Source organism: Sturnira hondurensis, unplaced genomic scaffold, assembly GCF_014824575.4.
Source record: "Sturnira hondurensis isolate 20B ecotype Veracruz unplaced genomic scaffold, ASM1482457v3 Scaffold0008196, whole genome shotgun sequence".
In the NCBI taxonomy this organism is placed as follows: Eukaryota; Metazoa; Chordata; class Mammalia; order Chiroptera; family Phyllostomidae; genus Sturnira; species Sturnira hondurensis.
The window spans coordinates 4,363,030-4,484,925 of NW_028080827.1; the positions used below are offsets into that span (position 1 = coordinate 4,363,030).

The window sequence follows — 121,896 nt, forward strand, 5'->3', positions numbered from 1 at the left end:
CATGGTGAAGAAAAAACGTGCCCCATGGGTTATAGTTCCTAACACTTCTTACAGAGTGGGCCGTGTGCTGATGGTGGACCTACAGGTAGAGCCGGTTTACAGTCCCCGAGGAAATCAACTCCCTCCAAGTTTGTCACAGGGGTTAAATGGGGTTAAAAATGTAAAGTACTTACAGTGTTCCTGACACATACATAGAATTTGCTAGGCACATGTTGGCAACAGCAAGTGAGAGGAAGTATCATGGACCAGGTTCATGTCTTATGGCTTTCTCTATCTATTAGACCGCTGGTTGGTTATAACCTTCACCTTTCTCAGAAGTAGCCAGGATTCCACAATATTTACAGATGAAAAGCTGTACTATGTCAGGAATTTGCTTTAAAATGCTCCAAAAAGTAAAGGTGTGCATTGGAGAGGGAAAATTAGAGAAAATAACAGGCTAGTATACAGTTGCACACTTACTTCAACATTTCAAACATGCTCAAAGTTAAACCAGTGTATTACAGTCCAGTTGTCCTCAGTGGACTGGGAGATTGTCGATTTCTTCTGGTGAAATCCCAAGAACCAAAAGAGACTGCCTGGTGCTCCCCACCAACATGTGTCTTAGAGCTTGTAGTTTAGCTTTGTCACTTTATTCCAGTCCCAACTCAGGCTTTTTCAAACAGCGCAATGCCTTTACAGAGGCGCCACCAGCGACTGATCCACAAAAACTCTGATCATCCCCTCGCACCCACTGAGAGTTCTTTCCATCCAGTGAGGAAGCGATCGCTCTCAGCCTACTCAGAGGCAAATGCATTCACCACCACCGGATTTCTATCAGCCAAGACATTGATATGAGTGTTTTAAACTGGGGGATGTATCTCTGTTTTCTGTATCTCATTGGAAAACATAGCATATTTTCCAATGTTGCTAACCAACACATCGTGAGCCCACCTAATTGGGTTCTCCAGAACATCAAGGCCAAGTCATTACTATTCTGAGAATCCCATGAGTTTCATTTTCTAAGTCAGTGGCTAGTAGGTGGAAAATACGCTAAGACCCAAAGTCCCCAAATTACTATCTTTAGTCCCCCTTCACTTTAATTTTAACCAGAAGTCATTCTCATTAAAAAGTCTCTGGGGCCTTTGATAAATGTAAGCTTTACACTCGCTGAGAGATCCTTGGCCATTTCCTGTGGCTGCGCTGGTGCCAGTCATCCAGCTGCTATCAATTAACATTCCATCAATTTCCCTGTCAGCTGGGGTTAGGCTCGACTGAGTCACAGGTACAGTCTAGTTGGCAGCATTTTTATCTCTCAATGTGTTTACCATAGAAGAGTTAGAATTTTTAATGAAGTTGCATTCAAAAACATTCATTGAGCGCTTATTATATGAAAGTTATTATAAATTTGATCTCATTCCAATGACACAGATTCATTGTTCTAATTAGTATTGGCTAAACTAAGTTTTCATAATAGAGATTACTAAGCAATTATTCTGTGTTAGACCACGAATAATCTTTTGGCCTTTATTGAAAAATTCTATGAATGATAGAAAGAAAGGGGGAAGGAAATAAATGGAGGAGCAAGAAAGAAAACAAAGAAAGAAAAGAAACATAAAAATCAAGAGACAAGGAAACAAAAAGTGAAGATCAAAGACATGTCAAAGAAGACTAGACTGACAAAAAAGGAAATGGAATGGTGAAAAGGAAGAAAAAACAAGAAAGTCAACAGAGAAGACAAAGGGAGAGAGAAAAAAGTCAAAAAAATTAAGAATGAAAGGAAGCAAAGTATTTCTATTTTCTTCAATAGGCCAAATTAAATAGCCAGGAATTTTCTCCTAGAACAATACACTTCAAAATATCAGATAAAATATATAATATACGTTACATATAATTTTATATAGTGGGAGGTCTTTACAGATTTATAGCTGGCTAACGATCCATGAAAATCCTGATCTTCTTGCCCTCAAACTGTCTACAGTATCTTTCAATTCCAATAAGTAAGCAATTCCTCAAGTCATTAAATAAATAATTGATATGACAACAAAGTTAGGAAAATCCTCAGAGGCTGCAAATTGCCAGAAGGCCTTAACTGAGAGGGTGAGCCAGCATTGAAGTCAAAGGCTGCATTAGACATATTAGTCAGTCCCCGGTGGCCAATGGGGAAAGGGGCGTTTGAGCAGAAGCACAGGGCCCTTGCAGGGAGACAGATCAGATACCCCAATACAAAGCAAGACCCCTGCAAAGACAGCACTCTTAGTGAGCAAACTAGAAAACAAAGAAGAAAAAGCCCCATGGAGAGAAATTATAAGAAATCTGCCTATTCAGACTTGCCTCAAGTAAAGGAAAAAAATCCTCTCCTGAAATTTCTAAAACCATAGTAGGGAGTTAAATTTCTATTGAGTTCAAAATACTTTTTTTTTTTTCAATTTAAAGAGTTCTGAGGTTGGAAAGACCCCCATACATGCTACAGAAGCAAAAACAGTTCTTTGCTGAGTAGCACACCTTAATTAAACACAGAATTCAGTGAATTCCTAAGAATAAAATTTCAAGGCACCTAAGTTCTCATTAAAAACATCACCAAACTTGAAGAAAAAACAGACTTAGAACTATACCTATCAGTACACAGACTGGATATGTTAGAATAATAAAAAACTAACATAAAATAACTTTGCTTAATATGCTTTGAAAATAAGTGCTATCAAAAATATGAAAAGGAATAACAGCTTATTAAGAACAGCAAAAAATCATTTCTTGAAAATCACATAAAATGTTTAGAAACTAAAATTAGAAACTCAGTAACAATTTAAACAGCAGATTAGATGCGCTGAAAAGAGACTTAGTAAAGTGAGTAACAGGGCTAAAGAAATAACCAGAATGGAATTTGACAGGTACAGAAATTAAAAATATGTAGTAGAAGTCAAGAGCCATAGAACATGGACTGAGAAGTTTGAACTACAATTAATCACAGTCCTAGAAAAGGAAGTAATGGGGAGAGGGAATATTTTGACAATGTCATAGCTGAAACTTTCCCAGAATCTATTACTCATGGATCTTCAGATTCAGAAACCCCAATGAATCCCAAGCAGATAAATAGAAACAAATCTTCACTGAGATACATTGTAATGAGACAGTAAAATATCAAGTTCAAAAGATGGTGATCTTAAAAGTATACTCCACCCTTCCCTAACTGCATTCCCCGCCACTCCCTCACCCCCCAAAAAAGATCATCCAGGAAGTAAAATAATAGATTACTTTCAAAGAAACATCAGTTAGACCAAAAGCTGATTTCTCACCAACAATGAAAGCAGGACAACGAATAATGTCCTGAAGCACTGAATAAATTCTCAGTTTATAGATCTACATCCAGCAAAGTTTTTTCTAATTGAAATAAAAAAATTTATTTTTTCCATAAAAATTAAAGGAATTAACTTCCAATACATATTTTTATCAAAGTAACTTGTAAAGCAAGTACATCAGGAAAAAAAGAAAAAATTCTCAAAAGGAAAGTCTGAAACACAAGAGGAAACACGAGTGAGAAAAATAAATACTAAGAACATGGATAAATCTCAACAAACAACTGATAAAAGAAAAATAATATATAATGTGTGGGATTACCTTTTAAGTAAAATAAAATCCTGCACAACAAAAGTATAAAACATAAAGGTTGAAAGTAGAAGGATGTAAGTTATTAAATCTTTTCATGAAAGATTAAAATACCTAGTCCAAGCTGAGGTATTTGTAATGAAAAATGGCAAAATCCTGTCCCATCTTTTCCTACTACCTCCAAAAATTCCTTTAGCTGTATCTTCTAGAATTTACTTCAAATTTCTTAATAATATGTTTGTGTTAATTTTTCTTACATTTTTTAGTTTTATATTTATTTCCAGCATTATGTACAGCTTTCATTGCATCCCAGAAGTTCTGATATGTCATNTTAGTTTAGCCTTCATATGTTCCTCTAATTTGTGACTGTAATCTACCAATTCTGTGAGCATCCTGATAAGTAGTGTCTTAAATTGGGCTTCTGAGAGGCTGGCAATCTGTTGGTCGCTTAGAGTTATTGGCTCTGGGACTTTGAGTTCTTGCGCCATCTTTTGGGCTATTCGTGCCTGTTAAATAGCAGGATCGGAGCCCTAGGTTTTCACCAGAGCAGGGCAACTAAGTCGCTGGGTTGTGACGTTGTAGGTGGGGGCGGGGTCAAAGAGGGACAGTGGCTCTCACTGGTATTGCAGGGCAACTAAGTCGCTGGGTTGTGACGCTGTATGCGGGGGCGGGGTCAAAGAGGAACAATGGCTTCCCTCTGCCCCCTGCCACTGCGGCCCCCACTGGCACCGCAGCCACCACCATCACCAGGCCCACGCATTTCGTTCCACTGCACGCGAGTGTGCCACCGCCGTCAGCCCTCCACCACTGGGTTCGCCCCCTGGGGCCTGCGCAGTCCGTCTCACTGTGCGCGAATGTGCGACCGCGGTCAGTCTGCCCCACACTCCGACTGGTTCTGGGCTTTGCCTGCACGCCTAGGTCAAGGGATCTGTCCTGCCCGACCCAGCTCTGCTGCTGGCTCTGCCTCTCTTACCGTCCCCGTTGAATGGTTAGTAGCTGTCGGACTTCCGTATAATTCCTTTTTCTGGTCTTTGGGTGAGTCCTAGCTCTCCAAAACTTTTGTTGTATTCAAACTTGGTTGTGGGAGAAGGCACAGTGTTTCCACCTATGCCTCCATCTTGGCGAAAGTCCAGTTATTAAATCTTTTAATGAAAGATTAAAATACCTAGTCCAAGCTGAGGTATTTGTAATGAAAAATGGCAAAATCCTGTCCCATCTTTTCCTACTCCCTACAAAAATTCCTTTAGCTGTATCTTCTAGAATTTACCTCAAATTTCTTAATAATATGTTTGTGTTAATTTTTCTTACATTTTTTAGTTTTATATTTATTTCCAGCATTATGTACAACTTTCATTGCATCCCAGAAGTTCTGATATGTCATATTGTCATTCTCATTAGTCTCTCTATATCTTTTGATCTCACCTTTTACTTCTTCTTTGACCCAGTCAATTTTGAGTAGCATGTTGTTTAATCTCCACATACTTGTGGGTTTCTGGACTTCCTTTTTGCAGTTGACTTCTAATTTCAAAGCACTGTGGTCAAGAATATGCTTGGTATAATTTCAGTCTTTGGGAATTTATTCAGGCTAGTTTTGTCTATCCTTGAGAACGTTCCATGTGCACTAGAGCAGAATGTATAATCTGATGTTCTGGGATGAAAGGCTCCATAAATATCAATTATGTCCATTTGGTCTAATGTGTCATTTAAGGTCAATATTTCTTTATTGTTTTTCGGGTTGAATGATCTATCTAGGGCTGTCAATGAGTGTTAAGATCCCCAACTATGATTGTGTTTCTGTCACTTTCTCTCTTTAGTTGTTAGTAGTTGTTTTATTCATTTTGGTGCTCCCTGATTGGATGCATATATACTGTTTTATCTTCCCATTGTAGTGTACCCTTTTTCCTTATAAAATGCCTGTGTTTGTCTCTTGTCACCTTTGTCATCTTTAAGTCTATTGTTTGATCCTTACTGCCTGACAATGATTAATGAGCTATACCTGTATTCTTGTGCAAATTTAACTCAATAAAAGCCCACTGAGGAAAAAGCTCTTGGCCCTTCTCCTTTGAGAGATCAGCCACTTTTCCTCCCTAAGCAGATCATGTCTTGGTAGACTTATTCTCATCTGTGGTGGCCTGGGGGGCCCTGTGGGTGAAGCCCCCACCCCACATTATAATAAAATGAATATTATTTAGGAATTAGCCTTTAGTACACAATGACAAGGTTTCTTCCCACATGCAACTTTTTTTCTCTAGAGGAAATACTGCCTTTTTATTTCCTCAATTTTTATATAATTACCTTTCATTACTTCATCCACAATTTTTCAACAGAATTAAAAATATCTTCCCAAATTCAACTCATCAGGTATTCTGTAAGTTTCATTTTTCTCAAAGAACTCACTCTCTTGGGTATGTCCATCCTTTTCCATTAGCCCAGACTGACTGCGCTTAGGCTTGCTGTACCACTGGGACTTCCCTGGCCCACCATCCTGGGAATGTCCTTCATCTCCCACCATGCTACATCGGATCCTGGGCTCTTCCCCTTTCTTTTTTGCCTCATTTTTGGCAATGCACATGACATAATAGTTTCTTTAAAGTGCATAAATTTTTAAAGATATTGCATTATTCACTTTATTTGCAGGATGAGTTTTTAATTATAAATTGAAAATCTTTCCCGTCAGAATTTTAAAGGCACTGTCTTCTAATTTTATTAATTGCAGTGAAGTCTCATGCCCTTCACTAGGTTAATGCAATCTAAGATTCTTGATTCTTACTTCATGACTTCATCTTATGTGAGAATTTATGTGAAAATTCAAAAGAAATTTATGTCAAATAACAGGAAAATTAACAACTTAATTTTGGTATCTTCGTGTAATTTAGCAATTGAAATTTTATTTCAGAAACATATTTAATGTCATAATAAAATACCCATAGTGGAAAATATAATATAAATATTTAATGTTTGACTTCCAGCCAAGATGAAGGCATAGGTAGGTACACTTTGCCTTCTCACACAACCAAAAAAAGGACAACAAATTTAAAAACAAAAAATACCAGGACTGCCAGAAAATCAAACTGTATGGAAGTCCAACAACTGTACGGAAGTCTTTAACCAAGGAGTTAAAGAAGAAACATTTATTCAGACTGGTAGGAGAGGCAGAGACCAGCAGCCAGGCAGAGAGGACACTCTCCAGTGAGTGGCTAGAGTTGCCTTAAGCTCTGTTCTCTGATTCTTCAGGCCAGAAAGACTATTGGTTTTCTATAGATATTTTAGCTGCCCCGTGTAGCCAACTGTGGTCTGCCCTGAGGCCAAAATCTGAAAAAATAAACAAGCAAGGAAATTCACCCTTTTCCATTTCCTTCTCCCAAATGTCAGCATCTCCATTACCTGTTTAATTGTATTCAGCCTCCATTATTACCAGGAAGTCTGGTTTTTTAATTTGTTTGTTTTCCAATAGATTATAGTGTTATCTCTGGGAGGACCAAGCCACTAGAAACTAATCAGACATTCCTGAAGTCAGCCACCACTGTTGGAGATGTCAATTTTCTTTTGTGTAATTTAATACATTGCCTACATTGAACCAGAGTTACCTTTATAATCAGGAAAATTATGGTTTAGTACCTTAATATCATAATGTGAATAAAAACTTTCCATATCCAAAAAAATGAAACTTTACATTTATACAGAGAGCAGTGGGAAGTAGACATTCTTTGGAGAATGACAGTAAAGGATTTAGGAGAATGAGGCAGAGCTGAAAATTACACAAGCAAGAATTCAGACGATAACATAGGAAAGTCTCTAAGACAAAGGACACCTCGAGCAGGCACTGCACCCTTCAACATTAGGGAGGAGGAAGGCAAACCAGAGCTTAAATGCACGGTATTCGTGCGTAGGTCTCCTCGTTAACGCTTCCCCTCCCCTTTCCGCTGTAAGCCCCTGCCCTCCCAGAGTATCCGCAATCCCTAAAGCACTTACTGAATTTGATTTCCAACCTCCCCCAGAGCATAAGTCTCTCCTCAGTTGATGAGCATCTGAGTGAACAGGTGTAAACTTTCTAGTCCGTTCCACGAGAGCCATAAGTTTATATGTTCAGTACCATCATTGCGGTTGAGAAGATCCACTTAGAACCAACTACGTGACCTTGAGTGAATCACTGCCCCTTTCTGTCTGAATTTCTTCACCTGCAAAATGAGAAGTAAACTAACAGAACTTCAGGTTTATTTTTTTCAATCTACTTTTAATCCTCATCTGAGGATATGTTGTATTAACTGTAGAGAGGGATGGGGGAGAGAGAGAGACATCGATTGGTTGCCTCCTATAGGCACCACCCCCTCCCAGCTGGGAATCTATTCCGCAACCTCGGTGTGCATCCTGACCGGAAACCGAACCCACGGCATTTTGGTGTACAGTTCAACACTCCAACTAACTGAGTCACCCAGCCAGTGCTAATTTTTTAAAATTCTACTGAATTTGAAATTCTACAAAACATAAACATGTGTTAAACACATTTTTTACTTCTTGTGTTTCTCTAACATCTGCTATCCTATATAAAAATCCACTAGAGGGGAGTAAAACATTGGATGAGAATATACCACAACTCAACTTGGGTATCCTGTATATAAATTAAATTTGCAACTGTTGCCTAATGTCTGTTGTTTCCAATCAGTACCCACTTAATTGCTTTACAATACAAAGATGTGAGGGAACCACCATCTCCAGGTGGAAATCTTTTATTTTGTGGAAGACAGCCCCATGCTTGGAGTTAGGGAGCATCTGTGCTCTCTAAAGTCCCAGGCTGATGGAACAAGATCAGTTCCTTCGAACAAGCATGCCCATTTCATTTCCGGTTTTCTATTGATTTACAACTGAGTGACAGCCACCAAAAAGATTCCTTAATACTTAATTCAGAAGAGATGTTTCATCCTGATGACCAATTCTTACTGGAAGGCAAGAGCAACCCAGCATTCCCAACCCTCAAGTACTTTCCATGTTGAAAGAGACCTCAGAACCTTGTCTGAATTCCAAGTTCTTGGCACCCAAAGGCTGAGTCCTTTAATGGGATTTCCCTCATGTTAAGATGATTACAGACCCATGGCCCAGTAGTTTAATACTTCTACTTTGAAGAAATACAATTCTAACACAATTTGCTCATGTTCTCTTGCAGAGTGAAGTTTTAAAAGGAGAGTGGAGACTCTGGTTCTTATTCCCAGGGAACTGGTTCCAGAGGACAGGAAGGAGGAGCAGAGGCGGAAGGACAAGATGGCGTCCAGGTGGGGCTCCCCCGGAAGACCAGGTATTAGGAGAATCCAGCTACATACTTGTTCCTTGACTTCTATTTCTAGTTTCCTTCCTAGTAGGTGCAGAATAACGAAGTAGAGAGAGCGTTAACTCTGTAGGCAGTTGAACAGATCCTGGGTTGATGAACTGACTTCTGTGTGACCTGGAGCTTTTTATGTACCCTTTTCTGAGTCACGACATGTGAAGCAAGACTCTTGCTTACAAGGAACAGTAATCAAATTCAAATTAGGTTAAGGATACCTAATGTCATCACCCTCTTCCTGTCCCCCTCTCTCTCTCTCCTCAGTTTGTCTCTTTTGATTCCAGAGTCCTTGAATTTCCTGCTTACATTGCTTCCTTTATCTGGCTAATGGAAGAGGACCTCGACACTGACATGATCCCAGAAATATCAGCCTTTCTCTTTCAACAGCTATATGCGTATATAAAATCCTAGAGACAGATTCTGATGGCCCCGGCTTGAGTCTTGTGCCATCTCTGTGCTCGCTCATGTGCTCATGGTTACGGCCCCTAAGATTACTGACTAGGGTTGCCAGATAAAATTTGGGATGCCTTACTAGATCTGAATGTAGTAGATGAATAACAAATAACTTTTTAACATGAGTCCCGTGCAATATTTGGGATATACTGATACTAAAGGGGTACTTGTTATTTATCTGAAATTCAAGTTTAAATTCTAATCATCCCAGGTGATATTTGGGACATACTTATCCAACCTGTGTGGGAGCAAATGCAGGACTGACCAGGATTCCACATGCATGTGAGCTTCTGTCTAACATTCTGACATCCACGGGGTTCACACACAGCCACAGAACACTGCGGACATCCCTGACACCGCCACCTCTTCCAGGAACCCACTGCTCCCTCACACAGCATTCAAGTAGTGAAGTGTGCTGTCTTGTACTGCTGATTTCTGAAGTTTTTGTGAGCCAGTTATCAGTGATTACATAGAAGTGCACAATCCCCACTAGAAGGTCACCCTACACTTCAGTTATAAATGACCTAGAGAGGAGAACTCCATAGTTATGAGTGACCTTTTTAATCCAGTTTTTACTACTTTCAAGTTTTCATTATTTTGTAGCATTAAAAAAGCATGGCAATCCATTGTCCATATGCTTGTTTTAAATGTTTTGATGTAAGGGTAAGGTTCAGAGCAGTGGGTATAATAGGCTGCCACTTAAAAGGGGACTACTTCTAGACATATCCCTGGGCACACAGACTCAGAGTAATAGATTCTGCTTCAAGGGTGGAAAGTCTGGGGACTGGGGATCAGAGCAGGAAGAAGGCTGTTCACTATACGTCTTGTAAAGTTAAATTTGTGTAACTTACCATTAACAATTTTAAAAACACCACAAACTCACTTATGAATGAGTTCTCACCATAACACATTGATCATTCTCTCTGCTGCACCTGCAGTGCATCCCTGCCCAGAGCAGTCACGGCCGCTGCCTTCCTCTGTTTCCTAAGGCCCTCCCTCCGGTGCTGAACCCGTCATGACGGTGATGCGAAGCTCCACTTACGATTCTGTTCCTCCTTAGCAAATACATGCTTTTGCCAGTTAACTTCATGGGCTGTAGAGATTATGCTCACCACTGGCACAACCACCCACCCCAGGTGCTTGGCGGGAAAAGCAAAAACCCCAATAACTTGTAGACCCAAGATTTCTGGACTAGCATCGGTGAGAGCTCCAGAACAAGAGGAAGACATTTGCTCCCATGTAAATGGAAACCAGGCGTCTCTGCTCAGGATGTGCATCTTAAGAAATCGAAGCTTCACCCAGCGCGAAGGAGGCCGTATATATATGAGATCCAGCACAGAGGGGCTCTTTCTCTGGGTTTTCCCTAGTAGAAACGCACATTATGGGTTTGGCCTTAAGCAATTATCTGTAGTCTCTAGAATCATGACAGCTGAGGGGAATGAGAGCACATCAACGTATTTTGCATTTAAAAAAAACGCACAGAGAAGCTTTGTGTGATTACAAAGCCACGGATCTGGATGCGAGCGAGATCTGCCAGCGGGAGCGGAGGGGGAAAGGGCTCTTTGCGGTAGAATAACTACGTGTCTTGAGAAAACAACTAGTATGTGTTGCAAGCTCAGTGGAATTTGCTTAATAAGTTGCACATTTGTCACTGTGGGTCAGTTCTTTGGGTGCCAGAAGACATAATTTCTTCATTATATAATCAAATATTTGTCCTCGCTAGAAAATGCGCGCCAAAAACCGTCAATCACTCGGCAGTTTCTCTGGCCAGCTGTGAGTTCTGCACAGAGCCCACCAAGGGGAACATTTTGAAACTATGCCTGGCACTGGGCCTTGGTCCCTCTGCCACTTATCTGGGCACCTTCTCTGGGAGACTATGACCTGACCTCACTCTAAACAGGCTGATGAGGAGGGGGAGGAGAGCAGCAAAGCGGGCAGTCATCGGGTTCCAAATGTGTCAACTGGCAGGTCTCTGTGTATCCGGCCACAAATTTTTGTCAGCTACGGCAACATCTTCATTACTCTGAGGGACTTACAGACAAAACATTTCCATTCTTGAAATCTTTTTTCATGTTATAGCGCCCATACCCATATGTGTTCGGCTCTACAATCTTTAAAAACTTCTTCCAAAAACAACAAAACTTTTCATTTCTCCTAAGAAGTTCATTTCTCCCCTTGGTTCATCTTACATATTTCAATTTTGAGCAAATTTGGAATTTCTTCTGGTGTTCGTTTTTGCTTCAGAGTGGGCAAATACATGTAAATAATTAGATTTGCTCCAGGGGAAAACTTTTGAAAGCGAAGTTCCTACAATATTTATTCAGGATGTGACTTAAAGAAGGTAATTTGCTTCCAACAGCTGTGACATCAAGAACGTGGGCCTCACTCACCCCCAATCTACAAGTCACACATTTGTTGTTACAGGTTCGTTCTCCATCCCCAGGTTGAAGGAGACACTCTTTGGGAGGCACGTTTTCCAGAGCCCTCCAGCCCCTTCCTTACATCAGCATCTGACAAACTTGAGGCACAGCCACGTCTAAACCAACCACTGGCAACTAGGACTGCAGCCGCTCGTGCCCAACAGGAGTCGGCTCGGGGACTGGGACTGACACGCGGGGAAGGAACAGACACTCCCGCCATGCTCTGCCAACGAGGGAGAGGTGGGCGATGCTGCTGGGTTCACAACCGACAGTGCCAGCCACGTGGCCCTTTTCAGTCGTGGGAGCTAGGCTCTCTGGTAAGTGACGGAATGCAGATCTGAGCTATACTTGATTCCAAAGTTCTCATCCTAATCTCTACCTCAGTGTCTAACTGGATTTGAGCCATTCAGCACATACCTAATCTAATTTCAGGAAAGCGTGGTTTTTTGTTGTTGTTATTTATTTTTTCAGAACAGTGCAGCAACTCCTAACTGGTTTTAGATTGAAGGCCCCTTATTAATGCTACAGTAGTATCCATATATATTTGGGGAGGGGAGCAATATCAGTGTTAAAAATATATGGCTTTTGTTTAAAGACAATGCTCACAGTGTGTGGGCTCATATCTACCTTCATATTCATGACCACGGTGGGTACCTGCTCAGCCACACGAGCCTTCCTGGGTAAGTCCTTTCACCTTTCAATCTGTTCTCATCTGTAAAATGAGGGTAGGAGGACCTACTCTGAAAGACCATTGTAAAACTTAGGACAAAAACATATGTACAGAGCTTAATATGATGACTGCTCCATTATAGGTATCCAAAAACCATATGCTATTATTTTGCATTTATAACTAGGCCAACCCTTAAGAAACTTAACAGGTAGAATTTTGGAAAACTTTTAACCAATTAAAACAGAAATTTGAATTCATGGGAAGATTAGAAACAGTATGTGAAAACTTAACCATTCAAAAATTAAAGTAACTAATGCATCATCAATGTGTTATACATTACTTTGCAGAGTAGATTGTGAAATTGTACTACATTTTAAAAAGTCTTCAAAAACTCACTGGTAGCCCATAAAACCATTAATGTCTATACGGCCATTGTGATAATGCATGAACACCGTTCACCCTATGTCCTTACACAAATGAACTACGACTCTAGGGTGCATGAGGTCCGAAAGTTTGGGAAGCAGAATTTGCTCCAGTGTGTTGTGTACACAACATGATTAATTAAATTGTGAAATCGAACTTGTGTGAAAACAAATCTTTCATACACAAAACAATTTTAAAAACCACATTTTTGCTTGGTTCTATTCAATTCACTTACTCATCAGACAACATTTTTAAGAGCACAAGATTTAACTCAATCTCAGAGTCTCCATGTTATTGTTGAGCTTTATGAAAGAAGTCATTCCATTTATACAGCTTTTTAAAATTAAGTTTCTCTTTAATGACATTTACTATTTTGATTTCTATTAATTTCCTGTTCTGAGCCTTAAGGAAAAATGTTGTTATAATAACAATAATACCAAGTTTTAGAAGGGCTTGTTTACGGCTAGGGAATTTCTAAATATCTTTTAATTTTTCTTTTTAGACAAACCATTATTGGTTGAATTTTTAAATTACAAAAAATGGTTTTACTGTATTATGGATTTTCTGGTTGCGTTAGTAAATGCCTAATTGCAACACAGCTTCCACATAATGCCCTATTCCAAAAATCGCCGCTGAAAAGTAAGACCTGTTTTTTCCTATATTCTACCAAGGAAGCAAGTTAAAAGCATTTCACATGTGGAAAAGCCTGCTGAATTTATTTTCCTTTTTGGGAGCATGGGAAAGAAGGAAGGAGACGAAAAAGGAAAGAACTCCCGTTTAAAATGAATTCCAGCTCACCTATAAGCCAAGCCAAATAAAGACAGTATAGGGGTTAAGACCGTAAGCTCTGGAGTAAAACAAGGAAAAAAAAGACCTAGATGAAATTGGTTCTTTAGTTGTGGCAAATACATCATAGTAATGTAAGATATTAACAATAGAGGTGTTTTGGTGAGAGGTATATGGAGACCCTCTGTAGTACCTTTGTAACTTTTTTTGTAAATCTAAAACTATTTTAACTGAGTTCATTTAAAGAAAAAAGACCTGGGTGTGACTTCTGACTCTGCCATGTGTTAGCTATATTAACTTTGAGCAAATTATTTAACCTCTCTAAGCCTCAATTTCATTCATCCAAAGAATGTACTTATGGAGCCTACTTCACAGCCTGTTGCAAGGATTAAATGAGCTAATGAAGTACTTGGCACAAAGTTCAGCATGCAGTGAGATTCTAAATTACTTGTAACATGAACATGTGCCCACCAAAGAACCAAGCATTGTAGTATTTAATGGAAGGTTCAGCTACTTTGAGCGTTCACCGTGTGCTATTTTCTTCCTAATTTCTCAAAATCTGTTAAGCTTCACAGTCAACGCAAACTCTAAACTGGTCTTGGTGTTTCTTTTTCCCATGACCTTGTAGTCAATCAGGCAGCAGGTCTTGTTCAAGCTATTGCTGTAATGCTCTCCATCTTACTTACCACCTCTTCCTTCCTACCATTTCTACCCTGGCTCTGGCTTTGTTCCTGCCTAATGTACCAGGACACTGTCCTCCTGTCTTCCCTGCCTGTCTCTCTGCTCCTCTAAGCTGGCCTGAAGCGGGGTCTCACTAACCCCTCTAAATCCTTCCCCGCAAGCTTCCATAGCTCTCCATTTCCTATGGACCCAGTCTCTCATTCTTTAGCTTTGGCACTCCAGACCAATCATGACTTAGCCTCAATCTACCTTCCAAACTGCATTTCCCATACCTCCCCTGCATTCAGTTTTAGATCTCCCTTACCTGAATCATTAGCTAGTTGTGAGATATACCTAAACATTAATAACAGCAGGCACTGAGTCCCAGAAACAATAAGGGTCAAATATCATAGAGTTAATGACCAAGCAGATTTTAGGTCATTGGATGGCATTGGAAGATAGTATTTGGGGAGTACCCAGCATCTACCAAATATAGCAATAATGGGGGGGGGGGCAAAGAAAAAAAAAGACATTAAAAAAAGATATCTCTGAGCACCTAAAAAATAAGGTATGATCTGCTCTGGATCCAAAGCAGTAGGGCCAGGAGTTCCAGAAGAGGAGCAAGGACCAAAAGCATCCCACTTGAAGGGGACAAAGGACAAGCTAGCTGTTTCAGCTAGTAAGCAGAGCTCCCTTACCCCACGGAGACTGAAAAGCTACAATCCCTGCCTGAGGCTACAGCCTATATAAAGCTCTGCACTCGAGAGCATGGAGCCTATAGACAGAGCTTTGCAGCCAGGACCAGGGCCAAACAGCCAGTTGGCTCAGTGACTAGATTTAGGATAACGCTAATGGATCAGAAACCACCTATACAAGACCTGATCTTGGACTGGGAACACAAGGGGCTGGGGGGAGGCAACCACAAAAATCTAGACAGGGTGGAGGAAGAGAACACAGAAGGAGAAAAAAAAGTCCTCTGTGCTACTGTTAGACAGCAAGCTAAAATTCTGTATACATGGAGGAAACTAATTCTACAAAAGGCAATAAAAGCAACAATTTGGATATGACCTCACTCCCAAGTAACACCATAATTACCTTAGAAGTAAATTTTAAATAAATTTTCTTAGTTCTTTACAATATAAAGAAATAAAATCTATTAAAAACAAAGATTAGTAAATTAAACAAGCAGAAATTATATAAAAAGTATAGGTATAAACACACCAACCAGGAATCCTGGACATGGAGTAAACAAAGACAGAATTAGCAAACTCTGAGATGGCCCTGAGGAATTCCACAGAGCAGCACAGGAAGAGATGAAAATACACAGGAAAACAATTAAGAGACCCGGGGGATGAGACTGTGTTTAATAAGAGATCAGAAGTAGAAAATATAAGAACTGGTAAAGCTACATTCACCACCTTCAAGTCTTTACCCCAGAGTTACTATCTCAGTAAGACCTCCCCCGACTACTGCATTTAAACTTCTGACCAGCCGGGTGCTACCACGCCCTCCCCTTCCCTGGCCCTGGTTTTCTCCACAGCACTTCCCAGCTTCTAACACACTTCACAAATTAAGTACACTTATTGTTTCCCCTGACCTAAATGTGAGAGCTATGAGAGTAGAAACTCATCTGTTTTGATAACTGCTGTATCCCCACAGAACATTAAAGCAATCAGTGCACTTCATAAATATTTGTTAAATGAATTAATGATTAATTATTGGCTGAGTACTTTTCATAATGGAAGGACAATTGGAAGGTAAACAGCAAAGAAGTAAAAAAAAAAGCTCTAACACATTGACAACTGGAGCAATTTGAATATACTGTGTATGTTCACGAATATTCAATTTCCTAAATGTGGTTATTGTATTTATGTAAGAAAATGTTTTTGTTCTTAGGAGAGGCATACTGACATGTTTAAGGATGAATTTTCATGATGTCCGCAACTAATTTTAATGGTTAAGGAAAAAAATAGGTTTTTATATTACATATGGGCATATATATGTATATATACAAATAAATATAAAGCAAATGTGGAAATTTAACAGCTAGTGAATCTAAATGAAGAGTATATACGTATTTATATAGATTATGAAGTTTGCAAGATAAAAAGTTGGGGAAAATAAAGGGATTGAACTCCAGTACTGAATGGAATAAATAAAAATCAGGGAACTTCTGTTAAGTGAAGAGGTCAGCAATTATTCTCCTCCCACCAAAATAACTATAAAACCAGGAAAAGATGGCCCAAAACAACCATTTCAGGGGTCTGTAAATCAGCCAGAGGGAAACAACAAATCAGGCTGCTGGGCTTTGGGAAACCACTGGGGCTCTCACGCATTCTTACCTGGGGCCGCCATTCTCCACCACAGGTTGATGGGTGAGGTAGAGCTAACGGGGCAGGGGTGGCAGTGAAAACTGACAGCTTCTCTACTAGAGTGGACTGACTTGATCCAGAGGAGAAGGTAAGGAGCCCATGCCCAACTGTAGTGTTAGCAAAAGAAGCAAAGTTAGAGGGGTAAAAATATAATTCTGCTTGCCTGAGACTGTAGTCCCCATTAGGAAAAGAGACTGGAAGACTAATTAAAAAATTAGGAGACAGAAAACCTGGAAATGAGGAGCTAAATAAGTTCTCCACACATCTGTCCCTGAGTGAGAGGTTGCATACAGGGGCAGGGAAAACCTAACAGGGCCCAAGCTGTACCATAACCCGGGATGGACAAAGAGGATGAACACATGTGCAGCAAAGACCTGAAAAGGCTGAGGGGGTTGTGGGAGTAAAAGTGGGATAAGATTAGGAAGTTGCCCAAACTTTGCACACTTCAACACACCCACAGATACATCAGCAGGGGCAGAGAAGACCTACTGACTCAAGGATTTTTAGTACAACCTCACACCAATCACTGGGTGACCACTAAACTTACATAGATGCCAGGGTAGCCCCTAAATTGCCAGGTTTAAGAACTAAAAATACAAATTAAAACAACTGAGCAGAGAAATCACCAACACCTGACACAGTGAAGAGATTCTGCAGACTAAGTCCAGGTAAATTAAAGAAAAAATAAAAACAACGACAATAAAAACCAACAGCAACAAATATCAAATCCAGAGTTGCTATGTTATATAAAATCTCATTTTCAACAAATTTATGAACTAGATAAAGAAATAAGAAAGTGTGACCCATACTCAAGAAAAAAACTGTCAAGAGAAAGCGTGTACATGCTCAAATGGTGAACGTGATAAAAACTACAACTCACAGAAGGACAAGTACTGCATGGTTCTACTTATACACAATATCTAAAATAGTCAAACTCACAGAAACAGAGAGTACGATGGTGGTTGCCAGGTGCTGAGGGGAGCAGGGGGAGGAGGAAATTAGGAGTTGCTGTTTAATGGGAATATTAATTTTTTAAATAGCAACTATAAAAAAGAACCAAATGAGGATACTTTTGACTATACAGTCAAAAGTATAACTTGAAATAAAAATTCCTGGATAGGCTCAATAGCAGAACTGAGATAGCAGAAGAATCAGTAAACCTGAAGAGAGATAAGTAAAAATAATCCAATTTGAAAACAACAAAATCAAGATTGAAGAAAAATGTACAGAGCATTACAGACCTGAGGCACAACAGCAGGTATATCAATATACATGAGAGTACCAGAATTAAAAAGGGGGAGGAAAAAAACAGAAATAAAATGGTCAAAAAACCCCAAACCCTTCTAAATTTGATGAAAATAGTAATCTACAAACCCCAGAAGCTCAACAAACCCCAAGTAAGCTAAACACAAACAAATATACACCTAGACACACCATGCTCACTATCGAAAGCCTAAGGGAAAATCTCAGAAGTTGGAGAAAAACAACTCATCACAACTGGAGAATAATACAATTACAGCAAACTTTTCATCAGAAACTATGTTGACCATGATGCAGTGGAATGACATAATCAAAGCACTCAAAAGAAATGTCAACCTAGAAGGAAATACAACAGGAGGACCCAAGATGGTGGAGAAGTAAGTGGAAGCTGCATTAACCTCCTTCCAAGGCCAATCTGGAATTACAACTAAATTGTAGAGAAATCTTCCAGAAGAACCAACTGAACACTATCAGGAGAGTAGCCTTATAACCACAGAAAGACAGAAGAAACCACTTCACCACAATGTGACTGGTAGGGAGTGTGGAGGAGGTGTGAGAGGGCTGGTTGGGCCCTGGGGCAGCTGAAGTTCCAGAGGGATAGTTCAGCAGCTGGGGGTTCCCCCTGAGAAGTGTAGAGTCTAAACCCCAAGCTGGGCTCTCCAGTCTACAGCATCAGAGCCAGAAAGGAGCCCAGATGACATCTAGCTGTGAAAAGCAGCAGGGTTTTTGTCTGTTAGGAAGAGACAGCTGGAGATGCAGAGAGCCACTTAAAGGCCCAATGCACAAAATTGTGTTTTCAGCCAATTACCCTGGGCTCTAGCAAAGGAAGGGCAGAGTGGACTAGAGATGTGTGAGGAAAGTCTGGGATTGAGGGCTCTCAGGATAGAACTGAAGGAACAGCCACCAGGATCCCTGTGCTGAGTCATCCCCCATACAGCAGGAGCCATCTTTCTCCTCTCTGAATGGCATCACGCTGAAGAAAAGCAATAGCCCACCATCAGTAATTACTCTGCCCCAGTGTGCTTAAGCAAGGCTGCAGATTAAAGCTTGACTAGATCAACCACAGATCATCTTAATGACTGACTACTTTAAAAGCTAAAGCAGAAAATACAAAAAAGCAGCCAAAACCAAACAAACAAAAAAAGAAACAGGCCTCAAATGAAAGAACAACAGAAACCTCCAGGTGAACTACATGAATGGAAGCAAGCAATTTATCAGATAGTTTAGAGTAATGATTATGAGGATACTCAACAGCATGTAAAAAGACAGAAACCATAAAAAGACCAGTTAGAAATAAAGAATGCAATATCTGAAGTGAATAATACGCTGGAAGGAATAAACACTAGGTAAGATGAAGCAGAGGATCAAATCAGTGATCTGGAAGACAAGGTAGAAAAAAAAAACAAACCCAGGCAGAGCAGCAAAAGGAAAAATAAATTTTAAAAAATTAGGAGAGCTTCAGAAATATTTTGAACATCATGAAGAGTAACAACTTCCACATAATGGGAATACCAGAAGAAGAGAGCCAGCAAGGGATCAAGGACACATTTGAAGAAATAAGAACCAAAAACTTCCTTAATCTGGTGAAGGAAAAAGTCACACAAGTCCAGGAAACTCAGAGAGTCCCAACCAAGTTGGACTCAAGGCGGCTTACACCAAGATCCATCATAATTAAAATGATAAGACACAAAGACAAGGAGAGAATCCTAAAAGCTACAAGAGAAAAGCAGGTAGTTACATACAAGGGAGCACCAATTAGACTGGCATCTGATTTCTGAATAGAAACATTTCAGGCCAGGAGGGAATGGTGTGAAATATTCGAGATGATGAAAAGCAAGAACCATATTTGCCAATACATCCGATAAGGAGTTAATATCCAAAATTTATAAAATACTTAACAAAACTCAACACCCCCCCCAAAAAAAAAACCAACCCAATTGAAAAATGGGCAAAGAACCTGAATGGACACTTCTCCAAAGAGTACATACAGATGGCCAATAGGCATATAAAACAATGCTCAACATCACTAATCATCAGAGAGATGCAAATTAAAACCATCCCACACCAGTCAGAATGGCTATCATCAATAAATCAACAAACAAGTGCTGGTGAGGATGTGGAGAAAGGGGAATCCTATTGCACTATTGAGGGGAATGCAGACTGGTGCAGCCAGTGTGGAAGGATCTGCCTTTTGATCCAGTGATCCCACTTCTGGGAACATATCCTAAGGAACCCAAAACACTGATAGGAAAGAAAATAAGGACCCCTATGTTCATTGCAGCATTACTTACAATTGCCAAGATATGTCCATTAATACATAAATGGAACATTGTGTCCATCAATAGACGAGTGGATAAAATAACTATGAGACATCTATACAATGGAACTCTAATTCACCATAAAAAAGAAGAAAATTTTACCCTTCCTAACAGCATGGATGGACCTGGAAAACAGTATGATAAGTGAAATAAGCCAGTCAGACAAAGACAAATACCATATGATTTCACTCATATGTGGAATCTAATGAACAAGCTGAACTAAAAGCAAAACAGAGGCAGACTCATAGATGGAGCACAGATGACAGCTAATTGGGGGTGGGGGGTGGGGGGCAGGGTGGAGTTAGGGGGTGGAGGGATTGAGCAAAAAGGAAAAAGTACTCACAGACATGGACAACAGTGTGGTGATTGCTGCAGGAATGGGTTATAAGGGAACTAAATGGTAATGGAAGCAAAGTACAACAAAGATTAAACTTTTTTAAAAAAGAAGTGTCAACCAAGAATTCTAAGCCCATCAAACACAGTCCTTCAAAACGAATTTAAAATATATTCCAAAATAAAGACTGGAAAATTTTGCTGCTGACATATTTGTCTTACACAGAATACCAAAATCCTTCAGATGAAGGAAAATGACAACAGACTTGGTAACTTAAATCCAAAGAGAAAAATGAAGAGCGGCAGAAATGGTAAGTATGTGGGTAAATAGAAAGGACTGTGTGCACGGGTATACTTTAGAAGACATGATTGTATAAAGATTTAATTACAACTGTATTGTTGTTATATATAAGACAATACACAGATGTAATATATATGACAATAGGAGCATGAAAGGGATGAAAATAAAGCTATGTTGGAATAAAGTTGTTATATTCTACCAGAACCTAGTCAATATTCATCTGAAGTAGACTATAGTAAATTAAGATGCCTATTGTAATACCTAGGGCAACAACTTAGGAAAAAAACTCAAAAATATGCAGATGATGTTGCATAGAATTGTACACTTGAGATCTATATAATAATTTTATTAACCAATGTCACTCCACTAAATTTAATTTTTAAAAAGCCCAATACTTTAATTAAAGAACAGTAAAAACCTATGAGTAAGTAAAACGGTACACTAATAAGTTTCTGTGTAACAGAAAAGAAGGTAGTAAGAGACTAACCCAAGAAAAAAAAGACATGAGATATAGAGAAAGGAAATAGCAGAATGACAGGTATTAGTCCTGGCTGGTGTGACTCAGTGGGTTGAGTGCAAACCGTAAGGTCGCTGGTTCAATTCCCAATCAGGGTACATGCCTGGGTTGTGGGCCAGGTCCCTACTTCAGGTTATGAGAGAGGCAACCAATTGATGTTGAGAAAACATATCACATATCGATGTCTCTCTCCCTCTCTTTTTCCCTCCCCCCTCTCTAAAAATTAAATAAAATCTTTAAAAAAATTTAAGATTAAAACTCTAATCCAAAAGCAAAGGTTGCTGACTCGATTTTTAATTTTTAATCCTTACCAGAGGAACTGTTTATTTATTTAAGGCGAGAGAAGAAGGGAGAGAGGGAGAAGGAAGAAGAGAGGGACGAGGGGGAGGGGGAGGGAGAGAGAGAGAGAGAGAGAAACATCAATTAGTTGCCCCCCTCCTATGTGCCTGGATAGAAAATAGAACCCACAACCTACCTCTGTGCCCTGACCAGTATGTGCCCTCCCTGGGACGCACTGCAACCTTCTGGTGTGTGGGAGAACACTCCGAACAACTGAGCCACCCAGCTGGGGCGCTGACTGGATCTCTAAAGAGTGAGAACCAACAATGTGCTGTCCACCAGAGATCCACTTCAAGTTAAAAGATACAAATGGGTTTAAAAAAACAAAACAAAAAATACATGTAGCGCAAATAGTAATCATAAGTGAGCTGAAGTGGCTGTATTCATATGAAGCAAAATGGATTTTAAGAAACAGTATTAGTGACAAAGAGATTTTATAAGGCTAAGAGGTCAAACATCAGAAAATTTTATAAAGGTATATACAAATATAAAGGTATATACACCTAAACAGAGGCCCAAAATACATAAAGCCAAAACCGACAGACTTGAAAGGAGAAATAAACAGTTTGGCAAGTATAGTTGGAAATCACAGTACCATATTCTTAATAATTAAGAGAACAAATAGGCACGAATCAGCAAGGCCATCACCGATCTGAACAACACAACCAACTAACTTGACCCAACTGACGTTTTGCTGCAGGGTGCTGTGTGCATTCTTCTCAGGTGTGCCCATTCTCCAGGACAGACTGCACGGCAAGCCATAAAACAAGTCTCGAGGCACTTAAAAGAATGTAACCATTCAAAGTGTTCTCCAATGACAAAAAGGTAAAAAGAAATAACAAGGAAATTTGGAAAATCCTTAACACCTGGACATGAAGTGACGTATTTCCGTATAACCCATGGGTCAAAAAAGGAATCACAAAGTAAAAAATATTTTGAACTAAATGAAAATAAAAACACAACATATCAAATTTTGTAAGATGTGACTGAAACAGTGCTTAGAGGGAAATTTAGAGGTTTAAATACCTTTATTAGAAAAGAAAGGCTTCACATCAATAATCTAAGCTTCCGCTTTAAGAACAGACAAAGAGGACTTCCACCAAGATGGAGGCATAGGTGGTAACACTGTGCCCTCTCCCACAACCAAGTTTGGATACAACAAAAGTTTTGGTGAACTAACACACACCCAGAGGCCAGAAAACCGAATTATACGGAAGTCCGACAGCTACGAACCGTTCAACGAGGACAGTAAGAGGTGGAACCAGCAGTGGAGCTGGGTCGAGCAGGACAGACCTAGGAGCGCAGGCAGCCCAGAACTAGTCGGGTGCGGAACAGACTGACCAAGGTCGCACATTCGCGCGCAGTGAGACGGACCACACAGGCCCCAGGGGGCAAACCCAGTGGTGGAGGGCTGATGGCGGTGGCACACTCGCGTGCCGAGGAGCAGGGCGCATGGCCCTGGTGACGGTGGTGGCTGCAGTGCTGGTGGGGGTCGCGGCAGCGGCGGCGGTGGGCACCAGAGGGAAGCCATTGTCCCTCTTTGACCCCGCCCCCACATACAACATCACAACCCAGCGACTTAGTTGCCCTGCTCTGGTGAAAACCTAGGGCTCCGATCCTGCTATTTAACAGGCACGAATAGCCCAAAAGATGGCGCAAGAACTCAAAGTCCCAGAGCCAATAACTCTAAGCGACCAACAGATTGCCAGCCTCTCAGAAGCCCAATTTAAGACACTACTTATCAGGATGCTCACAGAATTGGTAGATTACAGTCACAGATTAGAGGAACATATGAAGGCTAAACTAATTGAAATGAAGGGAGATGTCCAGGAAACCAATAGCGATGGAAAGGAAACTGGGACTCAAATCAATGGAATGGACCAGAAGGAAGAACAAAACATCCGACCAGAAAGGAATGAAGAAATGAGAATTCAAAACAATGAGGAGAGGCTTAGGAACCTCCAGGACATCTTTAAACATTCCAACATCCGGATTATAGGGGTACCAGAAGGGGGAAAGAAACAGCCACGAGTGGAAAACTTATTTGAACAAATAATAAAGGAGAACTTCCCCAGTCTGGCAAAGGAAATAGACTTCCAGGAAATCCAGGAAGCTCAGAGAGTGCCAAAGAAGTTGGACCCAAGAAGGAACACACCAAGGCACATCATAATTACATTAGCCAAGACCAAAATGAAGGAGAGAATCCTAGAAGCAGCAAGGGATAAGGGGACAGTCACCTACAAAGGAGTACCCATCAGACTGTCAGCGGATTTCTCAAAAGAGACCTTACAGGCAAGAAGGGGCTGGAAAGAAGTATTCCAAGTCATGAAATCCAAAGACCTACAGCCAAGATTGCTTTATCCAGCAAAACTTTCATTTAGAATGGAAGGACAGATAAAGTGCTTCTCAGATAAGGTCAAGTTCAAGGAGTTCATCATCACCAAGCCCTTATTATATGAAATGCTAAAGGGACTTATTATATAAGAAAAAGATGAAAAATATTAACAGTGAATGGACAGCGAACACACAGTTATTAACAACCACACCTAAAACAAAAGCAAACCAAGAGGACAGCTAGATCAGGAGTGGAACTATAGAAATGAAGAACACATGGAGGGTTAGAAACAGGGGTGGGAGGAGGAGAAGGGGGGAGAAGGCACAGAAAATAGCATAGATGGTAGGTAGAAAATAGATAGGGGGGAGGGTGAGAATAGTGGGGGAAATATAGAACCTAAAGAACTTGAGACACGTGGTTATAAACTAAGGGGGGGAGAAGGGTGGGGGAGGGAGTGTGCGGGTGGAGGGGAATGAAGGGGGGAATAGAACAACTGTAATGGTATAAAAAAAAAGAACAGACAAGGAGGAGTGAATTTAACCTAAAGCAAGTATTAGAAAAGAAATTAAGATGGGGTTGGTTGGGGAATCAATGAAACAGGAAACAGAAAAATAGAAAAAAAATCAAAGAGACCAAAAGTTCTTTTGGGGAAAAAGTCAACAAAATTGATAAATCTTTGGCTAGACTGACTAAGGAAAAAGATGACAGAGAATACCAAAATCAGGGGTAGAAGAGGACACATCACTACCAGCTCTACTGAAACTAAAGAAGTGTAAGGGTTATGTCAACAAATTAGACAATTTAGATGAGCCAACTCCTCAAAAACCACAAAGTACAAGACTGAAGAAGAAAGAGAAAATCTGAATAGCTCTAAAACAAGAAAAGAGCGTTACTACTTAAACATCTAGCCCAGGCTAGAACTGCTTCACCTAGTGATCCTATCCAATATTTAAAGAAATAGTACCAATTCTATACAATTTTTTTTTCAGAAAATAGAGGCAGATGGACATTTTCCAACTCATTCTATGAGACCAGTTGTACCTTTTCATCAAAGCAAGACAAAGTTGTCACAATTAAACTAGAAACCAATATCCTTTGTGAGCATACACAGGAAAATCCATAACATGATATTAGCAAATGAAACCCGGCAACATATAAAAAAGATTAAATAATATGGTAAAGTTACATTTATGGGGCCACGTCATCCCTGGAGCCCCTGCTTTCCTTCTGCTGACATCATCCCTCAAATGCAAATCACCTGTGCTGGTGTGGATGCGCAGTCCCTGCGTCTACACAGTTATCAATGTACACCGTCCTTGGTAGTTGTGTGTAGGGTATTTGAAATAAGGAAACCTAATCCTATTGATTAAGATGAAATATGGATATTAAGAAAGAGATTGAAATTATAATATCAAAGGAGATGAAAAACAACATAAAAGGAGCAGAACGCAAGATTTCCCATTTCAACCTTGATGCTGAGCATTTAAATACCTGACAAGGATTTAAAACAAACAGAAGATGAAAAGGTAGGTGAGCAATGAGCCAGATTCTCAGCTCAGTTGTCCCCAGGGCTTAAAATGACCAATCAGCAACCAGATGCATCCGTGCCCCTGGTTTAGGAGATTTCATAGAGTCCAAAATTCCAGCCAAACTATTAGACAAGGGGCCTAGACAAGAATTATATCCTCAGGAACAGAAGTGAGACTTTGAAGAGATGGCATGCCCCTTTCTCGAACGGCATGTCAACTCAAGGACTGAAATCCAGCACTAACTTCACCTGACTGGTGGAAGCTGTATCACCAGGTAGAAGGACACAGCCTCCCAAGCTCCAGACGGTTCAGTCACAGGCTCTTGTTTTTAGAGATGACTAGCAGCAGGGTGATGCATCTTGCCACCCATCCCACCACCCCCCACGTTAGCCTGGTTCTGGGTGGAAAATACACAAAACTGACCCACATATGCAGTCTACAATACAGTTGAGGGTGAGTGGTATGCAAAAAGCACCTGTGTACACCTAAAATTTTCATATGCATTTCTAGGAATCGGACAAAGAGTTCCTCGAAAACATCAGTATTTAGATGGTCATTCATTTCTGCATGGTGTAGAATTACAACCAACAGTATTAATGAGTTAGCCAATTTCTATACCGTAAATAAACATAAAAACCTAACAGTTAAAAAATTTTGGCTATATGACAAAACTTATCATTTTCATTTTTAAAAAGTAGTATTTTAGATAAAAGACTATAAAACTGTAAGAGACAAAGAAAGTCTCTGGATGTCATAAGAGTTAGGAAATGATACAAATGTTGACTAAAAAAATTTATACTAATATTTTTTAAATGTAACCAGGACACATTTGCAGGGATTTGTGGCAATCCCTGCAAAATCTCTTTTCCACTAAATGAAAGCGAGGATCAAAATTTTGAGTAGATACTTCCAGGAAAAGTATGTCTAGACTACATATTCAACAGATAGCCTTATTAAACATGGCCAATATAAAAATTAAATTTGGCTGATCATACATACAAATCACCAGTGTTTATGTTTTTTCTGGATGAATTTGAAACATAATGTCAATAGAACATTTCTATATCATGAATTACAAAATAATTCATAACAATTCTATAGGCCATATGCAAGTTTTATTTAAATAATTTAACACTGCAGAGAGCTAATTCATAAGTAAAAAAAATAGACAGTTTAGCAACCGAATACAAACGCCACACAGAAACAGATTACACAATCAGTCCTTCAGAAGATTAAGGCAACAGTGATGTCTCAAGTAGTTTTATGAGAATATTTTACTCATATGATAGATGTCATCAAAACATCTCAAAATAGAACCCACAAATTTTTCAGTATGAAGTCTTCCCTTCCAGTTTTCTCGTCAATATATTCTTCTTAAATACTGTACAACAATTAGTCAAGATTGACAACGGGGCTATCAAAGCCACTATCCTGCTGGCTAGACAGAGGAGCGGTCAGTGTGCTCCAAGGCTGCTGATGCGTGGGAGATGGCTCTGCACCGCTCAGCGTTTCCAACTCAGCCTTGTGATGAGGTGGGTGGACAAGCGTCCCGCGGATATTCCCTGGCTGGGAATATATGGTTTCTTCTGACAGGTCTGCAATGCGACAATTCTTACTATGTTTCTCTGTATCTGAAAGACAACCCACTGTTAAAAACTGTTTGAAATTAGCAGACCCGGCTAGTGTATCCAGCGTTTCCCGTGCCCCTCTGAGACTGCTGCAGGGTCCGAGGGTGCTGCTGGAGCGCCAGCTCCCGGAGTCGCTGCAGTCCCCTCCGTCCTTCACGGGGGCGTCTTCGACACCCAAACATTCGCTTTTCTCAGATGCAGCATTTTCACTTCCCATCAGTGGAATACACTTATAGACTTTTAAACCAAGTCTTTCATTAGGACCTTGACAAGTTATGTGCGTGAATCCGGATTCAGAAAGACCAGGGCCACTTCTAGGGGAGGATTTATTTCCGCAAGTTCCAAGAAAAGGGTATTCAGCTGAATGCACATGTGATCCAGAGCCAGCGTCACCGACCACTTCCTTCTTCTTGTGCAAACCTCGGCCTCTTTCCCCTTCGCAAGGAACAAACTCAGGAGAAATGGTCCTTGGCAAAATGTCTGGTTGTTTGTGATTGTTATACCCAAACTCAAAGTCTGAATGTGACCCTTTGGGGCCCACAAGCTTTACGTCCCCATGTTCCGTCTCCTCCAACCGCGTTCGTAAGTCACAAGCAGCCTTTCTCTTAGGAACTTGGTCGCACAGAGTTTTCGTGGTGTTTGAGTTACTTTCAGTGTGACATGATACATTCTGATTCGTGTCATTCCTTTTTGATTTTTCAACACCGATTATCTGTGAAGTCTGAGGCAGTACTACAACATACAAGGGAACACAAAATTAGGGAACCATAAAATTGAAGAAAATTAACATTGAAAGAAAAGAAAAAGATTACATTTTTTATGTATTCCCAAAGGAGGCATATTTTTTTAATCATTCTCAAAGAAAATACATCAATGCTAAACATTTTAAAATAATCTTTTACATATATCCATCAGATAAAGGTAGGTGATTTTGTTATTGAAATCTGATACATTATTATTGCTATCCACCTATGTTCTGCATTAGATGTTACAGCATTTTAACAGCCAACTGCAACATTTCCAGTCTGTTCTGACGTCAAGTATGGAGTTTCTGGTGAAGAAAGTTGGGCAGGAGGAACCCTACTGCCCAACATTTACGCCCCAACACAGCACGGTGTGATGAGAGTCTCTGATCTGATCCGCCAAGACATCAGATCTCGTGGGAGGCAAAGCAGCCACAGAGCAGAGAAGTAGAGGTGTCCTATTTCCGAACAGTACACAGTGACCTCAGTCCATGAAAATGGTTTGCTGCTGCTGAGGACCTTGTGTGCACACTACTGCTCCAGGTCTAGAAAACGCTTTTCTTGTTGTATGCCACTGCCCTCTTCTACCCAAGGTTCACGTGACCACGGCAAAATGCACACAAGCAATCTTTGTGCTGCAGCGTGAAGAACATTTACAATATCAGACTCGTGGGTTTCTGAACAAGCTCTGCTTTCCAGAAGCCCCAAAAACCCACCTCTCCACAGATGTGTTCAAAACCCCCTGTTCAGGAGTTTACCAAAAAGTTGTCATGTATTTTCATCGGCTTTGGCTTTACACATCCTAGAGTTGTTTTCTTTTTGGTTGTTTGTTTTTCATGTAGAGAAAAAAACCACTTCTATAGCTTCTTGGGAAGCTGTTGCTTTATCATGAATTTTGGCCCCTTTTAATACTAACTCTGTGATTTACCTAATACTGTATCTAGCTCTATCTACTATCGACCCGACATTTGCTTGGTATGTCACCCTCCATCCCTTTATTTTGAATTTTAGATGTTCTTCCTGTAAAAATAACAGACATCAGGATTTTTAAAAACTGCTTGAAAGTTGCGGTCTCTTCATAAGTGAGTTCAAGCTATGCACATTTAGTGTGATTGCCAGTATTTCAACCAATTATCTTCTACTTACCCATCCTTTCCAGCTGTATTTTTCCTCTTTCTGGGTTCTGTTAGATTGAAAACATTTTCTTTCAAGTTTTTAACCCACCAGTTTAAAAGTTACATACTCTATTTCTCTATTGGTTATGGCTAGAGTTATCAGTGTCTATACCTTCTTGAAAATAGTAAAAATGTTAGGATACTGTAGTTTCTCCTACAGTATCCTCTTACATTTTTCTGAGAATACTATACTTTTCTAACATTCTCAGGTCTTGCTGTTTATTCTATGAATTCCATTTTTTGTTTGGTTTGGTTTTGAGTTTGTGTCCTTTTTTCATGGTGCTGGCTTTCTATAGATATGTGATGACTCTTCGTTGAATGTTTATCTTTCGGCTGCCCTGAATGTGCCATTTGTGCTGTTTGTTTAAAAGAGTTGGGAGTGGAGTGGGAAGAAATGAGCTGCCGTACAGGAAGACCTAAACGCTGGTACTCTGGGCACTCGGCTCTCAGTCCGCCCCGCAGCTGGCCAGCCACCTGGAGCACCGCCCTGGCCCTGCTTCCAGCCTCTTTGTTCCGTTGCTCTGACCCAGCCCCACACTGAGGCTGAAAAGGGGAGAGGAGAAGAAGGAAAGACGGTGACCCCGCCTGGTCACTGCTGTTCTAGAACACCAACGAGTGATCCTGTTGGTGTTCCCTAGGCTTGCTTCTCCAGTAACACACCGCCTTCACAGACAAACCAGTCTTGGTATTGCTCCCACTTGCAGTTGTCATCCTGACAGCTCTGAACTGAGGTTCCCATCTTCGGTCTTAGATTGTCTTCTTTCTTTCAGGATTTCTCATGGCTTCTGGTCTATCAATTATAACTTCTCTAAGCCCAGTTGTAATTTCTTCTTTTTCTCCTTTTATAGTTGTTGGTTCCCATCTTTTCTATCATTTCTAGAGATGGAAGCAGCAATGGAAAGCTGATGGTTTCGCTCAGTCTGCCTACTTGAACTGGAAACTACACTCTTTCTTTGTACATTTTCAGTTGAAGGAAAAAACACACACAACTTAATAAATTACCTCTCACTCCTTCCATTTCCTGCTCTTCTTCATTCTAAAAATACTGAATATCTTTTTTTAAATAAAACGGAGAGAAAAGACCTTCAAGTGACTCATTTTGACATACCTGACTCTGGAGTTTTGCTCTGGGATCTATTAGGAACAGGCGTTTCCAGCAATTTCGCCATTGTAGCTAGTTTGCTAGCAGCATTCATAATCTTTTTCTCAGCTCTGTGGGAATTCCAGAATATTAAATTAATACAGTTTAAAGGAAAAAATGAGTTTCCCTAGCTCCGGGATTTCTGCTTTCCTACTAGCTCTGCCAACATTTAGGGTAGCACAGCATTTAAACCTCTCCGAACCCCCGATGGCCAATCGTGGAGAAATAGTGCGGTTACGGAAAATGCTTAAAAAATGACAACGTGCCGTCATGGTACTCCAAGGACACAATGTTTGTTTGGATTACACTTACCCCTCCTGTTTTCCATTATCCTGCAAGATCTGTTGGAGACAAGTCAAATAATATTTGCGCATCTTTCGGGTGGTTTCTTGACGTTCTCGCAATACCTCTGCTTTTACCATTTCCGCAGCCCTCTCCTTACTCTCCCGAATGTAATGAAGCATATCACCTGGCGGTGAGCGGGGAGAGGAGACGCGTGTTCACTACCAGTTCTTCAGAAGCAAGAGAGGCACACTTCAGACCAGTTTTCTAAGAGACTAATTGATTATAGGTATAGTTTAAATACTAGTCTTTCCCACAGTCATTAAAATGGAATATTTCAGATCATTATTTTGGTAGACTCAAAGGAGAAGAAATAGTTTTAGAATTCTAAGTAAACATAGCATATGCCCTACGGAAATTCTGCCATATTATGAAACAATGAGATAAGAAAATAACCACAAATACAGGGTGAGGCAAAGGTAGGTTTTACAGTTGTTTGCATGGAAAATACAATAATTAATAAATAATAATACAAGAATAAACTCTGTTTCATGTGCTCACAACTATAAACTTACTTTTTCCCCAGCCTGTATGAGGCACAGAAATGTAAGCATTTTAGTTGTAAATTATGTCCAACTAAAAGAAGAGAAGAAAGAAATACAGAGAAAAGGGGGAGCCAGTAAGGAAGAGACGGTGGATAAAGAAAGACAGAAGGAAGCAGTCTGAGCTGAAGAGACTCATGTTCTGTTCACTTGTGATCTGAAAACCCATGTTTCTTTATGTATTCAATTCTTTCCATACCACTTATGAGTATCCAACCACTGCAATCTTACCATCCATGGGACATGTACAAAATGCTATTGCAAGGAAAGGAATGAGATTTATGTTGCCTTCTGAAATTTACCTTTAAAAAAATGCACACGTCTTCAAAATCTCCTTTATCTTTAACTCAACACACCTTGATTGGGACTACCATTAGTTAAGGTTGACAATTTTTACCAAGTCCAGGCCTATTATATTAAGAATTCCAATTCAAAAAGGAAACTCCCTCTTAATATCAGTAAGCTTTCCTGAAAATCAGATGCTCTCTCCAAAAATTCTAACTAATAGCTGCTTTTAATTATTTGAAGTGGGAAAAATTAAAACAAAGTACATGTCAACACAAAATCTTCAACCAACTTCTAAAATGTAAAACAACACATATATACATAAAACAAGTGATCATATTAGGATGAAAAAATGCTTAAAATTTCACTTCCCAATCAATAAGATTGCCAACAAAAAAAATTGCCTTGTTAGTAGTAATAGGAGCCCTGTAAGACCTATTACTGACTGAGCAAATGACTTTGTGGTCATTGCAAAAGCAATGACTGAGATGCAGATCCTCTTATCTGATGCTCAATAGGTTTTACAAACATCTACCTGTGATTCTGATGACCTACCACTTACTTTTGAAACTTGAGACCTGTTCCACTGGTTTTGTTAAAAATGAATGCAATTTTAGGAGGTAAATATACATTTCTTCTATATAAACACTGGTTATTGCTCTGGAATATACATATGTTTTATGCAAAATTGTAATTAAAAACCAGGAGGTATTCCCCTGGGAAAACAGAACCAAAGATGCTCTGCAGGGTGTGCTGCACCTCCTAGCACTGCAAAGGACTTGATGAGTAAATTTACACCTATGATTGAATCCATTATCCAAATAATGAGAAAAGAGACTGACCCCTAACTAGATCCATTTTCCATGGTCCTTAAAAGTTTAATGTGGGAAAAAGTAATTGCTAATTTAAAATTCATGTGACATTTTCTTTGCTATCAGTTAAGGTATAAGATTATGAAATTTCGCTCTGGCTGCTGTGGCTCAGTGGATTGGGTGCCTGTCTATAAACCAAAAGGTAGCCAGTTCAATTCTCAGTCAGGGCATGTGCCTGGGTTGCAGGCCAGGTCCCCATATGGAGGGCATGAGAGGCAACCAGTCTATGTTTCTTTCGCACACTGATGTTCCTCTCCCTCCCTTTCTCCCTTCCTTCCCCTTCTCTAAAAATAAATAAGTAGATGAATAAATTATAAAAATTTTAGTTCAATATCAGTGTCCAAAAAATAAAATAATCAACAACATACAGTAAAAGTAACTCTATCCTTATGTCACTTCCAAAAGATACTACTTGGGCAAAATGATCCCATACTATCTAATTAGGAAAGATATCAATTGATCTCTTATATAAGCTGATAAAAGTCCAGAACAAGGTAGTTTGAAAAGTTCCCCCAAATTACTACTGTTAGTAACAAAAAAGGCCCAAACCATCTTAAAATCTTGGGAATCCCTTTAGGGACTTACGCTTGATTTTTTTTACTGCTTTAATGTACTGCCCGCGAAGTTCCTCCAAGGCCCCCCGATGGCACGCCAGGGAAGCATTTTCAATGGCCCCTTCTGACAACGACCTAAACGCAAACAAAGATTGCAAAAACACAGCCAGTTAAGTGAAAAAATTCACTTGAAAAAAATCTATCCATATATATTCCAACAAAAGAAACTTAAATGTGCTTAAAAATTCACATTTGAGAATCTGTTATAAAGGAGAAAACTGAAAACAACTTATTTTTTTTAAGATTTTATTTTTAGAGAGAGGAAGGGAGGGAGAAAGAGAGAGATAGAGAAACATCAATTGACTGCCTCTCACACACCCCCAACAAGGGACCTTGTCTGCAACCCAGGCATGTGCCATGACCAAGAATCAAACCAGCAACCTTTTGGTTTGCAGAATGATGCCCAACCCACTGAGTCACACCAGTCAGGTCATGAAAACATATTAAGAGTTGTGGTTACTTAAATAAGTCATGGTAAATTCACATGAGAAAAATCTATTCAGCTACTGAAAAGTATACAGAATATCTAATGAGATAGGAAAATGTTTATCTTATAAAGTTAATAAAAAATTTTACAAAAGAGCTTATCCAACACTCTCAATTTTTTTAAAACATGTGCATATGATGTGTGTATAAAAAGGAGTTTAAATGATATAAAACAAGGAGTTAACAGAGGATATCTCCCAGGAACAGGATTTTGGAAGATTTATTTTTTTATACTTTATGCAGTAGAGTCACGTACCACTTAATGATTGGGATACCTTCTGGAAAATGTGTCATCAAGTTATTTTTGTCATTGTGCACACATCACAGAGCACACTGACACAAACCTAGATGGTCTAGCCTCCGACACACCTAGGCTGCAAGCCTGCACAGCAGGTCACTGGACAAAACTACATGAGAGCTAAATCAAGCACAAGACAAAATTATAAAATCAAGAAACACGATAGGCATGAACCAGTGACACAGTTATCATTAAGTGTTATGTACTGTACATAATTGTACATGTTATACTTTTATATGATTCAGCAGGGTTGTTTACACCAGCATCTCCATCTCCACAAACACATGAATAATGTGCTGTATCTCAACAGCTATAAAGTCTCTAGCAATAGGAATTTTTCAGCTCCATTATAATCTTATGGGACTACTCTCATATATGAACACCATCATTAGTCAAAACATTGTTATTTGGCACAGGATGATACAACAATAAAAACTGATATTCTTGGTATATTACTGAAATGATTAATATAAAACATTTTAAAGATACTTAGACAAAAACAATTTCTTTACAATAGTAAAAGCATACCTTGGTGGTATTTTACAAAGTGTTCTCAGTTCTTCCAATTTACTCTTCATGTCATTGTTTTCTTCTATTAATTCTTCAACAACTTTACTATTCTCTTCTGAAAAAGAAGTTCATAGTATATTGATCAAGGGATCTCCTTTTTCCTCAGTCTCCCATTTCTTTCGGCTCCCAACACAAATGTTTTACACAGGAAACTGCAGAATTTCCAGTTGCTCCCTTTGCCATTCACTCCCTGGTGAGCCCTCGCATTGCCACTCCCTGTTCTGCTTTCTCAGCCCTTGGAGTCTGCGCTTCATCTTCACTCTCCTTTGGTCACGCACGGCCCTGGAATAGGTCTCCAATAGTTTCACACGCATGAGTGCTGTTTGGCAGCTGAACTGAAGCTCTGTAGAAACTGCAAGGTCTCCTGATTCCCTCTTTCCTGCGGAGCCTCGTGTACAGTCTCTGATCATAATGGCCATTGAACAAGCACCTCAACACAAACATTTTTTAAAAATAAGCCTACGTACGTGCCATTTTCAGAATCACAGTAAGATTTTCAATTCTCTGAACTTTAAAATTAGAGAAGAGAGGGAGACTGATGGGGTGACCTCATGCACCCCACTCTCAACCCTCTCAATAGGCCCCATCAACTGGGGAATGACTCATTCTATTCCCCTAGTGACTGATGTTAACTGTATATTTTTAAGCCACTCACTCTCACCCCATCACTTTCCAATAAGTGGTACCAAGACAGTGGAAAAGAAATTTAAGAAACAAAAAGGAAGCAACCACAATAGTGAAAATATTATCGACAAATTTACATTAAGACAAATACTGAAATTAAACTATCGAATGACTTTCCATGACTACCAAATTCTGACCCTGCCTGAGCTCTCTTATCAGCCATTATTTTGAGCTAAGTACCAACTTTCTTGTATTATTTCTAAGTCCACAAATTACAGAAGATATAAGCCTCAAAAAATACTGTGCAGAATACCAATTTCATGATCACAATGTTTGGTGCTAAGTATTATTTATAAATAATAATCCCTTCCAACTGCCCCTGTCATTTCATTATATAAAACAGATATTTGAGGTTTTCATTTAATTTTATAGTAGCTACACTTTATATACATCTACAATTGGACAAATTAACTAAATAGTTAAGCAATCACTATGGGAACTATAATTGTTAACATTTTTTTTCTCAAAAATTTTAAGCCCAGATGGAGGGCCAAGATGGAGGTGTAGATAGACTTATTTCACCTCCTTGCAGAACCATGGGAAAGATAAGACCAATCTAAATACAAAAAACAACCAGAACTGTCAGAAAATTGAAATGTATGGAAGTCCAACAACCAAGGATTTGAAGAAGTATTCATCCAGATGGGTAGGAGGGGCAGAGAGGATACGGTGTGGTGCAGGCAAGGTAGCAGCCATGGCTGCATGCACAATGGGTGGTTCCACATTTCTGTGTGGCAGGTAAAAACCAGGAGGGACAACTGGGGCGTGAGTGACCCCAGCCCCAGGCCAGATTATGCAGCCCGGGGTTCCAGCACCAGGAAATAAAGCCTCATAACCTCTGGCTGTAAAAACTAGTGGAGGTCGGGGTGGCAGAATAAACTGCCAGTCTCACAGGAGAGTATGTTTAAAGGACCCACAGGAAGCTAGAATGTATGCAGACCCACCCACTCTGGGAATCAGCAGCAGCTAGAAGGGCACCAGGCACTTACAGAAAGTGGGAGAAGTGTCTGGAAACAAGGCGAGAGTCAAGCAAGCGGCACTGTCCCCTCTCTGAACCCTCCCCCACATACAGCATCACAAAGCAGCAAAGCAGGTTGCACCACCTTGGCAAATACCTGAGGCTCTTCCCCTTACAACGTAACAGATGCGCCAAGACAGGGAGTCAAAGCAGCTCTACCTAATACACAGAAACACAGGGAGGCTGCCAAATAGAGGAGAAAAAAAAATATGACCCAAATGAAAGAACAGACAAGATTCCAGAAAAAAAACTAAGCAACACAGAGATAGACAACCTATCAGATGCAGAGTGCAAAACACTGGTAATCAGGATGCTCAGAGAAACAAATGAGTACAGCCACAAAATAAAGAAGTAAAATCCGTACAAAGTAAAATAAAGAAAAATATACAGGGAACCATCAGTAAAGGGAAAGGAGCCAGTATTCAAATCAATGATTTGGAACAAGAGGAAGAAATAAATATTCAACTGGAAAAGAAAGAAGAAATAAGAGTTCAAAAAAAGGAAAAAAAGAAGAAGAAAAATGAGGAGAGGCTTGGGAACCTCTAGAACAACTTTAAATGGAACAACATCTAAATCATAGGGGGGCCAGAAGAAGAACGGAAGAAGAAAGAAATTCAAAACTTATTTGAAAAATAATGAAAGAAAACTTCCCTAATTTGGCACAGTAAATAGACATATAAACCTAGGAAGCTCAGAGAGTCCCAAAGAAGCTGGACCCAAGCAGGAACACATCAAGACACATCATAATTAAAATGCCAAAGGTTAAAGATAAAGAGAGAATCTTAAAAGCAGCAAGAAGAAAGGAGACAGTTATCTACAAACAAGTTCCCATAAGACTATAAGATGATTTCTCAAAAGAAACCTTGCAACCAAGGAGGGTCTGGCAAGAAGTATTCAAAGTGATAGAAAGCAAGGACCTACATCCAAGATTACTTTATCCAGCAAAGCTGTCATTTAGAATGGAAGGGATGATAAAGTGCTTCTCAGACAAGGTCAAGTTCAAGGAGTTCATCATCACCAAGTCCTTATTATATGAAGTGTTAAAGGGACTTACCTAAGAAAAATAAGATCAAAACTATGAACAATAAAACAGGTTCACAACTATCAACTGAACCTAAAAAAACAAACTAAGCAAAAAACTAGAATGGGAACAGAATAATAGAAATGGAGATGAGATGGAGGGATATCAGTGGGGAGGGGGAAGGGGGAGAATGAGGGAAAAGGCACAGGGAATACGAAGCATAAATGATAGGTACAAAATAGACAGGGGGAGGTTAACAATAGTATAGGAAATGGAGAAGCCAAAGAACACATATGTACAACCCATGGACATGAACCAAGGTGGGGGGTGGGGTACTTCTGGAAGGAATGGGGATTCCAGGCAGAGGGGGGCAAAAAAGGAAAAAATGGGACAACTGTAAGAGCATAATCAATGAAATATACTAAAAAAATAAAAATAAAATAAAACAAAATTCTTAAATGCTTTTTGCCTTAAATTTATTATTATCTATCTTTAGTAGACTTAGCAGGCAGTAGGTAAATAGATTCTCTTAGTCAACAGTATTTACAAAGTGTGCTATGATGCCAGATATTGTGCCAAGTGCTGGGACAGGACTTGGTCCTGGCCATCACCAAGTCCCAAAGAGAATACAGACAATCAATAGTTGTAAGGATGACGAATGCCTTCGAAACTGCAGGGAGGGTGGGAAGTGTCCGACAGAAGAACCTCTTCAAGTCTGTGGTTGGGATTACTTCGCTGAGGAAGTAATGCCTGAGGGACAGACGTGGAGGAGTTAGCCAGGCATTGGGACCAGGATGGGAAGACGGATGTTGTAGTAGAGGGAGAAAATGTAAAGAGAACCAGAGAGAAGAGACGATGAAATCCATGCCGTGACTCTACAATAGGGTAAGAGGGCCAGGAAAAGATGAGGCTGGAGGGGGTGGGAGATGCTGGATCATAAAGGGATTTCTAGGCTCTGTTCAATGAAGTATTTGTATTTCTTAATAAGGAATACATCTGGCCCCTTAGGGGCTTTCATAAGAGACTATGATGATACAATTTACTTTTTAAAAGGTTGTTCTAGCTGCCTGATGAAGAACAGATAGGAGGGGCAAGAGTGGAAGCAAAAACCCAGCAAGTGACTGTTGTTCTCCAGGCAAGCCATAGAGGTGACGGCGGGGGAAAAAGGAAATCTGTCCATCTGGTCTTTTATTGATGATGCAATTATTTGGAACCAAAGGATTCAGTCTTTCATTCATTCAAACATTTACTATATTCTGGTATGTAGTGGGCACCATGACAATAGGGTGAACAACACAAAACATTCCTTGTCCTCGGGGAACTTACAAGTTGGAAAGGGTATCAGTCAAGTAACCATAAAGTTGAATACCGAATGGTGACAGAGGAGGAGCTAAGGGTTATGGGGCCACACAGGAGAGGACCACCTAACCCAGATTTGGGAAAATCAAGGAGGGCTCTGCAGATAAGGCATCTTCTCAGTTGAGTCTTCAAGGATGAAAGGGTCAGGCCAAAAGAATGAGAGGGTACAGTATAGGACATAGTAACATTATCGTATATAAGATCTAGCGATAAAGAAAATTCCTGCCCAGTTCAGGAATCTGAACTGCTTCAAATGTAAAGAGCACAGAGCATGGGATATAAGTGAGTAGTGAAAGGTAAGAGGATGCACCCGCATAAGCCCCACAGCTTCCCTTCTAACAAGGACAGCAGAAAACAGCAGGAGATACCCGTTTTAATATTCCCTGAAAGCACTGTGGAAATGGACTAGAAGGAGGCCCAATGAGACCCATATGCCTTTGTTCATGTCTTTTCCCTCCACCTAGAATGCTGGCGTCTTTGGCAAAGACCTTCATCTTTCGATGCTTAGTCAAGCATTCGTTAACTGTAATAGGAGGAAGAGTTAATTAACATATTTTCTTCCCAGCTTACATGAACTTTCTGCTGATAGCACTCAATGCTGCAGTTATTTATTAATCTGTGCTTAGTTCCCCTCACTTGATATAACAAGCTTCTTGAAGGAAGACAGCAGTCTCGCACATCTCCATTGGAACTAGAATTTCATCTGATGTATTTACTGTGGGATCTCCAGTGCCTAGAACTCTGCTTGACATATACTGGGCACTCAGTGTCTGTTCAATCAAAATAGGAAGAAAGGAATGTGACCTTTTCTTCAGAGCTCTCGTTTTCCTCTCCTCTTCCGCTTCTGAGTTCAGTAATAGTAAAAATAAGGTCCATATTAGTGTACATGAATCCCCCCAAAGAATCTGTGCCTACATTAACTAAAACGCCCGTTCGAACGTTTCCACAAGGATCAAAGAGATTTATAGTGGCAGCAGTGCTACCTTAAATGCTAACCTCCAATTTTTTCCACTACAGTTTTGTGCTTCCTCTCTAAATGCTGAAGATGCCTACAGCATTTCTCCAGTTTTCCTTTGAGATCTTGACATTCCTGCTTTGCCTTTTCAAGTTCTTGGAAGCAGTGTCCACAGCACGAAGCTTTAATTTCAGGGGTCTTTTTCTTATCTGCAAAAATTAAATAGTAGAAAATCTTTATATATTTAGAATGAGAGCTACAAGGAAGGAAAGGAGGAAGGGAGGAAGGGAGGGAGGAAGGGAGGGAGGGAGGGAAGGAGGGAGGGAGGGAGGGAGGGAGGGAGGGAGGGAGGGAAACCAGATGACATAACTAAAGGCTACAGTGTAACTGGAGAAAGAATAGTGCTTAAGGAAGAGACCCAGGTTTAAATCGCATTCCCACTACTTATTGGCTGTGTGACTCAGACTATATTACTTAACCTCTGTGAGACTTAGTATTTTAATATATAAATTTGAATAATACCATCAACTTTAAGTTGCTATGAAAAATAATGCTCAGGCTTTAGTACTGAATGCCATTCCCCACTAAAAGGAACCTGGGATCTTCAAGAAATGGCTGATCCCAGTAATGGAATGGGGTATATATGAGATGAGGCTGAAGTACTTTGCTGTGCCAGAAAGTCGGAAACTACTGAAAAGTATAGGCATGTCAAAGGACATAAGAGCCAGTTTGAAGAGGCTCCACGAGCTGAATCTGGGGCAATTTGAAAGTTGTTAAATACAATAATAAATGCATGAGTCNTTATTGGCTGTGTGACTCAGACTATATTACTTAACCTCTGTGAGACTTAGTATTTTAATATATAAATTTGAATAATACCATCAACTTTAAGTTGCTATGAAAAATAATGCTCAGGCTTTAGTACTGAATGCCATTCCCCACTAAAAGGAACCTGGGATCTTCAAGAAATGGCTGATCCCAGTAATGGAATGGGGTATATATGAGATGAGGCTGAAGTACTTTGCTGTGCCAGAAAGTCAGAAATTACTGAAAAGTATAGGCATGTCAAAGGACATAAGAGCCAGTTTGAAGAGGCTCCACGAGCTGAATCTGGGGCAATTTGAAAGTTGTTAAATACAGTAATAAATTCATGAGTCATACCAATGACCCTACCAATAATGGGGTGGATGGATAGAAGGATGGATAGGTAGGCAAGTTAGTAAGTAGACAGGTAGATGGACAAACAAATAAATAAACAACTACACAAACAAACTGGAGGGGAGGATTCTTGATGATAACAACATGCCAAGTACCAACTGGCAAAAGTGGGGGAAGGACTGGAGTTGGAAAAATTATAATTTGTGCAACCCCCACAATAAAGATTGGATCAGGTAACACCATAATGATTGCTAAATATAAGAAGAATATTTTCATGGCCTTACAAGTGTCTCCCCACAGACTGCTCATCAGTTGCAAGGGTGGGGAACCCAGTGAGGACGATCTGACAACACCTTGACCAGGTGCTCACACAAACCTCACCAATAACAGACACTGTGCACCTCCAGATGTGAAACACATCACCTACGCGGTGCCTCAGCCAAGAACACACAGCCTGAACCTAATCATGAGGAAACATTAGACAAACCCAAAATAAGGAAAGTTCTGGTAAAAGCCTTGGGGGAAGGGGGAGAAGATGTTGGAGAGTGGAAAATGTGCCTCTCAAAAATGTGTCATAAAAGGCAAAGAGGAGTTGTGGAAATATCCTAATATACTAAATGAAAGAAAATTAAAGAGACGTGACATGAAAACACACACCTGAACCCAGACAAGTCCTGTACCGGAGGGAAAATGCCATGAAAGACATCACTGGCAAAGCTAGAATATAAACAGCAGACTGACAGAGTATTTTCTCTAATGTTAAATTCAGTGTCCTCATAAGCTTATGCAAGAAAAATTCTTTTTTTTAAATACACACTGAAGCACTTAGGAGTAAAAGGGCGCAATGTGTATAACTTAGCCACAAATGGTTCAGGACAAAATGAAACAGTGCATCCACATGCACACAGAAGAACACAAAATGGGTAAGATGTCAGCAATAGGTGTATCTAGGTAGGGGTATATGAGTGCTCTTTGCAACTATTTTTATTTTTGCAACTCTTCTGTAAGCTTAAAGTCATTTCCAAATGAAAAAAAATGATTTAAAACTACCAGGAGGTATAAGTGTATAAAGTTGTTTGGCACAGAACCTGGCACGGAGCAAGTATGCAATAATCACTGTGGCTATCAGTAATATATAGTAACATGTAGAATCTGTAAAATTTAATAAATAAAAATGACACAAAAATGTGTCATTTTTACTATTATTACTATTATTACTAGGATTATTACTATTAATATCACTGATATTATCATAAAGCAGAAATGCCAACTAGCACGGGTTCAGAAGCCAATGTCCAGTATGTTGATATAAAATCACTGGTCCAGCGATATTATTCTTAGCTCTCTCCTGACTTTTTAGTTTCATTTAAATGGTGGCATTTATGTTAGCTCTCTCCTGACTTTTTAGTTTCATTTAAATGGTGGCATTTATGTTCATAAGCATTGAAGAATAGAGCATCACTTTGGTGCCATACACTGCTTTATATTCTTCACTTAAGACACTGCTGTAAAACTAAAAACCAGGCAAATGCCCATCGACAAGAAAGTAAATAAATTATTGCATGGTCTTACAATGGAATATTATACAGCAGTGAAAATGAATGACCTAGAGCTATATGCATTAACACTGACAAATCTTGGATGCTTGATATTAAGTAGAAAAGGCAAGTTACAAAGATTACAAGTATTAAACCATTTTTACGATGTTAAATGACACACAAAGTAAAGCAATAGCCTTTTGAGGGTACCTATACTTGATTAAAACACAAAGAAAAGCAAAAGAATAATTTTTAAAATGAGAATAACTGTAGCCTCAGGGTGTGGTGAAGGTGTCCAAATGAAACCACGGTGAAACGCACAGCAGTCCGTAAGAGTACAGGTCACGTTCTGTTTCTTGTTCTGACAGCAGGTTCCTGGTTGTTGGCCTTCATCATTCACATAAGCATGATATATACTGTTTGCACATGTCAAGAATTCCATAATTAATGTTTAAATTGCTTTTAAAAAATAATGCAATATTGGAAGAATACAACCAGTCAACAGTGGCACTCACTTGTAGGATTGCAAAGGACTTTATCTCTTACTATGTGTTTTGGATTATTTAATGGATTTATTAATGTGTTTGTAGAAAAAAAGACTGAAGAAAGAAAAATATATCCTTTTATAGTCTCATCTCACTTAGTTCAAAATACTTCTTCCATGTTGAAAGGACTTCCCAAAGCCCAATATTAACTAAAACTACCTCTTTCACAAAATAAAACACGATCCTCAGTAAAAAGCAAGATACAAATTAAGGTGGTATTACCATGCATCTAATTAGCAATTAGATATTCTCAGCCACCCGGAACCTAGAAGTAAGGGAAAGGGTCTAAGAACAATGAGGAAAAATAACTGTCGACTAATTTCTTAGGTGAGACAGATTCTCCTAAGAAAATCTGGTTCTCTCAGGTTCTGGTACTACTGTCTACTGAATTAAAAATGAGTGAAAACCAAGGTTATTGGCTTAGTGCTTGCATTTTGCTCTGGCAATTCTTAGTTCTTTTCCAGTTACAATCAGGAAGAATGTGTAAGTGTATGCAGGGGAAGCAGCAGGCTGCAACAGAATGAGAGCTGAGAAGAGATACGCCAATTCTAGCACAAAAATCTCAGGCAGCAGGAATCTAAGCCCTGTATTCCTCGGTGAGTTCTGAATACCTCAAGGGGATGCAGCACAGCACGCTAATACTTGTTCACAATGACAGCTCAAAGTCATTAAGGAAAAGTTACACTGTTAATTCATCAAATTATTCAAGGAACTGTGCCATTCACTCTGACATATGCTGGGGAGGAAGAGATATAATCACTGACCCTGCCTTCAAGAAACTCACAAATCCATCAGAAAACACCTAACACACTTCAGGATCATTTCCAACTTTTAAAAAGAAAGGTTAAAATTGATGAATAATTTGAAATAAAAAGTCTCAGCTATTTGGCAATTCTTTTATGTGAAAACTTGATTTCTCATTAAAGCCAGGGAATAGGAACAAGACTGGTCTATTAAAATTCTCATTATTCTCCTCCTAATCAGAATCACTTTGAATGGAGGGAAGGCCATGAAAAGACAGAAGAGGGCCTAAAGCAACCATGTCTTCCAAATGCAAAATGAAATTGGTGGGGTGGATACACATTGAATAGGGGTAATATTACACATGTGTTTGCTCAAAAACTATGATACACCTTTGATCTTCTCTTCTCTTCAAAGTCACCCTCCAGAACTGTGGTTATGGGTGTAACAAAGATCATTAAGAATCAAACCCCGTTACCAGCTTCTGCTTCTGGGTCTTGCAAGGTCAAGGTCTGAGCATGATGTCCAGAAGCGGGTGTGGGAAGGGCGACCAGGACTCCAGGGTCTCCTCTGCCAGTGACACCCGTGCCAGGGTCTTTATAGACCTTGGCCATGTTGCTCTGAAACAGAATATCTTCATAGTTAATGCCTACTATTTAACATGCTAATATTAAACATGTTCCTTAAAAAAATAATGCCTGATAAAAACCTGCCTAAATTGTCACCAGTATTTTTTATAGTGTTCATGTGAATAGTGTCATTACTATGAACTAGTCTCTGATGACAATGTTTTCCAAATTAGAACATCCTCTGGCAGAGAGCTGCTGGCCCACTATGAGACAGATGGAAGATCTATATGAATTTAAGGGATTTAATAGTTTATGTGATCAACCATGGGACAGAGTAGGTAAAATCAAAATTGTTCTTGAAAATCCAAAACACTTTCACTGCAGCAGGAATCAAATTCCCTAGGAACTGTAACGTCCATCTTTTGCCTTCCATGAATTTAAAGTAACAAGAGTAAAAAACAAAATGTTTTTAACTTACATAGTATGCTATAAGTTCCCAAACTCTTTAATATCCCCTGCCATTTTGTAAGGAAGGCCGGTTGAATTCCGATGTTAAAGAGAGAAACCGAGGTGCACCTGGTCATAAAACATCTTGCACAAGACCATTTCTCCACCCACAGGTATTGAACACTTACTGCATTCTGGACCCTGTTACAGGCAACAGAGCTACTAAGCTAATTAATGGTGAGATTCTTTTAAGGCAATATTTTCAGATTTTGGACAACTACTGAATCCCAAAGAGTGATCTGGAAAGGGCTGTCTTGCTTAATTACGTAAAACACATTTTATATGCTTGATTCTAGAAGCCTTGATTTTGATGATGAAAAACTCATTTAACTGACTGTCAGCAAAGCTACTTACAATGCCCAACAAAAGCAGAAATCGGCAGTTACAGAGAAAAGGCAAATTCTGAGCTTTCAAAAGGACATGGAAAGGAGGAATCAAAGTGGAGCCCACAGGCAGTCAATGTTTCCAGTGTCTCCTCAAAACTGAAGAAAAGCTAAGATAAAATAAAAGGTGAGAAGCAGCAACCCTTTTGTCTTAGCTTTGACTTGACTTTGGTGGTAAGAAAAGATAGAATGCACATCCTTACGTTTTATTTGAAAATATTGTTTCAATTGATATTTCTCTTTTCTCGTATCCATTAAGAATTACTGTATCAATTCATACTGCATTGATGAGGCATTCTTTTCCTCGGAGACTGGATTTTTAATTCATTTCATCCTTTCCATTTTAAAAAAACTTTTGATCATCTAAGTTATTTTAATGAGACTTTTTTATGTATACTGATCAGCTTTCCTGTTTTAATGTTCATGAACAGTTGCAAAAACTATAGATTTAATAAATCGATCATAGCTCTTCACTTTTATGGCACTTATATTACAAATTTATAATCACTGCTTTATATCAAGGTTCTGAAATGAGTTAGCTTTAAAACAGCAAAAATCAAGTATTAGTTTATGACAAATGCCAGATTAGGCATTTCAAAGCCACCCTCTTCTCAGGAATGGAATCTGATCCCACCCAAAGCCACAAAAGTCTAAGTTCTTAGCCAAATTACATGATTCTGTCGCCATTGACAAGTAAGCCACATTAAGTCATACACATGATCTTATACTGTTTGCACAATTATAAGCCCTATTAAGGGACCTCAAGTTTGATTATATATTAATGGTAAAAAAAGGTGTTAGATTTTTCTTGATATTTATAGCAGAGATTACCTTTTAGGAAAGCAAACTTGAAAGCATATATAATGTGATTTTCCCATCACTTCTCATCATTAAAACCACCTATACATAATTCTTCTTATTTTAATTATCTATTTTTCCCAAAATTCTCAGTAAAGTATTATAAACAGTATTCATGGGAAGTAGTTTACCCAATTACTCTTAAATTGAAAGCAACTACTAAGTAGTAACATCTTTGTGAAATCAAGAATTAAAAATATCAACTGGAGTGAAACAGGATGGGGTGGACTGATCTTCCAGGTCCTTTCAGCTCTAGACTTCTGGGCTGCGGAAAGGCCAAACTGAACACGTACATCCTACCAAAACCCAAGGAATGAGGCAAAACCCAAGGAATTTGTACTTTCTTTTCCCGATGGTCAATGATACTATATGACTACCCAAGGCAGTAAGCTGGTTATCCCCACATACTAACTAGACTCAGATTTTTTCCCTAGCTTATAAGTCTTTCCAGAAGATATTAATATCAAATGCTTAATCCTTGCCTTGAAAATCTTTAATCATGCTACAGATCTCAATTCTTCTACCAGACAAACCTTATAATACTGGCATTTTTTCCTTCCTCGAATTCCAAATGTTGAAATCAGCTGAATCACAATGCCTAGATTATCATTCTGGATTTTTCACACATGCCTACTTTCTTTAATCATAAAGGAGCAAGATTTTGACTTTATCAACTATTTCACGAACTAAAAGCTTATGTCAGAAAGTACTTATGCAGCTAAAAGAATACAACTAATTCATTATACATGTGTGTATATATATATATATATATATATATATATATATATATAGTACGTAAACAGAATAGTTTTGTGTGAGTGAGCTACACCTCTATTTGCTTGTTTCTACATCAATATTCTTTGTACTTGGTTGGTATTTTGCCTACATGAGACATAAATTTCTCAAGGGCAAGAAATAGGTTTCTAAATACTTTAGAAGCTCTTAAGAAGCCCTAGTTTAATGATGCATATTTCTTGAATGCCCAAAAACCAAAATAGGAATGAGAGTCATTCAGTTTCTGAAATCTTAGGCTCCTACAATGTACAGCACTTTTTGGGGGGGTGGGGGGGGGAGTATCTCTAGGCTAAAAGCTCTGCCTCATATTTATGGCACTATGAAGAAGTAGAGTTTTTGGCAAAAAAATAAAAATAAAAAAACCCCACAATCCTCTGGATTGCTACAGAAAGTTTTTTTATATCACTGGTTAAAAAAAACCACACAAGTCTTACATCTATTAAACTGTAAAATGAAACAAAAAACTACCATATGCAACATCTACAATCATCCTTGATATTAGTAGGTCTTTTTACTTCTCAGGAACATACCTTTGACCATTCTGACTTGGTATCTTCTTTAAGTAGGGAGACTATATCTTGAAATGCTTTCTGAATGCAGCCCTTTAGTTTTTCAAAATACCGCACAGATACCCATTTTGAAGAACAAGTCAACACAAGGTCTGAAAGTTGCTTGTTCTCTGAACCACGGACTTGCTCCTTTTGTGTATCCTCTAAGAGAAGTTCAAGGACAGTCAGAATGTCTTCCTCATACTGATGGATGTCCAGTTGGACCCGCCTGGCTTCCTGCATAGTCCACTCTCTGCGACTCTGGTCTAGACACATTTGTAATTCTGTCTCCTTCTGAAGAAGCAGCTCAGTTTTTTGTTTCAGAAAGTCTTCTTTGGCAGCCGCAAGCACCTCATTAATTTTATTTCGATGATCATCTAAAAATTGCCGGTAATCTTGCTCATTTTGTTCTTGAATTTTGAGAATTTCTTCCTGTTTTTCTTTGTTCCATTCACTCCAGGCCTTAGCCAACTCAGCCCTAACAATCACAGGGACTTCCTTGTCCTTTAATTCTAGCTCTCTCTGAAGAGAATGAATCTTCTCTTCCAATTCCTTTCCAGGCATTACATTTGTCTTCATATTTTCAAGTTCACTTTTCCATTTCTCTTTAGCTTCAGAAACAGCAAGTGATATCTAAAGGACATAATAATGTACATTTAATTCTCCTCATTAATAAAAAATTTAACTAAAGTAACAATTTGGGTTAATAAGAGAACTTAGTAAGAGATTTAAAAACAAACTTAAAGGCAAACAGTGAATTTAGGTAAAACATTATCCCTAAAATATTCTTACACTATACTTAAGAATCTTTTCTTCAGTTTAAGTCACACAACATTTTATCTTATGGCAAAAACGACAAGCGTTCCCCTTAAGATCAGGAACAAGTCAGGGATGTCTGCTTTCACCATCGTTATTCAATGAAGCGCTGGATATCCTAGCCATAGCACTTACACACAAAGAAGAAATAAAAGGCATCCAGATTGGAAAGAAGGAAGTAAAACTGTCATTATTTGCAGATGACATGATACTGTACATAGAAAACCCTATAGACTCCACCAAAAAACTACTAGGCTGAATAAATGAAATTTGGCAAAGTATTGGGATATGGAAATCAATAATCAGAAATCAGTGGCACTTTTATACACCAATAATGAACTACCAGGAAAAGAAACTAAAAAAAAATCCATTTACTATTGCAACAAAAAAAATAAGGTGTATAGGAATAAATTTAACCAAGGAGGTAAAAGACCTGTACTCAGAAAACCGTACGACACTGAAGAAAGAAACTGAGGAAGACACAAATAAGTGGAACTATGTTCATGGTTCAGAAGAATTAACAGTATTAAAATGTCCTACTGCTCAAAGCAATCTATAGACTCAATGCAATTCCTATTAAAATACCAAGGACATATTTCACAGATCTAGAACAAATATTTCAAAAATTCATCTGGAATCAAAAAAGACCCCCAACAGCCTCAAAAAATCTTGAGAAAGAAGAACAAAGTTGGGGGAATCACAATACCCGATATCAAGGAATATTACAAGGCCACTGTAATCAAAATAGCCTGGTACTGGCATAAGAACAGACCTATAGATCAATGGAACAGAATAGAGAGCCCAAAAATAAACCCATGCCTTTCTGGTCAATTAACATTTCACAAAGGAGCCAAGAGCATACAATGGAGTAAGGACTGTGTCTTCCATACATGAGCATTGGAAAACTAGACTGTTACATGCAAAAAAAAAAAAAAGAAAGAAAGAAAGAAAGAAAGAAACTAGACCACCAACTTACACCATACAAGAGAATAAACTCAAGTTGGATAAAAGACTTAAATATAAACTGCAATACTATAAAAATCCTAGAAGAAAACATAAGCAGTAAAATTTCAGATATCTCAGGTAGCAAAAAATTAATATTAAAAATATATTAAAAAGTTATATAATGCAACACCAGAAAGACAAACGACCCAATTAAAAAAGGTGCAAAGGACCTGATTAGACACTTCTCTAAGGAGGACATATAAAATGACCAGAGGCATATAAAAAAATGCTCACCGTTACCAACCATAAGACAGATGCAAATTAAAACCACAATGAGATATTACTTCACACCTGCCAGAATGGCTATCATTAATAAATCAACAAACAACTGCTGGAAAGGTTGTGGAGAAAAGGAAACCCTAGTGCACTGTTGGTGGGAATGCAGACTGGTGCAGCCACTGTGGAAAACAGTATGGAATTTCCTCAGAAAACTAAAAACGGAACTGTCTTTTGACCCAGCAACTCCACTTCTGAGAATACACCCTTAGAATCCCGAGACACCAATTCAAAAGAACCTATGCAGCCCCGCGTTCACAGCAGTACTATTTACAATAGCCAACTGCTGAAACAGCCTAAGTGCCCATCAGTAGGTGAGTGGATAAAAACAATTTGCAGTACATTTACTCAATGGAATACTACACAGCAGAAAAAAAGAATTCCTACCTTTTGCAACAGCATGGATGGACATGGAGACTGTCATGCTAAGTGAAATAAGCCAGTCAGTGAAAGATAAATATCATGTGATCTCACTTTTATGTGCAATTTAATGAATAAAACTAAGGAGCAAAATAGAATCAAAGGCACAAAAACACGGAACAGACTGATAACTATAAGAGGGGAGAGGGTGGCGGGGCTGTTTGAAAGAAGGTGAAAGGCCTAGTCAAAGAACGCAGGTGCATGACCCACAGACACAGACAACAGTGTGGGGACTGCCTGAGACAGTCAGGGCGTTGGGCGTGCTGAAGAGAGGTGGGTAAAAAATTCAGAGAACTATTACAGCATCAACAATAAAACATTTTTAAAAACATCAACAAAATATCAGTTTCTTGATGAGCTAGAAATTTAAACTGACAAAAAATATGTAATGATATAATTATTCAAAAGCAACTTTAGAAAAAACCCATATCAGTTTTTAATGCGGAAGCAATCTCAAATTTTATCTAAGCCCCCCAAACAAATGATCTTTCACATGAAGCAAAAGCAGCCTCCTAAGGAAATCTTGCTATTATTTAGGAATTTAACATATACCTGCATTATCACTTGCTGACAAACATAAGTGTATTTTAATGCAATTTTAGTGGTTAGAAAAGTTCATTAAATGACAATAGCAAACAGAAAAAGTTGGTTTTCCCCCTTAAATTAATATTGTTTTATAATGGAACAGAAATATTAGATCGCAGAAAATCAGAGTATGTAACCGGAAAGTAACGGAATCAGAACACCCGGCTCTAGCTCTGACCCTGTTTCTGTGAGGGGCTCTGGAGACCAACCGCTGTGGGAACCTCGGGCCCAGTCCTCCACATCTTTGAGCCTCAGTTTCCTCACCAATAAAATTGGGATAATTACCATGCTCACCTGAGAGAGTCATTTTAGGATTAAATGACAAGGAGCTAAGCTATTTATTTAAAGTACTTAGCCCAGACTGTGGCAAACAATAAGGACTCAATAATGATATGTAGCTATTATTGCTTTTGGCTTCTTGTCCTTGGAAAAGTCAATCTGTTTAGCATTTAACTGTATTCATCTATATAATGAGCAAACTGGATAATGACCTTGAGTCCCTTTTACTTCTAACATTCCCTGACTGAATCCAGAGAAGTCATCAGAATACAACAGTGGTAAAAGAAATGGGCTACTCCAAAGGCATGGCCTTGTCAGTGGTCACTGCTGTAATTAATACTACATACATGCTCTGAATGTGGAGACAGGCTATCTGCTTACTAAATTTTCTATTATGTAATGAGAGCAAACATCTTTACCAATACAGATTTACAAACACACCTTACATACCTTTAGTCGATAGTATGTGCTCCTAAACAAGTTGCACATAATAAAAAGTTTTTGAAGTAACTGCATTTGAAGTTTACTAGATGAACCCAGTACCTACGATGAGCCTTACAAAGGAATTCACAGTAAAGTTCATTTGCTTCCAGCAGAATAATTCAGTAGTGTATGAAACATGTTTAAAGAATGCTTTAGAGAAAACAGTTCATGTTGCAATGATGCCTGAAAATCACTCCTAGGTGGCTTGGGTGGAGGTGGTGGATCCCACGGAATCTGGATGGCTGGGACATCCAAATGGGCCAGGATGGCTGGCTGACATCCTCTTTCAGTGAGAGGATGTCTCACTGAAAGTGCACATCCTCTCACGTGAAGTCTTACAGGGAGACTCGGACGGTATTTATTGACTCAGTGGTTCCCAACTTTGCTGCACATGAGAATCAACTGAGCAGCTTTTAAAAATCCCAGTGCCCAGGGCCTACGCCATAACAATCAAAACAAAGTCTGGGAGTGGGAGCCAGAAAACGGCATTTTTAAAAAAGATCCTCAAGTTTTTCCAATGTGCAGCAAAGTTTGGGAACCACCAAACCAACCTGACTACTTATGGACTCTGGAAATTGGCCTTACATTTCCACAGCCTTGAGGATCACTCTAAGCCTCCAAGAACTCTACGGCCAATGCTATGAAATTGGACCTGACCCACTTCCTTTGGTTTGAGCACTGATGCCCAACATGCTTGCACTAGGCTTTGTGGCTGAATAATCACCTAGAATAGAGTGACTACTACCCACGTGTGGTCCAAAGACTGGCAGTGTGTCACATCACCTGGGAGCCGGTGAGAAATGCAAATTCTCAGGACTCACTCCAGACCCACCGAAGCAGAATTTCCAGGAGTAGAGCCCAGGAATCTGACTTAACGAACTCCAGGTGACTCTTAAGCCTGCTCACCGCCCTCTGTTTCTGTGTTTCCGCACACCCTCAGGCCCGCTGTGTTCTCGAGGAAGGATCTCTTGCCTGTTTCCTGTATTCCACCGCACTGCACTGCTCCTCTAGACTTCTCAGCTCTGAGACCCATCTGCACACCCTAAGACCATTTCCTCTTTCTCGCTCCCTCCTAAATTTCCTTTGGAACTGTGTCAACATACTAAAAAAAGCATAGAGAATAGTATAACAAACACTTAGGTACTTCCACATAACTTTAAAATATATTAAAATAGATTTTTATTTACACTGAATTATTTTCTTCATTTGAGGAATAAGCATGAATACAATATATGAATCCTTCAAAATGTCTGTTCTGCATATTATTTTCCGAAACGACTGTGACACTGGGAGAGGAGTATATGCTTGACACTACGATCTACCATGCTTTGCACATGACAGTTAAGAAGAGAGGATTTGTATGCGCAGCACAAAATGGCACCTTAACTTTGATCTAGTTTGCACGTCTCCGAAGTGGTAGATATGAATGTGTTTGCACTGGTTTTCTGATGTTTGGAATTCTCCTGAACATTATTTGTTCGTATGTTTGGCACACTTACTTATAGATGCTTGCTTTTCTTATATATTAGTATTAATGTCTCTCATATTTGATTCATTTATTTTCCTTATTTTATCATGCTCTTATTACAAAAAAGGTTTGAAATGTTTGTACATATTTTATCCTATTACTTTATCTTTCCTACTGTGTCTGTTGCTTCAAAATGTATTACAATGTGCATCTGAAATATTCAACTTAATTTTTAAAAAATAACTCCTTAATCAACCTACATGTCAATTTTTTTAAAAATAACCCTTTAACCCAGATTTTATTGTGATGCAGGGTATGAGAAAACTTAATTTTTCCAAAGTATTTTCTGCCTGTCATAAGAATATTTATTATAATATTATTCATCATTTTGTTGTTTTGACATAATTATTGAGTTTTTATGCATAGCTGGGCCTAACTCTGAAGTCTGTATTTTACTGAATAAAAAAGAATTTGTATTTGTGGAGCTATATACTGTCTGAATTGTTGCTTTCCCATATATTGTGAGTAAGGGCTGGACTACCACCTATTTTCTACATTAAAAAAATCTTTAGTCCTTTTAGTTTTCCAAATACATTTTAGAATCATTGTGTTGAAGTTCAGTTTCACGGCACTTTGATTAGAATTAATTTACAAACCAAGCTGGGAGAATATAAATGATTAGAGTCAAGGAACCTGACATCTCTGGAAAGGAGAGTTGGATTGGGTGTTTACCAAGGAAAATATATTATAAGACTACTGCCCCAGCACAAAAACACAATCTTTAAGCATGTGAAAGAATATTATTGTATCGCTAATAAACAGAGAAATGCCTCTCCTCAATTTCTCCTAAAGATCTGGCAAGACAGAGTGAAATTCAGTTTCACAGGTAAGGTTATCTTCCTGATTATGTGAGTTTCAAGACCCTACATACATTCTCTCCCCTTGAACAACTTGATGAAGATGAGAACAGGTACTACTAGCAAGGCTCTGAGCTAATAGTTAACTTCCATCATCATATAAATCCTTCAACAACCCTATGAGCAGACAGGAATTCCCAGGACTGAGATGGGAGGAGAGGGTGGCAGAGGGGCCCTCCTAAAGCCTCCTCCAGGAGCATTCTTACCCGTTTGGCCACAGAGATCTCTTGCTGTTCTTCCCACCTCTTCTGTTCTGCTCTTACACGGGCTTTATACTCTGCGAGCTCTGGTAGTTCTTGTAGCCATCGATGACGAGCATTTTGCACAGCTGTTTCTACCTGCAGGATATTGCAGGAGAAAGGGGTCAAGGGAAGTATAAAATTTCAAAAGGATCACATTTGCCAACAGCAACTATGACATCATGTGCATTTCACACTGCACTGCATCACAGTCATAACTGGCTCCGAACACCTCACCTTACCCCAAACAACAGAACTGGATCCTTCTGTTCTGCATTTCCCATACTGTCCCAAGTACATGCCACTGCAGGAGGGCTGCTTGGGGCCAGCTGCTGCCCCACTGGTACAGCCACCACCTCCTCCACCCTCAGCCCTATGCATACATGCACCCACTCACATGCATGCATGTGTACAAGCACCTATAGAGTTTAGAGCCTTACACCTGGCAAATTTTCCCACTATCATGAATGAGTCTGTGACTAAAGAATAAGGGTAATACATCAACTGAGGCAAAAATTTAAGACTTGATGAATTATAAGGGTCATCTGTTTATAAATCTGTCACAAATTTCCACCAGATCACTTATTAACTAACCATTCCTTACTCTCTTGTTTTGAAATACACACACGTGCATACGTCCATGCACACACGCAAAAGCTCAGTTGACAAGAGGCCGTAATTCTCACCGAAATATTAAATACATTTACAGGTAAACTTCAAAGTGTTTAAACTATGGGGAAAAGATATGGTTCCTATAGACATATATATCCTTTAAAAAGTAATTATGAACAATTTCCTTTCAACTATATTATGCTATTTGTTTTTCTTCACAAGATCTATAATTTTATAAATACCAAAGCTGAACCCTCAAACATGTCTGTTTGTTTAAAGAACATTCTCTTACTCTATTCAAGTCTTACAGTAAACATTTCAGAAATTATTTTTTTATTGATTGAAGATATCCTTGATTCCATCACATATACTTGCCTATGTTTCCAGACTTTAAGGATGCCCTTTAAAATCAGGGAGAACAATTTAACAAATAAGCAGAATTTCAAGTATTTATGCAAAAGCTGAGTGTATTTTTAAACATTACTTTAGGTTATTACCTTAAGAGTTAATAAGTAATGTTTCTAAATAATACATACACAATAAATATTATATTCAGGTTCCAGAAAAACATCTAAAGACTAGAAACCCTATCAGATGGTCTGTGAGGTCAGAACTATTTTGAAAATAATATTGAGACATCATTAGTCTCTCCTACTCCTACTGTGCCATGTGGAAACAGTACAGTTCTCCAGGCAACACACTAGGTGATGGTGTCCCTGCTCAAACAGCCAACGGAACATGTGCCAGAGTAGTCTAGCTTTTTAACAGTTTCTTATGCAGAGGTAAACTGAGGCCAAAAAATTCGAGAAATACTATAATTGATAATATAGATAAAACAAATAGCTCATCTTTATTCTGTTAACACAGAGCTATACCTTCCTCAGTACAACGTTTCTTGGAAACCAAGCGACAAGCCAGTTAAAAGTGAGCTGGCGTTTTGAGTGCGTCCAGGGGAGGCAATGCCACGGCTTTGGGGCAGAATGAGGCTTTGTAGACCAAGCCCCACTTAAGGAACATGCCTGCACATTCAGTTCCACAAGTCTCAACACAAATATTGCAAATACCTTATTCCCTTAAGCTTGCTTATCTATAACTGCTTTAGTGAAATGTTTTCTATAAAGTTAGACATGAAAGATTCATAATAAAACTGTGTTTAATTCAGCTGTAAAACCAACACCTTTAACCTCGAGTACCTGAATGCTTAGGTGACCTCAGAGGAGCCAACTGAAAGAATATAGAAACAGCAAGGGCAACAGTTTTAAAGAGAAACATCATGAAGAAAATGTTCAGAACCACGTAGGTGTTCTCTACCCTAGAATGCACGCAACGTCTAAAGTATGAAGTTATGAGCACGTTCAATTTCATATGAACACATAGCATTTCATAGGCTTTGGTAATATACGAGCAGTTGCAATAATTTTACCAAAACAAACCTATTACCTGTTTGGCAATGTTTTCACAATATCTGAGCTCCAACTCAACCTCAAGTTTCTTCAAGGCCCCCTTGACAGCTGTTTCCTTTTCTTGCTCTACATCTTGCTGGACCTCTTGCTCCTGTTCTTCTCTAGAGACTGCCACCGCTTTCTGGGAAAGAGCGTCAGTGGCGGCTCCTGGGTCAGCCTGGCTGTAACAGTCAGAGGCCTTCTTCTTCATTGCCAGCACAGTCTGATCCAGCCTGGATTGCCATTCCTTCTCGAGCTGTTGAGTAAGTTCTTCTTTCATCTGTTCTCAAAAGAAAAATCATATGAGAAGAAAATATTCAAATAATCATTAGTAAAAACTAGAATATAGCCAAAAAAGCAACCACAGCTGTGTCTGAAAACCATCTACACATTGTTGTAATCATTACATGAGGTTTTGAAATTCAGTCTGTGGAAATGTAGTCTCAAGTGAACCCTGAAAATTACTCTTTGACCTTTTCTACGTGACATAAATCACATGGGAGATCTATGTTGTGTAAAGTCAGGCTATCTTGCCCTCAAGATGCAAGCAGCTGGAGGCTTTGACCTTGCCAATACAAAGACAGCATGATAACCATGGCAGTGATGGCCCTGTGGGTTGAGTGTTGTCCCATAAACCAAAAGGATGCAGTTTGATTCCTGGGTCAGGGCATATGGCCTAGGTTACAGGTTCAGTCCCCAGTCAGGATATATGTGGGAGGCAACAATTCAATGTTTCTCTCCCTCTCTTTCTCCCTCCCTTACTCTCTCCTTAGGTAGGGGGGAAAAAAGGGAGAGAGACTGGAGGGGAGAGGAGGGGAGGAAAAAAACTTTTGCTATCAATATGTGTTTTTCCAGCCCTGGCTGGGTAACTCAGTTGGTTGGAGCATCATACCAATACACCAAGGTTGCAATTCAACTCCTGGTCAAGGCATATACAAGAACCAACCAAATGCATAAATGAGTAGAATAACTAATGTTTCTATTTCTCTCTCTCCCTCTCTCCAAAATCAAGATTGTCCCTGGGCAGTCAAGGACAGTCCTTGGACAGTCCTCTGGTCAAGAGAGAGGCATAGGTAAACACAGCTCACCTCCTCACACAACCACATTAAAATTATAGCTAAAATATAAAACCACCATCACTCAGAACCATCACAAATCAAGTTGAATGGAAGTCCAACAACTATGGAGTTAAAAAAACCACATCCATCCACACTGGTAGGAGACATAGAGACAGGGCATGGGCTGGTCCCATGCTCATGTGTGGCGGAGAAAAATTTGGGAGGGATATCTATCTCCGGAGCAAGGAGTCCCAGCCCCACACCAGGCACCCCAGCCCATTGTTCCAGTGCCAGGAAGAGAAGTCCCTGTAACTTCTGGCTGCAAAAACCAATGGGGACTGAGTCGGCAGAAGAAACTTCTGGAGTCCCAAGCAGTTCCTCTTAAAGAACCCAGACATGGACTTACTCAGGCTCACTCCCTCTGAGCTCCACCACTGGGGCAGCAGCTTGAAAAACACCAATGTCATTTAGGAACTTGAAGTGCCTGGCATCAAGGTGAGAGCCAGGAACAGCTTTCTCCCAGACAGAAAAGCAGTGGGCAGAGGGGAATTGTCCCTTTTCTGAACGTGCCCACACAAAGAGCCACAGAGCTGGCATGTGGTGGCATATCTGAGATTCCGTTAATCTGGCTAACACAGTTTGCCCTGCCCAGGAGATCCCTGAGGCTCCATCCCACCCAACTTACGGGTCCACCCAAGTAGTTAACACTGGCTTTTCCAAATGAATGGCTGGTCTTGGCTCAGGCTTCACAACTTCCTGAATCTTTTCAAACTGCCCAACACCCGATATCAGTGAGCCCCCAACGCCCATACCTCTTACTAAATGACCCCACACCCTGAACTAGCAGCAACCAGCTTTGGGTCACTGGGAACCAAATCAATGATCTGGAATATAAGGAGGCAAAAACAACCAATCAGAAACAATAAGAAAAAAGAATCCAAAAAAATGGGAATAGTATAAGCAACCTCTGAAACAACTTCAAGAAGTCCAACATTCGAATCATAGGGGTGCCAGAAAGAGAAGAGAAACAGCAAGAAATTGAAAATCTATTTGAAAAAATAATGAAAGAAAACTTCCCTAAATTGAGGAAGGAAATAGATATGTAGGTCCAGGAAGCACAGAGTCCCAAACAAGATGGGTGCAAAGAGGCTCACTTCATGGCACATCACAATTAAAAGGCCAAAGGTTAAAAATAAAGAGAGCATCTTAAAAACATCAAGAGAAAAGAGGTAGTTACCTACAAGGGGGTACCCATAAGACTGTCAGCTGATTTCTCAAAAAAAACTTTGCAGGCTAGAAGGAACGGGCAAGAAATATTCAAAGTCATGAAAAGCAGAGACCTACAGCCAAGATTTGCTCTACACAGCAAATATATCATTTAGAATTAAAGGACAGATAAAGTGCTTCCCAGACTAGGCAAAGCTAAAGGAGTTCATTATCACCAAACCATTATTATATGAAATACTAAAGGAACTTATTTCTTAAAAAGATCAAAACTATGAACAATAAAATGACAATAAATACATATCTATCAACAATTGAATCTAAAAAACAAACTAAGCAAACAAGAAGCACTGAGACAGAATCATAGATACAAAGAGGGTTTTGATGGATTTAAGGGAATGGGTGAAGAGGTGAGGGGATTAAAAAGTACAAACAGGTAGTTACAGAACAGCAATGGGGATGTAAAGTACAGCACAGGAAATGGAGTAGCCAAAGAACTTAAACGCATGACCCGTGGACATGAATAATGTTGTGGGGATTGCCTGAGAGAGGGGGCAGTACTGGGTGGAGGGGGGCAAGGGGAAAAATCAGGACAACTGTAATAGCATATTATTATAATTTTTTTAAATTAAATTATATTACATTTTGGAAAAAAGAAATAAAATCAGTAAATAACAAAATAATAATAATAATAATACATGTTTTTTCATCAACACAAGGTTTTCCACAATGCAGGCACTGAGTACGTCTAATTAATGAACCTAATTTTACTCACTAGAACACATTACAATCTTGTTTGTTATGGTATTAAATTCTCCTGATTAGAATGGGCATTCAAGAGGGGGAGGTGTTCTTCTATCTTATGATTTCCACTTTCAACAGCGTAGTAGGATGGATACAAACACAATCAATCTTAGGCAAAACTGCAAAAACAATGAAATTTGCTTCTCCCTTTCCTTTTTCGCACCCACCTGGGATCCAGGGTTCTCAAATTGCTTCCCTGGCTACCAGACCCTGGCTGTACTGTGTCACTTGCAGTGGCTGTCTTGTGTAGCAGTCTCTGATCTCCTGATAGACAGTAACATTAGCTCTCTATCTCATCCCCCCATCCTCCTCATAAATAACTGGTTAGCAAATCTGACTAAGCACCAGTGTAAACACAGAGGATTTGTTTCGTGCCATCCAGATTTTAAATATATATCAGGAGATATATATACATATATATGTATATATGTATATATATATCCCGTAATACATATTTTATATTAAAAATGACTAGTAGAAATAATTTTAGGTGCCATACCACAGCATGAGATTAATGAAATGCCATTAGTGGGAGGGGATGGGTAATAAGGAATGAAGGCAAAACATTAGATAAATTCAGATGTCCCTGACCCCAATTATTAGCAATCAAGTGCGTAGGAGAAACTAAATTTAAATAAGCTTCAGAATGTATTTCATTTCCAACTCAGTTTTTAAGATAATTTGGTTCTTAATGTTCTAGAATGCTGTTAGCATTTCCTAATCAATTTGCTATTAGGTAAAGAAGCAATATTTTGTGTCTGAGCCTACCCAGTCATTACTTCTTCCTTCTAATCCATAACGCGGGTGTTTATTTGTCAATTTCAGATTTTCAACTTACCAGAATCATTTCACAATATAAAATTAGGTCATGGTTTCATTTAAAAAAATCAAAAAGCGCCCTAAAAAAATTAAATCCTAAATTGGGTTGAAGAATCAAGTGGGGTGGGGGATTCTTTTTAAATAAAATTGGCATAAACTACCAATAGCCCAATCCTAAGAAGCACATATAATGAGTGATTATCTACTCGACAATGAAAAGTTATGTGAATATTCAGGAAACATTTTCTCTCAACAGTTAGTATACTTTTTAAACGGTAACTAAAAAGAAATTTTAACCCATGCCTCTTTCTGTTCCTTATCCCAGTGTGCTTTAGCTACAGTATTTTTTGGACTATAAGATGCACTTCCCCTGCCCCAATTTGGGAAGAAATGGGAGGAGTGCGTCTTATAGTCTGAATGTGACTTACCTGGCTCACTGGGAGTAGAGGGGGGCAGCAGTGGAGTGGGGTCACAGGTTATTAAATATTTTACAATTTTTGCTTCAAAAATTTTCCCCTGTTTTCCTCCTCTAAAACATAGGTGCATCCTATGGTCTGGTGCATCTTATAGTCCTAAAAATACAGTAACTTCACTTCATTTTAAACTTGCTGTTCAGTATCAGTTTCTTGTTCTTTTTTAGCCACTTGGTTTTTTACCACTTGCTTTTTTACTTACCCATCATAAGGGTATCTTGGTAGTTTTCTTCAAGTTCCACCCACAGTTCCCTTATATTTTCTTCTCTGCTGCAACAACTGTGTCTCTCAACAAAATGCAAGTAACTATCTCTGTACAACACTACTATTCTCAAGTTAAACTTATAAAATAATGCCTATATGCATATAATAGAAAGCAGCAACAGAGACAAATGATCTTCCCAAATGCTAAGTCAACCAGTTGAACAAATTGCTTGTAAAGACCTGCATGCATTTCAAATATTGGATTAAAAAATTTACGATGGCTCTATTAAAAGAAAAAAATCTAATAAGTGAAACTCACATTTATGTTTATACTCCACCCATCGGGGGATTCATTAGATATCTTAGCCCAGAAAAAATAACATTTCTGAAACCCTTCTTTCTTGAGATAAGCCAAAAATTACTGCTCTAAACTAAAAGCAATGCATCCTGTGATAAATCCAAATTGGTTATTTCACTGTCAAAGACAAACAATTTTTTTTTATCAAAACTAGCTAAAGCATTATCGAACAAGAACTGTCAAGTGTCAGTTTGTGAACTATTCACACAACATTCTCTATTCTAGGAACCCCATTCATCTGAAAAACGGAATCCCTTGCATTATGTTATACTATTATAAATAAAACCCTACTTGGAGTCAAAATCACCTCTGGGAGTTTGCTTGAAAATTTTCAGAAACAGTTTTCTGGAGGTCCCACTGAGATGCCGTGAGAAGTCACACACTGCAGCCCACAGCCCGCAGGGCCGGAGAGGTGCACCTCACACACTAGTGCGCACAGCCACCGCGCTTTCGCTTTACATCGCTTTTGGTATTATTTCTGATTCCTGACTACCTGGCTGTCTGGGTTTTTTCTGGTTCACAGCCTGCCTCAATTGCCATCTGATTCCTCTCTGCCACTGGCACATACGTGCCAAGAGGATGATCTCTATGTTATGCCGTATGAGTTCAGAAGGTCTCTGGTGACTGAGGGACTCATTTCTTCACAGTCAGGTCACGGGACTGCAGCTGTCCTCACTGTGGGGCAGTCTCAACCACATGGTTAAGACAGTTGTCCCATATCACATCATATGTCACTGTTATTATTTGATTGTAGAAGAAATCCTCAAATTTTCCTATCTGTCTAAGTCTAACCCTCAGGAGTTATTTCCATTTGCATCTGCATTTCCTTTTGACCCACAGTAGCAGACTGCTACCAATTTTTTCTGTTTGTGGGCATATACATTAATTTGCTACATAATAACTAAGCCAAAATTTAGTGATTTAAAACAACAAACCTCTATTACTTCTCATAATTCTGAGGCCAGATGGGGCATGGTTCTGGTCTAAGCCAGTTCAGCTGACCTCTGCCGGTAACTGGGACTACATGGTCTAAGACGGCCTCACTCGCATGTCTTCTGGTTAGTTTGGTGTCTGCGAGGACAATGGCAATGACTCGATCACCAGTGCCACCATCCAACAGGTCATCCCAGATCATACCCCTGCTGGTGGTCACAGGTTTCCTGAGCATTGAGCTCCCAAAATCCCCAACGCACCAATGCTTTCTAGGCCTCCTTTTGCATAACATTTGCTAGTATCCCATTGGCCAAAGTCAGTCATGTGACAAAGATCAAATTCAAGGATTAAAAACAAACTCTACCTTTTATTGCGAACAGCCACAAAGTCACATTACAAGGGGACAAGCATTCAGGCATAAGAGAAAGGTCTGGCCATTTTTGCATGCAATTCACCAGTGAGGAAAACCTTGCTTCCCTCTCTTTACAGAGGAAAAATAACAGATTCACTGGGTATAGGGATCCGCCATCTGAACATACGACCGAAATACCTAATTCAGAAAGTTTTGGCACTAAAGGTAAAGAAATATTTGAACAGTTTAAAAACATTTAAACTTGTTTGGCATGGCTTGAACAGCAAAAACCTTTACCTCATAAGGTTTCTGAGTCAGTCCTCATAAGGACTGACTTAGCATGTATCATAATGAAATACATGTATAGGTATGGCATTATGAATGGGAATATTAAACATCTGTTTGAAGGGTTCTCTGTGGATGACTTTTTTCTCCTTTCTCTGACCAAGCCAGGGTAATGTAAGGAAAGTTCTGTCTGTTAATAAAATCCCTAAAACTTGGAATTGAGCTCCTACTTAACCCCTAGCTGGACTCAATACCTGTGTCAGAAAAGAGCACGAGAGGCCCCCATACATTGGTATTTCTCTCCCTCTCTCCTTCCCTTCCTCTCTAAAGATAAATAAATAAAATCTTAAAAAAAAAAAAGAAAAGAGCACACATGAAACATTTTCCATACAACTTTGGACTCCTGGTGCCGAATGTCTTAAAAAATCTGTATCCAGACTAAGTTCCCAACCTAAAGCTCAGCCACAGGAAAAATGGCTTATGCCCCTTAGGGGAGGGCTCCCCCCAAAAGTTCCTTGGTTTGTTCCACATTTTAATAACACTCTTCTGTTGTGTGAGTGTGAAATATAGCATAGGAAAATAGACTGGCATATCTTTACTCACCTCTGGAGGATATAAAATAATTAAAGTCTCTTAAATTTAAAGAAGTTCTATTCTGACTGGCTTATAAAGACTTCTACTCTGGCTGATGTGGCTCAGCAGATTGAGAACCAGCCTGCAAACCAAAGAAACGCCAGTTTGATTCCCAGTCAGGGCACAAGCCTGGGTTGCAAGCCAGGTTCCCAGTAGGGGGCACCTGAGAGGCAACCACACATTAATGTTTCTCTCTCTCTCTTTCTCCCTTCCCCTCTAAAAATGAACAAATACAGGGATCGAATTGATACTTATTGATATTAAGTATCAATAAGAGGATTTTATTTATTTATTTTATTTAGTTATTTTATTTTATTTTATTTGTTATTTTTAGAGGTGAAGGAAGGGAAAGAGAGAGGGAAAGAGAAATATCAATGTGTGGTTGCCTCTCGTGTGTCCCCTGCTGAGAACTGGCCTGCAACCCAGGCATGTGCCCTGACTGGGAATTGAACCAGCGACCCTTTGGTTCATAGGCCCACACTCAATCCACTGAGCTACACCAGCCAGGGCAAATAAAATATTTTTTAAAAAAGAAAAAAGCCTCCTAAGCCTTATAAAGAGCTTATATACATATACATATCTAGCAGAAGTAAGACATGCTTCAGTGTGATTGGTATGGTAATAATATGGGTGTTAATAGTTTATAGTTTTAATTTGAATATTTCACCTAAAGTATCATATGGTGTGCTTGAGTATAATATTATGTTACACAATAACATGTTTATGATTTTATAATGAAAAAGGGGCATTATTTGTGCTGGACCCCCGTGTGTATGTATAAACATAAATATAAAAAAACAAAGAGAAGAAAGGAATTAAACTTCTCATGTTTTAAGTACACTGGCCCTTTAAGTGTGGGGTGTATAACTACAAAGGGATAGCACAAGTCTTCTTTTTAGGGTGATGAAACTGTTCTGTATTCTGATCCTTTTATACATTTGTTAAAATGTATAGAACTGTACACTAAATTTAAAAATGAGTTAATTTGAAAGGTCTCATGGATGAGGACAATGGGGGGAGGATTGAATGTGGGAGGTGGGTAGGCAGGGCAGGGGAGAGCAATGGGGGAAAAATGAGGACAACTATGATTAAACAACAACAAGAAAAAAAAATTTTTTAAATGAGTTTATTTGAGACATGCTTGACCTCTTTTCACAACCATGTCAAAATTACAACTAAAATAAAGAACAACTATCACTCAGGAACATCAGAAATCAAGCTGAATTGGAAGTCTGACAACAACAAAATCAGGCTGAATGAAAGTCGAACAATTATGGAATTAAAGAAACCACATCCATCCAGACTGGGAGAGACGCAGATGCAGAATGGGCTGGTCTCACTTCTATGTGCAGTGGATAAAAATTCAGGAGATCTATCTAGGGAGCAAGGAGTCCCAGCCCTACACCAGGCCCCCAGACCAGGATTCCAGGGCCAGGAAGGTAAGTTCCCACAACTTCTGGCTTCAAAAACCAGTGGGGAATTGAGTCAGTGGAAGAAACTTCTGGAGCCCCAAACAGTTCCTCTTAAAGAACTCACTCTCTGTCTGTCTGTCTCTGTCTCTGTCTCTGTCTCTCTCTCTCTCTCTCACACACACACACACACACACACACACACAGGCGCTCATCTACTCTGGCTCATTCCCTCTGAGTTCCACCACAAGGGCAGTAATTTGAAAGGCACCAATGGCATAGAGGGAGAAACTGAAGTGTCTGACATCATGGCCAGCAAAGGCCATGTCCCTTTGCTAAACCCTCCCCCCACAGAGCCAGTAAGCTGGTGCTGGTATGTGAGACTCCATCAACCTGCTTAACACTGAGCCACATTGGAGATGTCACAGTAACTGGAGGCTCCACCCTGCCCAACTTCCAGACCCACTCAATCTTCTTTTCCATAATAATGGGCTGGTGTTGGCTCCTAAATCCTGTGAAACAAACAACAGCTGACTTCAGTGAGCCCTAGCAGCAGCCAGATTACATTCACAGCTTGGCTTCACCTGGGAATCTCAAACTCAGGGCAAGTAGTAGCCATCTCAGATTGCTTTACAGCTCAAGAAGGATGCCCCAGGCAAAACACAGGTGGGGGCTGACCTTGGACTGCACCTCCTGGGAAACCCCGGGGCCAGAGCACCCAGTGGACAACTACAGACCACATCAGAGCACCACCACCCTGCTCCTGCACAGCTGATCCTCCATGGAGGGTAGAGGTTGGTGGTCAGTGGTCACAGCCAGTCTTTGAAGCTGACAGGCCTGGGTAAATGCTTCCCATTGACCTGCCAACAGCAACCGAAGCTCAACTGCAAGAGAGGGGTATGCTCAGCCCAAGGTTGAGTACCCAGCTTGGGTGATAGGGGAGGCTGTACCACTGGACCCCACAGGTCACGTGCTACATTAGGCCAGGCTACCAAGACATGGAGTCAAAGCAGCTCTACCAAATACAAAGCGGCTCTACCAAATACAAAGACAGGGAGGCTGCCAAAACAAAGACAGCGAGGCTGCCGAAACACAGAAACAAAGCAACAAGGCCCAAATGGAAGAACAGATCAAAACTCCAGAAAAAAAGCTAAACAAAATGGAGATAAGCAATCTACCAGATGCATAGTTCAAAACACTGGTTACAAGGATGTTCAAGGAACTTAGTGAGGACCTCGGATGTATAAAAAAAACCCAGTCAGAAACAAAGGTTACACTCATTAAAATAAAGAACAATTAATAGGGAAACAACAGTAGAGTGGATGAAGCCAAGAATCAAATCAATTATTTAGAACATAAGGAAACAAAAAACAACCAATCGGAACAACAAGAAAATAGAATCCAAAAAAAGTGAGAATAGTATAAACAGCCTCTAGGACAACTTCAGGAGGTTGTAGACATTCACATCATAGTGGTACCAGAAGGAGAAGAGCAAACAATTGGAAATCTGTTTGAAAGAATAATGAAAAAAAAACTTCCCTAATTTGGTGAAGGAAATACACATGCAACTCCAAGAAGCACAGAGTCCCAAATAAGATGGATGCAAACAGGTCCACACCAAGACACATAATAATTAAAAAACCAAAGATTAAAGATAAAGAGAGAGTCTTAAAAGCCAGAGAGAAAAGAAGTTAGTTACCAGATAGTTGCCAGATTTTGGGCGGGGGGGTGGGGAGAATGGGTGAAGAGGTGAGGGGATTAAGAAATACAAATAGGTAGTTACAGAATAGCCCTGGAGATGTAAAGTACAGTATAGGAAATGGAGTAGCCAAAGAACTTATACACATGATCCATGGACATGAACAGTGGTGGGGGGATTGCCTGAGGGAGTGGGGGGCACTGGGTGGAGGCAGGGCAAAGTGGGAAAATGCAGGACAACTGTAATAGCATATTCAATAAAACATAATAATAAACAGTTAATTGTACGGTAGGACAATTTTTAAATTTTAAAGTAAAAAGTAAGTTTAACCTGTAAGTTTCTTCAGAAGGGCCAAATAGCACTTCTGACTTTCCTTCCTGCCCCTGGGCAAGCACTCAACAGCCGAAGTATCGAAGTAGCGGCTATTAACTACAACTAATTATATAAAATACAATTTTTCAACCACATACTTTTTTTTAATCCTCACCCTAGGATATGTTTTTATTGATTCTGGAGGGAGAGGAAGGGTGGGGGGCAGACAGAGAGGGAGAGAGAGACAGAGAGGAAGAGAGAGAGACAGAGAGAGAGAGACAGAGAGGGAGAAATCAAGTTGAGGGAAATACTGATCAGTCTCCTCCCACTGGCCCCAGAGATTGAACCCACAACCTGCAGGTGCACGGGACAGTGCTCCACCAAGCCACCAGTAGGGCCCAAGTTGTTTCTTTTAAAAAATACCAGAAAATATATTCCTGAAAAGAATGACTTCTTTGAGAGAATTGCTCATGTTCTTGCCAATTTATATATATATTTTAAAAAGAATCACACTAGATATCTCCCTATTTTAATTTGTAAAACATTATTGAAAGTTAAGTCCTTAATTTCTAGGTAATTTAAGATCTCTTCTATTATACTGCCAGTACTAACTAAAACAGCTCCCTTTAGAAGCTGATATACATGACATATTTTTTACCATATTAATCTACTCGAAAATAATCAAAATATTAAATGAATTGAGTTCCTCACCTGCTCTTTACTATTCTTTTTAAGTCTGTGGTAGCAACAGTTTGCTTTAAGGTAATGTATTCAAAAATCTCTGTATAAAACATTTACTCAGGCCTTTAAAAATATTTTCTAATCTTGACGCAGGTGGCTCTGAAATTGTGGTCTGTAGTTGGTCCAAAGAGGGAGTCAGATGTGTGTCTGGATGAGGCTCTGGCCAGCGCAGGGACGAAGAAAGGAGGGGCAACTCTTTATGTGTGATTTTACTCCTGGATACTCACCAAAGGAAACTGGGAGGATTCAGACAGGCGTAGAGAGTGCACTGTGGCCCTCATTTCCCAGAAAAGGTCCCGCCAACACTGACCTCCTCCTCCATAACCTCCACATCACCACCTTCCATCACGAAACCCAAGTTCAAATCCTCCCTCTGCTCTCCAGAATAAAATGATGCTTAGGCACTGACAGAGAAATGGGTCAGAGGAAAATGTCTCTGAAGGAAATACTTTGTACGGGGCTCACAGGACTGGATATGGCTGCCTGAGTAGCCGAGAAGTAAATGCAAAACAAGGACCCCTGGGTTTCAGACTCAGTCACTAGGTCCACTCTTATTTTCAGAATTCATTCCTGCCTCTTAGAATATATCGATAAGGAAGAATGATTTTCTCCTATATGTGAGCCCATTTCTACTAAGGGTTTAATAATCATCTCAACTGTATTTTGTGAGCTATATTAGTGTGACTAATTATATAAAAAGTAGCCAGAAGTAAAGAGGCTGCCTTCCCCATCACATGAGAGAACAAGTGTATTGGTGTCATTCAATGACAATAGTGAGGCTGGAGAGATCAAACCAAGCGAACACAATATGAACTTGGACGGTACCTTCTCCTGAGCCTGGTGCTCCTTTTCGATGGTCTTCCTGAAAGCCAATTCTAGATCATCCTTTTCCCTGCACACTTCCAGGTAACACTCCTGCACAGCAGCCACCTCCTTATTCATCTTGTCTAATTCAGTCCTGGGTACACAGAACAGCAAGTAAAGAACCATAAAAAAATGCAAGGGCTGCAGCACAATTTTCTCTAAACTATAAAACAGGGGAATATTGTCTCACAGATTCAAGGGCAGCTAAACTCTTTTATTCTCACCTAAGTTGCAAGCGGGTCGCTTCATAAACTTCAAAGAGCTCCTGCTTCTCCAAAGCATGCTTTGCTAACAGGCTTTCTCGTATCTGGGCTTTCATAGCTTCATGGTGCTGCTGGTAAGTCCTCTCACACCTGGAAACAGAAGACGGATGGTAGGTTCTAAGGCAGGCCCAGGGTTACTAGAAACGCCATGGATAAACTGGCTTCCCGTCTTCCCTCCCTCCCACTCTACTCAATGCAAATTAGAATTGAGGTCAGATTGGATTTTCTCAACCAAAAATGGTAGTAATTTTCAATATATGATCTTATATGAATCTTTACATTTTTATTTCTTCAAATGTTTCTAGAAAAAAATTAAAAACTTGAATGTGAGGATGTTCCAGTCCTTCAAACAGAGAAAATAGTCTGTGCTGAGGCCCTGGCTGGTGTGGCTCAGTGCATTGAGCACTGGCCTGTGAACCAAAGGGTCGCCAGTTCGATTCCCAGCCAAAGCATATGCCTGGGTTTCGGGCAGGTCCCCAGTGAAGGGCACATGAGGCAACCACACACTCATGTTTCTCTCCCTCTTTTTCTACCTTCCTTCCCTTCTCTCTGAAAATTAAAAATAAAAAAAAAATAAGTCCTCAAAATAAAATTGAAATTGAAAATGAAATTATTTTAAATATATTTTAAATTGAAATTTAAAATATAGTAAAATAAAAATTGAAATAATCTAGGTTGGGGTTCCAAAATTGCAAGTCATCTACATCAAACACAAATACTAGCACTACCAAACTCACAAGTAAGTTATGTTCCATGAGTCTGTTTCCAAGTTTATGATTTGGTATTTGGAAGACATAGACCCTTCCACAGATTTCTTTCTTGTAAAGAATAGCTTCCCAGACTAGCCTGGGTAAAACACCATTAAGGTATACCACTTCAATGAACTACCATTTGGTGGTGCTATAGAATCCAACCCACTACATAATATCATTTCTATGGAAAATGAGTTCCAAATTCTAATTTGAGAAGCTAAGGACTCACCTTCTCCAATCCAAAGTCTCAATAGGGAGGATTCACACCATCATTTCTCTCCAATCTCTTTGGTTGTGGTGGTTCGGGGGGCGGGGGGGGGGGGGGGGGGGGGGGGGGNGGGAGAGAAAAGGAGGAGGCACCCAGGAAGCAGGCAGGAGCTTTCTACACAGACCTTACCTACTAACAGTGTCTTGTTTATCCCGGTCAAAATCTTGTACCATTTGTCTCATTTGATTACATAAGTCCTGATTTGTATTTCTCAGCTTTTCTTCAGTTTCTTTAAGTGCCTAGATACAAAAGAATAAAGTATTTATGGAAATAAGTATCATTTTTCAATGACCAGTCTAATCTCATTTTTAACATCCTTTGTACTTTAGCTCTACCCTGTAACATTATCTGACATAATATCATTTTTATACTTCCACAAAAGTCTCTTCATGCCTTGATAAGAGTACAGAATCCTTTATTTGACAAGTAGCTTTCTGAAGAGCAAAAATTTTAATTTTGTATATAATTTGAAATATATAAAATGAAAATGCTTAACCAGAGAAGTATTGGCTAACTGATGCCATAGGATAAGTCTTAGAATTAATAGTCTTCAGTAACCTTCTCAATAAGCAAAGTCTTACTTTCTGGTCAAGGGCTGGCTCAAGAGGCAAGAACATCTCTATTGGCCGTGTTCCTGGTACAGACAGAAAACTGGATTTACACCAACTTACCTTCTAATACCCTACCACCTCGTGACCAATACTAAAGGGGAATAACTGGAATCCTTAATCACCTACTAATGCCCTAATACTGCCTCTGTATTTTTGAAAAGTCTATCATACCCCTTGCATTTAATGAGGCCATAAAAATTCTCACAAAACATAACAGCTTTTTTAATTACCTGATTTTGTTGCTGTAAACCTTGAATTTCATTCTTAAGTCGCAGAATATCATCTTTGATAATCATTTCAGATGTGGAAGAGTCAGGCCATAACTGATTAGCTGGTTTTTCTGAGGTATCTGTTTTAATCTAAATGTTTTAAAAAAGTCAAAAGTTTTTCAGCTTTTAAAAATAATCTAAGTAGTTCTTTTGAAATAATGTCATATTTATGAAGAAATTGAAAAACAGTACAAGGTTTAATAATTTTCATATACCTCTTACCATGATCCCCAAATATAACCACAGCACAATTGTCAAAGTTAGGAAAGTAACTAGGACACAATACTATTAACTAACCTTCGGACATTACACAAAATTTTCTGATTTTCCTCTAACGTCCATTTCTGGTTCAGGATCCAATCAGTGACCCCACACTGCATTTAGTTGTCCCGCCTCATTGGTTTCCTGCAACCTAGGACAATTCTTCATTCTCTGTCCTTCAAACTCATGATCTTTTTGATTGCTAACCCATTACTTTGCAGGATGCCCCTCAATTTGGATTTTTCTGATTTTGCTTCATTATAAAATTCAGGTTATGCACTTTGAGGCATGAACGCCACAGAAATGATGTACGTGCTTTTCAGGGGAGACACGATACCAATGTCTCATCACTGGTGGTGATCAACTGATGAAGGTAGTGTCTACAAGCACTTGTACCTCAAAGCTGCTGTTTTTCCACTTATAATTAATAAGTATCTTATAAGGAGATACTTCAAGATTATGTAAGTATTGTGTTTTTCATCATACTTTCACCCACACATACATACTTTGTTCAATAAGTACAATCCTTACGACTCCTGATGGACTTTGGCAGATAGTTTCTAGAAAGTTTGTACAAACGTGTACCCTGACGACTTTGTCCCAGCTCTCCTTCCCTTCAGTAGCAATGACGGTCTTTAAGTGACGACTGCATTCCGTGGGGGAAAGGGTATCCAGCCATTGATTTCATTTGCATTTCTTCTCCTGCCCCAGAGTGGAACCTCTTACATACCTTCACTATCCGTTTGTTTCACACCTTCCCAAACTGGTCTGTTTACATGACTTTGCTTTCCTCTTACCATCTAAAGGTCTTCCTTACCTATTTTTATGAGTTCTTTATTTAGTGAGGGGTCATGAAGATTTTTTTAAATACCTACTCTGCTGGACTTGTTGGTTTATTTGTATTTACCCAAACTCTGAGCTTGATGTTTAAAAACTACCCTGTACCAAGGTTCATTCTACTCATTGGGGAGAAGGAGGTATGTGTATCTCGGTATCTTGTTCCCATGTCGGGTGACAAGACACTGAGGCTTCGGCTCAGTCTTCCAATTCACAGTCTTCACTTCAGAAGGAACTACTCCAGTTGTTGACATTCCTCTTTTCATTTGCCATCATTTCCCAGAGGCCATTGCTCCTACCCCAGTCAGAAGAGAGAATAGCTAAGCATACTTACTCCGCTACCTGCTCTCCCTTTTGGGGGATACAAATGAGACTTTAAAAGATTTTACTGACTCATTAGAATGGCTTTCATTTTTTTAACTTGGCCTCCAGTTTTTAAAGTTTATGATACGCATTTGTGCTTCCTTCCCCACTGGCAAGTTTCTTATTACTAGGAATAAACATATATCATACAGATACACTGGAAAACAGTTTTCACTGCCAGCGACTGCACTCAGTTTTGACACATGATCTCACAGTACAGACTCACAGAAACGACGTGCCTTTCCCTGTCAGCACAAAATCCTTACAAACATCTTTTAAATGTCACAATAAAGTTTCTTTCTAACGGCAGAACACCAAAGATGTTATCTTCAAGAAAACAAGAACTGTAATATTATACCAACTCTCATACTATCTTCATAACTTCTACACCTGAAAAAATTCTAGCTAGGAACCTTCTAAGCTGGCTATTGAACATTGACTATTAAGCAGCTTATAATTAGAGTATGGCTTTAATGATCTCTACTGAGTGTCAGACACAGAAAGGTCACTGTGTTTTATTAATTATGCTTACAAAATACGAAGTGTAGGTATAGGCCCCAGACTGCTAGTCAGCTACTTTGGTTTTCCTAAGGCCTTTAGCACATTCTACCTCAGTGGCCCGGTTTTCAAGTGGAATGATCAGCACAGTATTTGATCCACACAATACTAATACTAATGTTTGATTAGTATTTTCTAACCCCATTAGAAAAGATGTGAGAAATAAGTGACAAAGGCGAGGTCTGAAGGTGTCCATGGGCTAATTACATTACATGTAAACTTGAGTGTTTATTGAAAAACCACCTGTTGGTTAAGTTACTATATTCTCTCCTGTTCCCCCATCCAGGAAGTGGATCAATATGTGTATCAATTCAACAAATACTTACTGAGGAAGTATGCAGTGAATTATCAACACAACACTGCTATATAGTAACACAGGAATCAACACAAGAATCTCCTAGTGAGAATATAGTAAGTTGAAGCAGAACAGACATAAGCAGCAAGGGCTGAGTCACACTTTAAGAAAAACCAAAGGCAGACTGCTGGGAACTCGTGACAGCAAAGGAGAAGCTGAACAAAGCATCTTCGAAGATGAGGAGGCTCCCTTCGACTCCCTGACCAACCAGACGACAGGGCTAAAGGAGAGGCCCAAAACAAAAAACAGCATGAGGCATGAAACGGTCACCACCACACACATGAAAGTGTGACAAACGCCATCAGAAATCTCAAAATAAAACGAAGAAAGCGCCAAGACACCTGAGGTCAGGTTCAGACTCCATGTTGGCGTTCTCCTCTCCTAAGTCTTAGGACAGTCTCCCCAAAATGCTCAAACCAATCACCTCTGATCTAACACAAACTGAGACACAAACTTTCATTTCCATCCTTTTCCAAAAACATATAGAAACAGTTAAAACAGCTTGAATGTTAGCGGTGCTGCTGAAAAGGGGTCTCTCCCAGTTGGCTGTTAACACTGAAATCAATGTCCTACTCATCAAACACCGTTCCTGAGAAAGGGGAACCAGACTGGGCAGGCCGTTAGCAGTAGGAACACACTATTATTTCTAGAAAATAAATGACAATTAAAGTTCTATAATACTAAGGTACCCTAGAACATCCTGAAAACTTTCTTTTAAAAGGACTATTTTAATAAACACACTCCCTAGTTGAAAGGATCAGGAGATAAAAGAGTACTAACGTAGAAAGTAAAAAAGTATTTCCATCTAGGAGGAAAAGAAATACACTACATTCATTTTCCTCCTTCCCCTTCCTTCTAGTTTGCTAAGTCTTTTTACACTATTTTCCGCTGGGAGTAAGTACACATGAGTTGGACTCTGTAAAATACGGAAGCACGAGAAACGCGGCTATGGAAGGAGGGCCACCCTGAAAGGCTCCGATAGGACAACCCTGGGGAAATAACCTCGCCTCCTCATTATTCAAGGGTGCTCACTTCAGTGTGCCTTGGGATTGACTCTGTAGCCTCCGAAGGGTCATCAACTGCCCCCGCTTCATTTTCCTCGTGAACCAAGGAGAATAACTGAAGGACATAAGGTGGATCAGCGGCTCTGACACAACCTGACTCTGTGCCTCTCCCCCCGTGACACCACCACTTCCATTATGGAAATATGGGCCAGAGAAATCTCACGGACGACATGCTAAATAAAGAATTCAGCTGGATGTTAGGGCCCCGTTGGTACAAGCCATCTTGAGGAAATGCAGCTACTTTGTTACATGGGATGGATGATCCCTTGGATTTATGATAAAGACATTTTACCTAATGGGCATCTCATTCAACAGGTGCCAGGAGTAACTAGAAAATATAGTCCTTTAAATGGCATTTCCCTCTCTAAATTTTACTTCTAAAAAAAGTCAAACAAGCCCCTGAAAAAACAGAGGTTTCATTTAAACGTGAAAATTGTAAGCATTTTCTCCAGGAAGCCCTCTGAAAATGATGTCTTAGGTCTACAGATGCCACGCACCTCAACCTCGATGCTCCTTACACCCTTCTCCACCTGCTGCAGGTCTTCAATTTTCTCATGACAGCCTCTGAGATCACTCTGCAACCGAGACACCAGGCGGCGCTTCACTGAGTTGCTGGCCAGCAAACGCTGCACTTCTGCCTTCAGCTCCAGGATCATCTCATCTTTGGAAAGCTCTTCCTTTGGGTCTTCTTCTTGTACAGTGCTAATGGGGAAATTATCATATTTTAAATTAAGTCAAGTAACAAATCAAGCATGGTAATTCCTTAAAAGCTACTCACTGCAATGAAAACCCCACAGCTGACATCCATGCTTTATGGTGAATGACTGAATACTTACCTCCCCCTAGCAAGGCAATCATGTCTGCTCTTGCCACTTCTACCCAACACTGTACTAGAAAAAAAGGATAAAAAGGGCCCAGGCCAGGTGGCTTAGTTGGTGGGAGCACCATCCTGTACACCAAAAAAAAGTTACAGGTTCAATCCACACTTGTACAGGTATGTACAGGAGACAACAGATTAGGAGTGTCCAACATACGGGGCCCACGGGCCACATGCAGCCCAGGATGGCTATGAGTGCAGCCCAACACAAAACTGTAATTTCCTTAAAACATTATGAGATTTTTTTGTGTGATTACATATAGCAATGTGTTTAACGTGTGGCCCAAGACAACTCTTTCTTCTTCCAGTGTGTCCCAGAGACACCAAAAGGTTGGACACCCCTTTCGGTATCTCCTCCTCTCCACCTCTTTCCTCTCCCTCTCCCCCTCCTTTCCCTTTTCCTCCCCTCCTTTCCTCTTCTCTTCTCTTCTCTCTCTCTCTCTCTCTCTCTCTCTCTCCCTCTCTCTCCCCTTCCCTCTCTCATATGAATAAACATCCTCAGGTGAAGATTTTTAGAAAACAAAAAAATTAAATGCATCTATATTGAAAGGAAGGAAGTATGACTATCTTTATTTTCAGATGACATATATTGAATATATAAAAAACTCTAAGAAGTCCACTGAAAAACTTTACAAGTACATGCAGCTCAGCTGTGTCAGGATTCAAGGTGAACATACAACATCAACTGTGTTTTTGTACAGAAGTGATGAACCACCTGAAAACAGAATTGAGAAACAATCCCGCAAAGAGAATACAATACCTAGGAATAAATTTAACACAAGAAGTAGGACACTGAAAACCACAAAACTACCAATGCAGATGACTGGAACACTAAAAAAGAAATTAAAGAAGATCTAAACAAATGAAAAGACACCGTGTTCAGGGATCTGGAGACAATAGTGTTAAGATGGCAATGCTCCCAAATTTGATCTACAGCTTCCATGCAACCCATACCCGAATCCGGCCTGTTTCTTTGTAGAGACTGACAAACTGATCCAAAAACTCATATGGAAATGCAAGAAACAGAGAACAGCCAAAACAATCTCTAAAAAAACAAAACTGAAAAACTCACAGTTCTGAATGTCAAACCTTACTAAAATGCACAGCAATCAAGTGAGTGTGGTACTGGTCCAAGGACAGATATATAGAGAGATATTTTGGAATATTGCTCTCAATGAGAGCCCAGAAATAAACCTCACGTTACAGTCAACTGATTTTCAACAAGAGTGCCCAAAAACAATGCAATGGGGAATATGCTTTTTCGATAAATGATACTGGGACAGTGGGATATCCATTCCACGAAAAAGAATAAAGTTAGGTCCCTATTTCACATTGCATGCAAAGATTAACATAAAATGGACACGAGACCTAATATAAAAGACAAAACTCTTTGAAGAAACCATAGGTACAAATTTTTAGGACCTTGGGTTAGGGAATTGTTTCTTAGGTACCAAAAGCATACAAAAGCTGAGAAAAAAAGGTAAGTTGGACTTTGTAATATTAAACGCTTTGGTGCTTCAAAAGATGCTATCAAGAAAGTAAAAAAAGGTGACCTACGAAAGACAATATTTACATATCATTTATCTGACAAAGGACTTGTAATCAGAATACTCTTAAAACTAAACAATGAAAAAACAATGCACTTCCTCACCTGAGGAAGTTTAATTGTTTAATTGTCTTGAGAGAGAGAGAGAGAGAGAGAGAGAGAGAGAGAGAGAGAGGGAGGGAGAGAAACATCAACATGAGAAATACCAACCAGTTGCCTCCTGTATGTGCCCCAACTGGGAACCACACCCGCATCCTAGTTATGTGTCCAGACCAGAAACTGAACCCACAACTCTTTGGTGTATGTGATGACCCTCCAACCAACTACTGAGCCACCCAGCCAGGGCAAAAACAATCCAATTTTTAAATGGAATAAAAATTTGAATAGACATTTCTCCAAAGAAGATACACAAATGACCAATCGACACATGAAAAGATAGTCAACATCATTAACCAGCAAATCAAAACCACGTTATTCTAATCAAAACCTCAATGAGAAACCATTCCATAATCATTATGAGGACTATAATAAAAAAAATTAGAAACTAACAAGTGTTGATGAGAATATGGTGAAATGGGAACCCTCACACATTGCTTTCGGGAACGCAAAATAGGGCAGCCACTGAGAACAGCTGGACGGCTCCTCAAAATGCTACACGTAGAGCTACCACATGACCCAGCAATTCCACTCCTATGTATGTATCTAAAAAGGTAAAAACATATGTTCACAGAAAAAACTGTACACAAATGTTCATGGCAACATTATTCGTAACAGCCAAAAGGTAGAAACAATCCAAATAAATGTCTGTCAGCTGGTGAATAGACACCAGCTAACAGAGGGTAGCTATCAGAGTAAGTATGCTTAACTATTCTCTCTTCTGACTGGGGTAGGAGCAATGGCTTCTGGGAAATGATGGCAAATGAAAAGAGGAACATCGATAGAGACAAAATGTGGTATATTCATACAATGAGAAATGTTATTTGGGTATAAAATGTAATGAAGTGCTGATATAAGATGCAATGTGAAATAAGCCAAACACAAAAGACCACGTATTATATAATTCCATCACCTGAAACAGGCAGAACAGACAAATCTATAGAGACAAAGTAGATTAGTGGTTGTCTAGAGGTCAGGAAACAGTAATGGGAAGTGACATAACGGGCATGGGGTTTCTTTTTTAGGATACTGAAATGTTCTAGAATTCAGTTCTTGAATGGTTCTTGATGGTTCTAAAACTGTGACTATACTAAAAACCACTGAATGAATGAATAAATAAATAAATGAAAACCTCTGAACTCTACACTTCAAATGAGAAAAAATTATGGTTTGCAGGAGGAAAAGAACAAACCTAAACACCTAGTGTGTAAGTTACATTCATATGATGGCAAACCCAATCTATGGTGTCTAGGTATGATTAATTAGGTCTTAAAAGGATAAAAAAAAAACAAGAAAGGAAGAAAATGACTGCCGTAACAGTTAAGATAGCAGTTACTCTCAAGGGTGTAACTGGAAAGAGAAATGCAGGCAGTTTCTGGACCTGGGCAGTGGTCCCACGGGTATTCGCTGTAAAACTATTCATTAAGCATATGCTTCGTGTACTTCTCTTTGTGTGTTGCATTTCACAATTTCAAAAGGTTGAAAAGTGAAATCAAATTATAAAGGTACTAGAAAATACCATCAAGAAGTAAGGTGAAAGAGTGATGGATCTAACTACATAAAAATTTTAAACAGGGAAAGCGTACTCTCAACATGGATGAGGTACCCAGAACCTGGCAATATGCCACCCCAGGCCCGTTTGGCAGCACACATCCGGGGCCTCACATACTGGGCACGCCCTTTAGCAAGAATAGACGTCCACATCTCAAGGAAACAATCCAAAGATATGAATAAAGATTTAACTACAAGGATGCTTGCAAATATAATATTGCATTATTTATCATTTAAAATTTTCAAACAGTGTATTACTAACTAAACTACATTACATTCACCCACCTACAGATTAGTAAATATATGTAACAACATCTACAGAAATCTAAAGATTTCACAAGGTATTAAGGCTAATTATAAAATAGTACATTCTATATTATTTTATCTCTTAGAAACATCAAAACAGATGTGGAAATTATATACCAAAATGTTAAAAATGGTTTTCTTTATGAGAGAAAAACACTGTGGGTGCTTTTGATTTTACTTTCATAACCTGTATTTTCTATTTTTTCCATAATAAAGGAAAAAATTACTTTTGAAAGAAATATTGAGTATATACCCTTAATATAAAAATGGAACCTCATCCCTGTGATATTCAACCACAAAACCCATGATAATAGCATAATTGTGAGATAAACGTCAAATTCCAGGGGCTCCCTACAAAAGCTGAGCAGTATGTCTCCAAACTGTCAAGGCATCAAAAATGAGGAAATTCCAGAGGAAACTAAGGAAATATGACTCTTAAACATCGGATGTGATCCTGGGACAGGAAGAAGACATCAACTAAAATCCAAGACCATCTAAATCAACGATAAATACATGAGTTAATGATAACATACCAAAACTAGTTTGCAAATTGTAACAAATATACTGTGCTGATGTAGGATGTTAATAGGGCAAAATGAGTGCAGCGTGCACAGGAACTCTTTGCACTGTATTAATTTTTTTGAAAATCTAAAACTGTTGTAAAAAAGTAACATCTATTTCTTAGAAAAAGACATAAACAGCATCTGATTTAAAATTTTTACTGTTTTCAGTTTCAGATGATTTTAAACAAAACATTAGAATATATGAGGTCTGTCCGGAAAAAGTTGAGCCATTGTCAATCTAACAAGAATGGTTTGCATTGCATGACATCACTGTAACTGGCAGCCAAGGAGAGTGGACTGGAGTGCACATGTGTAGACAATGTCGACTTCACTGTACTAGTCAGTGGGCGCAGTAGACACCATTGAGTGAGCATGTGTACTGTGTGAATACCACATTCAAAATGACTGAGCAAATAGATCAATGAATCTCATCAAATTTGGGGTTAAGCTTGTACACTCCTCCATGGAAACTATTCAGATTCAGAAGGTTTTGGGGGATGATGCAATGAGTGCAGTACAAATAAAAGTGTCACACAAACACTTCAAAGATGGCTGAGAATCTGTGGAAAGTGATCCACATTCTGGAAGGCCTGCAACAAGCGGACCACCTGAGAATATTGAACATGTACAGGCTGCAATCAATGGAGAACAGCAACTGACAGTGCAAGACCTAGAAGCTGACCTGGGATTCCCAAAACTACTGTGCCTGAGATTTTGATGCAGGATCTTGGCATGAAATGTGTTGTGGCAAAATTCATTCCACAGCTTCTGCTACCAGAGCAGAAGGGACATCGTGCTACAGTTGCTAATGACCGGACTCAAACCACAGCCAATGAACCACACTTGCCCAAGAAGGTCATAACTTTGAAGGGGACTGAGGTGTCACTGTCCTATGTACAATGTTTCTTGTATCTTGTTTTCTTCAATAAATGTCTCTATTTTTTGCATTGCGTGGCTGGATACTTTCTGGACAGACCTCGTGTATATATGCTGTGTACACATACACACGTACACAGAGAGCAAGAACATCAATGAACATGATGATCATTTTAGCATTATAAAAGGCACTCCTTCCAATATGCTACATATTTGTCAATATACAGTTTTGTACATGTAGCATACATAGTATAAATGTCTGTATATGTAGATCCCACCTATTTAAACCACTCATATTTATATATAAGAATATAAATATAAGAAATATGTGGGGGGGAATTGGGACAACTGTAATTAAACAATAAAAAAAAGACAAAAAAGAAATAGAAAATATATTACAGTGCATCTTCCCATGCTGTGAGACACAGCGAACTAACTTGAAACACAGCACTCACTTTGCCCAGTTAACAAATTATGCACTCCTCGTTTCTCTTCTTACTGAATGCTGACCCCTGAAATAGCATATCATGTACTCCTAGAGGGAGCCAAGTCAGAGAGCAGAAAAAGTGCTTGCTAAAATAATTTTCTCTTCTTTCTCAAGGGGGAAAAAGTCAGTGGTGGTGACCAGTCCTGCATAAGGCTCACTCCTGAGCCCTGTGGAAGTTGGTTCCCGAGTCCAAATAAACTGTGGTCCCTTATGAAGCCTGCTGAGAAGACCAAAGGGAAAAGGCATTCCACTTGTTAAATGTTTATTATTTGAGCTTCCCAGCCAACTATAATAAGGAAGAGGGGAAGCTGTCTGCAAGCTGCATGCAGATTTAGTTACTCAAATTCCACAAATGTGAAATAGAAGGCTGAGACTAAACCCTTCAAATTTACTAGGCGGTAGCTTGAGGGAGGTAGTACTTGGGAATAAAAGCTTGGAGCCACTAATAATTGGGTCAGTGATGCACAAAGAACTAAAATTCCCAACCCTGGGAAAACTGCTGCTCCCTCGTGTTCTAAGAACCACAGTCCCCCAGAGAAAAGGTACAAACCTCTCTCCTGTATCTCCTCTCACTTTGAGCTAAGAATAAATATGTTTACTTCTCCCTCAAAACTGAATTCTTATCTGTTAAGCTGCTGGTAGGTAGGATGACTGTAAGCTAAGCCCTTCTTCATATAGCCTGTGTTTCACTGAATTCCTTCTCCCTGAGCCTCCATGACTGTCCACTGTATTTTAGTTATTCTCCACCTTCCCAGTTGACCATGGCTGACATTCCTTTCACTAGGACAGTGACGTGATGTCTCAGATTTACTGTTTGTGGGAATGGGCTTTAACTTACGATAGGATTTGGGCTACAAGGACTAATTAAATAGAAAGGGCGAAAGCAGAATACCTTTTGGCAGACATCGTGATGAAGTCAGTCTACTTGAAGAGGTACATATACACATATTACTATTATTTACCCAATTCCCCAGCTAATTATGGCACACATTAAAATAAAATAATAGCATATTGGAAAGTACATTTTTTGGCATGACTCTTTTCTGGCATTTATTTTAATCCTCTAAAATAAAACGCATAAAGAATGGTGGCTGATAGCCTTTGAGTCCCTGTTCCTGGGCCAAAGTTTTAAGGCCAAAAGGTTTCACTGTCACAAGACTATGAAACAACAGGTTTAGGTGACAGTCACATTTTGGATTCAAGTACTGGCTCTGCTGCTATGGTCTGTCTTCCGGAGTGGAGGAGTGTGGCTCTCTGAGCTCTGGGTTTTCCAGTTCTAACATGGTGATAATGGAGCTGATGCTTTCGTCAAGGTGGAGATGAGGATCAAGAACTTTCTATAAAGTGTGTATATGTGACTGTTCAGTTGAAAATGGATTAATATAAAATCTGATTGACGATTTATTTTAATGAATCATCTATTAAATAATAATAGTAACGGCTACCATCTACTGGACCATATTATATAAGGTCCTTTATTCATTATTCATTATCTACTCATTATTCATTATCTATGCATATTCACTATCTATTTTAATCCTCGCTTTAACCCCCAAGGTATATGCGATAAAACACTGAACAGAGAGAGCCTGAGAAGAAAACAGGCTCAGAAAAGTCAAGAAACCTGCCCAAGATCATAAAGCTCCTAATAAATGGCAAAACTCTGATTCGAAACAAAACCAGGATCTGAAGCCCAAGCTCTTTTCATCAGCCGGGAGAGGCAATCTGGCATTAACAGGAAATGAGGTGTTCGCAGTAGTTAATTTTCCAGACAACATTTTTAACTTTACAATTTTATATAAATCTACGTAAAAAATTCGTATGACACCTACATCCTCTTTCACGTTCATTAACTAACCAAGCTGAAGGCTTTCTTGGACAGCTTGGGATGGTGAGTGTGGACTGTGACATGCAGAGGCAGCCCCAGCCCGAAGTGCTCCTCCAGGTCTCTCCCAGCAAAAAGGCCGAGCAGCCTGACTGCACCGTGGCAGCACCCACCCAGCCCCCACCCAGCCCCGGGCCCCAGCTGCCCTTCCCTCAGTCAGGGAGCCAGACAACGCAGGGGGTACAAACAAATCCAAGTCAATACGGCCTGAAAGTGACTCCTACTAAACAGACCACACAGTTTAGTTCTGCTGTTTTCTGCTTGACTTTTACCAGATTGTCACTGTGGCCTTTGGAGGTGATGGTCCCTAAGACAGACCTCCAGACAATTGGAGCTTTACTAAACTAACATCTTGTTTCACAGTGTGACCCCAATAACTTAAGTTTTCAATGTAACGAATCTCATCCTACAGTTCTGAAAATGGACTCCAGTAGTAAAATACATAAGTTCTACAACACTGTGGACCAAACCCTTCAGGGAATTTCTATACTTGTATTTAGCTGCACGATGCCTGAAACACAACAGGTAGTAAACACTCTCACTAAACAGTAATGATGGTAAACTCAGTCTTGACCTAGAAACCAGAGGGCGCTGGTGTGAGCCAAATGCATTCCGAAAAGGTTTCCCTCAGTCTGAATGCAATCTCTTCCCAACAGCCCTGCCCCACCTTATCCCAGACCGGTGGAGGGAAGGATAAACCCCGCTTTGTACACCAAACACAACACGAACACAGCGTTCCCAGCTGCTGACAGGTGTATCTCCCTCTCCCCAACCAGACAAAAGGTAACCCAGCTCTGGGAAGGGGTATGCCCATCTACTCTGCTCTGCTCCCGGAGCCTTGCATCACACCTTCCAAGAGCGAGTGCTTCAGAAGTGCACGTCTTCTCCTCCATTCATCTTCTAAGTGTTTACTGATTTCCTACATAGACGCCTTCCCCTTCGACCACCACTTCCTCCCCCATCAGTCCCTGGAAGGGGTGGCAGGCCTTTAATCCCTTCCGTAAGGTTGCTAAAATATCCGGGTTAAGCTGTAGTACAAAAGACAAAATCCCTATTTTTAAAAAAATGTATTTTTAGAAAGAGGGGGAGGGAGGGAGAAAGAGGGAAACATTGATGTGTGAGAGAAAGGCCGACTGGTTGCCTCTTACATGGCTCAGCCTGGGACCTGGCCCACAATCCAGGGAATTGAACCTGCAACCTTTTGCCTTGCGGGATGACACCCAACTCACTGAGCCACACCAGTCAGGGCCAAACTCCCTATTTTAAAAGTAAGGCCATGGGAAGACTCCTAGGGAAAATGAATGCTTATTTTTTCATATACCATTGGTGAATGCCAGGTACCTGCTTTCAACACAGAATATTAATATAATAAAAAAATATGTTTTGCCTTAATAGTAAAACAGACACATGATCTCCACTGTAGAGGTTACTTTGGATATTTTATAAATTAATCATTTTTTACCTACTAAAACTGATGTGCCTACTGGTGTTGAAGCCAGTACAATACCAATGCTTGAGGCTGCTATTCATTTTGATCTCAGACACTCACACTTCCTGAGGTATTACTCACACACTGCCCACATTCCAGAACCCCCCGCCAGCTTGCCTCATGCCTGGTGCCACTGGTACACCAGGCATCCCAAGTTTTATTATTGTAGGCTCTTCCACAGTAAACTATTTTCTCCATACCTCTGAACTTTGTATTTTTTCCAGTTGACTTTTTTAATACCCAAATCCACATATGATTCAGTGAGTTCTGTATTTAATTCTCCTTCTGAGTCACTTGGAAGTATTCCTAGTTTTGCAGCAGATTCATAGAGAGAAATTTCATCTTTTAGTTCTGTTAATTCTTCCTAAAACACAAAATTATTCAAAGTTATTTTCATTATTTTCCTATGAAAAGGAATCATTCTATCTATGCTTCAAATTCATTTTAATGGTCAAGAGAAGGCAGAAACGCTTCTTCAAATACACTTTAGCACATGTTAAAAATAACTTGGTAAAGGCCAGCATGTATCAGGTTTTCCAGGAGACTGAATGGACAGATGAATGAATGAATGAATGAGAAAGCAAACACACGTAGTTTCTCTCACACTTCCCTTGTTCACACTTTGTCCTCCATGAAAAGTGTTCCTTGAGCTGGGAAACTGGGGGCAGCACTTTTGGGCTCCGTAGAGGAGAAGACAGAGTACACTGGTTTTCCAACATGCTGCACTTTATAGCCCGCCAGTGGTACAAAGGCAAAATCCCTCCTTCCAGTGGCACCAACACTGGACCTCTCCCTCCAGCATTTTCCTTTTCCTCCTGCGGAAAATCTAAGTAGCACTGGAGGAGGACACAATAGGACTGCAGCCACACTGTAGGTTGCCCACACCTGTACATAACCTTATCTCTGGGACACACCCACAGATGAACATGGGCTTGGCTACCCAGCTGGGTGGGCAAGATTGTGAGCAACTCTCATGGGCTGCTTTGGAGATGGTCCAATCCACTTTTTTATACAGAGAAATCAGGGTTCATAAAGGTGATGTAATTCAGTTACCCAAAGTCTCCTCCAGGGGGCAACACTCACCTGCAAAGCCTTGTTCATGCTTTCACTCATAGCACGAGCCTTTTGTGCTTGCTGCAACTGGAGCTGCAGCTGAGCCACCTCCTGTACTGAGCCTATGGGAGAAAGAGTCATAGAATACACCAGTGTAAATGGTCAAAGCACCAATAATGTACAGAAGACACGAATCCACTGAGAAGACAGAAGGTGGAATTCTGCGTTATTTCCTTTCTATTATCTTTTCAGGAGCACAGAGGAATAGCCAGTGGGACCCAGAGAGCATAGGTCTGGTCCACACATTTCTAAGGTTTAATATGGCTCCCCATATGTCCTTGGGAAGTTGAAGACAAGGGCTACAGTGACCTTGCTATGGGCCAAATCAGCCACCTACAGACCTGAATGCTCAGAAGTCCTTTAATAGGGGTGTAACATTCCAACTCAGAGGAAGCCAAAGCAAAACTTCTTCAGAACCCATTTCCACCCTCTAATAAGAAAACTACACCCTGTTGCCCTTAGCTTCTTTCTAAATGCTTTGATTTCCACCACCCTGAGCTCCGTGTAAAAGAAGCCTATTAGGATCGTGCTTCTGAAACTTTAGTAAACTTTAGTAACCAAGGGGAGTTCCCATTTAATTTTTTTCTTTTGTTTGTTTATTTCTCTTACCCTTTTTTGGATGGGGGTCCCATTTAAAAGGGACTTCATTCGGTTTCCTCAAAAGAAAATGAGCATCTGGGAAATGCTTAAGCAAAGTAATGATGGCATATTGTGCAACTAAAGAAAATCCTATTGTCAAGGCCTTTAATGGCAAGGGAAACAAAGGAATATAAAACCAAACAGGGAGGGGGCACCTAAGTAGAGCATGGTCCAAATTTTGCCCCCACCAAAACAGACCCAAACTCCTATTTAGACAGTCTTTGACATTAGCACTTCCGACTTTTGAATAACACACTCTTGTACACACGGTACCAATGGTGAGAATTGACTTAATACGCCGAAGTTCAAGCTCAGTTAGTAAATAACCATCGGGCCATTTGCACAGTGTGAGCTCCTCGCCAATAAACAGTGCTATGTTTTCCATGTGGTAGTGTTTGTGTATACCTTCGGTTATTTTTGTTGTCTTCTATTCTAATATCATTTTATAAAAGTGAATAGGATGGTTAATGGTGGGGGGCGGAAATGGGAGGGAGGTGGGGAGCACTGGACGGGGGGTGGGCAGGGCTGGGAATATAAGACAGAAACCTGTACTTGAACAAGAATTAAATAAAAATTATATTTAAAAAAAAAGTGAATAGGAGATAAAAGTGCTGCTGAAATTAATAAGAAACATTTTCTCAAACCTAACACCATGGAGACCACAGAAGAAATTTTAAGCAAAAACTGTAACTCACTGGCTTCAATTGATCAGGTAAGTGCCTATTCCATTGTGAGAGGGGAAAAAAATTAAAGAAGTTACCCAACATGAGAGAACTATATGATCAAAGATCAATAGTTCTAAAAATATAACAGGATTTCATATCATTTTTAGCTTTCAGAGATAAAATCTACCATATAACATGTATTTTATTATTCAATTTTTGAACACTCAACTTTGGCATATTTTCAAAAGCAGGAAATTGTCTGTGCATGTACATTCCTTTCACTTGAAGAAAATACATTCAAATGTTAACAATAGTTACCTCTGTGCAGTAAATTTATTGGTTATTTTTATTTTTTTAAAGGTTTGTTTTAATCCCCACAGATATGTTTATTGATTTGAGAGACAGAGAGGCAGAGAGAGAGACGTCAATCAGCTGGCTTTTGCACACACCTGACCGGGGACCCAAACCGCAACCTGGGTGTGAGCTCTGGCCGAGGACTGAGCCCGCACCTTTTTTTTGGTGTGTGAGAAGATGCTCCAACCCATTGACCCACCCGACCAGGGCAAGCAGAATTATCGGTTATTTTTATTTTCCACTTTATACTTGCCTGAATTTTCCAAATTATCTAGTAAATGTGCACTACACCTTACACATATATGTACAGCAATGTGGAAAGAAATTGTCACCCATGATTTTGCTATCTTTTCTTGATTTTTGTAATTCAAGGATCCTACTGTGTTCTCTCCGCATAGTATACCGGACTCCCTGGGGACACAGCTGGGCACCCAGACGCCCACCTGAGTGCAACAAGTTGGCACACTGCCTCTGACTCTCCTCCAGGCTTCTCGTCAGTCGGTTGATGGTCTCCGTCTTCTCTAGTTTAGCTGCCTCCTGATTCCTTTCCAGCTGTTTCACCTTATCTTCCAAATGACAGCAAATGTCTTCCTAAACAGAAAGAGTGTTCAAGAGTCATTTTTATGACCAGTTGTTAAACGTCAAACTAACAAGTATCACACATAATTGGGTTTTAAATCAAATATGAAATCACCACATGGCAACACCCCCTCTTCTACTGGCTAAGTGCATGAGTCTGGGAGTCAGGTGGACCAAGTCTTGTGATCTCGGGTAACTCTTCAACTTCTCGGTCTGTTTTTCCTCTTGTAATTACAAAATAAAGGTTGAATTTCATGATTTCTAAAGTCCCTTTCTGCGATACATTTACAAGTCACTGCTGTTCTAAAATGACATCTTATTCAAGCCAAAGGAAATGTATCACATTCCTACCTGCACTCCACACTGCTGGTGTCAGTGTGAGTACACGTATGTAGGCAGACCACGCTGACTCTGAGCCACGGGTGGCGTCTGTCTCCCAGGACATCACTCGACTCTGAACATCCAAAAGATCGTTCCATTCTGAGTAGCCAAAAATAACCTCTCCCTCTTCTGAACACCTTTTAGACTTGATTTGTTTCTCTCACGTTTTCCTTTCTACCTTTTATATGTCCCATTTCTCTTAACAGCCTCCTTGCAGGTGCCTCTGCACGGCCTTACACACAGTATGGCTACAAAAAAATGCTGAAAACTAAATATGTGTGTGCGCACGTGAATGCACACAGGCATGGGTGTAACTGTATGGGGACACCCAGAAAATACAGAGCATGTAATAAGGTATTCAAGTTTCTTCAAAAAAATGCGTTTGGGAAGTTGTGAGTCACAGAAGGGCCATGCCCATGCACAAGAAATCATCACTTCTCACTTACAAAAGGCTTCACAGGCTGAATTCCAGGCCAAAGGAGCAGGAGAGGGGCTGAGGAGTGAATTAAGGTATTAATAATTGGGTAAAGCTTCCTAAAAAGCTTGACAAAGTAAATAGAAGAGGAATATCAAGAAAGGGCTTTGAAGCAGAGAGAAGGTATTTGGGGCCAGATCCACAGGATAACCCACAGCCCAGTAATGCCTTATGGACACCAACCCAAAGGACAGTAAGGATAGTGATAGCATCCTCAAGCAGAGCAAAGAAACTGTGAAGTCTGTTTTAGCTTAAAAATTTGTGTGAATTTTGTATTCTATTTCACAATGTAGCTATGCTTGCTTTAATTTTTTCTACCGAATTTTTGAACAAAATGAAGCTGCTGGAACCTGGTCCATGTTTACTCAACACTGTAAACCTCTTGGCAAACTGCTGCTGATTCCCGGGCCAGCGTGAGAAGCATGGTCCTAAAGTGCCAGAGTAGCACAGCAAACACAGGGAACGAGCTGATATTAGTAATGACAGCGTGAATGTGTGTGCAGGAAGGGGTGGGAGGACAGCCTACAGTTACATGCTGGGGAGGTCATGACAGATTTCACAAGAGACTGGGAACTGATTTTAAATAAAAAGGTAGATGTGAAGTACATGGTAAACAAAAGGCAGGCTGCGGCAACAGCTTGACAATATGCACCAATCAATTAAACCATGCTTTTTCCTGTTGACAAGTTCAGGAAAACAGATTATACTCATAAAATTGCAATTTAAACACACACACACACAAATAAAACAAAATGAATGGTTCCATCTTTTAAACCACTAGCTTGAGAAATGAGAACACTCAAATCAAGATGAATGCAGACAGACATCTTTTAAGACTGAATAAGACAAATGTGGTAATAAAAAGATGACAGTCGAATCCATGGAAGCAGATAAAACTGAACAGATCTCTAGGGCACACACATACCCAGAGGCCTGTGACAGCCCCTAGCCAACACCATGTGTTTAAAGTTGACCCTTTAAGCATAACATTAAAAGAAAGGTAGGAAATAAATCAGGTGAAGGTCCTGACATAGGAACCCAAGTCCATGACTTCAACAAAAGCTAAAGGTTTCAAGAAGAGCAGAATGAAAAAAGATTTTATACCACCAAGGACAAAATCAGAGACACTTCTATAAATGGGAGGCATACGAGGCAGTTTGGAGCGATGACCAGAGATCTTAGAACACGGCACCTCTGTGAATCAGAGAGACAGAAGGCAGTTCGGAGGAAAGAGTCCAGGAGACAGTTTGCTACTAGAGAGTTCCGTCACCAAAGGAACACTGTGAGCTCCAAGCAGCTCCTTTGTCCTCATCTCCGTCACACTGAGAAACCTGAGAGGCAGCCAGAGTAAAAGAACTGTTATAATGTGTTGTATGTGCAGTCCTTTCTGTCCAGAAAAGCTGGTGGCTGAAGGAAAGCACTAAATTCATAATGAATTGTATAAGCCATATGCTTCTCAAAATAATACTAAACAGACATTCAAAATAAAAACATAAAAAACACTAACTATATCATGGGTTGCTAAATTAGGCAGTCCTGGTGTTGAACTCTGTCCAACAAAATATAATCGAATATACATAAGCCTGTTTACATTCTGACGCTTAGCTTTTGGTCAGTGAAGGTCTAGTGAGCACATGAAGTAATATAATCAGTCTATAACTATAGTCCTTTCCCACCAAGAACGTGTTTTTCATAAAGCAGTAATTGAAAACCTTCTGCAAGGGAAGGTATGAACTTCTTTTAAAATCTTAATAAGTGCAAGTCATCCCCAAAACACTGCATATACGCACACCCCCTCCAAAAATCATATCCAGCTTCACAGGATTCACCAATTCCCTGGAGCCTAGCCATGAACTGCCTTAGAAGATGCCAGGCCAGGAATCTTTCTAACGAGGAAAACCTACCGTGTGTGAGCATCTGCTCTGTTAACACTGCGAACACAAAACACATAGTCCGTGGACACAGAGTCAGTGTGAGTCCATGAGAGTCACTCGGAACCTAGACCCTGGCAAACATACTCAAGTTCATCTACTGAATTCTCCAGTTCCTCTCACCGCACTACTCCTTTCCAAGACTTGTCTTACTTTTCTTTGTAATCTGCTGAATAGAGTGTAGTGGGAAAACATTTACCAGAAAGGGAGATAATTGACACCTCCCTCTTTAATAACTTTTATAAAGAAAAGGAGGGGTAAAACATGGTATGTATAAATGGTCACCAGTTATGTAAGAAAATCTAAATCAACCCTCTCTGGGAAAAAATCACTCGTGCATTTTTCAGATCATAGGCAGACATCTCCGTACCTCCTTGATTTTCACAGCACGTCTAGAATCAGGAATCTCAATTCCAATTCTGATATAATATGGGTTGACCCTTCACTCAAAATACTACTGAGGCAAAGGAGAGCAAACAGACAGCACAAAGACACAGCTAGAAACACTCCCAGAAAGAAAAAAAAAAAAACTAGAAGCACTTTAGAATCAGCACTCTGCAAAGCAGTTATGCAAATATATGTGGAGGACTACATCAGTGCTAGGCTGTTTAAAAAAGGGGGGAAAAGCCACAGAATATAACAGTGGAAAAAAGACCTTAATCAACACCTTCAGTTTATGGTCTGAAGCCCAATCAAGAATTTGTTCTGTGTTCCAGTCTAGCTTCTTCTACTGAAGGGGGCAGAATGAGAATAAAGACCAAACTGGGCGCGGGTGCAGAGCACACTAGGATCTCCTCCCAGCCCGTCATGTAACTAGGCCGAAGTCAGCCGAGAGTGGAGAGATCCACGGGGGACCCAGGAAGGAAAAGCCACCAGACCCCACTCTCTCGCCACCCACGGAGGACAATTCTCCAAGCCCAACTTTAACACTGTCACCCAAACATAGACAAAGTTAGTAGAGCTGTATCTCAAATTCCATTTGTTTAAATATTATGTAAAGTACACTTGCAACAGTTTGGCAAGGCCTCTGTCTTTCCTATGTATACTCCACACTGACCAAATTCACAATTGTTTTCTATATGAAAAGAATAAAAACACTTTAGGCAAATAAAGCTAATAAAAACTCATATAAATACACATAAAATAAAATAAAAAAGTATACAATCATTATTGCCAATAATGCATTTTATATAGGTCTACCTAAATAATGGAAAAACTTAAGAGTCAGCTGCATAAATAAGAAATAAGAACCCAAATTAGAATGAATTTTAAGTGTAGTGGAATTTTCTGTACCCTCACACCTTACTCTTCTTCTTCTATTTGTTTGGGTTAAGTTAATTCTGAAATTATATTAAGAAAACTGCACTCTGCAATCTTCTCCACTGAAACGATTACCTGGAGCTTCGAGCACAGCAATCCCACCACCTGACTCACTGTCAACTTACAGCATGTTATTCCCTTTGGGGAAAAACAATAAAAACTGGGAAATAGGCTCAAGTCTCAAACCTCAATAATTTTAGATCAGACTGCCTTCCCTATTTTATTATACTATTCTCAAAAGGAACTTCTCTCAAGAACCATTTCTAGACAGTCTTAATGATAGGCTTCTTACCAAATGCTGGGAGACCCAAGAAAGGTTTTCTAGTGGTTAAGCTCCCAGACCAATCTCAAGTTCATGTCATCTCCCGAAACACTCATTCCTTTCGGTCTGGATTTATTCTGGGATGATGTGAACAATTTGTATAAATACTCAACAAGGAAATGACTAGTAGTATGAGAACACCCTACGAGAGGAGGGGTTTCCAAAATTAGGCCTGATTCAGGGTGTATTCATAAATAAAAATCTTTGCCTTTGAAGTTTTACTTACAATTGAAAATCTACTGCAAACACCCAAAACTTCTATATGGAGAACCACAAAATGTCAGTTACAAGAAATAACCAGCTAACTTAATGATAATAGTCACTCATTTGAAATCATCCTGACCTGTTCCTTAAGAGCAGCCACCGTAGCATCCAATTTCTCCTGCAAGGACGACACCTGCTCTTCGTACTTCTTGGTGAGGCCCATAACGATGCTCTCGTGCTGCTCCCTGGCTCGCTGGAGGGATTCAGATCGGTGAAGGTCCAGCAGCTGCTGCTTCAGGCTCTCCAGAGCCATTTCCGTGGTCCTGGACTTCTTAATCATCTAGTAGAAAGACACAGGATTACCCATGCTTACAGTAGTTTCACTCTGTGCTCTCTTTATGTACTTTGAAAATCATCCATGCGCTAATGACAGAGAAGAAAGGGTCTCCCCATGGTGGCTGTTAAGATTTCCCGAACTGGGAGCCCCCCAGGCCCATGGTTGCTGCAAACATTATTCACTGAGAAAAAAATCCGTAGTCACCTGAGACGTGGGTACCAGACAAGGGATGCGCAGCTACTACACTGGTCCCAGTGCTGTCTGCATGGCTCTGTGAGCCACGTGTGGGGGGCGACCCAAATGTCAGGTCACAGAAAAATGACAACTGTCTCTTGGAAGACTGATAAAACCTGTCAATGGTCACTTACTAAGAACAAAGTTTTCAAAGGTATAATTGAATGGTTGCAAAATAATGGCATAGTAAGCTAAAAACTGGCTCCCAAAAGATGTCCAAATCCTAATCCCTGAAACCTGTAAATATCTTGTATTACATGGCAAGAAAAAACTGAGGTTTTCTGGACTGAATTTAAATTGCTAAACAGATGACCTTAAACTAAAGAGATTATCCTGGATTACCCGGGTTGGCCCCCTGTATCCACTATGGTGCTTCAGTGAGGAAAACTGAGGCTTTAGGAAAGTCAGAGCCAGTGCCTTCTGGCTCTGAGGATGGAAATCGGCCACCAACTCTTTGCATGCAGCCTCTCAAAGCTGGAAAAGGTGAAAAAATGAATTCCCTCCCAGAGACTCCAAAAAGCAATGCAGCCCTGCTAACACCTTAATTTAACCCAGGGAGATCCCTACATCAGGCTTCTGGCATCCAGAACTGTAACACAGTAAATCTGTGTTGTTTTAAACCACTAAGTTTTAGTAATTGTTAGAGCAACAACAGAAACCAAAACACTTACTGATTCTGTTAGTTTCTTTTACTTTATTCTTTTACTTTCGCTACATTTTTTTTGATAAATGCAATTTCTAACTTAGACTACAAAGGTATAAGCTTTTACAACATAAAATCAATTCAGACTTTTAATCTAACAGCTTTATCAGTTTTTGAAAATTTTGACATGCTAATAATCTATACTGCAACACTGTGATTTCTAAGAAATATATATTTGATTTCCATCCGAATTTTCTAAGTGTTCAGAGAGATAAAACGTGTCTTTCGTTATGTTACCGGGTCGGCTTTTCACCTAAGGATGCAGGCTGGATGCCAATGAATCAACCGTGTGCTTAGAGGGTTGGAACCTTCAGTCCCAACCCCTGACCTCCAGGGAGAGGAAAGGGGCTAAAGGCCGAATTAATTACCAGTGGCCAAAGATTTAACCAGCCATGTTATTCACTGAGCCTCCATTAAAACCCAAAAGGACAGGGTTCAGAGAGTCGCTGAGCTAGAGAACGCGTGTGGGCGCAGGGAGAAGGGCACTGGGGGAGGGCACGCAAGTCCACGCCCTTTCCCCACACCTCGCCATCTGGCTGTTCCTGTTATAGCCTTTTCAATAAACTGCTGACCTAGCAAGTAAAATGTTTCTCTGGGCTCTATGAGCTCCTCCAGCAAATTAATGGGACCCAGGAGGAGGTCAAGGGAACCTCTTATTTACAGCCAGTCAGAAGTATAGGTAACAACTTCAAATGACAACTGGCATCTGAGGTTGGTGCAGACAGTGTTAAGAACTGATGAACTCTTTGAAGCCCAGCTGGTGTCTAAGAATTGCTTGGTACTGGTTTGGGGAGGAAAACGGGGAGACTTGGGGGAAAATACCCATGAGCAGGGACTTGTTAATCAAGTAGAGTGCCATGGAAAGTTGTGTGCACATTCAAGTACATAAAGACAACAAACAGACTTGGGTGTAAGGAGAGTAAGAGATGAGATAGGCAGGGTCAGATGGTCATCTTGACACCATACCTTGTCCAACAGGCAAAGCAGGGTCACTGAAAAGTTTTGAGCAAGGATGAGCAGAACTGTATTTTAGAAAGATTACTCAGGTGGCCATAAGAGAGACTTTGGAAAAGAGTAAGAGAGTCTAGTAAGACTTTTGCAATAGAAGATACAAATCCAAATTAGGGACTTATGGGCCACAATGAGGAGACTCAAAAGAACAGAGTAGGTGAAGGGAAACTGAGGTCTCCTCCAGATTTCCGGTGTGTAGATGACTGGGTGGAGGACAGCTCACTTCTTCCAAAGTAAAGGAAAGAACTGGAGGCTTAAGGTGGAAAAGGGGATAACCTTCGAAGTTCTACATCTAGTCCTACCATACCAAACGTTAACTAGCGAAACTTTTCCTTTTACATTTTTTAAATATATTTTATTGATTATGCTATTACAGTTGTCTCATTTTTTTCTCCCCTTTATTCCACTTCCCCCATGCACCACCCCTCCCACAAGTAATCCCCCCCTTAGTTCATGTCCATGGGTCATACATGCAAGTTTTTGGCTTCTCCTTTCCCCGTACTACTGTTAAGCCTCCCCCTGTCTATTTTGTACCTACCATTTATGCTTTAGTCCCTGTACCTTCTCCCACAGTCTCCCCCACCCCCCTCCCTGCTGATAACCTATCATGTGATCTCCATTTTTGTGACTCTATTCCTGTTTTACTCGTTTGCTTAGTTCATTTATGTTTTTGTTTTGTTTTTAGGTTCAGCTGTTGATAGTTGTGAGTTTCTTGACATATTACTGTTTATAGCTTTGATCATCTTTCTTTCTTAGATAAGTGATATTTGACATTTGACATTTCATATAATGAGGGTTTGGTAATAATGAACTCCTTTAACTTGACCTTATCTGGGAAGCACTTTATCTGCCCTTCCATTCTAAATGATAGCTCTCCTGGATACAGTAATCTTGGATATAGGTCCTTGTCTTTCATGACTTTGAATATTTCTTTCCAGCCCTTTCTTGCCTGTAAGGTTTCTTTTGAGAAATCAGCTAGATAGTTTAATGGGAACTACTTTGTAGGTAACTGTCTCCTTTTCTCTTGCTGCTTTTAAGATTCTCTCCTTATCTTTAATCTTGGGTAATGTAATTCAGATGTGCCTTGGTGTGTGCTTCCTTGGGTCCAACTTTGTTGGGACTCTGAACTTCCTGGATTTCTTGGAAGTCTATTTCCTTTGCCAGATTGCAGAAGTTCTCCTTCATGATTTTTTCAAGTAAGTTTTCAATTCCCTGCTCTTCCTTGTCTTCTGGAACCTCGATGATTCAGATGTTGGAATGTTTATAGTTGTCCAAGAGGTTCCTAAGCCTCTCCTCATCTTTCTGAATTCTTTCTCACTCTGCTCTGCTTGATTGTTTATTTCTTCCTTCTGCTCCAAATCATTAATTTCAGTCTAGGTTTCCTTCCGTTCACTATTGGTTCCCTGTATATTTTCCTTTATTTCATTTTGTGTAGCCTTCACTTCTTCCTCTATTTTGTAATTATACTCAACTATTTCAGGTGAGCATCTTGATCACCAGTATTTTGAACTCTGCATCTAATAGGTTAGCTATCTCTCCATCACTTAGTTCTATTTTTGGAGCTTTGGTCTGGTCTTTCACTTGGGTGGTATTTCTTTGTCTTGGTGCACCTGTTTCATAGTAAAAGGTGGAGCCTTAGGTATTCACCAGGGTGGGGCCACCCATGTGGCCGCATTATGGCACTGTATATGGGGGAGGGGTCTGAGAGGGAACAATGCCGCTTGCTTCTCAGTTGGCTCTCAGTCACTTTCCCCCACAAGCAAATTGGGCCCTTCCGGTGCTGATTCCTGGGTGGGTGGGTTTGTGTACGTTTTAGAAGCCAGTGGGTCTCTCCAACGAACTCTCCCTGAGGCTGAGAGTTTCTCCCACTGCCACAACCCCTACACATTTTTTCAGCCAGAGGTTTTGAGGCTGTAGTTTCCCGCACTGGAACCCTGGGTTGTACAGTCGGGCTTGCTCCTCAGTTTATCCGCACACAAATGTGAGACCATACGGTCCGCCAGGCGCAGCCTTGCTGCACTTCCTTGCTGCGAGTCCTCTCCAACCCGCTTCCCATCTCCGCCCTCCTACCAGTCTGAATGTGTCTTCTTTAACTCCCTGGTCGTCAAACTTCCATACAGTCCGATTTTCTGGAAGTTCTGGTTATTTTTTCTTTTTAAATTTGTTGTCCTTGTTTTGCCTGTGCCAGGAGGCAAAGTGTATCTACCAACACATCCATTTTGGCTGGAAATCCTAAACTTTTCATTTATGGTAAAAAGTAAATAATTTTTAGCATAAATAATTAAGATAAAATATTTACCACTCTGGCCAGGAGGCTCAGTTATTTGAAGCATCTTCCTGTACACCAAAAGGTTGTGGGTTCAATCCCTGGTCTGGATGCATGTGGGGGGGGGGGGGGNGGGGGGGGGGGGGACGGGCAACCAATCAATGTTTCTCTCTCACATAGATGTTCCTCTCTCTCCCTCCCCTCTCTCCCTCCCTCCCTTCTTCTCTCTCTGAAAATAAATATATCCTCAGATGAGAATTTTTTTTTAATTTACCTGTTCTTCATTGACTTTTAATGCTTGTATTTGGGTCTCCAATGCTTTTATTTGTGCTTCAAGTTGTATCTCTCTTTCTTTTCCATTCTGAAAGAGTTTCTGTGATTCTCGAAGGCTGATGGTTAAACCATCCTTTTCATCTAGAACATAAAAAATGTTCATATCTATAATTTGTCAATGTAAAGGAACCTCAATTGTCATAATCTCTATTGAATATTAGATCTATATTACATATAAATGTTGATGCATTCAATTTAATTCAGATAATGAATTTTAGTTGACTTAGAGAAAACTAGAAAAGTTCCATAAAAGAATGCATGAGTGACACAAAAGAAATTTAGAGAAGCAGGACCACTGCCTTCAAAAATCTCGCTGTATCCCTTCGGGGACCAAAGATTTCCTAACAGTAATTTTAGCATCTGTTTACCTGAGAAGCTACAGGGATGTGACTAACCCTAATCAAAAAAGAAATTTGAGGAGTAACTACTTTTTACACATATGCAGTGAACTCTTAATTTCGCCTAAGCTTAAATTCTTCTCGCATACTTTTTTACGTGATAACCCACAAGTTCTTCTCTCAAAATAAATTTTATGAGCATTACAAAAAGAGACCTTTCATCACTATCAGTGAAGTCTGAAATGAGCTGGAGTTCAGTCTATAAGTAAAAGTTCAGCATTGCCCAAAACTACAAGGCGCACGGAGAGTCAGCAATTATCATCTGACTCCGTACTTTCTCTGCGTGCTTCTCCCATGTATGGCTCCATTCTCTCCTTGGCACACCTAAAGGATTCCGGATCACTAACTCTTACTTGGATTAAAACATTACGCTAATTTGTAGACTCAGAAAAGGCCTTGCAAACAAGTCTCTGTGGGAATTGTAACACTTCATCCAAAACAAATTAATCAACAACTTTTTACGACAGGATGCTATCAGCATAGTTAAATTTTAGAATAAATGTGCATTTATTCTACAAGCCTAACAGAAAGAACGGGAAAGAAAAGGGAGAAAATGAGGACCTCAAAATAGTATGTCCTGGAGAGAGGTAATCCCAGGAAAGGTGTCAAAAATCCTGGGTTTGGATTCCTTCTAACTCACTGATCCTCTGACTCACTGATTCATCTGAACAAGTACATCAACTCTCTAAGCTTCATTTGGTTCTGACAACAAGATGCCTATCTCTAGCATACCTCAGAAACAATAGCTGTTATCTTACCTTTGATTATCAGAAGCTGGTGGTTCAGATATCTGATTTGACGCTCACTTTCATTTAGCTTTTCAAATAAATTGTCTAGTTGTCTCTCTTTTGCCTTGTTAAGCACCTGAAGTTGAATAATCTGCATATTTTCTGCAGAATCTGATTTGGAATTAAAAACAATTTATTAGATAAAACAATACCCAAATATAAATTTGTGGTTATTTGGGGCAATGTTTTTCAAACTGTGCATACAACTCATTGGAGTACCACAAAACAAGTCAGGGGACTGTGAATAGTATTCCCCAAATAAAAAGTAAAAAAATAAAGAATATAATAGAACATATCAGAGTGCATCATGTAGTACAAATGAGTAATAGTTTATGAAACTTGTTTTTTTAATATATACTTATATATACATTAATACTGTAGACCACATCTCAATGTAAAAAATATACTTCTCACTGTGGTCACTGCCAGAAAAGTTTGAAAAGTCACTGTTTAGAGTACAGCCATTAATCACTACCATTTTTGCTAATTAAAAATAAATGTGCACCAATGTGAAGGAAACCGGGGCTGTGCAATAAACCTCAGGGGAGCACACAGCAGGCCTGACAAGCTCCGTGACCAAAAGGAACCACACAAGATGTTGTGATCACAACTCCTACCTGGGCGGGTCAGAGCAGGTAGCCACGTCCCAGGCCTACAGCATCATTAGCAAAAGTCAATCTTTACCTTAAGTGAGCCCTGTCCACTGGTCTTATGCATCTAGGACAACATTCCTTTGAAATGTCAGAGTGATCTTCTTCTCCTTCCCCTCGAAGGCACAGCCCCAGGCACCGAGCACAAGACCACAGAATCCCTCACTGTTCTGTTCGCCACATATATCCGCCTGTGAGTGCTGTGTCAGTTAGCAACTGCTGCCCTGTACCCACCACTGGGGAAGAAGCAAATGCTTCTCCATTTCGCTTCTTATCCAGTCTTAGAGATTTTCCTGTTACGCATGCTCCCACCCCCTTAACCTACCACCAATGGATTTCATGGACATTCCTTACGTCTTCTCCTTTGATTCTAATGTATGAAATAAGCTGCTAAACTGCCATTCTCCAAGCACATCACAGCATATGCTTCCTGGCCTATGACTTCAGTTTGGCTCAAATAAACTCACAAAAATTCCCTACAGGTTGGGACGTGTCCTACGTTGACACCAATTACAGCGGAATAGAGTTCTATGCTCTCATAAAATTGAAAATAAGTACATCAGCTTCTCCAAAATCATTTTTAAAGAAAATTTCTAGATAATCTCCACAAAATATTTTATTATATGCAGGAGTGATGATTATATTATATTCACATTTATGCTGGTACTTGACTGTTGAATTAATAAATAGATTAATAAAGGATTTTGAGGTCTTCTTTTAGAAATAATTAAAGTCATTTTAAGGACCACTTAAAAATTGGGGGGAAAAATAAAAAATGATTCATAGGAGAGGGATAATGGTTCAGTAACTATTGCACAGTAACTATACAATGCACAGTTACATGCACAGCAACTACACAATGACAAATACTCACTTTCTACAAGAATAGTGCTCCTACTTGCTAGCAAACAAAGCAAACCTCTTTTTTAAAAAAGAGATGTGGTTAAAACCCCCAAAAAACGAAGACTGAAAACTGTGTTACAAGTAAGACTCCTCTCGGGCCCTAGAACAGGACCAGCCCAGGAATAAACCCAGGGTACAGGCCACACCTCTCTTCAAAGTCATTTTTTTAAACTACTGTTGCTAGGAAGCTATAATCACTAAATCTGGAAGTACCCATTACATTTTTTTTTAAGATTTTATTTATTTACTTATCTTTAGAGGGGAAAGGAGAGAGGGAGAGAAACATCAATGTATGGTTGCCTTTGGTGTGTCCCCTGCTGGGAGTTGGCCTGCAGGGAACCCGCTGCAACCCAGTTATGTGCCCTGACTGTGAATCGAACCGCGATCCTCTGGTTCGCAGGCCTGAGCTCAATCCACTGAGCTACACCAGCCAGGGCCCATTACATTATTTAATGACCTTCCAAATGTCAAATTTGGGCAAATGTGTAACTGACTTAAACAGAAAATAAATCAACTTAATTAAATGTAGATTAAAAGAGTGATAAAAGGTTATACATGCAGAACAACCACAGAACAGGGAAATGAAAGAGAAAACACCAAGCCCCGGGCCACGGCTGCAGGGCTGCAGGGCCTACTTACACCGCCTAAACCAGCGCTGACACTCACGCTGCACGTCCTCACCTCCTCAGTCCACAGTGACTTACCATCAAAGAGAGGCCAGCCCCGCACTTGCTTTGACTCACTCGAGGGCATGTGAGTCTGCAGCCCCGCACATGATGGGACCCATGCTAAGAAGTTACAGCACGAAGCCCAGTTTCCTCTTTGGCAGAGCCACGGAAAAACCTGAATGTCCGATATGACTTTCCCTTTGCTGCCGCTTTTTTTTTTCTTACCCTCACCTAAGGACATTTTTTTCATTACTTTTTAGAGAAAGAAGAAGGGAGAGAGAGATCGCCCGCCTCTTAAATGTTAAATTAACCAACAACAAGCTTGCTGTCACACTCTAGAATCACACTGTTTTTGGACATGCACAGTAACTAGAAGTTATTTCACTTGCCAGAGAGTCGGACAATGAAAGTTGGATCTACAAAAGCGCTAATTCAGGTCAGAGCACAAGTTTTGATTTTTAGTTCTGGGTGTTTTATCCCCTCAAAATGCTCTAGCAGCACTTTTCTCAATCTCACCTTTATACATATACAATCCAAAAAACTTTTTTGGTAAGTGCCACATGACTAAACCTGAGATAGGAGTCTAATTTAAATTCTGAACATTAAGTAATTTACGTCAGCATTGTCTAATTACTATACTAAAACTCTAAAAGTCAAAAGAAAAAAATTAAGATGATAATGCTCACTTACTAAATTACATTTCTATATAATGAAAAATCTAAGACTGAAGGGACAAGTATCTTTCATTTTCCAAGTTAGACTTCAGTTAGAAAAACATAAAGCTGATGAAAAGTCTTAATCAACTACAATGACTCAAATGTACAGTTCAGAAAATTCTACTTTAGTTTTTTATTATGGAAAACTTCAAATACATAAGAAGGTAGAGAAAAGAGCACAACGAAGTCCACGAACCATCACTCAGAGGCAACAACTATGAACTCACATCCGGAGTCTTGCTTTACCTGTCCCCCGACCGAGCATCACCCCCCAACACTGTATTATCTGAACTGAATCCCAGACTTCCTATCAGTTTACTCATAAATACTTCAGGATATATCTCTAACAATAGGGCTCTTTTAAAAAACCAACCACAGTTCAATTACCATACTTCACAAAGTAATAACCCTTGAACATGCTTAAAACGTTTCAAACTCTCCAATCATGTTATTAGGAACTAAATATAAGCTTGATACATACTTTCGTTAGCTGCTAAGAACTGCTGTTGCAGGCCTTCAAATGTGTCCCCGCCTGCGATCTCCTGGGCTGCGGGGTCACTGTCCTGGGCAGGAGCCTGATACGGCTTGTATGTCACTGTGCACGGTTCCAGCCCTTGATGGCCCGGGCCTTGTGATGCGCCAAATTGCTGTTATAAGATGGTGAATGAAACTGACCATTAGGAGTTGGCCTTTTCCTCAACAATTTTCTGAATTAGACACCTTACGGACTTAAGAAACTTAACTGTGGTACATTAATAAATTTTATACATACATCTTTGCTTTAAAATAACTTACTGTTATTTAACAGTTAATTGAAAGTCTGCAAAATATAATTTCACAGATCTTAACTGCACTTTTCAGCATACAATAGCCCAATTCCATAAATAACACTCCAGAACTCCAGTAGGACTGTAGAGAAATACTTAGAGTGACTCAGATGATGCCAACAGCTTGGGAATGTCCAAGTACACATATGCAGGAACAAGAACATGTTCACATGTTCACATGTAATAAATACTCAATACCTTCTGTGGAATACATACTATTTACAGACATAGAAAAGAAAACAACCACCTTAAAAGGAAAAAAATCCTCCTGTCATTGGGTGACACAGAATAGCTATTGGCAAAATGAGGCATTCATTGTCACTAAGGAAATCTATAAAAGGTCGTACTTCATTAAACTATGCCAGGGTTTAAAAAAAAAAGTGTTTCTTTCCTTAGCATTCATCCTGTCTACTGCTCTATCATCATAAAACAGATACCAGCTTTGAAGTGTTTGACCTAAAATTTGTTATATTTGTTATTTGGTGAACTAGAAAGTCACGGTAATTAAATAGCCATCTACATAGATTTACTGCTTTAAAACTATACCAAGATAACTGAACATAGCTTCTCACTGAAGCACAGTGAAGTAGTAGAAGCCAGGAGCAACAGTGTATGAGGACGGTTATTCAACAAACTTAATTTTTACTATTTAATTAACTTTCCATGAAGCCTCTATTTTAAAATTCTGATTTATGATCACGCTTCCGTTAGATTGCAAACAGAAAACAAAATGACTAGTTCAGCATGAGCCTGAACAAAGGAACTCAGAAATTTTTATACTTAAAACAAATCTTACTATTGCATTTCTTAAATACACACAGATGTGTGGGCACAACTAAGCAACTTCTTGAAAGTCAAGTTCGTATAATACCTGAAAATGATTCCTTTGAGGATCTGCAAATTTAATTACATTGGCTGGTTGGTTATTAAATTCCTGCTTCTGACCTTTGGTGTACGGCCTAAAGTTTTCAGGAAGGCAATATAAATCAGTCTGCTCATATTTACTCGGAGGACTATAACTCCTGCCTTCATCTTCACCTCCTTCAGGATGATACCCAGGATTCTGGTCTTCGGTCCTACTTTGATTCTCTTCCCAGCCATTGCCAATTTCCTCTCCAGGATATACAGCCCGAGCCTCATTATAGTCCTATCAGATAACAAGAGTCAGGACAAAAACACTGAGACCTAGTCCCACCCTCACCAAAATCACTGTCACACCAGACACTCACATTTACACTTTTAGGTTTAGGCAGCACCTGGTGGTCATTCCAGTTCATCTCCAATTGCTCAGAACGAAGAGGTCTTGAAGGAAATCAATACTTTGGATTTAGATCATTCATTTGGACACAGATATCACAAAGAACCCTATGATTTTAACATGTTTTCCCTCCAACCTTGACCTACAAGTTTAAGAATGAGTCCACAATTTTACAATCACATACATTATTATTACCTGCACAGAATCAAGAGACGGACACTTACAGAAATGTAACACAGAAAGGAAAGTGATTTCCCGCCCTTACCCTCCCTCAGGGCCATCCTCACTGCAGTCCGAATAGTGGAGCTCCGGGGAGGACAGGTCATCGTCCAGCATGTCATGAGGCAGGTCTGTGAGCAGCTGCTGCAACTGAGACAGAAGGCCAATGTCAGTGCCACACTGGCTTAAAGACGAGACGCCAGGCCCAAGCTGCCTTGGGCTTCTGACTGCAGAAGTCCAAGAAGTTCCTAATTTCTACATGCAATAAACGTCTTAAATTCCACACAAATTATGTTTATCATTTCCCCTGGGGAGAGGGAAATAGACAATCTCAAGATTTATATTAGAAGGTTTTATTTTTGTCCTCAAAGGTCTTGGATTTAAATACACATATATTACATCAGAATTTAAAAACTTCTTTATGGAAGCACAGCAAGCCATAATAACGGTACAATCACGGTATTATGTTATCACACGGTGGACTTGAATCTCAGAATCCTATTCTACCAGAAACCAAACCTTGGGCACTTGATAACCAGACCTTCCCCAGGGAATCTGAATAGCCAGATGCACTGTGCCCAGGGGGCGAGAAGAGCAGAAGCAGCAGCAGGTGGCCTAGAAGCCCTTAAAGCTCTAATAACGTGACAAAAGCCTCTTGGGAAGTGACTAATTAGTAGACAGCCATCTAACTCCAACGATGAAAAGATACACAATACTCGGCTGTGGCAAAACAGTTGAGTAAAAAGAGAGCTGTAAGATTCAGTTTCTATGGTGAGCATTCTCAAAAGCATAATTCAAAAATTGATATTAAAAGCCTTTGACTTTACTTTGCAATTTTTTTCTAAAAAAGTCACATCTCTAACATTTTGCCTATAAAAACTAGATACAGAATAAATTCATTCAAGTTTCAAGATAAACTGTGAGAAAGAGATGGTCTAATTTGCTGAATTTTAATATCTATCAGCAAATATCTTTCTTCAAATGTCAATACAATATGAAATCCCAATATAACTATAACAATCAGATTCAAATATTATATTACTAAATAGTAAGGAGACTATTTATAATGACTTCTCTTTCAAATTAAGCACCAGTTCAATTAACAAATTGACTGGGTCCCTCCACAGTACATAAATTAATCTCATAAAATTATGCGGTGAGTGAATTTTAAAGATATTAAGTACTCTGTGTAAAACCTTGGAGGAAGAAAATTAGACATTTTATCTATGACAGATTTTCCCCCCACTTTCTGTGTCATTATAATAAAAGAAATAAAATGCAGCTTTGAAACATATTTGAGTATTACATTTATAATTTAAAAAAACTTTCATAAACAAAATACATAAGGTAAAAGTTAAATAAACATATATAAAGAAGAGTCTGAAAGATCTGCTCCAATTGGTAGCTGTGTTTTGGCGAAGTCAAATTCGGGGATGGAAATGAGGCGTGTGGGGAGGGAGAGAGCGGCACTTCCTCAGGCCCTTATATATGTATGCTCGCTGGATGATTGTTTTACATGGTCCTCTCAACCCATCTGGGTCTTCACAAATGAAACAAAAGAAAAACAGTCAAATGAAAAGTTATCTTCATCTCGAAGTGTATTTGGCACAATGATAAACAAGTCAGGGATTTAGCGGGCCCTGCTCATGCCAGGTAACTGAGAAATCACTCTGAGAGTTCGCAGTATCAGAGCGGACCCAAACACATACAGAATAAAGCATGGAAGAAACAACTCTAAAAACAGTACATGTCAACAAATTAGTATGTGAAATGTGCCTCAGGTAAAAGGTAACAGGGTGACTTTACACTCAAAATTTCCTAAGACGAAAACCATCTATAAGGTCTTTTTAAAAAGTCCAAACTATTTTGTCTACAATTACATACTACTGCTTTAACAAAAAAGACTATTCCCACACAGTATACTGGAAAAGAAAATATCAGAATAAATCTTTTATACCTACATCAAGTAAGGACTCCTGTACAGAAAGAATGTTTTCTTCTAAACCTTCAGTGAGATTCAAGTACATAGCTTTATAATTCAGGGGAATCTTGACAGGGACATCTGAGCAGGACATTTTTCCCCTCACAAAGACACAAAAAGCTACACAACAATTAAGCAGCTCTTAGCCTTCTTTGTGACACCATAAATGTGTCATTGAAAAAGTATTAACAAAACTGGCATCTACAAAGATTATTTGAGGATAAGCAATAAGTTCTTCTGAATGTTTTTGGATCCATAAGAAAATTATGAACCAGTAAAATCATCCTTATATTCTTTAGTGCCTTATAAATTATGTTTTATATATGCTAACATTTTAAATCATTTTGTTCACCTTTAAAAGCTTTCTCTGCCATGTTCTTTGACATAGCTGGGCCATATTCCTCGACTTCCATAACTTTCAGAGCAGAGAGAAGCTAAATGAGGTAAGGCCTCCTAATGAGGAATTCAGGAACAAAATCCCACCCCCAGGGCTTCCATTTCCCGGGGTTCAAAGTGTGCCCTCCTCTTTACCAGGTGGCCAGGGCCAAACACAGGCAGCACCTGACCTTGGCCTGCAAGAGAGCCCCTCCCTAGAGGTCCCAGAACCAACAAACCTGGTGGGCAGCTTCAGTTCACACCAGAGCACCACACAATTAGCACCACAAATGGCAAACCCAAAGGGAGCCTCAGAGGGCACCAGAGCCCTGCTAAAGGAAACCCTACTCTGTGGCATTAGCCCTCCACAACAGCTTGTCTGCTACAGCCTCGGCCAGTCCTCAAAGCCAGTCAGCCTGAGGGTCAGTCCTACCCACTGACACGCCCACAGCAATCAAGGCCCAACTACAATGAAGGCGCACACCATCAGAACACTGGACATCCGGCTTAGGTACCCAGGGAGATGGCACCACTGGGCCCCACAGGACACCTACTACATAAGGCCACTCTGCCAGGACTGGGAGATGTAGCAGCTCTGCCTAATACACACCAACAAACACAGGGAGGCAGCCAACATGAGACAGAGAAACATGTCCCAAATTAAAGAACAGGGAAAAAAAGAACTAAACACATAATGAAGATAAGCAATCTACCAGATGCAGAGTTAAAAACCCTCAGTGAATTTAGAGAAAGAACAGATGACCTCAGTGAGAACTTTAACAAAGAGATAAGAAACAAAAAGAACCAGTCAGAAATGAAGAATAAAATAACTGAAATGAAGAAGACATTAGATGGAATCAACATCACATTGGACGAAGCAGAGACCTGAATCAGCGATGTGGAAGACTAAGTTTTAGGAAAGACCCAATCGGAACAGCCAAAAAAAAAATTCAAAAAAATAAAGATAGTTTAAGAAACCTCTAAAATAAATATCAAGTGTAACAACATTCTCATCATGGGGGTACCAGGAGAAGAGAGAGAGCTAGGGATTAAAAAACTATGTGAAGAAATAATAATGGAAAATTTCCCTAACCTGGCAAAGGAAATAGGCATACAAGTCCAGGAGGCGGAGTCCCAGACAAGATGAACCTGAAGTGGCCCACACCAAGACACAGCATAGTTAAAATGCTGAAGTTCAGAGACTATGAGAAAATCTTAAAAGCAGCAAGAGAAAAGCAGTTACCTACAAGGGAGCTCCCACAAGACTGTTTTCTCAACAGAAACTTTTCTTTTCAGGCCTAAAGGGATGGGCCTGAAATATTCAAAGTGATGAAAAGCAAGGACCTACAATAAGATTTCTCCACTGAGCACAGCAATCGTTTAGAGTTAAAGAAGAGATGACAAGCTTCCCAAACAAGAAAAACCTGAAGGAGTTCATTGCTAACAAACCAGTATTACAAGAACTGTGAGAGAGGCTTAAGAAAAAGAATAAAATGAATAAAAAATATGAATAAGAAAAAAAGCACCATGAAGAAAAATTCTCACTGACAAAGTCATAATAAAAGCAGTGGATCAAAATTCTCATCAACAAAGGCAAACACATAACAGCAAACAGTAAAGCTAGTACAAAGGTTAAAAGGCAAAAGAAGGAAGATCGTGTGTCATTACAGCAGTAAATTTTGGGATGCAGACACACGCACAAAAGAAGTAAAAAATAATGACAAAAACATACATGTGGAGGGGGTGGGTTAAAATGGTAGCATGATTTTAGAATGATTAATGGTAAATGGTAAATTTTAGAATGATTAATGGTAAATGATTTTAGAATGTGTTTGAACTTAGACAGCCATCACCTTAAACTAGACTGCTGTAAACATAGCTTGGTATACGTGAAGCACATGGTAACGACAAACCAAAAATCTCTTAAGAGATATACAAGACATAAAGATAAAGGAATTCAAACACAACACAACAGAAAGTCACCAACATACAAAAGAAGACGGCAGAAGAATAAGAAAGGAACCAAGAATGACAAAAACAATCAAAAATAGTATTGCCAGTTCATAAAATGGCAATACTATTGGGTTGGCCAAAAAGTTTGTAATTTTTTTCCCGTAAAATATTTTTCATTTTCACTGATACCTTAATATTGATTTGCATATTTTGAGTATGTTGGCTATCTCCTGCGTGGTAGAACGCTGATGGTTCCCAATGTCTCGATTTGATCACCACCAACTGTCCCACCCAACTGTGGAGCATCGTCCAGCGAGTACGCTCCAGCATGAGGCTCTGCTAACCACTTCCGACACATTCGATCAGTCACACCACCTCCAGATGCTGCACACATCTTTTTTTTGTATTTCAGTGCCTAAAATGCTGTGTACTTTCTTCCATCTTCAATACTAAAATGGCTACAGAAAAATTCAGCAATTTTGATAAGTTTTTTAAATGCATACCGATGTGACAGCTGTCACAATGGATCTGACACAATTGCTTCAAATGAAGTTAGAGACAACTAAGCACTACTGGAACCACTGCATGGGAAAAAAACAAACAGACTTTTTGTTCGATCCACTCCATACCTGTGTAAGTGGATTAAATACACCAATCAAAAGATGATTGGATAAAGAAGATGTGGTACATATATACAATGCAGTTCAACCATAAAAAAGAATGAAATCTTGCCATTTGCCACATGAATGGACCTATCGAGTATTATGCTAAGTGAAATAAGCCAGACAAAGGTGGGTGGTTGGGGACTGGGTGGAAAAGGTGAAGGGATTAAGCAGTACAAATTGTCACTTACAAAACAGTCATGGGATGTAAAGCACAGCACAAGGAATATAGTCAATAATGAATAATTACATATGGTGTCAGGCGGGTACAAGACTTATGGGGAATCACTTTGTAATTTACATAAATGTCTAAACATTACGTTCTTCACGTGGAACTAATGAATAATGAAAGTCAACTATAATTGAAAAATTGAAAAAATATTTTAAGTGTGTCCTCCTCATATTCACTGTCAAGTGGATTTTGCTTTTGGTCATGGAAACTTGTGCCATAAAACACGAAATTACCAGATCAACTTGTACATGTCACCAAATTAAAAATTTTAGAAACTATAAATTTTCCTAAGTAAAGATCCACCCAACTACCAAATACATCAAAGGGCAGAGATAACAATCCTTATAAATGACAAGAGTTAATCCCACTCATTACTTTCAAATTCATCAAACTGCTTTTTGGTTGCAAACGCATTCTTTTCAGTGGGATATCACTGTATCAACCAAGTTTAAAAATTGAAGAAATATCTTCCCTAGAAAAGAGATAATTTGCTATTGCTAAGGATTCTACAGAAGTACATTCTAAACCATTAGATAAAACCATCTCCCTTTACTACTAACACAATTCTTCCTTGAAAAGGGAAAAATAAGGACCTTTTACTCAAATAGCTTCAGTAACAAAACACTTTACAATAACCCATGTAAAACATCCAAAAAGTCTATGTGTAGGAGGAACATAAAGCAGAGAACACGAAACCTTTTGTGGTGAAGCACATGGTAACGACAAACCAAAAATCTACACTTAAATTAACCAAATGGACTGTATTCAGAGACTGTAATCCTTGATATCACGAAAGCAAGACTTCTCACATTACAAACTGTACATCTTCCCCCCAGGAGAGAAGCCGCAAAGAAACTGCCAACAGTCATGTGCCTTGTGAGCAGGGTACCTCCTAAGCATGCAGAGATTTGATATTTTCAAATATGAATTAGTAAATAATACTTTTATGGATACTCCCTAAGCAGAATCTTCATTTTAACCTAAGAGCCAAGTTAAAAAAACATCTTTGAAAAGGCCCAGTATGGGATTAATAAAGGTCCAAATCACTTGACAGCTAGAACTTTAGCTGTTGAATTACACTCTCGGCAGGATTAAAAACAAAACCCATTCCATTAGTTAAACTAAATTTTATAATGTCAGTAGAGAAGACTTTGTCTAGGTTGCCACATATCTGAAAAAGAAACATGGCAAAGTTAGACAGTATCAGCCGCGCTGCCGAGGACACAGAATAGAACTTTGGGCCTGGAAGCGGCGGTGGGGCCTGAAGGAGCCCCACCGCTCCCAACAGTCAGCAAACCAGGGCCCAGAGAGAGTCGGGGGCGGGCCCAAGGAAAGTGAGTGACAGTCCCGGAGCCAACACCAGAGCCTGAATCTCTTCAGTTCCACACCTACGTTCTTTCTACGTGAAATGCGGTCATCACTGGAAGGCACTTATTCCACCTGCCTGGGTGCAATCAAACTTCAGCCTGCCAGAGTTCAACGTTTTGTTCCCTTTGTGACAGGCCCTGAAATAGCCGTACATATTATGGGAAACATTCAAAGGCCCAATCTAGATAAAGAAACTGCTGAAGAAATACATCAGAAAAATATAACACAAATACTCAGCCACTTCTTTCTTTAATTTTCTTGGATGATGACAAGAAATTGCCACTAAACAAGTCAAATAATATACTTCTAAAATGTAAACAAATATTAGCTTTACGACTCCCTCTAGTGGGGACAAAATATCAAAATGTTTCCATCATTATATCCAACAAGGCAGAAAAAAAAAAAACCCACGAAAGAAAGGCTATGCAATGGAAACCTTGTCTAAAATGCACAATTCTAAGCTCAGAGGAGCTTTATAATTTGATTAGAGTACCACCAATATAAAAACCAAGAGGGACCTCAAAATTGGTATCACCAAGTACAAGTTTCTGTCTGCCATCTGCTACTTAAACCACCTACCTTTCTGCTCATGATCATTTTCCAGGTTTCAAATATAGCATCACTAAATGAACCAGCATCAGCAAGTACTATCATAATAGCAGATCACTAAGAACTTCTGCCCCAAACCATCAGCTCCAAAATACATGCATATATGTACGTACATACATACATACATACATAATTTTATTATCTAGAACCAAGCGACAACCACAGAGCTACTTCCGGTCACACTGCACTCCAGCCAACTGGAAATCCCGAAAGACAATCCATCTTAAGCTGTAGTTTTACCAATAACTTTAAAGTTTATAACAATCACTCCTATCGCAACAACAACTACATTTCTATAATATCTGACAATGACATCTCGAAGCACAGTGACTTCAGGTGAAAAATATTTTGTAAAATCACATTGTCACATTATGACTGAGCTAATAAAAGAACGTCTCAATTCTTTTTCTCTGAGCCAGCTTTACAAGTAAAAGTTGCCCCAAAACATTTTGGGTGAGGTCTACTTAGTAGCAAGAAAGATCATTATACCAGTAGTTCTCAGATGGTAGAGCAAGAAAGTGATGCGCTCCAATGAGTGGTCGGAATACGAATACTGACCGACGTGACACGATATCCCACTCCCCTGCACCCCAGTCTGTTGTGTTTCCTGTGGGTTATGCACCTCTCTGTGACGCCCTGGCCCGCATTAGCCAAACTTATACCAAGATGTCATTTAGAATTGTAACAGTTTAGAAATGAGGCCAGTGCCTTACTTTCCTGCAAAGTTCTTGGAGCATTTAAAAAACTGTTCATGGGCTGTGGATTGAGATTCCACTGGTGTATATGTTTTTTTAATATTTTATTTATTTATCTTTAGAGGGGAAGGGAAGGAGAGAAGTATCAATGTATGGTTGCCTCTCGTGGGTACTCCGCTGGGAACTGGCCTGCAACCCAGGCATGTGCCCTGACTGGGAATGGAACCTCCATTGTGTGGTTCGCAGGCCCACACTCAATCCACTGAGCTACACTAGCCAGGGCTCCACTGGTGCATATGTTAAATCTCTGAATATTAAAATCACTTTGCTCTTTAATGAAAACAATGGAGGGAACAGAAATGGAAAAGGCAAGATGACGACTGTAGAGCTGCTACTTAGGATGGCAGAGAAGTCAGAATCTGACTTTGGCTTATTCACTAACCTATGGGAAAGTGTGAACAAAATCCCAACTGACCCCAAAGCACCAAAATTAAAACTCCGCTCAGTAAAGCACATTGTATTGGCAACTGACCATTCATACCAGAAGGGAAAATCAAGGTTATTCTGCCATAAAGAGAGGCTCTCAAACACCTCGGCAAGGTAAACTCTGAGTCGGACAGGGCCCCCTCGGCCAGCCCTACAGCACAGCCTTGGGTGCACGCATTTCTCCTACACCAGCAAACCCAACACAAAGTGATTCCCAGGGAAAGGAAACCACACGCGTTAGCCCACTGCTAACACAGCCCAGCTGTGCTACCAACAGGCAAAGCTACCAACCAAACAGGCAAGGAGAGAACACTCTTTTCTCTAACCTCTCAAGGCTACGAACTAACTATTCTGCTGTTGTAGGGTCAGGGAATGGGGGGGGGGGGGTTGAGAAGGCTTCTGGATGTGCAGACAAACTCAGGTTTGATCAGCCACTTTATTGTTTTAACCTACAGCGACAAAATACATACACAGCTGGACTTCTAGGAATAATTCCGAATTTCTGTTGCTGAAAATCTAAAATTCCCTAGACTCTGATCTTACTTCTTCCCTTGCAGTAATTAACAAAAAGGTAAAACTACTTTTTACTCATGTGAATCTCTTTTTATTAACATGAATCACGATCAGCACGATAGAGTCAAGTCGTCCACAGGCTCCCCTCTCCCACTCGGCCAGAAACGCTTATTCCTAGGTGCGGCACCCCTTCGACTGCTCACCTCTGGAAAACCCTGCTCCTGCATCTCATCTATCAAGACGTGATCCCAACGGCTATTTCCTATATTATCTAAAATAAGTTCCTTCCTTAGCTAATACCCCTTTAAAACTTCCACAACACAATACACTTGGCAGTACATTCTCTCTAATACCCTTCCCATCTCTCTTAACATCTTTTCCAATGAAAAAAATCACCTATTTTTTCTTCTTCCTTAAAATCTACTACAGTAATTACTTAAACCAATCCTCCTAAAGAAGCCCAGTAGCTGAATTCCAGCCAACTATCCAAAGCCATGAGGGTCGTGAAAACCTCACACTGTGAGTTCACAAAGTAACAGGAAGTCCTCATTCCCATCCTTGCCACACAGTGGTTGTAATCCCCTGTCAAAATCCAAAAACCCTGACCAGGGTCATGAACTCCCATGCCCTCTGAGACTTGGTAGATAATTTATGAGAGCAAAGCTGGCAGGTGCAAAAGCTAAGCCCATGTCGGTGTGAGAGGTGGGGACTGCAGACAGCTGGGAGGGTACGGGCTCAGGGGGGAGGCGGCGGGGGGGGTGGGCACTGTTTCACTCCGGCTCTCCTGCCTTGTGCGGACACAGGCCACACTTGGCCAGGGCTCAGAACACCTGGAGACAAGCCAGAAACTCTGAATTGTTCTGTGAAATTTTCCTATCTTTAAATATAGATTTTGCACTTAAATACATTATGCAACCAAATAATACATGCCTGTGGATAAAATCCACAGAGCCGCCAGTTTTCCATCTCTGCCCTAACTCTACTTCCAGCCACATGGGCAACTGATTCTTTATTCCTTGCTTTCTGTTAACACTAATGGTCCACCATAAGTATCAAAAAGGATGTTAGCCCTGGCCAGCGTGGCTCCGTGGGTTGGAGCACTGACCTGTCCTGTACACCAAAAAGCTGCAGGTTCCACCCCTGGTAAGGACACACACCTAAGTTGTGGGTTCAGTGCCCAGTCAGGTAACGTAAGGGAGGCAACCAATTCACATTTCTCTCTCACATCAACATCTGTCTGTCTCTCTCTCACTTTCTCTTTCTCTCTCCCTTTCTCTCTCTCTCCCCCATTCCTCCCCCCCCCCTCAAATCAATAACCATATCCTTGGGTACAGATTTAAAAAAATTCTCTACTGGCTTCCCTAGAACACCCTAAAAACACCCTGCCATGACCAAGGTCTGGCCCAGCACCGTTTTGCTCTATCTCCACCACTCAGCCTCTGCTCACACAACCCAAGTACCACAGCCTCTGGCTGTTCTGCAGACCTACAGGGTCTCTTCCCGACTTCCAGGCTTCACACTTGTTGGTCTAGAGCATTCTTCCTCAGGCTTCTACAAGGCTGCTCCTTCTCAGGAGTCAAGTCTCAGCTCAAGTATTTCCCCCTTCAAAAGACTTTCCCGCACCAGTTCCCTACCAGTTGCTTTGACATAACCCTATTTTGTTCCCCTATCATTATTCAGTGCTAAGTTATCACTCTCTCAAGTGACTTCATTCATTCATTTACTTATTTAAGGTCTGCCTCCACTAAGATGTAAGCTGCCTGAAGCAAAGAGCCTTGCCACACTAGACAATGTTCCAAGCAACTAGAACCTAGGCGTGCCTCCAAGGCCAGCCATTGCCTTCTAAATGAAACACCGGAAAGAGACGGGAAGAGACTCGGTGGCGGTCACCGAGCAGGTTGGACTCTCCTCTCATCTGTGTGCCTCCCTCCACTTCCTCCACAACCGTCTCTGATAAACCCGATGTGGCCGAGATTGAGACACTCAGTGTCAAAATGGAAGAACATAGAAGTGCAAGAGAGAAATCCGCTGCCTTCCAAAGAAACGACTAAACAGGAGAAGCAAGCAGGTGAATCGTAACAAGGGCCACACCACCAATATGCACTGTACATTCATTCCACAAGCATCACTTTATTTTACTTCTTTTAGCTGTTTAACTTTGTAAACCGCAGAGAGGTTGGATCAGTTTACATGTTTGGGCTGCCTCTTTTCACATCAGAACTACTGACAGTGAAGGCCGCACCTGCCGCTCCCATCTGCCCCACTGGCTGGCAGGGAAGGAAAAGAACTTGCTTGTTGGTGAAGGAAGAAGCTGGGTGGGGGAGAGTGAAATGCAGAGTAAAAACCAAGCTGGTCCAAGGTGTCCCGCAGGCTGTAAAATGCAGGTTAATCGGAGTGCCTTTTTTTGTTAAAATGATTTTAATCATTGGAATGCACAATTTTTTAATAGGCAAATAAAAAGTTTCAAAACCTGAAAGGAAAAAAAGATAGAAAGAAATACCGTGAAGAACCTAACCACTTATCTAGTGGCATCCTTCAAGGTTGTGATTTATTCTTGTCTCCAAAAAGGAAGCATTCTACTCATCCACCTTTTAGAAGTCCACATACTGATGAGATTTTAGGAGTTAAAAAAAATTATACATTCCTTCAAAATGACAAAAGAAGACATAATTTTGAATGGGAAATAAGACTGTCTAAGACTAGGTGTAGAGGCTTCTTTCCAAGCCACTTACCTCTTTCTCCCTTTCATAATCTTCCTTGTCGTAGTCTTCATCTTCGTTCTGAGTCTGCAGCGCTACACTGCCAAAGTCCAGTGACATGGTCCTCCTGCAGGCGAGAAAGAGGTGGTTTCGAAACAGCCCCCAAATCTCGCCAGCCAATCTCTGTACAAGAGATGCCACACAGAGACACAGCAGCAGCCAGGGAGCAGACACACGCCACTCATGTACGACAAACAGTTAGTACTCCAGTACAAAGTGAGTTCTTTCAAATTAATTGTGGTTCCCAGGAAACAGCTATATGACAGCAATTCACAGAAAGACATGCAAAAAGCCAATAAACCAATGACTAGACCTTCCTAATGTTCTAGAAAATATAACTCAAAACAGTAAGACTTTTGTCCACAGAAAATAATAAGATAATAATAAACTAGAAATGTGCCAAAATATAAAAATTTTACAAATATGCTCAAAGTTTCCCATTTTGTGGGTTCGATATGGCACAACTGGCTTACTTTTGCCTGCCACAAACCCAAACCTCACATGTGATAACAGGTGAGCCACGAAGCCCGAGAGAACGACTCCCACCCAATACCATGTACAGTCTGGTAGCCTCCGTGTAGCACACAATGAAAACAAGAGGTAAATGTCCTGCTCTTAAACTTGACAAAATCCGGTTCGGAGGGAAAAAACACTCCAGAAAAACAGAAGCGAAGGCTATGAAGTGGTACCACTGCGAGGTTCCAATTCCAAAAGCAACAGCACAAGCTCCCAGAGAAGGGTAACTGCTGCGGCAGAAGCGGCAGCAGGAAATGGGTTTTCAAGCACTTACCGTCAACAGGCTGCTGATGATTTGAATTACACTTAGGGATCCTGACACGACACAGAAACTGCTACTGAGAATTTCAAAGCTCCGAACAATCCTGAACAACCCTGACAAAACCCGAGGCAGGCCTCATCGATTTCCCTGCTGCTGCCCCCCACTCAGTCCTGCTCCTGCATGCAGGGAAGCGCGCTGTGATGTGAGCAGAGCCACAGGTCATTCGCTACACTTCTCAGGCTCAAAAATGTCATTAAACTGGAAGTAAACAAGGAACACAGGCCCAGCCATCCAAAAGCATTTGGCCAAAAAGAACTCAACTCCTTTGTGTTAACAGTTGAGAACTGTGATCACAAACTTTTCTACAAGCCAGTAAGCAGCTCTACAGAAAAAGTCACTCCACTTCCTCAGATCCAAGGCACCCTTGATTGTATGACAGTTGCATTTGTGCCACCAAGAGAGAGATGTGGCCAATTAAATCATGATGCACCATTAACTTTAAAACGCAACCTGACTTTGTAGATATAAAAAAAGCAAAAAGAAAATGTGCACTTAGAGTAGGTGAAATATGGCATTAGATTTACATAAATATGACTTTCAATGCTAAAATCCCCATATGTCGAGTTTGTTCTTCAAGGACTAAATTATATTTCTTGGCCAAACTCTGATTTGCAGTGCACCTTTTTTATCTCTCCCTCTCTGACCCCTGCACCCTGACCATCCCTTTCGACTCCACCATCTAAACTCTTTGCATCAACTGTGAACCCTTCCAGCCAGCCTCTGCTTCTTAGACCAGACATGCTCCTTGCTCTTCCTGTGCCAGAGGTATGAGGAGGAAGGGACAGGAGCGCGCTTTCACTGACACGGAAAATACATTAAGTCCGGGGAACCTAAACCTTGTCTCCACCCCGCAGCTGGAGAAGATCTGAGTAACGCCTGACACGGAGATCTGAATATGGTCAAGAGTCCATAAGGAGCCAAATTGGGGAGGGGAAAACACACAGCTCCTGTCCGTAAGTTTTTCCACTACTGCAAAGGAACATCAAGCCTACAGAATCTACAGATAATGAAAGTACTAGTCCATTTAAATCCTGGCTCCGTAAAAGAAATGAGATTACGCTAGACCTTAAAGATATCACTAAAGTCTCCAGGCTTAAATAATCTTTTGTGCTTTTCACTGTTTTAGTGCTCTCCATAAGTTGAAATTTGGGTTAATTTCTTCTTTATTAGGCAAAAGAAGAAAGGAAGGATTTGTTTTTACTTTCTCACTAACCTTCCACTAATCTGTTGAATACTGAAAAAGAACACTAAGTTTATAAGAGCCCATGATTCTCAGATAGAGAATGATGAATTCTACAAGGTATTTTTATTTTTAAGTGAAGAGAATGTACAAGACCAAAACGTATATTTTTTGAATGACATTTTAAATGCATACTATGTCATTAAAGAAGAAATCTGAAAAATATCTGGAAAAGCCAAAACCTCTCTCCATCAAGGAAGAAAAGATAAGAACAAGTTTTCCTTCTGAAAAGTGCAAACTACCAGAGACTTTAAGGAACTATTTTAGGCATAAAGGCAAATTTGATAAACATACTGTGGTTAGGGAAAAAGACTAAAAACATATTGACTATTTTAATTAAAATTTAAAATAAAAGTTAATGTTTTTCTTCAACTTATTAATCACTACTAATGACCACTATCATCAGGGACTTTACTATAATATTCAGAACAATAAGAGATCACTTTTTTTCAAAAACAGAAGGGAATACAAAAAAATTTTATATTTGGCAAAAGATCATTATTAAGAAGTTAAAATCATGTATGGAAACATACCTCACTAACTAAGTCAAAAGATAAACTAGTAATAATAATAATGATGAGAAAATAATAATAATAATAATAGTAATAATATTTGCAAAACATATGATAAAGTCCCAAAATACAGTTCTCACAAAGAAATAGAAAAAACAATTTTAAAATACACAACTGACAATTTCATTAAAAACAAAAAAACAAAAAAAACGTGCCCTGGCTGGTATAGCTCAGTGGACTGAGCACGGGCCTGGGAACCAATGAGTCACTGGTTTGATTCCCAGTCTGGGCACATGCCTGGGTTGCAGGCCAGATACCCAGTAGGGTGTGCATAAGAGGCAACCACACATTGATGTTTCTCTCCCTCTCTTTCTCCTTCCTTTCTCTTTCCTAAAATAAGTAAAAAATTTTTAAAAGATACTAAAAAAAGAAACATAAATGCACATTTAACCTGACAAGATGCTTATACTCAAGAATTCAAAGTGTCATTTACAGAATGAAATACGATTTTCATGTAAATTGAAAACAAAAAGAATTTTGATAACATCTATGATGGCTCCTTTGTAGGAAACAGACATCCGCATGAATTGCTGGTAAAAGTATCAACTGGGAAAATCATCTTGAGCCCTGGATGCTGTGGCTCAGTGGATTGAGCACCAGCCTGAGAACTGAAAGGTCACTAGTTTAATTCCCAGCCAGGGCACGTGCCTGGGTTGCGCGCCAGATCACGCAAGAGACAACCAACTGAGGTTTCCTTTCCCCTTTCTCTAAAAAATAAAATAAAATCTTAAAAAAAAATTTTAAACATCTCAAAAATTATTAATATTAATATACTGAAAAAGAACATTTGCCCTAGTAAACATACTTTTGAATAAATTTGTCGGTACTATGCCACTAATAAAAAGTAAATATTTCTATATTGAATAATTATTTATTGAATAATTATTTTTTTAAAAAATCATGATGCAAAATAAGTGTACAGTAGGCCGTATGCTGTAAGCTAGTTAATAATTTTTCCTAGGTAGATAACTTTTCTGAATCTATTAACAAGACTCAGAATTAAAGTTGAGAGTTAGAGTTATGTTCTTTCCTTTTGTGACACTCAGGTAGGAAGGACTCAGCCTCAGTAGTCACTTTGTTGTCCCTGGTTATGTTGTCTCACGGCCCTCCCCCTGCCATGAGAAGGAAGATCAGTGGGTGTTTAGTTGGATAAAACGTTAAAAAAGCAAAAGTAGTACTGTTTTTGCCTCATCTGAGAGTCTACAAGCACTCTGAAGCCAGAAATTAAATGTATCTACCCACCCTTTGGACATGGTAGGCACAAATATTTGTTGAAAGAATGTAACACATTCATGTTGCCCTATATTGATTCATTGTTTCAATAAAATTTTACTGAGCACCTACTGTGTGTCAGGTTGTATTATCTAAGACATGGTACTATCCATGGGGAGGTAACAGTCCCTCAGGGAAACAATGATAACAATGATATAAATTAATAGTTACAGTGATACATTGTAATAAATTCTACAATAAAGTATCAAAGCCAATGTTAACTTTGCTTAGGAAGAAAGGTCCACTGAGAGAAGTTTCACAGAGAGAAAAGACTCGATTAGAGATAGATGTTCAAGGACACAATACTGCTGAAAGTGGTTAGACTGAGGGAACTCACTCAGACACCCTGGGCTCAATTCTGGCTTTTCTTTATCAGCCACTCAACTTAGAGCAAACTGTTTCCATTTCTTTACTAGTAAAATGAGGGTAAAAATAGTACCTACCTCAAAGACTGGCTATGAGGATTCACAAGATAATGCATATAGAGTGCAATCAATACATGTTAGTTGTTATTATCATATTATGACTAATGAATAAGAGTCAGCCTGCTACAGCAGAGGTTAAAGAAACAAAGGGTATTCGGCATATCTGAGAAAAGGTGAAGGTTCAGCCTGTGGGAAACTTTCAAATAGCGCCACCACTCCTGAGATAATAATGCCACGTCCTTCAGGATGCTCTCCCTAGCCTGTTCCCCCATGAATGTAGCCCCTTTTTAGCACTTGCGGTCTGTTTTTCTTATGCCTTTCTTATGGCTTCAATTCCAGCCATAAGAAGATTCCAAGGCAATTATTTGAGTGAATTCACATATCCCGGGAGTGCATGTAAATTGCCACACATTGTGAAGGATATGACGAAATTCAGTTTAAATCACACCGGAGTTCATGACCATAAGAGAGAAAAGGTTAAGTGCCACGAAAAGGGTTTGTAAGAGCCCTGAGAGTTTGTAAATTCTACTTATTTGCTTACTTGCTAGCTTCTCTCCTAGAATGGAAACAGCCAGACCCCACTAGCCAGTTTCAGACTTGCATTGCCAAGTTTAGGAGGCCTATTCCTTCATTCAACAATTATTTACTTAGCACTGTTCGAGATGACAAAATTTAACAGGACTTGGTGGAAGCAAAGAAAATAACCATACATAGAAATGATGACAATAATCTGTGATCAGTATTAATGACAGCAGCTTGGACAAATCAATTCAGAGATCCCAGAGGGTGCGGCGAGCAGGCACCCACGGGCTGAACGGAAGACTAGATCAATGGCCTTACCAAGGAACTCCGTTTGGCGTGCAGCTACGGTCTGACACGGAAGCTGCACAGAGCCCGGGATGCCGGGGATTGCTGGTTTTGGCTGCCAGCGTCACCTGCACTCGGTCAACACACGTGTACAGAACACCCACTGTGAGCCAGGCGCGGCGCCAGGGTGACCACGGAGGGGGTCCCCAGGGTAGCGTCTCAGGGTCACCCCAGGAGCAAACCAGGTGAGAAGAGGGCCTCCCAGACGTCACTGCTAAGCAAAATGACACTTCAAAGTCAAAAGCTGAGCCCCGCAACCCGCGGGCAACCCACCACCGCGGGATCTGGGGAGGGGGCGGGTCAGTCCTCCCGGAAGCCTCGCCAGAACCTAGAGAACCCCGCACCCCCTCTAACCCCACCCCCAGGCCCCGCCGCGAAGCAAAACTCACCCGACGCCGCGGGTGCTGCAACCGCGGGGAAACCCTAGCCCCGGCCGACGTCCNCCCAGACGTCACTGCTAAGCAAAATGACACTTCAAAGTCAAAAGCTGAGCCCCGCAACCCGCGGGCAACCCACCACCGCGGGATCTGGGGAGGGGGCGGGTCAGTCCTCCCGGAAGCCTCGCCAGAACCTAGAGAACCCCGCACCCCCTCTAACCCCACCCCCAAGCCCCGCCGCGAAGCAAAACTCACCCGACGCCGCGGGCGCTGCAACCGCGGGGAAACCCTAGCCCCGGCCGACGTCCAACTTCTAGCAAACCCCCTTACCCGGGATCTAATCGGCCAGCTCCTTCCTAGTCACAACCGAACTCCGAGCCCTGAAGTTACTGAGGAGCAGCTGCCTCCTTCAATCGTCCGCTAGAGGCTCTCCCGGTGGGCGGGACCATGTTGGGGAGGGGCGGGACGTGGAGGCGAAAGTCCCCGCCTCGCTCAAGCTCGGTTGAGAAGTCCGCCTGCAGTTGCAAGGCTGTTTAAAAGCGGGCGCCAGAGGTGGCGGGAAACTCTTCCTGTGCGCCCATTGGTGGATTTGTAAGCCAATTACAAAAGAATTGATTCTGCAAAAGGAGGGTTTGTCGGTTGCCTAGAGACGCCCAAGCACTTTGCCTCCAGGATTTCGCTAGGATGAAGCTCTCTTATTGGGGCACCTTGTCCCTTTCCTCACTATCTAATGCTGGAGACTGGTGCATGGCTCTTCCCCACCCCACCCCACCCCACCCCACGCTTGCCATTCCTAAAGCCCAACGCACAGAACTCACTTCCCATAAAACTCTTACCTTGGAGTTTGGCCTTCTGATTCTCTAAGGTGCCTGCCTCCCCATCGCCCAAACAGCTTAAATGTTTTATTTTGTTTTATTTACTTCACCTTCCTGCTTACTAGGTCCCACTTTGTTTGAACTTGTGTTTACAGCTGCATCTGCAAAATACTGTGCTTCATTTTAATATTTAGCAAGGTAACATTTACTAAGTTTCCAGACCTTGACACCCTTGTCCTACCTACACTACCTCACCATCCCATCCCTGTGATAACTCCACTGACTCCTGTTACCCCACCCACTAGCCTATTAAGGCACTTCATCCTTAGCGTAGAGTGAGTGAAATCACCGGCTGAGCTGCCTTTGGCTCCCAGAATGTTTTTGTTTCGCTCCACCTATTTCTTTCACTTGTATTGCCCTACCTTACTCTCCGCCTATTCAGCCTTCAAGATAGATGAGCTCCTCCTTGTAGCCTTTTATAACACACCTCCCTTCCCTGGCAGAAATGATATTTCCCACCTCTGTACATAGTGTGCATGTTTTATCACAGTTCTTATATCTACTACAATTAGTGGTGTGTCCGTTTTACTCAGTCCAATGTTAATATCTTGAAGTACTTAACTTTGCTTCTTGGACATCCAGCATACTTCATAGCCCCTGCTAGGCACTCAAAACAAATTTGTGAAATGAGTAAATGAATGAACCAACAAACAGTGAAGACTTTTTGTGCCACACAAAGCAAATAAAGGCATTCAGGTAAATGGCAGTTGTTGAAATCTGAGCCAAGGTATCTGGTAGTAAGAACTAGGCTGAGGGACTTTTTATGTCTCACTGAAGTCCATCAGCAAACTGTGCGTAACGTCCCATGCTAAAGGTTAAGGTGGAATGCTATGGCAAGAATGTGGAGTGATCCCTGCCCAGGAGCAACGTTCCTCAGAGAGAAGAAAGCATAAACGATGGGAGGAAGAAAAGCACACGAAGAAGCAGTGTTTGCAACCCCTTATGCGGTTCTTTAGAACTGAGTTCTTTCACAGACACTAGATCATGTGGTCCTCACAACACAATCCTGTGAGGGAATAGCATCCCATTTTACATCCGAAGAGGCTTACAAAAATTTTAAATGACTTGTCTATGGCTGCACAGCTAATGGAGACAATTTGACCCAGTTTATCTCCAAATCCAGAGCTTGTCACTAAATATAAAATATAACTGAGACTTAAGGACACAAGTCACAAAGATGCAAAATAAAGAAAAAAACAGAGACCCTGGCCTCTAAAAATGGATTTGAGTGGAATTGTGGATATATTATCATCAACGAAATTTTCTTGACTGCCTCTCCTGTTTAATCCCCAGCTTAGGTGCTCGAATACAAAGTGTGAGTCAGGACCCCTACCCTTGCGGTAACCATACTCTTTGTGGAGTGTAAGATGCTTACGTAAAAAAAAAAAAAAAAACCCACAAAAGCACAGTTGACTACATGTAACACAAGTAGAAGAGGCAAAAATTGTGGAAGAAAGTAAACATCT

General features: G+C 40.0%; 1 protein-coding gene across 3 annotated transcripts; it reads right to left on the minus strand.

Annotated features, from left to right (window-relative positions):
• Positions 1-26,758: 26,758 nt before the first annotated feature.
• On the minus strand, positions 26,759-119,927 carry CEP152 (centrosomal protein 152). 3 transcript variants are annotated; one of them, XM_037054586.1, is made up of 27 exons: positions 119,811-119,927; positions 113,938-114,031; positions 102,378-102,481; positions 102,084-102,156; positions 101,726-102,001; positions 100,509-100,674; positions 97,061-97,201; positions 95,846-95,985; positions 91,160-91,360; positions 86,252-86,399; positions 84,121-84,212; positions 83,238-83,401; positions 73,799-74,003; positions 69,825-69,953; positions 69,113-69,222; positions 67,925-68,053; positions 67,662-67,794; positions 55,531-55,812; positions 53,446-53,577; positions 46,973-47,623; positions 43,809-43,950; positions 39,390-39,557; positions 34,270-34,366; positions 32,929-33,032; positions 30,615-30,771; positions 30,270-30,373; positions 26,759-27,975 (listed from the first exon to the last, which is right to left on the minus strand). In XM_037054586.1, exons 2-27 carry the CDS (start codon positions 114,022-114,024, stop codon positions 27,008-27,010), a joined length of 5,103 nt encoding a protein of 1,700 aa, XP_036910481.1. In that variant the 5' UTR covers positions 114,025-114,031; positions 119,811-119,927; the 3' UTR covers positions 26,759-27,007. The 3 variants fall into 3 exon arrangements, with proteins under 3 accessions (XP_036910481.1, XP_036910482.1, XP_036910483.1); XM_037054587.1 differs by lacking the exon at positions 119,811-119,927 and adding an exon at positions 119,152-119,345; XM_037054588.1 differs by lacking the exon at positions 39,390-39,557.
• Positions 119,928-121,896: the final 1,969 nt, after the last annotated feature.

Bases quoted from the DNA above. Each gene is read 5' to 3' on its own strand.
- CEP152 (XM_037054586.1), bottom strand. From the start codon at position 114,024: ATGTCACTGGACTTTGGCAGTGTAGCGCTGCAGACTCAGAACGAAGAT. The intron at 55,813-67,661 runs GTACCGTCCAAG...TTTTGAGAACAG, and splicing joins AGCACCAGGCTCAGGAGAAG to ATGAAAGAAGAACTTACTCA. The intron at 33,033-34,269 runs GTATGCTTTTAC...GTTTGCGTTTAG, and splicing joins CTTTGTAAAATACCACCAAG to GTCGTTGTCAGAAGGGGCCA.